We start from the raw sequence: 144,179 nt of genomic DNA on the forward strand, positions 1-144,179 counted from the left end.
ACGCCTCTTCCCAGCCTCTCTTTCAGTGAGAAGTGGCCATGGAGGCAGTTCTGGCTGTTGGGGTCACTGCTGGGTGACTCTGGAAGGCCTGCGGCTGGCTGTGCGTCCTCTACCCAGCTTCCTGCCTTTATAATTGACACTGTGCGGGGAGCTTCTGCTGCCTTCCTGTGACCTCCTGGGGTAGCTCCGAAGGCAAGGATGAAAGACCCTGGCTTTTCCATAACACTTTAAAGTTGCTAAATTTCAGAAAAACAGGTCTTCAATATGTAATATTTGGGACTTACCCTAAAATGTTATTTATAGTTTATCTGAAATTCAAATTTAACTGTATGCCCTCTAATTTTCTTTTTGTTTTTTTTCCCCCTAAATCTGACAATGCTAACCCTAACCCTAACCCTAACTCTAACCCATAATTCTTGGTTATGTAAAAATAATAAACCCCAATAAGCTACTATTAGTCAAGTAACACGTTGCTTGCATGTGAACTCATTCCTGACATAGTAGTAATTTATAACAAGTACCCAACATTTATTGTGTTCATTATGTGCCAGACACTGTGCTAGTTAGCAGGGGTGTGTTTGTAATTAAGTCACAGAGGTAGGTCCTGCCTTCAAGCAGCTTGCAGTCTAGCTGGAGAGACAGCCACTAAATGAGTGATTCTGTAAGCAGCAGTATAACTACAATTGTGATTAACGCTTTGAAGGAAAAGTAGAACTTTGAGAGCCCCTATGAGGGCGGGGCAAGGAGGAGGGAATCCTCTGAGAAGCAGCATCTTCTGAAGGAGGAGGAGTTAGCAGACTAATTGGAGGGAAGGGTTGCAGAAGTTTGCTCTAAATATCGGGAGCAGCACATGAGCCTGCTGTGAAGCAGGAAGGGTCCTGGTAAGTTTGAGGAGAGGAGGTCCCAATGGCTGAACAGCAGTGGGTTGAGTGACTGGAAATGAGGGTAGAGAGGCACTCATAAGCTAGATCAGGGAATGTCTTGGGGGCCATATGAAGGATTGTGAACTTTATCCTTACTCTCCACTAAACCCACACTAAGCACTGTTGATATCCCCTTCTTATGAAGAGGAAGTATAGACTTTAAATGGTTTGATCAAAGACATATAGCTATTAAAAGGATGAACTTAATTTGAGCCCAGATTTTTTTTTTTTTTCAGTGTGTGTGACCAAAAAACCCCCTAGTCATGGGTGAGTGTAAGCTAGTTACAAATTTCTAAATTCTGAGTGCTAATCAGATGAGTCTGTAGAGAATGTTTAAAGTCAATGTAAGAATATATTTTATATTTGTAAGGACTGAGAGGGTGTGAGCAATCTATCTATTATTAATAAATAACAAGTTGATCACTAATTTAACTTCCAGCATTGAATGAGGCCTCAAAAAATGATACGATTATACAGATCTCCCGTTGTGTTTTTCAATGAAAGCTCCCCTGTATTACATATCACTGAAGTAACTGTAACTTATTTCTGCTATTTTAGGCCAACGGTTTGACAAAAACAAAATAAAACATGCACATAAAAACCTTATTTGTAACAAAGTCTCAACATAAGTGACACAAATGATTCAGTGGTTTCAGACACATAAAAAACAGTAACAGCGGCAACAAGGACAAAACACAAAAAAGATACTGTTGGCAAATTGTTGATTTATTCAATATGATTACCAATATGACTACTCCTGGTAATCCCTTTATTTGCAGGAGGTGGGCATTGGTATGGGATGGTAACCAATATTTTTAAAAAATTAAAAATAGAGAAATATCAAGAGTACATTGTATGTGAGGTAAATATTTTATAATTCTTGATATGATACACGTAACACATATAGATACATACACACAAACACACACATCAATAGATTACATATATACTGGATTGTGATCTATATCTTATTCCTTACTCCGGGTCCCATTCAGAAGAGTTTGACAATCACTGGTCTAGAGAAACTGACTCACTCTTTGTGAGCTATGCTGTGTCTTGTACTTCCTGGAGTGAGAACAAAGTTAAAGTAAATTCCTGTCCATTGTCATGGATAACTACTTACTTTTCCATGTGTTAAGGAAATCATGTGTGATAGAACAAACAGAGAAACAAATAAACAAAACAACAGGCTGTCATCATACCGAAGTACACATTGTATCTTGGTTAAGGTTCTTGCATAGCTTCCTTTGAATTTCCTAATTCACTCCAGGAAGGATTCAGCGCATTCCAACTCTACGCTGTCACTTGCAGACCTGGGGAATAATTATAAATAGAAAAGAAATTAATGGAGAATTCCAATAGTCATTTTATTAAATCTTCACACTAACATCTAAGGATGTTAAGATTACAGGGATTGTGGGGCAAGAAATGCTGGTTTTCTGTAAAGAACTAAATAGAGTCCAAGTCTCATTCATTTAATCCTTGTGTTAAATTTAAGCCTATTTTCAGCTATCAGATATCCAATATCATCTGCAATTGATATAATAATCCTTGACTTCAAAGAATGAAATAATTTGAGAACTAGAAGAAAAACACAAAAGGTGGCTGGTACAGTAGAAGTCTTGTTTTGGAATGTTATCCTTGGTTTGAGGAAAGAAGTATTCTTACCTTCAATCTTTATTTTTTTAATATTTTTTATTTATTTAAAGTAAGGAAGCCTTGCTGAATACTTAGTGACTTTGGCTTAGAAACTCAGTGATAAGCCTACCGCATTCTTATTACATATCTCATGCTGGAAAAGCACACCTATTTTAGGATACTATTTAATCTTTGAAGCATGTAAAATATAAAAATGATGATACTCTTTGACCAAGCAAGTGCTACTTCTGAAAAATTTTAATTCAAGAAGAAGAAAACCAGTAATTTGTGTAGATATTTTTACCGCATGTTATTTGTCAATGTAAAAAGCTTTCTAACAACACAAAATATCCAACAATTGGGAAATGGTTCAATAATTTTGTTAATTTGGATATTATACTATATAATTATACTACTATTACTTTGTAACCGGAAACTATTTTAAATTCAATATAGAAAAATACCCCAAATTCATTTTATTAAATTTTTATTTTACAATGTTTGTTCCTTTGATTTGACATCTTTCTTCTGTAGTAAGATGTCACCGTCAGGTCTTATAATTTACTTTTAACGAGCAAAACAGAACTCAGCCTTGAATCCTTCAACTGGGAGAACTATTTAGTCTTATTCAGTTTCATTACATAATGGACTCTATAAAGCTTATTAAATATTAAATACTAATTTAAAAACAAAAGTAAGCATGGCAATTAACTATGTAAACCATGTAACCATATAAAAGACTGATGGGAATAGCAAAAACATTGGATATGTACTTATCAAAATGTTAACAGTGATGATTGGTGGGAATATAGGTGATTATTTTCTCCCTAAAAGATTAAAAATTTTAAAAAATTATTATGTTTTTATAATGAGATGAAAATAAACATTTTATTTAAAGGGAGTTTGAATGTTCCTGGTAGCCTTGTCATAGGGAGAATAGGTAATGATTAGATTTTGCCTCAAAGTCTGGATTTAAATAAGGATTAAACATATAACTTTATAAACTTACTCTCCTGGGTTATTTGTTTCATTAATAATTAAATTCAATCTTTGTTGTTTGCCTTTCATTATTATTACTTAATCACAATTATGATTCTATATGCTTAGAATAGAAAATTAGTTAAACAGTTTATGAGATGCTATCAGAAGCTGGAGGTGTAGTCGACTGAAACATTGGAAAGGTCTCCTGGCTAGCTCAGACCCATACTGAGGGTTAAACCAGGCTATGCTAAGGATCCCTCCAGGCTGGCTTTGGCAGGTACTGTGGTTGAAAGAACTGGGAAATGTGATGTGTCATAAATAATGCAGTAACTTATTTATGCAACTGGAAAAAATGAACGTAGATCTTGGAGGTAGGAAAAGCTGATCTTCTTTGGATTTTACGTCTTTTCTAACATTTTGCTATTATTTTTTTTTCTTTTTAAGCTTTATGCAATATCTTGAACACAAGGAAGATAGCCTTACAAAGGAATACTTCCTTACAAACCTCTAGGATGTAGGCAAGGAAAGAGGAGGGTGTCACACACATAGAAATGTACTTTGCTGTGGGCTTTCAGCCCTCATCAAAACATGCCAGCTATTCTTGGGCCTCGGACCAGACAGCACAAGCTGGCACTTGGTATGGAATTAGGTGCAATTTGCCTGAGCTACACGATCAAGCCTCCTTCATTTTTTTATAAATAAATAAATAAATAAATAAATAAATTTATTTAGTTGCGGCGAGTGGGGGCTACTCTTCGTTGCGGTGCGCGGGCTTCTCATTGCGGTGGCTTCTCTTGTCGCGCAGCACGGGCCCTAGGCGCGCGGTCTTCAGCAGTTGTGGCACGAGGGCTCTAGAGTGCAGGCTCACTTGCGGCTCAGGGGCTTAGTTGAGGCTCAGGGGCTTAGTTGCTCCGCGGCATGTGGGATCTTCCCAGACCGGGGATCGAACCCATGACCCCTGCACTGGCAGGCGGATTCTTAACCACTGTGCTACCAGGGAAGTCCCGAGGCTCCTTTACTTTTATCAGCAGGTGGATCATAAGGGCAAACTTCAGCGTGTGACTCGGTCATTAAAGGAAAATTGGACCCAAGCATTAGCCATTATTGAGAGGATGGAAAGGTACAGATGTCCAACTGCTGAAACATCCAATAAGTATCTTATCAAGGTCAGCAAGGAAGCCAATAACTCTCAGAGAAGTGGCTCTGGCTCAGGTGCTATCGTTTACAAAGGCTGAGCCCCTGGCTTCACCCTACACTCTGTATCCACTTATGCTGGTGCCTGAGCTTCATTATGGGAGGCCTATCAGAGTAACAGATGGCAGGGGTGAGCAGGCATACCTGAGCAGGCAAGGATTTTTTTTTTTTTTTAAACATCTTTATTGGAGTATAATTGCTTTACAATGGTGTGTTAGTTTCTGCTTTATAACAAAGTGAATCAGCTCCTGGCAAGGATTTTAAGTTCCACTTAAAGGAAGAAATTTTAATATGGTCCTGAAATTTCTTTAAATAGGTTCATGTCTACATGAAGGGCTGATCCTGAAATTGGGAATGTGTCAGGATCAGTGAGCCGCCTGGCTGGGCTTAGACTGCTAGTCAGATAGGCATTTACTGAGGGCACAGGAAATCTAATTCTTATTGAGAGATTTTGAGATTTGGACTGGGGGATTTGTTTCTCACCAAAAGAGCATGCAATATTCTTCACTGCCAAACTGGCTCATACGTCATCTCTTGAGCCAGCTGATGACTGCATTTTGTATTTTAGCCATGAAAACCCTTTTAGTTCAAACAGTTCCAATGAAACAGCTAGATCTATAGTTTTGTTTTCCCAGCACACTTTGTCATCTTTCTTCTTCTGGTTTCTACCTCCTGCCCTGCTTTCCCTTGGGGAATTTCTCCCCTTAAGTCAGGAGGTCTTAGGAGAGGTACTCAATTACAAGATGAGTACATGATCCAGTCCTAGCCAATCAGAATAAACCATCTCCTCAGGCATAGTGACTGGTTTAGCAAAAGTCATGTGACCCAAGCAGGACCAATCAAAATCTTTCCTGGGACTTTTCCACTGGGCTAAAATGGAAAACTGCTTTAAAAAATGTTCAAAATAAAGAATTTTAAACATATGCAAAACGAGTGAGAATACTATATAGACCCCCTGTACTCAACACCCAGCTTCAACATTTATCAACTCATAGACAATCTTGAAAAAGAATAAACTGTCTTTTTACTGGGGCTGTTGGACCTAGGAGGATGGTGTTGCCAAAAGACATCATATCTGTCAGTGGAGAGACAGACTGACTTCAAAATATACCCAAACAGAAAATGAAATTGAGGCAAAACCATGAGGACCCCACATGAGCTCCTTAATACAGCTGAGCCTGAAGCCACTGCCACTCCTGTACTTTATTTCTGCTTAAGCCAGATTTAGGAGGATTTCTGTCACTGGCAAAATGTATTGTCTGATATGAAAACCTTGAAGAAACACTCAGTAAGTAATTAAAAAAATTTTTTGTTTATTTTGGGAAAATAGAATTTATGAAAAATCTTTAGGAGGAATAAATGAGAAAGGGAACTTTATACATATTAAAAGAAGATCACCAGCATTTTAACTTCACTAGACTCAAAGGATAATTTCAGTCCCATTGAAATAACAGCCATCTACTAAAAATTTTAAACTAAATAACATAAATATCATTAAGAGATATAACAAAGGGTGAATATTTTCACCCTTAAAAAAAAACTCACCAAGTAATCAAGTCCCTAGACCCATTCAGAGTGTCTGATTCTGTACTATCTTCAAAGCAATGCATGAATAGATACAATCACTCCTACATTAGCTGTCTGGTATACCATTCTTGGGTATGTAATGAACTATTTCTCCTGGCTGCTCCTTCACAATCCACTTTGATTGGACAATACTTACACTTTTGCTTTGCTAGTTCTTGCATTAGGTCTTCATACACTTGTGAAAAGAGGTCCTCTTCAGATTTTGTTCCATCTAGGTAAACTGAGAAGGGGGAAAAGAGAGCAGTTTAAATGCTAACAGGCTTATTAATACAGGATGCTTACTCTGGCACTTGGCATCTCTTGAGAACACCAATAGGTTTAACCAAAGAACCCAGGAACATAACTTAAAAAGAAATTAATAGCCATTAAAGAGAGAAGTATATCACAGCCAGGTACAATGGGTAAGAAATTTTGATTTATTGCAGAGAAAATTCAAACTAGCTGATGTGAAAATTAAAAAAGAAAGAAACAGAGTTAAGTGGCACTGTGCATATGGTACTTTAGGAGCACTGAAGAGGTCCCTTCTCAAAACAATCATTTATGGAATTCCCCGGCAGTGCACTGGTTAGGACTCCAGGTTCAATCCTGGTCCGGGAACTAAGCTCCCACAAGCTGCACAGCATGGCAAAAAAAAAGAAAAAAGAAAGAAAGAAAAAGAAACCACTTAAGGGAGTAGTTCTTGAGCTTACTTATACATCAGGATCACCTGTGAGGCTTCTTAAACCATGCAGGGGGTCTGAGTTCACATGTGTACTGAATCTGAATTCTCCAGGCCCATGAGATATATATTTTTAACAAAACTGGCATAGTCAGTTTGGGATAAAAAGCAGAAGTTATGTAGGTTAAAGGAAAGAAAGGGCCTTCTAGTCAGAAAACTGCAGAGGTTAGGGAGGTAGGAGGAACTTTGCCTGTTAAGGAAAAGATGCTCAGTTTGGAAAGGCTAGAATGTGGGGAGGCAGGAACAGTATAGAGATGAGATTTTAGAGCTGTGCCTTAGTCTTCAGTGGCCTTGAGGTCTGGCTGTTTGGATTTTATACTGAAGGGCTGGAGACTCTTTGAAGGTATTTAAGCAAGGTAGGAGCATGGTTGGATTTGCATTTTAGATGGAGAGAGAGAGGGGTAGTAAGAAGACTTCCCTGCAACCAATGGTCCATGTTGGGAGTGGTGTGGCCAGAATGTTATGAGAGGCTCTGTGGATGGGGAAGAGGGGTTGAACTGGACTGAAGAAGGGATCATAATAGCCGCCAGATCATGGGGAGGCCCTGTGTGCTTTCTGTAGCTACCAAAGAGGCCACGAGGCTTCTCACAATATGCGCAACTCCCTTTATTCTGAAAAGATACGTCAGTTTTGATTGCTCTACCCCATCCAAAACCCTTCTCTCTCCAGCCTCCTGCATCTTCTCCATGTGGTACTCTATATCCCAAGGATCTGTTCTTGGCCCAGGCCCATAGATCCAGATATTTATTTCTAAATCACTGCTTTAAGTCCCTCAGGCATCTCAACTTCATTATGTGCGAAACAGACTCGCATTCCTCCTTGCAAATCTGCGACTCCTTCACTTTTTCCTATTTTCTGAAATAATGCCTGCCAATTCCTGAGCTGTTGTCCTTGCCACCTCAGTTGCCTGCACCCTCCATGACTATCCTATCACGCAGTTCTTCTGAGTACATATGTCCAATATTGCACCCTCTACATCTACCCTTCACATAGCCAGAGGGATCTTACTAAAACAAAAATTTTATATCTACCATATCCTTGTATAAAGCCTCTCTGTACAGGGCTTCCCACTTTCCTTAGGATAATGACCTAAGTCCTTAACTGGTCTATGGCCTTGCAGGGTTTGGACCCTTCCTCTATCAGCAACATCACCTCTTGCCTTGGCTTTCTCTACCACAACCTTCCTTCTGGTGCCCCTTGGTCTTTTCATGCACCATACCCACCATCTGGGGTGACCTTCTATCTCCCCAAGTTACCTCCCTTTGTCCAGTTATATCTATCATCTCGCTTAAATATGGCTTCCTCAAGGAAGCCTTCCCGGATTGCTGAGACTTGGGCGGTCCCCCTGAAGCTCAGTGTCACAGTACTCAGCACAGCTAAAAAGGATAATCTTGTGCGTCATCCATTTAACATCCATTTTCCTGACAGAATGCTGGTTCATAAGAGTAGAGACTGAGTCTGCCTTATTTCCCTTGATATCACCAGGGTAGTGCCTCGTACAGGGAAGGCATTCAATCAATATTTGCTGAATGAATGACCATCTAGAAGTTGACAAACTTTCACAAGAGCCATAGAGAAACAGAAGGCAGGAGAGCCAGTGTGGAAAAGGGGGATCCCAGAGCGTTCTAGCTTAAAGTGTCCTTTTATAATCTAATACATGAGAAAAATGCCTTCTAAAGTCCTTTCTTTTGTGTACTTTGAGGCAATGACAAGTAAAAAGCCTTCCGCGAGGGAAGAAAAGGCACTTACCGATTTCCCATGAGATGTTCTCTATTTCTTTTCTGTGCTTTAGATACATGGGCCACACGTGGCCCTCAAAGTACCCTGGGGTGTCTGGAGGCTCGTAGATCCTTGTACTATCAAAATACGTAGGAAACTTTAGGTTGACATAAACACAATTGATAAAGTAAAATAATGGTCAGGACAACGGGGAAATCACTCAGAGACTGAGTCTAAACAGGATTACGACTACACTTTTTAGACTCAATGCCAGTTACAAAGACAACACCCAATGGATTCAGTCCCCTGATCTAAAAAATGAACTCTAATTCACTACCATTCATAATTATTTCCCCCCTCTAGTGATTTATAGAAGAATTGAGAGACAAATGTTAATGTAAATAATGACAGAGATACTCATATGTTGTAGTAAGCTTTAAACTAATCGGTGTTCTCTGTGGCTGTAGCAGAATACAGGCCCCCTAATTTAAAACCATAATCAACATGGGATTGCTTCATATGAGGATTTAGGAAAGATAAGCCAAAGAGCTTGTACAAGAGCCTTTTCTTAGAAAAGTAATTTGCATTACTCCATGTGGGTGACCATTTATGGAAAAAGGTCTTGCTCTTTGTATGAAGAATTGAGGCTTCTCTTGCTTGAAAAATGACATATACACATTGCTCAATAATGCTGTTTCCTCGTTTTTCCTAAAGTTTGTCTTTTGAATTACAATCCACAAAGGCAATTTCAAAACTTACCTCCTCCTCCTCTTACATTCTTCATACGGAATGGTCAGAAAATAGCTTCTATTCCATATAGTGTCAAGGGGCCTAAATTAACAGCATATTTAGTGCACAAAGTTTTTTTTTCCCATTCATTCAGAGTCAATATTAGAGTGGGGAATGCTTACTTGTAATTATAGAGAAGGAAACCTTCGATAATTAAGATGGGAATTTCCTCAGTGTTTCCCCTGTCTCTTGATGCCAGAGGGTGTGCTGCGCTTTCCATCCAGCGGGAAATGGCGGACATCATTTCCTCCATGTTAAGTGCTTCAAGCACTTCAAACAAACACAAAAATATGAAATCAATACAACAAAAGTTTTACACTGTGGCTTTTTATGATGAGTACAGCCAGTGGTCTATAAATATATAAAATAACACTATTTTATTTACCCTTCAAAACACCTAATTAGGGACTTTCCTGGTGGTCCAGTGGTTAAGAATCTGCCTTCCAATGTAGGGGACACGGGTTCGATCCCTGGTCTGGGAACTAAGATCCCACATGCTGCGGGGCAACTGAGTCTGAGCGCTCTAGAGCCTGCGTGCCACAACCAGAGAGCTCACGTGCCGCAACTACTGAGTCCACGTGCTCTAACTAGAGAGGAGCCCACATGCCACAACTAGAGAGAAGCCCACGCACCACAATGCAGAGCCTGTGCACCGCAACTAAGAGCCTGTGCGCCGCAGCTAAGACTAAAAAAACACCAAATTAACAAATGTTTTAGACAAAAAATATAAACTCTAATATTGATAAAGTGGTATGCTTGATATATTTTCATTCTGGAAAATTTTATTTATCTATTTATTTATTTTTGGCTGCACTGGGTCTTTGTTGCTGCACGTGGGCTTTCACTAGCTGCTGCGAGCAGGGACTACTCTGTTGTGGTGCGAGGGCGTCTCATCGCAGTGGCTTCTGTTGTTGCAGAGCACGGGCTCTAGGCGTGCAGGCTTCAGTAGTTGTGGCTCTTGGGCTCTAGAGCGCAGGCTCAGTAGTTGTGGCACACAGGCTTAGTTGCTCCGCGGCATGTGGGATCTTCCCGGACCAGGGCTCAAACCTGCGTCCCCTGCATTGGCAGGCAGATTCTTAACCACTGCACCACCAGGAAACTCCTGGAAAATTTTAAACATATACAAAAGTAGAGCATAGAGTACAATGAACTCCCATGTCCCCATTACCAGCTTTGACAATTATAAACTCATTGCTTTATTTATAACTTCTATTCCCCCTTGACTATATAAAAGTTTAACATTTTTGGATAACAAAATATTTATAAATTAGTTTGAAAGATATGACACACTGGTGAAAATACCTGCAATGTATTTGGCAAAGAATGGATATCTTTAATATATAAAGAGCTCTTACAGATAAATAAGAGGAGGAAAATCATTAAAAGAATTTACAAAGGATACAAGTATGTCACATTCAAATTCTAAAATGTGCATACTTTTAGAGTTTACAGTTGTTAATGCTAGAAAAGTACCCTATAACAGTGATTCTCAAAGCATGTTATCTACACTAGCAGCATCAGCATCAACTGAAAACTTATTAGAAATGCAAATTCTCAGCCCCACTCCAGAATGACTGAACTGAGCCATCTGTTCTTAAAGGTTTTTTAGTGGAAGGTTTTAAAATTATGAATTAATTCATTTAAAAGATATAGAGCTATTAAGATTTTCTCTTTTATTCTGGTTTTTTTTTGGTTAATTTGCATTTGGTAAGACAGTCAATTTCATTTAAGTTTTCAAATTTATTTGCATAAAATTCTTCATAATATCCTCATCTTTTTAATGTTTGCAGGATTTGTAGTGATATTAACCTTTTTGGTTTTGATATATGTAATTTGTGCCTTCTCTATTTTTTTTATTGATCAGTCTTATTTAATTTTTTTGAGGATCACTCAGATTCTTCAACTTGTAGGTTTATGTCTTATGCCAAATTTGAGATGTTTTACATCATTACTTATTTGAATACTTTTTCAGCACCACTCCTCCTCTCCTTCTGAGCTTCCAATGATATAAATGTTAGATCTTTCATTATTGTCCCACATTTCTGTTCATTTTTTTTTTTTGCCTGCTTTGTGTCTTCATTGCTGCATGCGGGCTTTCTCTGGTTGCGGCAAGTGGGGGCTACTATTCATTGTGGTACACAGGATTCTTATTGTGGTAGCTTCTCTTTTTGCAGAGCACAGGCTCTAGGTGCATGGGCTTCAGTAGTTGCAGCATGCAGGCTCAGTAGTTGCAGCATGCAGGCCCTAGAGCACGTGAGCTTCAGTAGTTGTGGCACATGTGCTCAGTAGTTGCAGTGTGAGGGTTCTAGGGCATGTGGGCTTCAGTAGTTGTGACGTGTGGGCTCAACAGTTGTGGCTCGCAGGCTCTAGAGAGCAGGCTCAGTAGTTGTAGTGCACGGACTTAGCTGCTCCACGGCATGTGGGACCTTCCCGAACCAAGGATTGAACCCTTGTAACCTGCACTGGCAGGTGGATTCTTAACCACTGCACCACCAGGGAAGTCCCTCTGTTCATTTCTTTTCAGTCTACTTTCTCTTGCTTGTTCAGACTGAATAATTTCTATTGTTCTGTCTTGAAGTTCACTGATTCTTTCCTCTGTCATATTTATACTGCTGTTACACCCATCCAGTGAGTTTTAAAATTTCAATTATTGTATCAGTTTTCAGTTCTAAAATTTCTATTTGGTTCTTTTTCACATCTTCTCTTTCTTTGTTAAGGCTTTCTAATTTTTCACTTGATTCAAGAATGGTCACAGGGCTTCCCTGGTGGCGCAGTGGTTGAGAGTCCACCTGCCGATGCATGGGACACGGGTTCGTGACCTGGTCTGAGAAGATCCCACATGCCGCGGAGCGGCTGGGCCTGTGAGCCATGGCCGCTGAGCCTGCGCGTCCAGAGCCTGTGCTCCGCAATGGGAGAGGCCACAACAGTGAGAGGCCCGCGTACCAGAAAAAAAAAAAAAAAAAAAGAATGGTCACAAATGCTCACTGAAGCCTTTTTATGAATACTGCTTTAAAGTCCTTGTCAGAATTCCAGCATCCGTGTCCTTACAGTGTTAGTGTCTAATTGTCTTTTCTCATTCAAGTTGAAAGTTGCCTGGTTCTTAATATGACAAATGATTTTTAGTCTCATCCTGGAAATTTTGGGTATCATGCTATGAGGCTCTGGATCCTATTTAATCTTTTTTTTTGCAGGCAGTGTCCCTGTTTAGGTGTAGTGTGCAAGTCCAGGTGGGGTGGATGTTCAGCTGCCTGCTGGGCCTCACCAATACTGAGGTGGGGGGTGACTGTGGGGGGAAAAGAGGAAAGCATGCGGGTGTGGCTTCATTACAGCTCAGTGAGGATAGAAGTTCAGCTCTCAAGTGGGTCCTGCTGACAGTAGTTGACACTGCCTGGTTAAGGAAAGTGGAGTGCCAACTAGCACTACCTCACACTGCCTTATTCGGTCTCTTTGCTGCCAGGTAGGTGTGGAAGTTCAGCTCCGTTTGGCACCACTGATATGATCCCTATGACGATGTGGAAAGCCAACTCACCATACCTTGCTGGTGCTGATGGGTCCAAAAGTCTAGCCCTCCACTAGGCCCTGCTAACACCATGAGGGGAAGTTGGTTTTTCCTTTTGTTTGCCTACAGTAAGGTGGATATTAACAAATTAATTTTCTATTCTGTTAGGCCACCCTTTTTCTAGTCCTTTGACTATAGGGAACAGGTTTCTTGGGAATTTTGGGTTGTACCTATTGATGGTTCCATGTTGTACACTTCTCCATCACCAGTCACCCCCTTCCAGATATATGAGAGACAGACAAAAAACAAAAATCAAACAGGAAACTCATAGCTATGTCATTCCTCAAGATCCAAAGCCCCCAGTCAGTCTTCTCTCTTTCAGAGTTTTTCCTTTTTGTTGTATTCCATCCGTGGTTTTTAGTAATAAGAGGGAGGAATAGCAAGGAATGGGGCCAAGCCATCTTGGCTGGAACCAGAAGTACCATCAGTTTTAATGTATTTCCACTATCATTCAGTTAAAAATATTTTCTAATTTTCATTGTGATTTATTCTGTGACCCATGGGATATACAGAAGTGTTTTGCTTCAGATCAAATGTGATGATGTCTGGAATTTGCTTCAAAATAATATAGAAGGAGCAGGAGGGTGAGGGTATGGATGAAATATAATTGGCCAAGAGTTCATCATTTTAAAAGCAGGATGGTGAATTCATGAGAGTTCATTATACTTTTCCGCCTTTCTTTGTATATGTTTAAAATTTTGCATAAGAAAAAGTTTTTAAGAATCAGACAAAAGGTACTGATTAATTTTCAAACACTTGGGAATTTACTATTTACTCTTTTGCTATTGATTTCTAATTCAGTTCTCTGTGATTAGAAGATATCTCTATATTACTTCAATACCTTGAAATGTATCAGGACTTGTTCCATGTCCTTGTGTATGCCTTCCATTTTGGTTAATGTTCCATGCATTCTTGCAGAAAAAAATGTGTATTCTGCTGTTGTTGGGTACATGTTCTATATATGTTAGTTTGGTCAAGTTTGTTGTGTTGTTCAAATCTGTTAGACTCATAATTTTTGTCAGTTTGTTCCATAAGTTACTGAGAAAATTGTATTAAAGTCTCCCACAATACTTATAGATTTGTCTATTTGTCCTCTTAGCTTTGTCAGTTTTTGCTTAATGTATTTTGAGGTCATTATTATTAAGTGCATACAAATTTTAGATTTTTTACATTCCAGTTGAATTGATTCATTGAGCTCTCTTTATCTCTAGTAATACTCTTTGCCTTAAATTTTACTTTGTCTGATATTAGTACAGTTATACTAATTTTCTTTCAGTAGGTATTTGCATGGTATATCTTTTTCTAGCCTTTTACTATTTACTTTTCTATATCCTAATGTTTAAATATATCTCTTATAAGGAGCTTATAGTTGGCTTTTTAAAAAAATCCAGTCTGACAACTTTTGAGTATTTCATTTTAGTTAATTTAACTTAATATAGCTACTGATATGTTTGATTTAAGCTATCATTTTACTATCATCTTCTATTTTTCCACCATCCTTTGATATTTTAGTTCTGTTTTTTACTTCTTTTGCATTTATCAGCTATATTTTAATGATTCTACCTACTTATAAATGTGATAGCTATATATTTTATTACTATTGTTATTATTTTTAAAAATATTTATTTCATTTATTTGCGGCAGGCGTGCTCCTTAGTTGCGGCAGGTGAGCTCCTTAGTTGTGGTGTGCAAACTCTTAGTTGAGGCATGCATGTGGGATCTATTTCCCTGAGCAGGGAACGAACCCGGGCCCCCTGTGTTGGAAGCGCGGGGTCTTAACCACTGTGCCACCAGGGAAGTACTGATAGCTATATACTTTAAAACTACTGTTTTGGTAGTTATCACAAAGATTTCGACATTACCTTGACTTACCTTAAATTTGTACATTTACCTAAAAGTTCAGATTTCTCCTTAAGACAGATTCCTGGAAGTGGGACACCTGAACACATGGCATGAATATTTTACTGTCTTTAGGACATGTGCTCAACCTCCTTTCCAGAAAAGGTTTTTGTTTTATTTGGCCTATGCCATTACTAATTATTAATCTTTTAAAAATCTGTTTATTAGGTAAGTGAGGAAAAAATAAGTTATAATTCTTTGACTACTTTTCTTTTTCAAATTTTAAAAAAAATTTGGCCACACTGTGCAGTATGCGAGATCTTAGTTCCCCAACCAGGGATCGAACCCGGGCGCTGGCAGTGAAAGCACCAAGTCCTAATCACTGGGCCGCCAGAGAATTTCCTTGACTACTTTTTTTTTTGCTGTTACGCGGGCCTCTCACCGTTGTGGCCTCTCCCGCCGCGGAGCACAGGCTCCGGACGCGCAGGCTCAGCGGCCATGGCTCACGGGCCCAGCCGCTCCGCAGCACGTGGGATCCTCCCGGACCGGGGCACGAACCCGTGTCCCCTGCATCGGCAGGCGGACTCTCAACCACTGTGCCACCAGGGAAGCCCCCCTTGACTATTTTGAGGTTGACTTTTTATTGTACATTCATTAATCATATAACCTTTTGCTTCTGTGAATTATTATTCACATCATTGGACATTTTTCAATTGGGATATTAGTGTTTTTCTTATCAGTTTGTAAGAACTTATTTAGATTAGGAATAATTCTTCGTCAATTGTTGAAAACCGTTTTTCCTTGTTTAACTCTTACTTTGTAATAATCTTCCTTAATAATGTTTAGAAAAGGGGGAGAGAAGAAAAAAATATCCTAGCTGCAGCTCAAGACACAAGAATAGATAGCCAGTCAAGGATTTTGCCTCTTTTAAAACTATCATGTTTCTGTAAGAACTGATTACACAACATTTTTCCTCCAAGGTTATCAAAGTTAAAAATAAAGAACAAATTTTATGGCTCTTTAAGAGAGCTCTCTCTATTGCTAGTTTGCATAAGCACTCAATGATCATCTTGTTAATTATAAATGTTGATAAGACCATTAAATATAGTTTACTAGTATGACATTCCTTTGCAGGTCTATATAGATGTTTTTCTGATGGACTTTACTCCGCTGGCTTCAAAGCAGTGTTAGACTGGGCAAGAGGGTAAAGTGAATCCATCTAAAAAATATTCACTATTCTTTTTGAGCAGTGAAAAGACTCAGTACCTTGGTCACTGAGAAAGTAAGCTCAGAAGATAGAGAGCCCTAAAGTTCGCTACAAGCAAGAGGAGTAGACTAACAGAGACCCACCTTACCCCACCTTCAAAAGAAAAATTTATTTTCCAATGTTTTCAGTTTTAACTATAAAAGTGGGAAAAAGTTTCATTTATTTAAATAGCTGAACATAAATCAGAAACCCGTACAAAAGCATGCTTAAAGTACAGCAACATAATTTAAACTTATTTTGAGACTCTCTTCAGAGATAGCAAAGTTATTTGGGTTTGAAAAAGGAAACAAACATTATTGCATAATGTTTTGTAAGCTCATCTACTTACCATCATACTGAAGAAATCCATTTTCATCTGTCTCTATCTCAGACTCTGGCTGGAAAAATAATAAAGTACCCATAAAAACTGTGCAGTGCAGAAATAATGCAATCATAGAATGAAGAGTTGATAAACCTTTATTTTAACAAATGCTTTGGATGGTGAGGATAAATAAAATCAAAGATTAGCTCCCGTAAGTGTGCCATCTAGTGGAGAACTAACACTACTGCATTGAGCCTCCCTTCACTACAAAAGCACAATCACTCAGCAAATGCTTTTGGATGTAATTCAATTAACTTTGCTACTATGACTTCTTTTGGTTAAATAAATTATCTGAGAAGTTTTATAGATACCTTAAAGAAATTATCCTGAGATATGATACTGCAGTTTGGAAGGCGTTTCTGCAAATTCTTAGCCAGTGTTGTCTTCCCGCCATTTGTCACACTGAACAACAACAAAAAAAGAAAACAAAGTAAGAAAATACCAAGAAGGAAGATGCATTAAAAGAACATAAAACATTTTAAATTGATCTTAGAAAAAGGATATTTAAAACAATATGTAATATCTAAGAAAAAAATATTTCTTTCATAGATAGGACTTTGTTGGCAAAAATCATAGGCTCAAGCAGGTCTGATGCAACAAATGATAAGAAATAAGCTGGAAAGGATGGAGCAGAAAGGTAACTAATATTGGGCAAGTGAACTGCATAATACTAAGACTTAATTACAGCTATTGCATTGGAAGAAAAAGAATTTTTTGTCTATGCTGAAACATTCACAAGGTTCACATGCCACACAGAGAATATGAGTAGCACATTTTAGTGCAAGTATATAAAACTGCACGTGGTCACTGTGATTTTGTTTCAATGCACAGTGAAGAAAAATGGAGGAGTGGCTTATTACAAGCCCACCTATCATGACTTTTCACCTCCTTTGGAATGCCTCCTTTTCCCCAATCTCTCTCCACTTTGGCGCTGGTTGGGAGGTCCATTGTAGCTTATCACATCCTGTCAGTTACTTGTCCCCTCTGGCTGGACTGTGACATCAAGGAGAATGGCGACCCTGACCAACTCCTCTGTGTATGTATCCAGTTTTCCAGTACCCAGAACCATGCATAGTTGGGGGGAAGCACTTCTCCACTCAGTCACTCAGAGTTTTTTTTTAAAACCTGGGGCTTATGTACTTACAAAGAGTCTATAGACAGATTCAGGATCTTTGTGAACTTGAAAGATATTATATCTTTATTTTCAATAAATTCTAACAGAATTTTGGCATTTCCTTTAATTAAAATATAAGTCACAAGCAACAGTATTATTAATAGTACCTGTGGCTTTTTCACCAACAGAAATCACAGACAGGTATTTTCATATCATGTTGCACTTGGGGCAGACATCTTGAAGTATCATTGACACTCTATTACTTGAAATTTACAGCAGCTTTTAGACTCACCACAGGACACAGTTATTTAGTGAGTTAACAAAGAAGCATGTGTATCATAATGCTACAAATTTTCTTTTAAAAATATTTTTATAACTATATTATCATAATTGGTTTCCTTTGTATTTCTGTATTTTATTTTGTGCATTTAAAACCACTACTCAGAGAAAGCAAGACTTCATCATACCACCAAATGTCTACAGCTCAAAAAACTTCTGACTGCACATGAATTGTGCTTATTCCGAGGTAAGATGAATTGCAGTATGTTTATAATCTAGAAAGGGGAAAGGAACTAATACTTATTCATCAAAATTGTTTATTGGATATAATTCAATTATTAGCCAAATATCTTACACCTACAAAGTATTAACAGAAGAAACTTGATTCACACTTTTTTTGTTTTTTTTGTTTTTTTTTTCTGTTTAACCTTAGATCACACAATTGGGTAGGATATGGGCAATCTCCTTAAAAATGGAAAAGTGGGTGGGTATTACCCTATGCATTGAGAAAATACTGTTATGAGAATTTTTTTCCCCCTTTACCGAAAATGTCTATAATCCATGTTGAATGCCCATAGTTCGATTATTGAATTTTGGTTTAAAATACATAGTAAACAGGGAAAACTTTATTACAGTATGAGCAACCTGGCTAGAAAATGTATCATTTTCTAGACTTACCTCTTTAGTTAAGATCATGCAATTGAACCAACAGTAATTAGATCCCTTCTCACTGACTTAGCTAGAGCCAATGAGAAATAAGCACCCCATTTTTGTAGACTTGATAGAGATGGACCAGCTAGAAGGCAGTCCAGGTCAGAAAGATGAGGGAGGGGGAAAAGCATGTAACAAGTCTGAGCCTAGGACCTGTAATTAGACTGTCACCATCCAGGTCAGGTGACACCTTAAGACTCAACCCTTCTCCTTCAGCATGCTCATACCCACCATGCACCAGCAGGCTCACAGCTTCATGCATGTGCTCTCCAACCCTGGGGCCAGAGTGTCCAGACAGGAGCATGTTCTATCCTAGGGTCTAGGGAAGGAAATGGGGGACTCCTTGGGCCCACTTGCTCCTTTGTTCATAACACCCAAATAAATGCACAACTCCTAGTCCATTTGTTTTTTATGTGACAGGTGAAGAGAGGTCACTGTATTTGGAACATGGCATTTGGGAAGGGAGAAGTTAAAAAGGCTGTCTGTAATTACTCCAAGTGGAGAACCCATTCTGCAATCCATTTGCCCAAGGTAGATAATAATTTTCCCATTGTCCAGTTGAGGAAACTAAGGGTTGAAAAGCTGTAATCTCATAAAACTTGCTCAAGGTAACAACTAGCAAGTAATGGAGATGAGATACAAAGTCCAACTCTAACACCCATGGAGTTTACATTTTTTAACATTAAGGAACTTTGCGAGAATCTGATGAAAGTTATAAAATCTTTCCCCAGAAAAATGAACATCTTCACACATGCATTAAGTTTTCAGGAGGTTCATGGATGCCACTTGAATCCTCTAGAACCTTTACTATTCCTTGCAGTCTCAACTGAATATTTAGTTCATAGGGCAGCAAGTGGTAAGTACATGGGAGAGATACAGCACAGTGAGTTTGGAGGAAGGAAGGCAGGAACTGCAGCTGAGTGTGGCAGGGGTTTTGCAGAAGCAGCAGCACTAAAATGAAATCCTGACACTTGCTGAGGAAGAGACAATGAAGAGAGGCTTTCTTAGGAAGTTATGCATAGAACCAAATGCACGTGGCACAAAAGCATGACACAGGTTTCTAGACAGAGGGCATTATACTGGAATATTGAGATGAGGGGAATTTATTCACACACGTGCAGAATAGAAGTCGGATTGGATTCTGTAGTGGACCTGGTAGTGGCCTCCCCAGGTTCCACCCCTGTTTCCAAGGTCTGGTTGGGATTGACCCTGCTCTCAACTCCAGAGCAAGGGCCCCAATGGCCTAAACCAATCAAGGCAATCCCCTCGCTTTTGCCACAGTAACTGTGGCTATGTGACCCAGGTGGTCCTGTCAAAGACCCTTGACCTAGGGGAAGCAAAGCACTTTTTTCCCCCTAGTGACAGGCTAAGGAGAAGCATGAGGTCCCAGGAGCTGCTAGTAGTCCCTTGAGACCAAAACATGCAGCCAACTTTAGGATGAATCCAAAAGGAGGAAGACACAGAGAAGAGGCAGAGAGAAACGGAGTCTTTGGTGACACCACTAAGCTCCCGTATCAAATCTTTCCTGTACCCTGCCTATCTACCCACCCCGAAGCTAATACATCTTATTATTTTTGGATGGTCTTCGTATATCAGGAAATTTAGACTGCATTTTAAATAACTGGGAACCACTGAATATTGTTCATCAGGTGAGAGAAAATTTTAAAATTCTGTATGAAGATTAAACTGGCAGAGGTATGCAGGGAAGATTGAGAGGAGGAGATTGGAATTAGGGAATGAGGGCTTGAATTAGGATGGTGGCAGTGAGTGTGGAAAGGAAAGGAGGGATGAGAAGCAACGCAGAGAAAAACTGAACTTGGTTCTGATTAGATGGGAGCAAGTCAAGGCAGAGTTCTGACATTTAATTCATTCAATGTTACTTCTAATTGATTAATGAGAAGTAATTAATCTAATTAATTAATTAATTAATTGTAGTTATGTAATGCAGTAATACATTGATCTCCCCCAAATTATAAACCTTTAATTTCAATAGTCTTAAATATTTTATTAACTAGACTACACATAATGTGAAAGGACTCAGAAGGAAGACGAACATAATACACTAGCAAAACAAAAAAACAAATAATGTCCTTTTAAGTTGCTGTTGTCTTATTTGATTGCCCACTTCTTGGTACCATGGGTAGGGTGACCATAAAATTTAGGACACTTCTGAGACGGAGAGGGGTGAATGATTAATCATCATGCCAGGGAAATAAGGACTACCTCAAGATGAAAAGTATGGGGAAAAGGGGTAGAGGTGAGGTGATTCCTTATTCCACATATCCAAAGCTGGGCATAACTGGCAAGAAATGATAGATTTTCTCCTATGTCACACTGGAGGAGCAGCCATATGGAGAACGATAAATCACCCTGAACCAACGCAGCATTAGATCAGGCCTTGCCTCTGGTGTCAGCTTTAGAAAACCAACAGTAAAGCAGGTAAACTTTGTGTACCGACTCCCCTGTTTCTGTTTATAGGAAACTCTCCCATCTCCTGTTGGCATTTACGTAGCCAGTGCTCCACTGTTTTAAATTCAAGTGTCCTGTTCTCTTTTCTGGGACTCGGGAATCCTTCTCACTGCTTCTCCTTCCCCCACCACATCCACATGGAAACACCCTTTGGACATCCTGAGTATCTCAATCAGCTGTTTGTAGCAAAATTACTCACCCACCGATTCCAATGACAAATGTTTTCATAATTAGCTTTGAAAATCACGTCTTCCTAAAATTAAAAAAAAAAAAAATCGAAAGCACATCACTTAGGTGTCTAAAGAGATAAGAGTCCTAACTTACAAGGGCCAGCTGAGGGGGAAAGATGTCAGTGATCTTTGGGTTACCCCCCTAGGATTACCCACATTCTGTGGGAAAGTTTCACACTATACTGGCTTCTCTCTGCCACAGTCTCCTGCTATGTGCCAACAGCTGGAAGTGCTCAGGGCCTGTAAGCAAGTCAAGTGAACTAAAGGGGCCCCCACGGCCAAGCATACATACTTGACGGTCTGTTTTCAAGGGCATGGAAGAGTTGCTGAGCCACAAGGCACACTACAGAGTTTCATGCTCCCCTCAGGCAGGTGGCCTGTCACCTGCATGACTCAGTCACCCAGGGATGACCCATTACCCCCAAGGCAGAGAAGTGGCAGAGATGGCCTCTCTCTCCTTCTGAAATGAGGAGACAGTCACTGCTGGCCAGAGGCAAGAGGAAGTGAATTCCCTTTAAGTATGCTATTTCCTCACCCTAGGGCCAGGGTAGACAAACTTTCAAAAATGAGCCAGTTAGTAAATCTTTGAGGCTTTACGGGCCAAGAGACAAAATCAAGATTATGATGTAGGTACTTATACAATAAGAGAGAAAACATTTCCACAAACTTTCTGATGGAGGTCAAAACATAATAATTGAGTACAATTTTTTTTTCCCCGTAATTCATGTCTACAAATGAAAATAGAATTCCTTTTCTATTGGGATAACATTTCCCTTATTGGATATCAGAGTGAGTGTCTCCTATTACAAAAGGGACTGCAGGTGTTCAGGCAGAAGGCCAGGTTTTATGTTTTTAATTTTTTTATTGAAAAAAATTTCTTTTAATATTTATTTATTTATTATTTGGTTGCACCAGGTCTTAGTTGTGGAATGCTGGCTTCTTAGTTGCGGCATGCACGTGAGATCTAGTTCCCTGACCAGGGAATGAACTCAGGCCCACTGCACTGGCAGTGCAGTCTTTTTTTTTTTTTTTTTTTTAACATCTTTATTGGAATATAATTGCTTTATGATGGTGTGTTAGTTTCTGCTTTATAATAAAGTGAATCAGCTTTACATATACATATATCTCCATATCTCCTCCCTCTTCCATCTCCCTCCCACCCTCCCTATCCCACCCCTCTAGGTGGTCACAAAGCACCAAGCTGACCTCCCTGTGCTATGCAGCTGCTTCCCACTAGCAATCTATTTTACATTTGGTAGTGTATATATGTCCATGACACTCTATCATTTCATCCCAGCTTACCCTTCCCCCTCCCCGTGTCTTCAAGTTCATTCTCTACGTCTGCGTCTTTATTCCTGTCCTGCCCACAGCTTCTTCAGAACCATTTTTTTTTAAGATTCCATTTATATGTGTTAGCATACGGTATTTGTTTTTCTCTTTCTGACTTACTTCACTCTGTATGACAGAATCTAGGTCCATCTACTTCACTACAAATAACTTAATTTCGTTTCTTTTTATGGCTGAGTAATATTCCATTGTATATATGTGTCACATCTTCTTTATCCATTCATCTGTCGATGGACACTTAGGTTGCTTCCATGTCCTGGCTATTGTAAATAGAGCTGCAATGAACATTGTGGTACATGACTCGTTTTGAATTATGGTTTTCTCAGGGTATATGCCCAGTAGTGGGATTGCTGGGTCGTATGGTATAGTTCTATTTTTAGTTTTTAAGGAATCTCCATACTGTGGCTGTGTCAATTTACATTCCCACCAACAGTGCAGAAGGGTTCCCTTTTCTCCACACCCTCTCCAGCATTTATTGTTTGTAGATTTTATTTATTTATTTTTCGGCTGCGTTGGGTCTTTGTTGCTGTGCGTGGGCGTTCTCTAGTTGCAACTAGGGGGGCTACTCTTTGTTGTGGTGTGCAGGCTTCTCTTGTTGCAGAGTACAGGCTCTAGGTGCACGGGCTCAGTAGTTCTGGCACATGGCCTTAGTTGCAGCATGTGGGATCTTCCCGGAGGAGGGCTCGAATCCATGTCCCCTGCGTCAGCAGGTGGATTCTAGCAGTTGAATTCTTAACCACTGCGCCACCAGGGAAGCCCCTGTTTGTAGATTTTTTGATGATGGCCATTCTGACTGGTGTGAGGTGATATCTCGTTGTAGTTTTGATTTGCATTTCTATAATGATTGGTGATGTTGAGCATCCTTTCATGTGTTTGTTGGCAATCTGTGTATCTTCTTTGGAGAAATGTCTGTTTAGGCCTTCTGCCCACTTTTGGATGGGGTTGTATGTTTATTTGATAATGAGCTGCATGAGCTGCTTGTAAATTTTGGAGATTAATCCTTTGTCAGTTGCTTCATTTGCAAATATTTTCTCCCATTCTGAGAGTTGTCTTTTCATCTTGTTTACAGTTTCCTTTGCTGTGCAAAAGCTTTTAAGTTTCATTAGGTCCCATTTGTTTATTTTAGTTTTTATTTCCATTTCTCTAGGAGGTGGGTCAAAAAGGATCTTCCTGTCATTTATATCATAGAGGGCTCTGCCTATGTTTTCCTCTCAGAGTTTTATATTGTCTGGCCTTACATTTAGGTCTTTAATCCATTTTGAGTTTATTTTTGTGTATGGTGTTAGGGAGCATTCTAGCTTCATTTTTTTACATGTAGCTGTCCAGTTTTCCCAGCACCACTTACTGAAGAGGGTATCTTTTCTCCATTGTATATTCTTGCCTCCTTTATCAAAGATAAGGTGACTATATGTGCGTGGGTTTAGCTCTGAGCTTTCTATCCTGTTCCATTGATGTATATTTCTGTTTTTGTGCCAGTACCATACTGCCTTGATTACTGTAGCTCTGTAGTATAGTCTGAGGTCTGGGAGTCTGATTCCTCCAGCTCCATTTTTCTTTCTCAAGATTGCTTTGGCTATTTGGGGTCTTTTGTGTTTTCATACAAATTGGGAAATTTTTTGTTCAAGTTCTGAGAAAAATGCCAGTGGTAGTTTGATAGGGATTCCACTGAACCAGCAGATTGCTGTGCGTAGTATAGTCATTTTCACAAAATTGATTCTTCCAATCCAAGAATATGGTATATCTCCCCATCTCCTTGTATCATTAATTACTTTCATCAGTGTCTTATTGTTTTCTGTATACAGGTCTTTTGTCTCCTTAGGTAGGTTTATTCCTAGGTATTTTATTCTTTTTGTTGTAATGGTAAATGGGAGTGTTTCCTTAATTTCTCTTTCAGATTTTTCATCATTAGTATATAGAAATACAAGAGATTTCTGTGCAGGGCTTCCCTGGTGGCACAGTGGTTGAGAGTCTGCCTGCCGATGCAGGGGACACGGGTTCGTGCTCCAGTCCGGGAAGATCCCACATGCCGCGGAGCGGCTGGGCCCGTGAGCCATGGCCGCTGAGCCTGCGCGTCTGGAGCTTGTGCTCCGCAACGGTAGAGGCCACACCAGTGAGAGGCCTGCATACCACAAAAAAAAAAAAAAAAAAAAGATTTCTGTGCAATAATTTTGTATCCTGCTACTTTACCAGATTCATTGATTAGCTCTAGTAGTTTTCTGGTAGCATCTTTAGGATTCTCTATGTATAGTATCATGTCATCTGCAAACAGTGACAGCTTTACTTCTTTACTGATTCGGATTCCTTTTATTTCTTTTTCTTCTCTGCTGTGGCTAAAACTTCCAAAATTATGTTGAATAATAGTGGTGAGAGTGGGCAACCTTGTCTTGCTCTTGATCTTAGTGGAAATGGTTTCAGTTTTTCACCACTGAGGACGATGTTGGCTGTGGGTTTGTCATATATGGCTTTTATTATGTTGAAGTAAGTTCCCTCTATGCCTCCTTTTTAGAGGGTTTTTATCATAAATGGGTGTTGAATTTTGTCAAAAGCTTTTGCTGCACCTATTGAGATGATCATATGGTTTTTATTCTTCAGTTTGTTAATATGGTTTACCACATTGATTGATTTGCATATACTGAAGAATCCTTGCATTCCTGGGATAGACCCCACTTGATCATGGTGTATGATCCTTTTAATGTGCTGTTGGATTCTGTTTGCTAGTATTTTGTTGAGGATTTTGGGATCTATGTTCATCAGTGATATTGGCCTGTCGTTTTCTTTCTTTGTGACATCTTTGTCTGGTGTTGGTATCAGGGTGATGGTGGTCTCGTAGAATGAGTTTGGCAGTGATCCTCCTTCTGGGATATTTTGGAAGAGTTTGAGAAGGATAGGTGTTGGCTCTTCTCTAAATGTTTGATAGAATCTGCCTGTGAAGCCATCTGGTCCTGGGCTTTTGTTTGCTGGAAGATTTTTAATCACAGTCTCAATTTCAGTGCTTGTGATTGTTCTGTTTATATTTTCTATTTCTTCCTGGTTCACTGTTGGAAGGTTGTGCTTTTCTAAGAATTTGTCCATTTCTTACAGGTTGTCCATTTTATTGGCATAGAGTTGCTTGTCGTAATCTCTCATGATCCTTTGTATTTCTGCAGTGTCAGTTGCTACTTCTCCTTTTTCATTTCTAATTCTATTGATTTGAGTCTTCTCCCTTTTCTTCTTGATGAGTCTGGCTAATGGTTTATCTGTTTTGCTTATCATCTCAAAGAATCATCTTTTAGTTTTATTGATCTTTGCTATTGTTTCCTTCATTTCTTTTTCATTTATATCTGATCTGATCTTTATGATTCCTTTCCTTCTGCTAACTTTGGGGGTTTTTGTTCTTCTTTCTCTAACTGCTTTAGGTGTAAGGTTATGTTGTTTATTTGAGATGTTCCTTGCTTGTTGAGGTAGGATTGTATTGCTCTAAACTTCCCTCTTAGAAGTGCTTTTGCTGTATCCCATAGGTTTTGGGTCATCGTGTTTTCATTGTCATTTGTTTCTAGATATTTTTTGATTTCCTCTTTGATTTCTTCAGTGATCTCTTGGTTATTTACTAGTGTATTGTTTAGCCTCCATGTGTTTGTATTTTTTACAGATTTTTTCCTGTAATTGATATCTAGTCTCATAGCGTTGTGGTTGATAAGATTTCAATTTTCTTAAATTTACCAAGGCTTGATTTGTGACCCAAGATATGATCTATCCTGGAGAATGGTCCATCAGCACTTGAGAAGAAAGTGTATTCTGTTGTTTTTGGATGGAATTCCCTATAAATATCAATTAACTGCATGTTGTTTAATGTATCATTTAAAGCTTGTCTTTCCTTATTGATTTTCAGTTTGGATGATCTGTCCATTGGTGAAAGTGGGGTGTTAAAGTCCCCTACTATGATTGTGTTACTGTCGATTTCCCCTTTTATGGCTGTTAGCATTTGCCTTATGTATTGAGGTGCTCCTATGTTGGGTGCATAAATATTTACAATTGTTATACCTTCTTCCTGGGTTGATCCCTTGATCATTATGTAGTCTCCTTCTTTGTCACTTGCAATAGTCTTTATTTTAAAGTCTGTTTTGTCTGATATGAGAATTGCTACTCCAGCTTTCTTTTGATTTCCATTTGCATGGAATATCTTTTTCCATCCCCTCAGTTTCAGTCTGTATGTGTCCCTAGGTCTGAAGTGGGTCTCTTGTAGACAGCATATATAAGGGTCTTGTTTTTGTATCCATTCAGCCAGTCTATGTCTTTTGGTTGGACCATTTAATCCATTTACATTTAAGGTAGTTATTGATATGTATGTTCCTATTACCATTTTCTTAATTGTTTTGCATTTGTTATTGTAGGTCTTTTCCTTCTCTTGTGTTTCGTACCTTAAGAAGTTCCTTTAGCATTTGTTGTAAAGCTGGCTTGGTGGTGTTGAATTCTCTTGCTTATGCTTGTCTGTAAAGGTTTTAATTTCTCTGTCAAATCTGAATGAGATCATTGCTGGGTAGAGTAATTTTGGTTGTAGTTTCTTCCCTTTCATCACTTTAAATATGTCTGCCACTCCCTTCTGGCCTACAGAGTTTCTGCTGAAAGATCAGCTGTTAATCTTAAGGGGATTCCCTTGTATGTTATTTGTTTTTCCCTTGCTGCTTTTAATATTTTTGCTTTGTATTTAATTTTTGATAATTTGATTAATATGTGTCTTGGCATGTTTCTCCTTGGATTTATCCTGTATGGGACTCTCTGTGCTTCCTGGACTTGACTGACTGCTTCCTTTCACATATTAGGAAGTTTTCAACTATAATCTCTTCAAATATTTTCTCAGTCCCTTTCTTTTCCTCTTCTTCTTCTGGGACCCCTATAATTTGAATGTTGGTGCGTTTAACGTTGTCCCAGAGGTCTCTGAGACTGTCCTCAATTCTTTTCATTCTTTTTTCTTTATTCTGCTCTGTGGTAGTTATTTCCACTGTTTTATCTTCCAGGTCACTTATCTGTTCTTCTGCCTCAGTTATTCTGCTATTGATTCCTTCTAGAGAATTTTAAATTTCATTTATTGTTTTGTTCATCATTGTTTGCTCTGTAGTTCTTCTAGGTCCCTGTTAAACGTTTCTTGTATTTTCTCCATTCTATTTCCAAGATTTTAGATCATCTTAACTATCATTACTCTGAATTCTTTTTCAGGTAGACTGCCTATTTCCTGTTCATTTGTTTTGTCCTGTGGGTTTTTACCTTGCTCCTTCATCTGCTGTGTGTTTCTCTGTCTTCTCATTTTGCATAACTTACTGTGTTTGGGGTCTCTTTTTCGCAGGCTGCAGGTTCATAGTTCCTGTTGTTTTTGGTGTCTGCCCCCAGTGGCTAAAGTTGGTTCAGTGGGTTGTGTAGGCTTCCTGGTGGAGGGGACTAGTGCCTGTGTTCTGGTGGATGAGGCTGGATCTTGTCTTTCTGGTGGGCAGTACTGCATCTGGTGGTGTGTTTTAGGGTGTCTGTGACTTTATTATGATTTTAGGCAGCCTCTCTGCTAATGGGTGGGGTTGTGTTCCTGTCTTGCTCGTTGTTTGACTTAGGGTGTCCAGCACTCTAGCTTGCTGGTCGTTGAGTGGGGCTGGGTCTTAGCATTGAGATGGAGATGTCTAGGAGAGCTTTCGGTGTTTGATATTATGTGGCGCTGAGAGGTGTCTGGTGGACCAGTGTCCTAAACTTGGCTCTCCCACCTCAGAGGCAGAGGCCTGACACCCAGTTGGGGCACCACGACCCTGTCAGCCACACGCTCAGAAGAAAAGGGAGAAAAAAAGATAGAAAGAAAAAAATAAATAAAGTTATTAAAATAAAAAAATAATTATTAAAAATAAAAAAAATTAAAAAGTAATTAAAGAAAGAAAGAAAGAAGAGAGCAACCAAACCAAAAAACAAATCGACCAATGATAACAAGTGCTAAAAAGTATACTCAAGCAAACAAACAAAAAACGGACAGACAGAACCCTAGGACAAACCCTAGGACAAAGCTATACAGACAAAATCACACAAAGAAGCATACATATACACACTCACGAAAAGGGAAAAAGGAAAAATCTATATATATCTATATATATTAAAAAAAAGGAGGAAGAGAGCAACCAAATCAATAAACAAATCTACCAATGATAATAAACTCTAAATACTAAACTAAGATAAACATAAAACCAGAAACAAATTAGATGCAGAAAGGAAACTCCAAGTCTACCGTTGCTCCCAAAGTCCACCGCCTCAATTTTGGGATGATTCGTTGTCTATTCAGGTATTCCAGTGATGCAGGGTATATCAAGTTAATATGGAGATTTAATCCACTGCTCCTGAGGCTGCTGGGAGAAATTTCCCTTTCTCTTCTTTGTTTGCACAGCTCCTGGGGTCCAGCTTTGGATTTGGCTCTGCCTTTGCGTGTAGGTCACCTGAGAGTGTCTGTTCTTGGCTCAGACAGGATGGGGTTAAAGTAGCAGCTGATTAGGGGGCTCTGGCTCACTCAGGCCGGGGGGTGGGAGGAGTACAGATGCGGGGCGAGCCTGCTGCGGCAGAGGCCAGTGTGACGTTGCAACAGCCTGAGGCGTGCCATGTGTTCTCCCAGGGAAGTTGTCCCTGGATCACAGGACCCTGGCGGTGGTGGGCTGCACAGGCTCCCGGGAGGGGAGGTGTGGATAGTGACCTGTGCTTGCACACAGGCTTCTTGGTGGTGGCAGCAGCAGCCTTAGCGTCTCATACCCGTCTCTGGGGTCCGCGCTGATGCTCATAGCCGTGGCGCACACCCGTATCTGGAGCTTGTTTAGGCGGTGCTCTGAATTCCCTCTCCTTGCGCACCCCGAAACAGTCGTCTCTTGCCTCTTCAGCAGCTCCAGACGTTTTCCCGGACTCCCTCCCGGCTAGCTGTGGTGCACTAGCTCCCTTCAGGCTGTGTTCATGCAGCCAATCCCAGTCCTCTCCCTGGGGTCTGACCTCCGAAGCCTGAGCCTCAGCTCCCAGCCCCAACCTGCCCTGGCGGGGGAGGAGACAAGCCTCTCGGGCTGGTGAGTGCCAGTCGGCACCGATCCTCTGTGCGGGAATCTCTCCGCTTTGCCCTCTGCACCCCTGCTGCTGCGCTCTCCTCCATGGCTCCAAAGCTTCCCCCCACCCCGCCCCCCCATCTCTACCAGTGAAGGGGCTTCCTAGTGTGTGGAAACCTTTCCTCCTTCACAGCTCCCTCGCACTCGTGCAGGTCCCGTCCCTATTCTTTTGTCTCTGTTTTTTCTTTTGCCCTACCCAGGTATGTGGGAAGTTTCTTGCCTTTTGGGAAGTCTGAGGTCTTCTGCCAGCATTCAGTAGGTGATCTATAGGAGCTGTTCCACATGTAGATATATTTTTGATGTAACTGTGCGGAGGAAGGTGGTCTCCACGTCTTACTCCTCTGCCATCTTGAAGGTCTCCGGGTGCGGAGTCTTAATCACTGTGCCACCAGGGAAGTCCCTAGGGGGCCAGGTTTTAGCTGCAGCCCATTGCTTATTGACCCCTGGTATGAGGGGTGGAGGACAGCTTCATGCATGGCCCCCTAAGGCTCACCAAAGCAGTCCTGTGGATATTCCAAGGACCACTGTCATCTCTTTAAGTGAAAAGATGAAGCTCAGCTGCAGGGAACCTTAGCATAGTGGTTCTAGAAGGTTGCCTCTGACTGATGCTGCTCTTTATTCCTGACTCCTCTGGTGGGGTGACCAGGAACCTAAGCTGTGCCACCCGGGGTGTGTGGTGGCTGAGCTGGAGGCTCTCAGCTACCCTCCCAGTTCCTATCCTGTGTCCCCTGTGGGGAGGTAGTAGAGAAGAGCGTGGTGGAGAGAGGGCTGTTGTTCCTTGGCCTGTCCTCAGTTTTTTCAGAACACGGTTGGCCCTCCATGTCTGAGCGTTCCACATTCGCAGATCCAACCAACAGTGGTTTGAAAGTGTTTAGGGGAAAAAAATTTCAGAAAGTTCCAAGAAGCCAAACTTGAATTTGCTGCACCAGCAACTATTTACATAGTATTTTCATTGTATTTACAACTATTTCCATAGCATTTACATTGTATTAGGGATTACCTGTAATCTAGAAATGATTCAAAGTATGTGGGAGGACATGCATAGGTTATATGCAAATACTTTGCCATTTTATATAAAGAACTCGGGTATCTGCAGATTCTGGTATTCCTGGGTTGGGGGGTGTTGTCCAATCACCACCACCACCCCTACTAAGGAACAGCTGTATTCCAAATTGAGTGCAATTTAGTAAGGTTTGGTTCCACTTTCATTTACTAGACTACATGAGACAAGAATGTGATTGTGACAGAAATAAAATAACATATCAAGTTGGACATCTGAGTTTCACCAGGAGCTGCATTGTTGAATATTTATCTCCATCCACATTGCCACAGTATATCAAGGGAACAATTACATATAATGAGTATTGTAAAATAAATTTTTACATTGTAATTTTTCTGCTTTTGAATTATGTTTTACCTTATTATTACCTTTAATATGTCAGTGTAAGGCTGCCAACTATCCTTTTTTGGGAAAGGAAAGGTTGCCCTTTTACAAGCAAGATGGTAGCTTGCTTACATTTTCTGGTGCTAAATGTCCTTTCTCCTATGAAATCATGCTGGCTAGGTAGTAGTAGATTGATGTCCTCAGTTGGCAAAATAAGAAAAAAAAATTCATGAAAGTTTGTTATTCCTTGCTTCCACGTCACCTATTTTTGGATAATTCATCAGAGCATAAATTCTCAAGCCTGGAGAAATAGAGCCTTAGGTATCACACAGTCTACCCCTTCATTTTGCAGAAGTTGAAACTGGCCCAGACAATGGAGTGACTTGTTCAAGATCACACAGATAGTAAATGGAAAACTAGAGAGAGTTCCCTGGTGGTCCAGTGGTTAGGACCCAGCGCTTTCACTGCTGGGGCCAGGGTTCGATCTCTGGCCAGCGAACTAAGATCCTACAAGCTGTGAGGTGTGGCCAAAAAACAAAACTAGAAACAAAACTAAACCAAGTGAGTTAACTTCTTTCCATCTTTCTAAGCTGCTAAAAAGCACTTTATTACCAAGAGCAAAGGAAGGATGTTGCACAGGTGCTGGCTTAATTGTGAGGCTCTCATGTATAATAGATGTTATTTTTATTGATGTATTATTGATGGGGTATTTTCTGTATCCACTGAATGGCAAGGACTACTAGTCTCCTGTGCTTCTTGCCACATCTATGCGTACACATGAGGATGTTGTACTGATTACCTAGCATGTAAATAACAAGGAAGTGTGGCTGAAGCACTTGAAATAGGCTTGAGGCGGTTATTTGGGTGGAAAATCTAACAATTCTGAAACTAACAGTAAGGGAGTCAAGAATCTTCTTATGAAGTCTCCTGGGCTCGGGAGAGAACTCCCAGTCAAATGCCAGTTTTTACCAAAATAGGAACCCTCACTTCTATATTAGTTAGCAGTTTTAGCCTTTCCAAGACAGTGTTTGGGTAAATATTGGGCACAGTCCATTAGCAATGAACAGGTGACACTGTGGTGGGAGGTTAGGGAATGGAGAGAAGCAGAAGCAAGACCTACGGCTGGGCTGAGTGGCTGGGGTGTGGGATGGGTATAGCAATCCCAGAAGCCATGTATTTCAAAACCAGTGTTGGATGCACAGGGCAGCTTCAGGTGAACTCCAAGCTCAGCCCTGGCACTGTCCATCTCCACACCATGTTCTATTATTTCACTGCCTGCTGTCCCGTTTAAGAACTATTTTAAAATCACATTGAAAAAGCTTGCACTCCAGAGGTGCCAGGCTCCAAAAATACATAGAAGTAGACTTCAATGAATGAAACACAATCTCCATCCCCTACAAACTGTAAATCACTAGATGTCTCCGGAGAGACAACCATTTGGACTTTCTAACCTCTTCAATCCAGGGCAGCCAATTACTAGGAGTACATACCACTGCCACTCTTGTGGGATATTTATGTACAGTTGACCCGTGAACAACTCAGGGGTTGGATATGTCAACCTCCTCACAATCAAAAATCCACATATAACTTTACTCAGCCCTCTGTATCCACCATTCTGCGTTCTCAGATTAAAACAACCTTGGATTGTGTAGTACTGCAGTATGAATTTAGTGAAAGAAATCCGAGTATAAATAAACACATGCAGTTAAAACTTGTGTTGTTTAAGGGTCAACTGTACTCTATTCTCCCAGTAAGTGCAAGGCTTTCCTCAACAGCAGAGTGAATTTGCTTAGGAGGAGGAGAACAGATGAAGATGGCAAACAGCAAATCCAAAATGAGTACTTTTAATTTTTTTATACTTTTTTTAACCCTAAGTAAAATATGTTGAGTCCTTTTTTCATAACTGGTATGTGTTTACTATATTTAAATTATTTCACTACTAAATACGGTACATTTTGGATTCTAAAAGAGTGAAATGTTTCAGGACTTCTCACTCATTTATTTAATTCAATATTTTGATTATCTTCTATGTGACAGGGTAGTCTTTTTCTACTATTTTCTAAACTTTGCTCCTTTTTGGTAAATGCCAAGGCTGGCGTGTTTGAATACACAACCCTTGCCCAGTTCTCTTGGAATCACTCTGTCACTAACCCCTAGTAGAAACTTCAAAGCTTCATTTTACATAGACTCTCACGTAAAGTTTTTCTTTTCAATTTTTCTTCCCCCAAACATACAAGCGATTTATCATATTGCCTGTGCTATTTTGAATTTACACACGGTGCATTTATTGTCTGCTCCAGCCGTTACCTCTCAGTGGAAATTCAGTTGGCTAGGTCTGGGGTCGGCAAACTTGCTCTGCAAAGTGCTAGATGGTAAATGTTTTTGGCGTTGCGGGCAGCTGCTCAACTCTGCTGTTAGGAAGTGAAAGCGGCCGCAGACAATACATAAGCAAATGACAGTGGCTCTGTTCTAATAAAACTTTATGGACACTGAAATTTGAATTTCATATAATTTTCACGTGCCACAAAATCTGCTTCTTTTGATTTCTTTTAAGCCATTAAAATAAACTTGAAAACCATTCTTAGGCTGTACAATAACAGGCAGCAAGAGGGCCGCAGTTAGTCAACCTCAACGCTAGAGGAGTCAAGCTGTCTCCTCTGGCAGGGACCTGACCCTGACCTCAGTGACTTCTCCCAACCACCTGTCCGGCCTCTAGAAGGCAGACTCCCGTTTTCAGGATTATAAGGGGGCGTGAGGGCACTACACCATCACGAGTGCACGTCCTCCTTGGCAGGCCACTTATCAGCCCATTTAGGGTGGTAGGAGTCCCAAAAGGGCTTGCAAGACACAACGGGGCTCGGGCTCCAGCGCAGTAACACTCTGGAAACACCTCCAGGCCCCAGGGAGTCTGCGCGGCGGGGCGTCAGGCAGGTACTCACCGGGCGCCAGTTCGAGTGGTCCCAAGCAAAGCGGCACAGGCTATTGCCAAGCGCGCCTGTCACTAACCCGCCGCAACCCCCGAAGCTCGTTAACCGAGAGGCCCACGGCCCCTTCTCCCGTGCCCCTCCCGGGTGAGAGGCGACGCAGGGTAGAGGTGGCCACTTAGGGCTCTGCCCAAACCTGAGCGGACGCGGCGCCCGGCTCCGGCCGGCGTTGGATGGGGCGGGATTCCGGCGAGCGTGGTTGCGCGCGCGCGCTCCTGCCCAGTCCAGCCCTTTCCCGTCCGGGGCGCGCGCGCAGCCAGGCCGGCCCCGGCGCGAGCCTGCGGCGCCCCCGTTCGGCTCCCGCTGGTTCGGCCGCCGCGCGCGCCGCCGCGCGCGCCGCCGTGCGCGCCGCCGTGCGCGCCGCCCGCGCTCCTGCAGCGGCGAAGCTGGCAGCCGGGGAGCCAATTAGCGCTCCGCGAGGCAGCGGCTACTTCCTCGTCTGCCCGGCTGCGCGCTCTGGACAGCTCTGTCGGCCGCGGGGCGGGGCGGGGCACTTCGCCGAGCTGCTCTGCCTGCCTCTGCTCGTCCGGCTTCCCGGGGTGGACGCAGGTCCTTGAAGGCGCACCACTGCAAACCAGACATAAAGAAACTCTGAGGCGCCCGGAGTGCCGGCTGGAGGGGCATTCGGTTGGCTTTTCGTGCGTGGTCTTTAGAATCAGCCGCTCCAGGAAGAGAGATGTCGAAGCCGCCACCCAAACCGGTCAAACCAGGTAAGGAAGGTGTTCGCTGGGTCCCCTGGCCGCTGCCGTGCCCTGCGCTCCCTCTGCCACTTGGCAGGGCAGATCAGGCACGTACCCGGCCCCGAGCCTCGCTTTCGATGCCACCCACCAGGGTGGGAGTTGTTAGCGTTGCTGTGTTCGCTGCAGGGGACGGATCGTTTTGGATAGCAAGAAGATTTTCGAGGAATTTTTTTAAATTTGATTTTTAAAGAGGAGTCACCCTCGGCTTTGCAGCATTGTCATTCGCTGCAACTTTCCAGTCGACGTGATGGCTACGTCCCATTGAGATTTCCTGGAAGACAGGGCCATTGATCTCCCTTAGGAAAAAAAAATTAAATAAATGTCTTGAAATGGTTTTTTAGCCACTTCCTCTTTTTTTTTTTTTTTTTTCCAGTGTGTGTGGCTGTCAGGTTTGAGCTCTTGACCGGCCAAAGCGAACGGGAAGTGCGCTGCTGGTAGGGTGGGGTGGGTGAATGAGTGTCCGCAAATTGACCTCGAGATCTTGGGAAAAGCTTTTAGAAAGCTGTACTCGAGCTCCTGACTAGAAGAATCTAGGCTGCGGCAGAGTAATCTCAGCTATTACTATTCGGAAGTGTCACTTTATCATGCAGTACAAGCCGTTTGCCTCCGCTCCCTCAGTGAATTAGGCGAGTTAAACTGGAGAGGGTGAGCTTACTAAGTTCCTCAAGCAGCTTTCTTGGCCGATAGTCCTTGTTCATTTTTTTTTCGATCCTTGGAATATTTTCTGGGACATGGAGAAAGGAGAATTTAAAAGCGACTGAGGTATTTCAGTTCAACACTGTAATAAACTCTTTCGTGCATTCATTGAGTAGGTAGTTACTGAAAACGTGGGAAATGGAAGAGAAGTGGCTCTTACATACTCTGAACTTTTTTCTTCCAATCTCATGCAACTTCATTCAGTATAGCACAGGCTGAAATTTATGCATTTACATCAAATTTCGAAGTAACCTTGATTAGGAAGGAGTCATTTCAGTGATTAATTTTTTTCTTGATTTGTCTAAACTTTAGTCAAGCACTTCAACTTTCATGATTATCCAGTTTTCTTCCTTTACCATCATACAGTGGTAGTTTCAAATCATTTTATTTGAAAATTATGTACATACTCACATATATGACATAGTCATTCACTGAGGACTTAAATTTTGCTGGGCTGGGTGTGACTTTGTTGGGACTTTGGCTCCGCTGTGAGCGATGGTGGAGAAAGGCTGGAAGTGGGCTCTGTGCTTCTTTAGATATGGAGTCTGATGAGGAATTTGCATTTTAAATCTGTTTGTAGGACGCAGCAGCCTTCTAAACTCAGATGTAAATCAGGACCTCAAGTAACCAACAAAGAAGAGTTGTTCTTTGATAGCTAAACAGAGTACTTTATTTCAAAGAAGGTCCTGAAAAGCCGTTCATGAGGTTTTTCATCTCTAGACGTTAAGTGATGTCTGTGCTGCAGCAGGAGGGACATCAACGTGATGTGTATGTGTGTGTTTGCTGAGGTGTGGCTTAGGGATCACACGGCCATGGCCGTGAAAGCCCGGAATACTAACCAATAAGGCCACCGAGGAACTCCCTCACAAAGACTTTTTAAAAAGAGACTTTATTCTGAGTCTTGAGGTAAAGATGGGCCAAAAGATGTTGAATGAGATTTGGACTAGAATCCTCTCATTTTAAGCACGTTTGATAACCTTCCTCTGTAGTTGGAAGCCTGATGTCTGACCTTGACCAATTCTTTTAAATGGCTTATTGATTTTGGTGGTGAAAGTAACGTGGCATAAATATTTCGCTTGTCTTGGGAAAATAAATTAGTGGGACTTTGAAGAAGCATATGTCAGTGTTTTGGGTTCTTTCATATTTACAGTAAAAACACCATAAAACTTCAAAGATGTCACACATATCTTGCTTATATAACACCTTTGAGAGGGAAAAGGTTTTCACCTAAAATGATCTGAAGTTTTGTATAATTTTTTCTTCTCTGAATAAATGAATTAGTTAAAGGTGAGATACGGAGTTGGCTCGAGGTGTGCACATGAATAATCCTCCTTCATAAACTTGATGCTCTGTTAATACCTGATGGCAGAATAAAGTCTGAGAAACATCTTGAAAACTCCAGAATGATGATGATGATTATAATAGTAATAGTTAACATTTATTTGGCCCTGAGTGTCAGGCACTGTGCCAAGTACTTTGTATGCTCTGTCTCATTTAATTGTTCTAATTTCCCTATGAGGTGGATCCTAATATCCCCATTTTATGGATGAAATAGGACTTAGTGAGGTTAAATAAACTCTGTAAGGTCTCAAAGCTAGGAAGTGGTTGGTTTGGCCTGGGAATGGAACAAAAGCCTTAACTGGAGTCTATGCATTTTGGGCAGAGAAACCTGTGAGGGTTCTATTAGGTTGGACCGGGTTTACTTGGGCAGCAACCTTTATTAACTTACGCAGTTGTATTATTTGCATTTGCTTTGTATAGCTCCCCTCTTTAATTGGATCTGTATTAGACTATTTGACACTTAAAATTGTTTTTTAATTTTATATTGGAGCATAGTTGATTAACAATATTTGACACTTTTTGAGAGTAGAATAGTCTCTTGTTTCTTTGTAACTGCACAGCAACTAAACTTTGTATGTGTGGCAGTTACATAAAAAGTCTTGATACATAATAAAGTCTTTGTCTAGAAGAAAGCAGGAGAGACTGTGATTGGGCATATCTTGTAGCTTCACATTAAATAGCAAAGGCTGGAGGCAGTGTCCATCAACACGACTTCTGGAAGTAGTGGGGTCCCCTGCCTCTTGTGTTTTCAGCATTCCCATGGTTTGACTTCAATGGGACTAAGTGATGAGCTTTTCTGACATGCCTCTGTAAGGGAGAAAAAAACTCCTCTACCCCTCTTAGGTTTGATATCTAGTTACTGTGAATGAACTGAATTAAAGTAACAAAAAACCAGATTAACAGGAGGAAAAGGCATACAAGTTGAATTGATGTTTTTAATTTTATGTGTATAAGGGCTATACAGAAAAGAAGTGAAAATCCAAAGAAGTGGTTAGACTTGGACGTTTATATACCACTTTAACAAAGGGCAACACATTGTAGAGAAGTGACTAAAAGGAAAGAGGCGTTGAACTTCTGGGGGAGTAAATTGTGGGAAGGTAGAGATATGGGGAAACTAATGGAAAATAAGAGTTATTTTAGTAAGGTTTGCTTATGCAGACTCATCTCTGTGCCATCTCTATCTATCCCTGGTGATAAGGGTTCTTCTCCTCTGTCTTTAATGGGGGACCTACAGGAGGAGGATACCTTCATGGGGAATTTATGCCTTGCTTTCAGGCAGATGGGGGAGGGCTCAGAGTTCTTCCTGTGTCTGCTTTTTCTCAATTGCCTTCAACTCAAAATAATCCTTATGACAAAGTGGCATATTTTGGGTTGATATTTTCTGCTCCCCTTCACCTCATACTTCACATCCAATGAAGACCATCGCCAAATTTGTCCTCACTTGCTTAATGGCCGGGGGAAGCAAAATACATGGGGGTGAGGAGAGGAAGAGAGAGAGGGGGCAGACACACCCTTTTAGTGGGCTGATGTGAACTATTAAGTCAAAATTCTCTATTGACTTGTCATTCATATTTCAATAAAGCTGGGGAAAAAAGATTCTCTATCAGATAAATTAAGGGACTTTGGGAAAAGAGTTTCAGACACCAGTATGGAAAGAGATTTCTGATTCTTACTGCATGGTACTCTATTGTATTTATTTAAACCAGATCCGTATTAAAATGTGCTTCGATTGTTTCCACTCTTTTGTTATAACAAATAGTGTTACAACAACCTTGTTGCTTACCTGTGTGAGTATATCCACAGGACAAAGTCCTGGCAGTGGCATTGTTGTGTCAGAGGGTATGTGCGTTGCCATATTCACAGACATTTCCAAAATGGTCTCCAAAGAGGTTGTACTAATATACTTTCCTACCAAAAATGTGTGAGCACGCCTTACATGGAAAAATTACAACGCATGTGATAGGAGATGTTATCAAAGTGTGGTCAGAGGTCTAGGAAGTACAAGGCAAGGAGCTTGAGGAAGCCGAAAAGGTGTCACAGAAGAGGGGAAAATTAAGCAGGGTCTTGAATGCTGAGTAAGAATTTGGTAGGCAGAAAACAGGGAAAAGTCGTTTGACGTGGACAGAAATGAAATAACTTGGCATGACGTCCTGCCCACGTTTGATTGACTGCGTAGGAGCTGAGCTTCTCTCACAGAAGCCAGGGGGATTTGGTGTGGAACTGTGAACCAGAGAAATTTGTTCTGAATTAAAGAGAAAGCTGTTTGCCTAGTGTAGCAGGTTGTGGAAAACAGTATCACTGCACACAGAAAGCAAGCATTGGAACGTCCACACGTGAGCCATCTACTCATGTGCTTCTCTGTTTGTTAGAGTGTTAACAAGAGCTGTGGGTGGTAGTTTGCAGAAATTAGTTAAAGAGGGCCACAGCTTCAGCTCACTTACACAAGTTACTGGTGGGACTGCTGAGGCCACCTCCTTTTTATTAGTTCTTGCCAGTTGTTTCCCACTCACTGTTTGAGTATCTGTAGAATTTTTAGAAAGTTACAAGCAAATCCCTCAACTTACTCTCAGGGTAAGAGTTAGGGGAGAGTTTTGTATTTGTGCATTTTGATTAGCATGTTCGACTTGTTAGCATTCCTTAGAATTTGATAAATTACCTTGGTTTTATATTCTTGGAACGAAAGAATGTACTCATTCTTTTCTTTTTTTTGTACCCCCCTGTGGACATGAATTTATTAGAGGAGCCAGGTCAGAGTGGGTACAAGTTGCAGGTTGAGAGGAAGGGGCAGGGGGCATGGGCAGCCCTGCCAGCCTGAAGCCAAGAAGACAGGAGGCCGGAGGGGGCACAGCCAGTAGAGCACTGAGTCAGCAGGCGAGCAGACAGGCTGTTCTTCACCCTCCAAGTGTCAGGGCCAACGGCAGAGCAGCAGCTTCGAGAGGGTGTGGAGAATGTAGGTGCCTGGCTCCAGTTGCGGCTAGGTGGGCAGGACAGTGAGGAAGCTCCCCACCCCAGGGGTCTTCAGCCACTGAGAGACAAGCTTGGGAGGGAGGGCGGTGCCACTCAGGGTTTTGGGAAGGGCACTTGGGTAAGACGGGCAAAAGGTGGAGGTGGTGGCTGTAGCAAGAGGGCAAGCCACAGAGGGGACAGTGGGATGGTGAGAGGCCGGGGGTCCCGGGGTTGGGGGGAGGGATCTGAGGGTTCCTTCCCAGTCTGGTGCTCCTGTTTCCCAGGGAACCTAAAAGCAATTTAAATTCAAATTCAGGAAGACCCTAGAGATGGATCTAGGGTCTCTAGACCAAGTTGATTCTCTTGCTGGAGGGTCTGCCTCCAGCCTCTTACAATGATCTGAAAGCAGCCCTAGAGAGTCTTTCTGGCATCCCCTTACTCCAGGGATTTTGGTAGGGTCTGAGAAACTCATGGGTTCTATTTCAGGATTCTCTCATCTGTGAGGAAAGGCTTGATTCAACTCACTTGTATGAGACAAGGACATTACTTCCACCTGGAGGGTGTTCTGGAGTGGCTGTTATCTTCCTGGAATTGCTTGGCCCAATCCATGCTTAGGGGGAGGACCCCTCCAAATCCCAGCTCTCTGAGCCTAGATGAGGGCAGCTAGAGGCTGAGAGGAGCTCCTCCAGGCTTTTGGCACAGTTGGCAGGTATCTCAAGACTCCAGATTTGGAAGATTCCAGAGTCTCATATTTCCTTTCTTGGAAACCAGACTCTTAGGACTATCTCTAAAATGTTGCCTATCCATGTTTACAGGGTTTGGGGGCTGCTTTTTGGGCCCACTGTTTTGATGAGTCAGTGCAAGTTTGTTGACAGTAGCCCTGGGAGGACCTAAACTGGTTTTTCAGGCAAAGAAACTGGCTGGGAAACATAGCAACAGACACCATTCCCTCCAAAGTTCGTTTCTGAACGGTATACCAAACCAGAGATAGTTTTCAACGTTGTTTTTCTGTTGAGGAGTAAATCATTCTCTGTTATTCGTCTGTACTCAGGTACTAAATCTAAGACACCCAAGCAGCTGCTAACCACAGCCTGGGCCTACGTTAAGCAGAGCCGTGAAGTGGGAGTCAACTGCTTAGGGCGACTGCCCACTTCCTCTTTCAGGGAGTCTGTCCCATCCATAGGGCTGCTTCTAGTTCTTGCCTAACACCTTGCCACTCTTGAGGGCCAATTCTATACCTAAATATTGGGTCTCTAAATGGTCCCTAGGACTTGACACTGGTTTAGTAGGAGCTCTGTTCTCCATAATGGGTTCCTGCCCATTTCCTGATTCGTGGTTGGTACTGGGTCTCTGATGTTTTGCCATCTAGCCAGGCACTCTCTTATTAACTGGCCCTGGGATATCTGCTGCCCTGAACCCTTGTCATTAGCTTGCTTGGACACGTGCTCCATGTTGTACGGCCCTTTGGCTAACGCATCCGTGCCTTTCCAATATGCTGTGACCTTAAGATTGGCGTCAGTCTGTGTCTGCTCTTAGATGGATTTCCCCTGGGGCACCCATCCGTCAGACCTAACCTTTGGCACACCTGAGTGCCGTAGCCAGTTGTTGTTGGAGCTCTGATTTTGGTACCTCTGGGACCAGGGCCACATGCCCAGAGAGCCTTATAATATCCTGCTCAGGACCATTCTGGTTTTCGTTGCTGACATCACCTGGAACTTGGTTTCCTCTTGTCTTAGTTCCACGGGCCTCTGAGAATAAACTCACTGCTTCACATCTGATGAGTAAATTCACCTGCAGTATTAAACCAATCATTGATTTATCAAAATCCCCTTCCCCAATGTGCTTACATTAAAAAATAAGCTATAAGTAAGATTCCTGAGACAGAAATTCGCTTTTCAAATGAACTAGCCTTTAGTAATAGGAATTTAAGCATAAAGATGGGCTAATCAGGGCAGATATTCTAGGACCAAGCTGTGACCTGGAGGAGAGGGATGCAGAATGTAGTAATGGGAAATGGACATTAGTTTTGGGGTGAAGTTCTGGTCCCAGTTTTTTTTTTTTTAATTAACTTGCTAGGTCACTTTGATAAGCAGTCCCTAGACTACTCTGGGCCTCAGTTTTTCATTTGATTCTAAATCTGATTCTGAATTTTTATTGCCTTAGACTGACTTTTCAGATAATTCCCCTAGTTTCTACATGATTTCATCCTGTGCTTTTTATAGAGGCCCTGGACAGTTTCAATAAGCCCTACCCATCTTCCTGCTACTATCAGTGTTCAGTGCCACGTGAATGCAAACATGGAGGAATTAAATACTTTTTAAAGGCAGTTCATACATCCAGATTTCTATGAGAGAGAGAGAAAAGAGAGAGAAGGATGGGAAGTGGGTTAGGGTGGGGACATAATGTATTCTTAATTAGGTCTGATCTGATTTCATTTAGTCTCTGGCTACACAGGGCAGTGGAGTTTTGGGTTTGTTTTTTTTTTTTTTGCAGCTGCCTAGAAGGCAACGTTGGGATGGCTCTGCAGAAATGTGTCTGGGGTCTGCATGCACGGATTCCAGTAAGACCCTCGCAAAATGTAGCCATCATGTGTACGTTTGTGTTTGGAAAATGTATGACATTAATTATAATTCAATAATATCAGCTCCATAGATTTGAGATCTAAGAATATATCTTCGGCTAGTTTTGTTTTTTGTTTTTTTGGGCTGCGTTGGGTCTTCATTGCTGCGCACAGGCTTTGTCTAGTTGTGCTGAGGGGGGCCTACTCTTCGTTGTGGTGCGTGGGCTTCTTGTGGTGGCTTCTCTTGTTGCAGAGCACGGGCTCTAGGTGCGCGGGCTTCAGTAGTTGTGGCATGCAGCCTCAGTAGTTGTGGCTCACAGGCTCTAGAGGGCAGGCTCAGTAGTTGTGGCACTACTTTGCTTTGCGGCATGTGAGATCTTCCTGGACCAGGGCTTGAACCCATGTCCCCTGCATTGGCAGGCCGATTCTTGACCGCTGCACCACCAGGGAAGCCCTTTGGCTAGTTTTTAGAAATTAATTCTCTGTGTAAAATACTGTTCAGAATCCCCTTTTCTCCTTGTTTTTTTTGTTCCTGTCTTTATTGGAGGTGATAGTTTTAAGCCATGAATTCAAGTTCAGACCTCGCCGTATAGAAATTCTCACATTTCATTCCAGGAAGGAGGGTTTTCAGTGCTTCTCTCTAAAAGAGGATTGACAGTCTTCCTCTAAGAGAGTGGTTCTCAGCCCACCCATCGCTCTGTCAGTTATGTAGATCTGACACAAGAAACCAACTTTTTAAAGAAAATAACATTTACATGCTTACAGGGCTTCTGATATAATGACAGTGTTAAGAACATAGAATTGTACTGATGGGAATAAGTTTTATTGCTATAACTTTAGAACTCACACACAAAAAATTTGTTTCATAGTTAAAAATTATTATAGTGCTCTTGAGTGTTAATTTTCCACTAAACATCTTTAAGACTATAGGTAAAGAACTTCAGTTTGTTAGGACAGATGACAAGAGAAGGCGGGGTACTTCTGCATCTGGACGGTGGGTACTGAAGGAGGGCAAATTCCTAGTAATTATTATGAAAGCCTGCAATTTGGATGACCGTTGCATATTGGTGGAAAGCCACTGCCCTAGAGAGCGTGGAGTTTTCCCTCTTCTGTCCCTGTGGGCAGAGAGGTTATTTTCACTGTCTACCCATCCACATTGTAAACAACAAATAGTTCTGCAAGCTCAAGGGAAGGGACCAGCAGTACTCCTAGAAGTTTAAGAACAAATTCCAATGTTTCAATACTTTGCCTTCCCCCATGACCGTGTGTTAATAAAAAAGAGACGTGATCTTCTGGGCATCCATTAATGAAAAAGAGTTAAGAAAAAGTCCAGAGCAATTTGCAGTCTCAGGAGTAGGTGTGAAAGGTGCCTTGGGCCTTCTAGTGGCTGAGGTTAGTCACTGAAAGCAAGTGTAGAACCCTCAGGAATGTTATCACAGCTCCTGCCCAAGGCCTTGAGTAGAAAGGAGATTTTCATAAGAATGGTCCTGTAATTATTACCCTATGTTAATTATAACCCCAGAAAACTAGAGCTTTTTGTTTGTCTCTCTGTAGCCTTGTCCTTCTCTAGGGGAAATCCTAAGGACTCCCTTCTCTCTTCCTCTGTTCCTCCTCCCAACAGCTGATCTGGTTTGGGAAAATACCTGAACATTTCTTGGGGTTAAGATTCTCCCCTGACCTTTTCCAGGAGTCACTTGGTCTCTTTGGGTCTTCCCAGACCTTCCAGATGTAGCCCCTCCTTTCCATAGACAATCTTGACTTTCAGGACCAGGTGAGTTGGGCAGAGGAACTCATCACCTAGGGCATCCCCTTGCCAGGGCTGAGTCTTCAACAATGCCAGGTCTGGCCCTGGAATGGCTGATGGGCGTAGCTTCCACTAGAGGTGTCATGTCCAACGTTTCTGGGGCCACTGGGCAAGGCTCACCACTTTCATGCCAGGAACGTGACCCTTTGGAATACTTCATAAACCTTTTGAAGGAGCACTGTTGTGTGACTTGAGAAAGAATGCAATTAGGGAAACAATTTCCAGTTTAAAAGCTGTTGTCTTAGTGAGTAGATGATCTTAGAAGGAATGAATGTCTTAGACATCTTGTTGGTTTCCTATAGATGGCCTCTCTGAATTCACTTTCCTGGTTTTGGTTCTGTTATAATTTTGGATAGGGACTTTTTTTTTTTAACATCTTTATTGGAGTATAACTGCTTTACAATGGTGTGTTAGTTTCTGCTTTAAAACAAAGTGAATCAGCTATACATATACATATATCCCCATATCTCCTCCTTCTTAGGTCTCCCTCCCATCCTCCCTATCCCACTCCTCTAGGTGGTCACAAACCACCGAGCTGATCTCCCTGTGCTATGTGGCTGCTTCCCACTAGCAATCTATTTTACATTTGGTAGTGTATATAAGTCCATGCCACTCTCTCACTTCATCCCAGCTTACCCTTTCCCCTCCCCTTATCCTCAAGTCCATTCTCTACATCTGCGTCTGTCTTTATTCCTGTCCTGCCCCTAGGTTCTTAAGAACCATTTTTTTTTTTAGATTCCATATATATGTGTTAACATACGGTATTTGTTTTTCTCTTTCTGACTTACTTCACTCTGTCTGACAGACTCTAGGTAACCATCCACCTCACTGCAAATAACTCAATTTAGTTTCTTTTTATGGCTGAGTAATGTTCCATTGTATATATGTGTCACATCTTCTTTATCCATTCATCTGTCGATGGACACTTTGGTTGCTTCCACGTCCTGGCTATTATAAATAGTGCTGCAATGGACATTGTGGTACATGACTCTTTTTGAATTATGGTTTTCTCAGGGTATATGCCCAGTAGTGGGATTGCTGGGTTGTATGGTAGTTCTATTTTTAGTTTTTTAAGGAACCTCCATACTGTTCTCCATAGTGGCTGTATCAATTTACATTCCCACCAACAGTGCAAGACGGTTCCCTTCTCTCCACACCCACTCCAGCATTTATTGTTTGTGGTGGATAGGGACTTTTTCAGAGTCTCTCATATGTGCTGCAGAAGAAAATTTTAATTCTTTTTCTGAACTGAGAGGGGCTCAGTTTCAAAGTTATTGCTTATTCTTTGCCATCTAATTACTTTTTCCTGTTGTGTTTGATATTTTTCACACATCCAGAGTTTGTATTATTATACAAGAGTTCTAGGATTAACTAGAAATAGTAAAATGCTCTCACTACAGATTTGACCCCTGTGTGTCCATCCGGTAAGCATGAAGTGAGTACTTTACTTAAGCTCTGTTCTATATCTCTAGAGATTCTCTTATTCTTCCTTTAGATACAGTGTATATCTTTGTCCCTATATCAGGTTTTAAAGGGGTTCTGCTTGAAATAAAGGAAACATTTTTATCATCATGTTATCTTGCTAGCGTGTGTCTTTATAGAGGGCTAAAACCATTTTTGTTGCTGTTTTTGCAAATTTTTATTTCCCATGTGCTAATTCCCAAGGAATTAGTCATTCATGAAGTCTGAAGTTTAAGCTTGTCCATTTATTATTTGCTCAAATTAAAAAAAAATCTCTTGAAATAAAATAATTTCCAAGGCCATTTTTTAATATATTCTGAGAATATTTTATTATTGCAAGGAGTACCAGATATCTAAATCTGAAAAATTTCCATATGGTCTCTAAACACTGGTTACACACATCCATACAGTAAATGTAAGGATAAGTATTTTTGGTGAAAAATTTTTGTTGTGTGTGTGTGTGTGTGTGTTTCCTTGGTCCTGATGTGCAAAATATTTCTTAATGTGGGTATCAGAAAAATTTGAGAAATCTCTAGCCCATCTGTGCTCTGGTCCCCAGCCTAATCTCTCACCATTTCTCCTGCCAGGCTTCAGGCACATTGATCTACGTGACATTCCTAGGCCACCCTTTCTGGCCTCCAGCCCCTCTGTCTGTATACTGCTCTGTTTCCCAGGTCTGCCCTACCCTGTCGTCTGCCTCTCTTTGCCACTCCTGTCATTTTTCCAAAAACAAAGTGTGTGCCCTCTCCCATACAGCCAGCACTGACCTAAGAGTTTACCCACTGTCTGTGTTGCTTACATGATCCCTGTATTCTCATTTTTGTGAGCATACTTGGCATTACAGTTGCTTGTCTTTCCACCAATTCTTTTTCTTAGTAGTGAGATCAGAGAGTCAAAGAGGACAAAGGAGGGGAATTCCCTGGTGGTCCAGTGGTTAGGACTCCATGCTCTGCTTGCTGAGGGCCCAGGTTCGATCCCTGGTTGGGGAACTAAAATCCCACAAGCCGTGCGGTGTGGCCAAAAAAAAGAAAAGGACTCATGTTAATAAATACTCTGCCGATAAATAAAGTACACGTAATTTTTAGGTTGTCCTTCAATAGGGCATTAAAAGAGACCATGTTTTCCTGGTTATGTATGGGATTTGTATTCTTTGTAGACAATTAAGAAAATAGAGAAGAAAATAAACATGACTCATAGTTCTACCACCCAGAGATTACATTGTGTTGTTTCCTCCCAGTTTTTCTTCTGTGAATATCTTTATATTACATAGCTGATTGTATGTATAAATTACCACCAGTGATATGATATTTATATAACATAAGCATATCCCCCAAAGCTAATTTTTTTAAAGATCATGATAAATCCTTTTTTTTTTTTTTGCGGTACGCGGGCCTCTCACTGCTGCGGCCACTCCGGTTGCGGAGCACAGGCTCCGGACGCACAGGCTCAGCGGCCATGGTTCAGGGGCCCAGCTGCTCCGCGGCATGTGGGATCTTCCCGGACCGGGGCACGAACCCGTGTCCCCTGCATCGGCAGGCGGACTCTCAACCAATGCGCCACCAGGGAAGCCCCCATAAATCCTTTTTTTATTATTATTGTGGTAACCTGTATAACAACATATGTATACATTTACATGTTCATGCATTTCTGTAATTCTATATTCATTGCTGTTATGGACTGAATGTTTATGCCCCCCCAAAATTCATGTATTGAAGTCCTAACCCCCAGTGTGATGGGGATGGGGCCTTGGGGAAGTAATTAAGGTTAGATTGGGTCATGAGGGTGGGGCCCACATGATGGGATTAGTGTTTTTGTAAGATGAGGAAGAGAGATCTCTTTATCTGTGCCTGTACAGAGGAAAGGCCATGTGAGCACACAGTGAGAAGGCAGCCATCTGCCAGCCAGGAAGAGTGCTGTCACCAGTACCCAAATTGACCAGCACCTTGATCCTGGACTTCCTAGCCTCTAGAACTGTGAGAAGTAAATGTTTGCTGCGTAAGCACCCAGTCTATAGTATTTTGTTGAGGAAGCTTGAGCTGACTGAGGACAATGACTATAGGTTTCAAAAATGGCAACTTAAAACTCTCATTGAATTTTTTTTTTTTTTTTTTTTTTGCTGTACGCGGGCCTCTCACTGTTGTGGCCTCTCCCGTTGCGGAGCACAGGCTCCGGACACGCAGGCTCAGCGGCCATGGCTCATGGGCCCAGCCGCTCCGTGGCATGTGGGATCCTCCCGGACCCGGGCACGAAACCCGTGCCCCCTGCATCGGCAGGCGGACTCTCAACCACTGCGCCACCAGGGAAGCCCCCCATTGAATTTTTTAATAGCCACTAAGGGATATAATATTAGATGTTATGCTTTGTTTGCTTAACAAAAGCATTTCAGTTTCTCTGTGGGGGTCTTGTGAATGATAAATTATCTAATATACAGGATACATAGGGTATATATATAATATAGGATATATATATCTAATATACAGGATATATGTAATATATAGGGTTTTGATGAGGCCATCTTGCCAGTGAAGATAAAAACTCAAGGAATAAGGTAAAAACTTATAGTAATTAATAAAAGCTAACACTATGGGCACATGCAATACCTCAGGAACTGCACTCAGTACTTTACATGTATACGTTTGTTTAAACCCATTTAATCCCAGTGTGCCAGCATTAACAGCTCAGATCTTTTGGAGTCATATCCAGAGTGTTTAGAGCATGAGCCCTGGAGCCAGACAGCATGGGTTTAAACCTCATCTCTGCCGCTTCCTAGCTGTGTAGACCTGGACTAGTTACCCCGTCTAACCTCAGTTTCCTCAGCTGTAACATAGTCTTAATAAAGTATTTATGTCCCAGGATTGTTTTGAGGATTAGAAGAGTTGCTGCAAGTCAGCACTTTGCCTGGTGTCTGGTCCGTGGTAAGTGTCCCATAAATGTGAGCTTAAATGGGTCATTCCCTTTTAGATTAGAGGTTCCAGTGTTAGGGAATTTTCTATTTCAATCTTGGATGTATGCACTCATTTCCCATAGGATGAGGACAAGCCCCAGACTGCTTGCGGGGCCAGTGAGAGGCAGGCCCAACAGCTCCTCAGCCTGTGACATATGCTGCTTTGGTCTGACTTGTCCTTCACAGGAAAAGGGGGACCATGGGATAGAGGGCAGCAGACTTTTTCTGTAAAGGTACAGATAGTAAATATTTTAGGCTTTGTGGGCCACAGATGGTCTCTGTTATAACCACTCAACCCTGCCATTGGGATGGGGAAGCAGCCGTAGAGGATACACAAATATTGGCTCCGTTCCAGAAAACCTTTATTTATGGACACAGCAGTTTGAATTTCAGATAATTTTCATATGTCATGAAATATTTTTTCGATCCTCCCTCCCGCGCTCCCTCCCAACCATTTAAAAATGTAAAGCCATTCTTTTTTTTTTAATCTTTATTGGAGTATAATTGCTTCAAAATACTGTGTTAGTTTCTATTGTACAACAAAGTGAATCAGCCATATGCATACACATGTCCCCATTCTTAATTCTTAGCTCACAGGTTGTACAGAAACAGGCGTTGCTGTCATGAGTCAGCCCTCAGACTCATCTTGCCCTTTTGCAGAAGGCGCTGTGGCCTTTTTTCTTTAAATTCCAAGGACTGAAATAAATAGTTTTCTTCCATTCTTTCTCCCCGGTCTCCTTGTCAAACTGACGCTGGAAGCACGGTGTCTAGAGATGAAGGGTTTTACAGGCCATTGCTCTTTTGTCTAATTTTTAACCAGTCAAGACATGGTTGGCAGTGAGCTTGTCTTTTGAAATTTTGAACCCTGCTCTTATGGACTTCTGTGTTATACCGCAGAGAAGAAATAAAAATAACCAGCAGATATGGCCCCTCAAGATGTGAAAGTAACCAGCTTTGCCGAAAGGCACTGCAAAGTATAAAGCAAAGGAAAAAATGGATAAGAAAGGCACACTGTTAATAAACAGAACCCTCTTGTCAGAAAACACACTGCCTACTGTTTTTAATGAGTCTGCCATTCCTGCAGCTGCAGTCAAGACACGTTTCAAATTCTTTAGTGTTTTTTTTTCCCCCTTTGGATTGCATAGGGTGGAAGCAGGGGAGAGGTGGTAGTGGAGTAAGGAGAGATGAAAACATGACGTTCATAGTCTTTTTTGTTAGTTATAGCCTTTAAAGGTATATGCAAATAGAGTTCGTTGGATTTGATTTAATTCATCCAAGAATATAAGTATGAGGGAAGAAACTTATTCTTTACATTGGAAACTCTTGGACATTGCTCTACTCACATGATGATTTTCTTTGCAAGAAAAACATTTATTTTTCAAGAGCACTGGGCTTTTGTGGACTGACAAATAGAGGTCGTCACCCTGAAGCCTGTTCTGAACTGACCACCTCATTTATGGGCGTTGGAATCCACAAAGCCCAGGGGAGCCCCGTGTTGGCCTAACAGCACAGCTGTTTCCTTTCACCCCAGCAATAGAAATGATGACCTTGACTCTTGGATACTATCACATAGACTCCTTCTTTTTTGTTTTTGAGCAGAAAACATCCTGTTTCATCATGCTTGTTTAATAGAATAATTTAAATATGCCTCGTAGAAATAACATTAATACTTTTACTTACCCTGAGACACATTTTTTTATACCCACAGGATATAAATTAAGATTAATACTCCCTGCATTTGCTTAGATAAATGTGAGAAATATATGTACATAGTAAATTCTTATTTTTCTATAATTTTTCCTTGTTCAAATAATTCTCTTCCTCATCTTTCTTTTTGATTGGTTATAATTATCTAAAATTGGTTATAATATCCTCTTTTGGGGGTGATGGGAGAATATTATAGTTTATATGCTGGCTGAATTTTGAGATTCATAAAGTAGAAGAATATTACCCATTCTTTAGAGTCCTGTAGCAAATTTCTAACTTGATCAGATAGTCTAGAGCAGTGGCTTTCAAACTTTTTTTGACTTTGACCTCCAATAAGAAATATATATGTTTTACTTCATGACCTGGTACATTCAAAAATACACACACACACACACACACACACACACACACACACACACGAGCATAGGGGTACACAGAAGTTTACCTTCCCCTCATATTTCTTCCAAAGTCTGCCATTCAGCTTTGGATGACTGACCAAATGATGGAATGCCTACTTCAGTGTCAGTTTTGGCACACCAAGACTTGTACTTGATCAAGGATTGTAGATTGCATAGGTATCCCTTATGCCATGCCAGTGATGCAAACGGCATGCCATTTGGATTTACTGTTCTCTTAATATTCACTTTGAAAGATAGGTACATACTCTACATGTAACTTAATTCAAATGGCCTCTTTGTACTTTATATATGAAAATTCTCTCAGTCAACTGAAAGTATAAATGTACATTTTTTATTGGAGAATAAAATATTGTGATAATTAATGATGATTGTGAGGCTATGAATTTTATATGTCCAAATGTTATTATATAAATAGTAAAAATCATAGGTGTGGATTGACAGTGTTGAGCGAATACAGTCCCTAATAATTTGGGGGAAACAGTTGTCTCCTTTGTGGGATTGCTTTCAATGAAATTGCATCACCAGCATTGAGCAAATCTTCAAGCCCAGGAGATGAAGAGGAGGTAAGTCTTGACTTCAGTCAGTTTCTATTAGGGAGGAAGGACAGCTTACTAACTTGGTGGCAAAATCATCATCAGAAACAGCTACACTGGCAGAAGTAGCACCATAATATCTTGCTTTTACACAGACCTCATTTTAGAGAGAACATTTATTTAGTTTTGCAGAAGTTTTATCAGGCTGCAGTTGCCAGTGCTGAGGAATTATGGTTCCTGCCCTTTTATATCAAACTTTAAATATGGGTCTACCAGGATTTTTAATCATAAAATTGTAATCATAATTAATTTTTGAATAAAATTTCAGATTTATTCTTCTTTCCCAGTAGTTCATTCTGTAAAGGCAACATTTAGCTTTGGCAAATGTTGATTTTAATATTTGGCCATTTGGCATTATGCCAAAGTGTGTATTTGGTAAATTTCTAAAATAAACATTCATTTCTGCATCCATCTGTCCAGTCCTCCTAGTGAAACAAAAGTTTCACAAAGCCATAATTATTTCTATTATTTACAGTACTCTGGTCTTTTCTGTTTTATTTAATATTTTTAAAAGCCACTAAATTAGTTTTACCATCTACTGATATGTCATGATCTAGAGTTTAAAAATGTTGAGACTCACTGTACTCTGGGGATAGTGACATTGTCTGGGAGGGGTCATTTTTGTATGCAAAATAAGGATGGTTTTCTTCCTCAGAAATGCATTTAAGATCTCAAAGACATGTTAAGACATAAAAAATGAATTAATGCTACTGCCAAGTAATTTTCTATAGTGGTTGTACCAGTTTACACACCTACTGGTAATGTCTGAGAATTCCAGTTGTTCCATATCCTTCTTAACACTTAGCGTTGTCAGTGTTTCGGGGTTTAACTATCATAGTGGGTGTGTAGTAGTTATCATAGCCATTTTAAATGAAGTCCATCTAAAATGTCTCATGCCTCCCAACATTTTTCAGCAGAATGTAAATGAAATAGTCGGTCTGTTACAGATGACTAAGTTCTGATGTTTTGAATAGTCATTCTTCTTGCCATTTATGGTATGTCTATCCATTGTGGTGAGCAGTCTGCTTTTAATGCTGTCCTAGTGGCTCACTCTAGAAGCTTTTCCTCCACTCTTCCACCAACAGAGAATAAAGTAGATTAGAAATTGTATGTTTGAGTTTGGAAGCCCCAAGTCCTTCTATGTGCTACTTCAGGGCCTTAGTGCTGCAACAATACATATTCTTTTTGCAGACCTCAGAAACAGCAAATTCTCTTACTCGTTGCCTGTTCGAGACCCCATCCCAGATCCCCTTCCCTCTATCAGCCTCAACTGCTATGGACAAGGATTAGTTTATTGAAGTCGGGGGTGAGGGGAGGTTGGGAGGTGGTAGTAGGGGAAGCGGTCAGCCTGACTCCAGAGGAGAATAGTGTTTGGCTGATGACTAGTGGACTCAGCCTTTCACTACAGGGTCTAGGTGGGGTTGCAAAGAAAAGAGAAGGGTGTGCCTGGCAAGGTGAGGAGCCAGCTGCTGCTGGTGTCATAGGAATTTGCTTATCTTGCTTATGTTAGGAGGCCAGCCCTGCTGAAATCCTTAACACCATTCACATGCTAGTTCATGTTTATGAGAGTCAGGCAAAAGATTGGGCCTGTTTCCAGTCTTAATTCAGGGTGAATTCCAGGGTGACTTCAGGTAATTCGTGCCATCTTCTCAGTTCCACTTTCTCCCTTCGTTGTATGTAACCAGACTTCTGTGAGAAAATGGTCAAGATGGAGGGTATCTGAAGAAGGCATCTAATTTAGCCTCTCTGCACATACAAGAACACAACTATTTTACGTTGTGAATCTGCCTTCATTAAATATGTTTGGAATTGATCAGCGCCTGCTCTTGATGACTTATTAAGATTGTTTTTTTGTTTGTTTGTGTTTTGGATGTCTGCAAGGACAATACTATAGAAACACAGAGTACCCTGATTTTTTTCCCTTTAGTACTCTGTGTAAACCTGTGCTATAGAATCTTGCACACAGTTGAATTAAATATGATGTAAAAATGATCAGTGAATTAAGTATTATTAATTGCTGTTCTCTTGAGAGGCTATATCCAGGGTTGAAAGTCATCTGTTTTGCTTCTTTATGCTATTCTTTCATAACCTCTGCCTGCTTCTTTGTATTCTTTCATTTCTACTTGACTCAGCTTTGGGAATGGAATAAATTAAGGCCTAGAACTTTTATAATATATGAGTTAAAAGGGACCCACAAGGGGCTAATGTCTCAACATTAATTGAGAAAAAGGATCGTGTATGTGAAAGTGTTTTCTACAGCATTACATAGAGAGAGCGTTCCCTCGTATAATGGCCTAGAGGGTTGCCTGATGTCCTCTGTTTAGTATAAATCAAGATGCAAATAAATCTCCAACTTCCTCTTAAGTTGTGAACATTTTAAGTAAGACAATCGCAAAAGATACAGTTACAAAATTCAGCGGCTTAGTCACACTCCAAGTTTTCTTTTTCCAGGTTTTAAAATTTATACTGAATTTTCTCTAAGCTCGTTAAGTTGACATTGGATCTTGTTTCCAAAATCATACATAGCCTGTCTCATCCCTGCCCTTCCCTCAAAGGAGCAAGAAAATTCTGTCATTATTGAGTTTGGTCACGAGTGGATGCTTCCTTGTGTAACTTCTCTTTGGAAAGTTTGAAGTAATCAAGATAGTTAATCTCTCCTCTCAGAGAGACAGGTCAGCAGAAAATATTTCTCCTGGCAGCTCCTCCTTCCATTTAATGTTTCCTTTCTTAGGCCTAAGGGTGTGGGGTAAAAAACAAACTCCAAACAAAAAAGAGTTTTCACTTTTGCTTCTAGAAGTGGCACTAGAATTCAGATCGCAAAAATAATGTTTTCTTGCAGCCACACTAAGTAACAGGGGATTTGAATGGCTCTTCTATATTAGGGCATTTAGAAGAAAGAATGATTCCCACCCCGCTATACCCGCAGTGAAAGTATCTTTATTGTTTTCATTGATAATAAAAGTAATACACGCTCAGTGTAATAAATTTAAACAATGCGTTTAAAGTAGAATGTGAAGATTCCCATAATTGGTGTTTCCACTCAAGATGTTTGTGTGCTGTCAACGTAAATAGATGGTACTTGGCATACTGTTCTATAACGTGTTTTTTTTTTTTCCACTGAATATTTTGCAGGCTTTTTGCTACATCAGTGTCTGTGGGTCTGTCTGCAGCATTCTTTTTAAATGACTTTATCATAAGGTTGAATCAGAGTTGATTTACATAGTCCCTTCTTAATGGACATCATGTCATTTCTCATTTTCTGATGTTCTAAATTTGTGTCATTCAGTATGCTAGCCACCAGCCACTTGTGGCAATTTAACCTTGTTCAAATTAAATAATGTGTAAAAATCAGTTCCTCAGTAGCCATATTTCAAGTGCTCAGTAGCTATATGTGAGTAGCACAGATGTAGAGCTTTTCCATCATTGCATAAAGTTGTATTGGACAGTGCTGTTCTAAACTGCTGGTTTTCAGACTTTTTTTTTGAGTACACGTTTCCATTCCTTAATTCATCCATTCTTCATTCATTCGATAAATAATTATTAAGTGCTTCCTGTGTGTCAGGCACTGTGCTAGGTACTTGGATATATCATTCATAAAACAAAACACCTACCCTCATAATGCTTAACATTCTATCAGCAAAAGGTTTTGACTACTCCCAGTAAATGTATTTATAAGTTGTATATGTATTCTATCATGCTGTTATATTTTATTTACTTATTTATTAAATATTTATTTATTTATTTATGGTTGCATCAGGTCTTAGTTGCGGCACGCAACTAAGATTTTTTTCATTGCAGCACTCAGGCTCTTCGTTGCGGTGCGTGGGCTTCTCTCTAGTTGTGGCGCACGGGCCCCAGAGCTCATGGGCTCAGTAGTTGTGGCATGCGGGCATAGTTGCCCCGCGATATGTGGGATCTTAGTTCCCCGACCAGAGATAGAACCTGCATCCCCTGAATTAGAAGGTGGATTCTTAACCACTGGACAACCAGGGAAGTCCCAATCATGCTGTTATATTTTAAAACATGTTAAAATAGGAATGAAAATGAATAAGATAAAAATGTACATAATTTCTGAAGTAGTCTTCCTGTGTCCCACCTTGGGGACCACTGTTCTGAATAATGCCCTTGGACTAGGTGGTCATCTCTAAAGGTTCTTCCAGTACTGAAACTGAACTGTTATCACATTTTAAGTAGGTAGTTCTTCTATTTTGATATGTGTAGACTTTTTCCGACACTGTTTGAATTTGTTCTTATACTTATATATTTATTTAGCAAGCATTTATTAAGTTCATACTATATGTCAGGTAGATGCCAGGAGATTGAACAAGTCAGGGTTCCTGCCCTCAAATGAGACAGGCCAGCAAATCAGTTATTCTGATACCAGGTGTTATGGAAATGCAGCAAAGGGACATAAAAAGAGAGAGATGGTTTGGCAGAATGGACAGCTCTCATGAACATGACTCATTTTTGGATAGTTATTGAACTCTGTTGTGGGACTTAATGGAATCACAGATTTCTCCAACAGGTACAGTTTTTCTCCCTGATATTTTCTTTTCTCTTGGAAAATATAAAATCCTAAGCCATTAATTTAAGAATATTCAACTACTGTTGATTGTCCCATTAAGTCTCTCTTTATGTTAAACTCTCACCTTTCTGTTTTTAAACTTAGATCTTAGGGTTGGAGAGGTTCTACATAGGACAGAAGCTAAGTACAAATAATTAGGTAGCTCCTGTTGTTTGAGAGGGGGAAGGTATGTGTTTATTCATACTTTCATTTAACAAATATTTTAAAAATACCTCCTATGCAGAAAAAACACTTAATTCCAAAATAAATTTCTCATAGGGGCTTTTAGTTAAGGAATTCTGAAGAATATAAAGGAAAATACTGTTTACAGCAAATTTAGAAATGAAAGAATTGATCATGTGTTTTTTCTTTCCTTTCTTTCAGGGCAAGTTAAAGTGTTCAGAGCTCTTTATACGTTTGAACCCAGAACTGTAAGTATTCAGTTTTTCACTTTCAAATTGACATAAAAACCAAAAGTGATTTCATTTAGATACTTCCTCTGTCCTAAATGGTCATCAGCTGCTTCAACCCTTCATTTGACTAAGGACAGAGTCCTCTGTGGTCCAGCCCCCTTTCTAGTCCTGCCATCCTCCACTCCTTCCCCTTCGTGGACCATTCCAGTCTGGATTTGGTGCACAGTACAACTCATCTCTGAACTCTTTGTAGACTCATGGCTCTGCACCTCTCTAAGCTTTGATCACACACTTCCTCTTCCATAAAGACTTTCTGATCACCCCATGGAGGAGTGGGATGTCTCTCCCGCCTCTGAATTTCTGCACTTGGCATTGCAGTCTTGCTCACCAGCACAGTGTCTAGGGTGCAGAACACAGGGGTTTAGAACTTACAGTAGCTTTTAGGACCCGCTCTGCCTCTTTTAGCAGCTGTGTGACCTGGTAAATTCAGAAATTACCTAACCTCTGTGCCTCAGTGTACTCATCTGTAAAGTGAAAATAATAATAATCTCATAGGGTTTCAGTGAGAATTAAGTGAGATTGTGTAAAGCTGCTGATACTGTTAAGGAGTCATTGTTACTATTAGAAGGAGTAGTGGTTGCTATATTCATAGACTCTTAACACATACTTTTGATTGGTTGATGTATTGATTACTTTAATTAACCTCCAGTTCTTTTCCAGGATGGAGTCTCTCTACTGTTATTTATTTATTTTTGGCCGCATCAGGTCTTCGTTGCTGCGTGAGGGCTTTCTCTAGTTGCGGCGAGCTGGGGCTACTCTTCGTCGCGGTGCGCGGGCTTTTCATCACGATGGCTTCTCTTGTTTGGGAGCACGGGCTCTAGGCACGCAGGCTTCAGTAGTTGTGGCACATGGGCTCAGTAGTTGTGGCTCGTGGGCTCTAGAGCACAGGCCCAGTAGTTGTGGCACATGGGCTTAGTTGCTCTGTGGCATGTGGGATCTTCCTGGACCAGGGATCAAGCCCATGTCCCCTGCATTGGCAGGCAGATTCTTAACCACTGCCCCACCAGGGAGGTCCCTCTACAGCTTTTTAAAAGTCTTGGTTATTATTGAATGCGCAGGAGAAAATAGACATTTAATTCACTAGGTTTTTTGAATATTCCACATTTAAAATGCTATTTTTAATATCCATGGTCCCAAGCATCCTAGGCTGTAGAGCAGTGCCGCTAATTCATCCTGTGTGTGCTGGATGGTCAGTAATGGCTACCTCATGCCCTGCTGCTCCCACACTCTGCTCCTCTCCATCTCTGCTCAATACAGATGTTGAAGGGGAGGTGCCTGGCTGATCAGGTCCCAGGGGTCTTCCTGAATGCTCAAGTGCCCATGCTGTACCAGTTGTTCAGTATTTTGAATGTCACCCTAGAACTAGGTTCATCTTAACATTCTTTTCTGAATGAGAATTTCTTCTGGACAAGCTCGGTTTGGTCTTTCTCCCCTGGGCCCAGTGGCCATCTTCTCTAGTGGGATGGGTGTACCCCAGTATATCCTAAACTCACCTAAAAGTCATTGAGACAAAGAAGTTGGAAGGGCTGAGCTGGACTCTGTGAGACCATCGCTGACATGTACAGCACCCCAGAAATACCTGGGTCCAGTTTTTAGCTACTGTACTACTCTCAGGAGATAGGGACAGCAATACCCAACTCATCTCGGTGATCCACTGGGAAGCTTGTCACTCTTGGTTCTTCCTGTCAATGCATTTCTCTCCTCTGTCGTGCATGAAGGCAAGGTAGTCCTGACATCACCCAGCCCTGTTTGGTTCTTATTTCTTACCCAACCTCCAATCCAATAAAGTGTCACATAGAGGCCTGGTAAGACTGGATAGACCAGTGTTGCACTGATGGAGAGAGAAGAGCATTTCCTGTGTGCTGGAGGTATATTGATTTCTGCAAGGAAACCAGCAGGATCCTCCTCTCTATCATGTAACATTTGCTGGACTCCTCTAGGTTTATAGCACTATATGTAGGGGAAGGAGCCCTAGGATGGGATTCCAAAAGCTGAAGTAGGAGCCCAGCCCTACCACTCACTAACTGTGTGATTTGTGGCAAGTTCTTCAACCTCTCTGAGCCTGGCTGTGAGATGGAGATTATACCCATGACCCAGCCCTGCCTTAATGGGCTGTTGTAGGATCAAATGACGTTAAGTATGCTTTGCAAGTATAAGGCACTGCTGTTGATTTTGTTGTATTGCATTATGTTGGGGTGGGGAAGAGAGAAACAACAGATATTTTCCACAGCCATTGCCTTTTATCCTGATCATGACACCATGGCAGCCAGTAATGGCTATGCATGACCCTTCTGTATGAGAGAAAGCAGAGGTGGTGATGAAGGGCAGGGACTCCAGAATCTGAATGTCACGGTTCAAGTTTAGGGTCTACCATGTACCTGCTATATGGCCTTGGACAAGTTTCTCATCTGTAATGTGATGATAAGAATAGCACCCACCTCACAGTGTTGCTGTGAGATTCTAAGTGTCCAGACCAGTGCCAGGCACATGATAATACTATAAAGTGCTAAATGAAAACATCTGTGGAGAATTTGATTTTTTTTTCTTTTTATTAATTCTCAGGGCTCCAGGTTGACAAATGTGGAAAATTTCAAAAGGACGTCACGGTCTTTCCAAAATTTTTCATAAAATACATATTTGCATAAACCAACCAAAATTAATGCCTTGAGAATTATATGTTACCAAGAATATATGGAACAGGATATACATTACCAAGTGGGTACTCATCCCTATAACATCCCAGTGGCCAACAATTTACTTGTTCTGATACCTTGTGGTTGTTCAAGGAGAGAGGAAAAGAAGAATGTGGTTAAAAACCAAAGAACAGACTAGAAATAGACAAGTGCTTACTTGATTGTGTCACTCTTTTCCCATCATAGTCCATGAATACGATGCCAGGAATTTAAAAGTCGATCCTCACTGAACATTTACATTGTGTCCTGCAAGTGGTTTCTTAATGGAAAGTGTGAATATCGGAGGTACAAATCTATCTGAGTTTTAAAATCATGAAATTACCTTGTCGTTTATATTGCCACCAGCAGTCTGAAGAATTTGGTAAACGACCTCCTCAACTACATTAGGAAAAACCGCCCCTAGCTTCTTTGGAAGAAGATATTTTAGCGGGGGTAGCATTGTGTGTCTGGGAGCTATTGATTAAAAAGAAAATAAACGTTCCACTCTCTTTTCTCAGGATGAAAACTTAGCGAGACCTTTTTTTACCTGACGGAAATCGACTGCCTTTTGTTGCTCCCTTAGTTGAAAAACAAGTCTGATCTAATGGGTAGCTGAGGCAGGCACTGCTATTGAAGAGCAGCCATTAATTTAAAATCCGAAACAGCGCAAGAAGTTTTGAAATGACTGTACTTGGTGACAGTTTCCAAATCATGCATTTTACCAAACCACAAAAGAAAAGAATTATTTACAAACACCATATGATTTTAAAAATTGAGGTAAAATTCACATAACACAACATTAACAATTTTTTGTATTTAAAGTGAACAGTGAAGCATTTAGTACAATCACAATGTTGTACAGCTATTACCTCTGTCTAGTTCCAAAATATTTTCACTGTCCCCAAAGAAAACTGTACCCATTAAACACTGACTTCTCATTCTTCCAGGCTTTATTCCTTTTTATGAGGAAGACTAATTACAGAGACTTGTGTATGTTCTTTGTTTTTTAAGTTATGTGTTTGGCACTTTCTCAAAATGTGCCTTTTGTTTCAAGGGTGAATGATCTTATTAAGTGTGGAAATTCAGGCAAACTTGACTTTTGTGGTTTTAGACATGACTCCTTCACTTCAACGTAAGCACTGATTGAGGAGGATTGATTGTTAGACGTAAGTGGGCAAGGTTAGCTTCTCTTCAAGACATTGAACTCTTTCAAAACTCCAAGAAACTCAGTCACTCCAAAAAAATGCTAAGATTTCACATATATTCTATTTTCTTTACTTCCTTGCATCCTGCTTCATTCTCCCCACCCATTCCTTACTGTTGTAAGGATGGCTACTCCATCCCACCAGCTGGGATGCTATGGTGGCAGTGAGTCACCTTTCTGGCCTCTGAGAAGTGAGCCAGTTAACGGCAGGGAAGTGCTAAAGTAAACAATTTGTTTCCCTAATCACTTTCTATATCCATCACATATTGGTAGTAATATTGATCATAGATCATCAGGACATTTTAGGGAAAAATTGAGAAAAGTCTTAGAAGGCTTTACTTTTTTTCTTCCAAATGCCTATTTCCAATAATATTAAAATGTATGTCATTGATCTACACAGGCTCAACTAATTTTGTATAGATATGCTATGTGTAAGTCTAGTCTCTGTAGATCGAAGTGTAAATTAAGAAATGCTTCAGAAAGTGCTTTTTAGAGGAACTCACATTTTTTAGTTTCATTAATCATCATTTGCTAATTTTCATATTTGAATGCATATTGCATCTAAATATGAATTATGGTTGCTTAAAGCATGATATAGCTGATATAGTCTTCATCTATATTCACGGGGAAATAGTTATAAAAATAATAGAGATCATCTTTGAAACTCAGTAAATGACTGTTGCAGAGTCACATTTACTGCCGTAGTCTGCAGCTGAGAGAGATAAACAAAAGGAAAATGAAAGAATGAAATAATTTGTTTCACTAGCATAATTTTTATTTGTGTGGAGCAGTAACTGGAATCAAATATCAAAGCCTTTAAAAAAATTTTTTTTCCAACCAGCATTATGAAACTAATATGTGCTCATGATCTTATCCTATGTAAAATTTTGTGCCCTACATTCTTCACTTAGCATGACAATGTAAACATTTCCCAATATCTGAAACTTGCTCATCAGTAGACATAAATATACATATATATAGATTCTGGCCACGCCAGGCGGCTTACAGGATCTTAGTTCTCTGACCAGGGATTGAACCTGGGCCACAGCACTGTAAGCGCTGAGTCCTAACCAGTGGACCACCAGGGAACTCCCTAGACATTTTATTTACTCATACAGTCATGCTGATAAGTGTTATCTACTGATGGGAAAAAGATATTTAATTAAAGTGCCTGGCTTTATTCAGGGAGTTTGTAGGACATTTGGCTGGTATAAGAGCATGTATTGTCTGTGTAATTAATTAACCCCTTAGAGCTTGCTTAAGATCTAGAACGAGTTACTGCTTCATATCTTTCGGCTCTTTAGTCTTTTTTTTTTTTTTTTTTTGTGGCACGCGGGCCTCTCATTGCTGTGGCCTCTCCCGTTGCGGAGTGCAGGCTCCAGACGCACAGGCTCAGCGGCCATGGCTCACGGGCCCAGCCGCTCCGCGACATGTGGGATCCTCCTGGACCGGGGCACGAACCCGTGTCCCCTGCATCGGCAGGCGGATTCTCAACCACTGTGCCACCAGGGAAGCCCTCTTTAGTCTTATTAATGATTGAATTATGTATTAACTGTTCTCATATATAAGATATTCATTCTCTTTGAACATGAAGAGTTAAGATAATGGTTTTCTCAAAATAAGTAGAGAGCGATGTTGATATGAAAGTGTTTAAGGACTGAAGGCTAATCTTTTAGGAGAGAGCCAAGCTTCTAGCTATTTTTCATGGTTTTAGTTCTAGACATTTATCCTTTTATGAAAAAATGTATATCACCTTTTGAAATTTTTACAATGAAAAAGTTTTATTAATATTCTATTTTGGTATAAAAATGCCTTGCTTTCATTGGGGAAGAAAATAAGGTGTGTGGGTGTGTGGGGAGGAATTCTTGTTTCTTATATTCTTTAAAGTTTATCATGGGAAAATTCACATTTCTGTGCATGTGTTAGCTTGTCAATAATGTTATATGGTTTATGTGCAGATTTAAGTATATAAAAACTACGCTGTCTATAAGGATTTTAGAATGTGGAATTTGTATAATTATCATCATCATTGTATTCTAATTCATGAAAAAATCACATGGAGTAAAACTTAATTTTTTTTTTTTTTTTTTAGCCAGATGAATTGTACTTTGAAGAAGGTGATATTATCTACATTACTGACATGGTAAGCCCAGCCAATATTTTGTCATACCACGCATGAACTAAAGATGTATAAGACTATTTTGTATAGCTGTAATATTGTACATTATTTACATGTATATCTGTATAGAAATACATATACCCAAGTTCACTCACTGAGCATAATTTGTAATAACGTAAGATTGGAAGTAGCCCTTACTCCATCAATAGGAAAATAGTTCAATAAACTTTGCTGTATCTACAAACAGTATTATGCAGCTATAAAAAGGAGTGAGGAATATCTCTATATGATATTATGGAGTAATTTAAGTGAACAAAAGCAAGGTGAAAAAAATGTGGATAGTGTGCCTTTACTTATGTAAGTAAGAAAGGGTGAGAGGATATACATATTTTCCTCAATTTAAAATAAAAAGTCAAAGGAGGAGTCATAAATTTTTAACAAGTAGTTTCTTCTCTGAAAGGAAAGGGAAAAGGGTAGAGGAAACATAGATGGAATATAGACTTTTTAAAAATTACACCTTGTTTTGGAGATCTGTCTTTGGAATCATGTAAACTTTTGCATAGTTATAAAATTAAATTAAATGATAAAAAGCAATCCCTAAAAATTAAAAGCAGAATGAATCAAATGAACTTAGTTGTACCCCAGGTATTTGGCATGACACACAGAGAGGAACTATTCCAAGTGACTTTAAAACTCAGCATTTCAACTGAATATCTCTAGTAGAATAATATGAAGAACAAAAAGAACTTCTACTCCCAAATTATAAACAGTTTTTAATCATGATGTTGGAGAAGTGTTGGTATTGTTATTCTGAGATTGATGCATGTGTGTTGCAGTTTAGAGCAAATGAGTCATTAAGTCAATGATGTAGAAAACTGGCAGTTTCAGCCTGCAAGAAAGGATGTACAGATAGATGTAAGATCAATGAAGTTAAGTAGCTCTGCATTTGAATTGGAAGTATGTTGTATATTATCTAAAATAAAATAAACAAAAAGATTTCTGCTCTGTCCTTTGAAAAGGCCAAAAAAAAAAAAAAAGACCAACCTAATAATAATATGTTATTTCCCATTAAAAGGAACAAAGTTCCTTTGAGAAATGTCTGGTACCAGGTTGGGGGCAGGAAAGGTACAAGATAATCCCAGGACATCTCGTTCTTAGAAAGCAAGGAAACTCCCAAAGACTACTAGGGTCACACTGGAAGGACACAGAACTAAATTGAAGAGGCTGCCACTGGTCAAAGATAGGACAATTTGAGCAATCAGTTAGGGCAACAATCCCAAGGATTGAAACAAATCTACTCTGTTTAAATCCATGAGCTCCTAATGATACTTAAAAACAAAAATCATTGGTCAACCTGAGAGAATGCTAGGGAACCAACTTTTTATTCTGATGACTCTTAAGGAAAAGAATCAGTATTTATTCTGACAACTCTAAAGGAAAAGAATCAGTATTTATTCTGCCTTTCTCCATGAACTTTATCTCTGGGTAACCTGAGAGTTGATGAGGGAAAGTTCGTCTTTAAAGTAATATTCTAGTTATTTAAATGAAGAAGGAATGATAGAATTAGACTGTCACCATTTGCAACCCTTATGAAATAATGGATCCAAATAATGCTCATCAGTGGTTACTAATGTTACAAAAAGAGAGACATTGTGTGTCTCCTGATGGAAGAATCAATGCTACACATGAAATAGTCTTGCTAAAAAATTGAATCTGAATCTAATTAAGCCTCTAGAACTAATGACCGATTTATAGGCAATACAGGGAGCAGAGGAACACATTTTTTTATAACAAGGGATACAACAAGGAAAATCCAGACTCTTCCAAACTCTTCGGAACAAACTAGTTTCTATGAAAAGTCTATTGTGAAGGAGTGAAAAAAAAATGAAGGGGGAAACTAACTATACACTGAAAGAGACTTAAGAGGCAAATCGATCAATCATACTGTATGGACTTTATTATAAGACATACTGGAAATTCTGAGTATTGTAGATATTTGATGATATTAAGGAATTATTGTTGAAAAAATTTTAAGCTAGCAAACAAAATAACACATGATAATGGTGTTATTATTATGGAAAAGTCCTTATCTTTCAGAGATTCGTATTAAAATATTTACAGATAAAAGAATATGATGTCTAGAATTTATTTCAGGATAATCTGAAGGGGAGGCAGGTCGTAGGTGAGGATATGCATGAAACAGTATTGGCCATGAGTAAATAGTTCATGCAGTTAGGAAATGGGTATGTGTAGGTTCCTTATACGGTTCCTTCTACTTTGGTATAGGTTTGAATTTTTCTATGATAAAAAGTTACCAAAAAAGCAAAGGTGAAATAAAGAGATCTTTAGAAAACCAAATATATGCATATCTTGAGACTAAGAGAAATTAGACTCTGGACCAAAAAATCCTACAGATAGTCTAAACTAAACATAATTTTTCCCCTTCTCTTTCATATTATCTCTGTTTGATTTGTTTGAATGTGGAGTCTCTATGATGAAGTGTCTTTGATTTTTTGCAGGCAGATGTGTGTATATTTGTAATTTAATGATAAGGGGAATGGACATCCATAACTAGGGAGTGAGGAAGCTTGATCAGTGTGACCAGGGCTGATGGACACTTGGTAAAGCAGTAACTCTGCATTTGAATTGGAAGTATGTTGTATTTTATCTAAAATAAAACAAAAAGTGTCAACTGCTCTACCCTTTGAAAAGGCCAAAATGAGGCCAATATGCGCCACATGGTTTTAAAAATGACTGAATGTAAACTGGATTCGGTCCCACTTAATTTAACTCTTCTTTCACCAGAGTGATACCAATTGGTGGAAAGGCACCTCCAAAGGCAGGACGGGACTAATCCCAAGCAACTATGGTAAGTATGGCAGCGGTGGCTTTACTTGGGCTGTACTTTGTGTATTTTCAGTTATCTGGTTCCTGAGGCCTTTCTGCTTCCTGCTGTGGCTGAGAAATCAATGGAGTCGTTGCCAGCCTAGGGCATGTTCTACTCTGAGCCTCCTCTTAATAGAGTGGTCATGGATGCTGGATGTACTTGAACGTGACTCCTTGGCTTAAGAAAATGCATTGTAACATTCTTGAAAGAACCTAAGGTTTCCAGGGAAATACTTATGGTTTTACTTTATTCAACGCTTAGAACATTTTTCTTTTTCTTTTCTTTCTTCTTTGTTTTTTTTAGACTAGCCCCCCTTTCTTTTGTGATGAAGTAACCTTGCCTTGTTATGTTAATTAATGTTTGGGGCAGTGATGTTCATTAAATGAATATTAGGGCAGTTTGAGGCACTTGAGCAGTGAGACGCACTTCTAGTTGGAAGGGGGACAAAGCAGACTTTTGTAGAAATCAGCAGAGTAAAGTAAAAAGTGCACAGGATTGATAAACAAGGGTCCTGGGTTTTAATCCTTCTTCCACTTCTAACAGCAAGGGACCTTAGTTAGGGTACTTAACTGCTGCCCCTGGGACCGTTTCTCCATCTGTATAACAAGAGGGTTTGATTTAAATCACTTCTAAGATTCCTTTGGACTTTAGCATTAGACACTTCCTTAGACCAATAGGGCTGACATCAGGCACCAGTTCCAAACACTGGAAGGGGACTTAGAAATTTCAAGGAAGGCAATTCAAAGCTCCTAGGGGAGGGGAGGGGAGGAGGTGGAGGGGAGGAGGGAAAGTGGGGGGAGGGAAATGAGTGAGACCTGGGGCTCAACACATGGACCCCACTTACCTGGTCTAAGGGCCATATCATTCTGGATTTTAAAAGACTTTAAGCATTTCTGCACTCCTCTAACCTTTGAAATCCCAAATAAACAACTTCTCCAGCTGGTCATAGACTGAGGGTGCAAAATGTTTCTCAGTTGCTAGATCCCTGGTAGCCAAGGGAGTATCTAGTTACAGCCCTTTGTGGTGGGAGGGGTGGGTGTGAAGTCTCATTTGAACAACAGTCTTCATGTGGTCACTCCTACTGATTCTAGGACAGCAGTGAATACACCTTCCTTAGGGGCAGGCAGGTATGCTGATTGCCCGTTCTGAATATAGAAAGCAAAATATTTCTCCTTTACCTCACCCTTCATATCCACACACACAAGGGAGACAATTATTTTTAGCCATCTTCAAAGCAGGGTGTTTTTTTTGTTTGTTTGTTTTTGTGTGTGTGGTACGCGGGCCTCTCACTGTTGTGGCCTCTCCCATTGCGGAGCACAGGCTCCGGACGTGCAGGCTCAGCAGCCATGGCTCACGGGCCCAGCCGCTCCACGGCATGTGGGATCCTCCCAGACCAGGGCACAAACCCGTGTCCCCTGCATCATCAGGCGGGCTCTCAACCACTGCGCCACCAGGGAAGCCCTAGGGTGTTTTTATAGAACGTAAAAAGGAACCTCAAATGCTTTCTTTTGCACTTTCCTGACTAAATTTGTTGGTGAAATATTTGAGCAAACTGGTTGGCAGACCTTGGATCTGTTTGTTTCTATTTATACTTCCAGTTAATGGCTATGTTTGTTTCTGTTTATACTCCCAGTTAATTGCTGTGTTATTGTCTTAGCTTGGCTTCTTTTGACACATAATTCAGCTTCTTTCAAAGCACAAAACATCACTTTTGATTTTCTGCCATTTTTTAAAACTCACATTAAGTAAGGGAAGCTGTATGGTGGAAGGTCCTGGCACTTCTGAAGCTGGGACACTGAACTGGCTTCAGGGAATCCTTTGGGTGGCCCTCTCAACATTGATTTGCATCTTTTTTTTTTCCATCTAGTGGCTGAGCAGGCAGAATCCATTGACAATCCATTGCATGAAGCTGCAAAAAGAGGTAGGTCTGATTCTTTTTGATTGAGATAAACAGTACAGTAAAACACAGACATATTAATTATGTAGTTTGATGACTTTTAACAAATGCATTTACCTGTGTAACCAACACCCAGATCAAGATCCAGAACATTTCTATCATCCCAGAAAGTTCCCTTCCCAGTTAAATCCTTGCCTCCCCCAGAGGCAATCTCTGTTCTGGCCTTCTTTCACTCTATAGAAATGTGTGATTTTAATTTTTAAAATGTCAGTCAACAAATAACTTTTGAGTCTTACCTGCCCTGTGCTTAGTTGCAAGTGGAAAGTCATGCTCTGTGACTCGCAGAGCTCAAAGTCTGGCAGGGGAGAGATGTGTGTAGCAGATCATTACAAGATGGTGTGATAAGTATAGCGGTTGAAGTGTGTTTCAGTTAAACAGGCTATAGAGGCCAGAATGAGTAACAGGAGGGCAGAGGGTGGGGGCTTCTCAGGGGTCCAGCACCTGGGAGAGTGTTAGTATATTGCAAGTATGAATGGTGAGGTTGGGGTTGGGGAGGAAGGAAGCACCAGGGATGGGGCTTGTACGTGGGGCTTTGTTCCATAGATCAGTGGCTCTCCACAGAGGGTAATTCCTCTCTGCAAACCCTGGGACATTTGGCAGTATCTGGAGGCATTTTTTTGTTTGTTTGTTTGTTTGTTATTTTGCGGAACGCGGGCCTCTCACTGTTGTGGCCTCTCCGGTTGTGGAGCACAGGCTCCGGACGCACAGGCTCAGGGGCCATGGCTTACGGGCCCAGCCGCTCCGCGGCATGTGGGATCTTCCCGGACCGGGGCACGAACCCGTGTACCCTGCTTCGGCAGGCGGACTCTCAACCACTGCGCCACCAGGGAAGTCCTCTGGAGGCATTTTGACTGTCATAACTGGGGGGATGCTGGCACCTTTTGCGTAGAGGCTGGGGATGTTGCTAAACATCGTGCAGTACAGCCCCCATAACAAAGAACCCTCCAGCGCCAGATGTCAGTAGGGCCGCTGTTGAGAAACCCTGCTGTAGATCGTGGGGAATTTTTTATAAGGCCACAGTAAGCTCTCTTTCATTTAATTGTAGATATTTCTGAAATCTGAATGTGCAAAAGGAAATTATTGGTTTAGGATTGTGCATAAGTAGAACTACTAAATTGACATTTAAAAAATTCTTTGTAAACTAGATATTTAGGGCATTAGCCACAGGATATTAAATGAATAGTTATACTTTAACATATAAGAGCAGCAGCTTTGAGTAGGTTATTTAGTTTTTCTTTTCTTATAGGAACTGAAAATGCATTTTAAATATGAATATGAGTAGTATCTGCTTGTTCTTAGGTTTGAAATTTTTTCCCGAAGTTCCAGGATTTCACAAAGGAAAAAAAAGCTTTTTTTACAGAGTAAAAATACCTTAAATGGACCCATTTAGGCAACTCTTCCCATTAACCTACCATTAAAAATTGATGTTAATGCTTTCCATTAATAAACTGGAAGTCAAAATGTACCATAGAGAATGCGTTATGGGGCAGGTTTTAATTTCAGACTTACTGATTAATCCTTTGCAAATGCGAATTTATGCAGGATGAAATTGATTGAAAAGCAAAACGAAAAAAACTAAAACCCTTTTTCATGTGTTTTTATAAATGTAAAATGTTTTCAGGCAACTTGAGTTGGTTGAGAGAGTGTTTGGACAACCGAGTAGGTGTTAATGGCTTGGACAAAGCTGGAAGCACCGCCTTGTACTGGGCTTGTCACGGGGGTCACAAAGGTATTACATTTTGTTTGTTATCATAAATATCTGTGCTACTGAAAATGTGCTTCATCTAGGGGAGCCAGAGTTACACAAATGAAAAAAAAAATTGGTTATTCTTTTTAAATTTTTCAGAATGTCAGCCAAAAGCCCAGTCCCTGGAAGCTCTGTAAAACAGTAGGTAGAATGTGACTGGTCAGCCTCACTACACAGACCTTTTCACTTGAAGGAGTGGAAGCTTCCTTTCCTCTCTCAGACTTGCAAAGGTCTGAGAAAACAGGAAAACAACAGTAATATAAAAACAACCCCCACTGTCTAATCTCACAGAAGAAAGGACCAGAATTGATTCCTCTGACTTAGTTTTTCCCAGGAAGCTTTTTTTTTTTTTTTTTCGGTACGCGGGCCTCTCACTGTTGTGGCCTCTCCCATTGCGGAGCACAGGCTCCGGACGCGCAGGCTCAGCGGCCATGGCTCACAGGCGCAGCCGCTCCGCGGCATGTGGGATCTTCCCAGACCGGGGCACGAACCTGTGTCTCCTGCATCAGCAGGCGGACTCTCAACCACTGCGCCACCAGGGAAGCCCTCCCAGGAAGCTTTTATGATTTACATTCTAAGCTTAAGATTTAGGAAAGAGACAGCATTTGCTTGAGTTGGTGATTCAGTTGATAACTTCCTCTGTTATAATCAATAATAATGACAAATGGAATTTCTAGATGTATTTCAGCCTGGCTGAGAATCTACCACACCCACTCTCTTTCTCCCTCTCTCTACAACACACAGAAAATGATCCCGACAGTAATGAGAAACAAAGAATCCAACAAATTAAATAGCGTGGCCAAAGGAAAATTTAAACACAAATTAGTGGTATGAATATTAAGTGCCCCAGCAAATGTAAAAATATTCCTATCATAGATGTCATGTGAAAATACAAAAGCCAAAATATTAGAAAAAAATTTTCCCTAAGTAATTCTACCTTTTATAGTCTTAGGTCTTCTATTTACATAAATGTTGAAAACTTTGTTATAACGATTTTCTTGATGATTCTTCTAAAAAGAATCCTCTCTTTTAAAATTATTATGCTGCGTCTTGTCAGACTGTTAGTCTCATTCTTCAAAAAATCTTTTCTATTTGAATTTCAGATATAGTGGAAGTGCTATTTACTCAACCAAACATTGAACTGAACCAACAGGTGAGATTGCTTATGCAGAAGCCATTTAACCCACCTACCTTGCTCTCCTGGTACAGCTTATGTGTGTGTAAAATCCTGTCTTGGTGTCTTGGAACTCACCTTTTCCCATTTATTATTTTTCATAAAACTTTTAATCAAAATACAACAAGCACATAGTTAAAAAATTATGATTACATTAAAGTCCAAATTGCGTAAAGCCCCCAATTCCTGCCATACTCCTCCTCGTATATCACGTTCAGCTTTTAGTGCTTTCCTCTTACCTTCATGTTTCTAAGGGATATGCTTGTGGAGCTGTCTCATAATTCATCATCTTCATAAAGTATTTTGCTATCCTGTCTGGTAGGTGAAGGTTTACGCTTGTCAACCGCCCAGCTGTCATCTTCCAGCACCCAGCGCCCGATCTTTCCTCCTCCGGTCCTCCTAATGTATCATACATAGCATAGTTTTTGGTTATATTACTATATAATGCTTATGGTATTATGGCTATTTAAATATCATTCACTGCTTGTGTAACTTTTTTGTTTCTGTATTTATTGACTTTTATTTAGTGCTTTTTTTTTTTTTTGTATTTCACAAAGACCCCTACACTGTTTTATACTCTCTTGATATACTTTTCTAAATTGTATAAGGTAATTGCTTTCTTTCTTTTCTTCCTGGAATCATACTGAAGCCTTCCATCTTCATTCTCTGATCGGAGCAACTTGGTCTCTACTGCCCTTTGCTGTCTTCCTGGGAAACGCTTCACCTCTCTCCTGTGTTGTGTCCTCACTTTTCTGGATCCTCTGTCTTCCATTTGTTGAAGAATACCTTCAAGTAAATTCCTGAGAAAGGGGAGCTTGGGCTTGACTATTTGGCTGATAGAATTCTGGGTTGAAAATGACTTCCCTCAGAATTTTACAGGCATGGCTCCATGGTATTCTAGTTTCCAGGGTTGCTTTTGAGAGGTTTGATGCCTTTTTGAGTCCCATTCTTTGTGTATTAACTGCTTTTTCCCTTTTTTATTTGGCCGTGCTGCAAGGCTTATAGGATCTCGGTTCCCTGACCAGGGATTGAACCCAGGCCCCTGGGCCCTCAGCAGTGAAAGTGCAGAGTCCTAACCACTGGGCGGCCAGGAAATTCCCTGCGTTTTCTCATGATTAGAATTTTACTCTATCCGTGGTATTCCAAACTTTCACAATGATGTGCTTTTAGAATGGGTCTTTGCCTGAAAATGGTAGTGAACTCTTTCAGCCTGGAAAAATATCTTGTATTATTTCTTATATATTTTTATCTGACTGTTTCCTTTGCTCTTTGGTTCTGGAATGCCCATTAGTAGCTATGTGGGACCTCTCAGATTGAGCCTCTAATTTTCTTAGTTTTCCTCAGAGGTTTTCTCATCTTTGTGTTTTATTTTGGTCGCCTTTTTAATTCCCCAGAGCACTGTATTAGATCTCTGTTGCTGTGTGACAAATTGCCACGTATTTAGCAACTTAAAATATACCCATTTACCTTATGCTTTCTGTAGGTGAGAATTCTGGGTGGCATAGCTGGGTTTCCTGCTCAGGGTCTCACAGGTGGGAATCAAGGTATTGGCTGGAGTGGGGTTCTCATGTGGAGCTCGAGTCCTATTCCAAGTTCATTCATGTTGCTGGGAGAATTGTGTTCCTTGCACCTATGGTACTGAGGCCCTCAACTTTTAGAGACCACCCCTCCTGATGGACAGTTCACAACATGGCTGTTTGCTTTCTTCCTCAAGGCCAGCAGGAGATTGTGTTGCGGTGCTATGCCTTTCCTTATAAGGGCCCACCTGACTAGGTCAGGTCCACCCAGGGTAAACATCAACTGATTAGAAAATATGGGCATGATATCCTGTTATATTCACCAGTCTCACCCACTCTCAAGGGGAGGAAATTATACAGGGAGGTGTATCCCAGGGGGCAGGGAGCTTGAGGGCTGTCTTAGAATTCTTTCTACCACAAGCTCCTCCTTTTACTCTTATTTTTACTTTTACATAGCATCTTTTTGTCATTTCCTAACATAATGTCATATTATATCTCTGATATATTAATTATATACATATTTTAAAACATTTTCTGCTATTCACTACACTGTGTCTTTTTCCTCTGAGATCCATTAGCTTTGTTTTGATCTTTCTTTGGATATTGGAGGCTGTCCTCAAATATACAGTACCTTTGTCTGTCCATTCATGTTTTTTTTTTTTTTTTTTTGTGGTACACGGGCCTCTCACTGTTGTGGCCTCCCCTGTTGCGGAGCACAGGCTCCGGACGCGCAGGCCCAGCGGCCATGGCACACGGGCCCAGCCGCTCCGCGGCATGTGGGATCTTCCCGGACCGGGGCACGAACCCGTGTCCCCTGCATCGGCAGGCGGACTCTCAACCACTGCGCCACCAGGGAAGCCCTGTCCATTCATGTTTGAGTGTGACTGAAAGCACTGTGTGCTTGTGGGGCTTATTGACTGGTGGTTTCCTCCGTAGGGTGAAGTGGTGAGGTCCTGGATGTTCTGCTGGCTTATACCCAGATGCCAGTTAAAATATTCCCTTCCTCCCCCGCATTGGGACTGTTCAGCTCTCCCAGAAAAGTATTCTCCAGCCTCCTCCCTGGGCGTAGATGCTAGACTGTACACACTGGGGCACTGGGGTAGGTAAAGGCAGCTGGGAGAGGGGTCTTACTGCTCACTTTGCAGGTTTTTCAGCTAGCCCCCTGCTTTTAGTTCCTAGCCTAATTGCCACCTTCTCTTGTGCCTGCAAGTTCCATGAGCTTGGAAGCTATCTGGTTAATTTCTCAACAGGGTAATTCTACCATGTGTACTGGGTCATCTGGCAGCAGGGAGAAAGGAAGGTGATCTGGGGTTCTGGGGTTCTAATTACTCCTGAGAAACACTTTCACCCAGTACTCTTGGTTTCACTCCCATGCCTCATTCCTGCTCCCGTGTCTCCAGGCATCTCCAGTTCCTAATTCATGCTGGTTTCTGCGGAGACAAATCTGCTTGTTTCCTCCTGGCGTCTCCCTCTGCAGGCATCTGCACTTCCACTTGTGCACTTCCACTTCTCCTCTTCCATCCCATTCCCTTTCCCCAAATGACTCACCTCTCATCTTTTGAGTCTCCTTTCCCTCTTTGGAATTTTATATGATTTTATAACTTCGTTCTCATTTTAGATTTACTTAGGTTAGAGTAAACCTAAATTCATGCACGGTTTCAATCCACACTCTCTTTTTAAAATGCTGCTTTCTCTTGTTATATCACCATAGAACAAGTTGGGAGACACAGCTTTGCATGCTGCTGCCTGGAAGGGTTATGCAGATATTGTCCAGTTGCTTCTGGCAAAAGGTAAAGTGTGCTTAGTTTTTCTGGTCTTTGCTTACCCTGAAAAATAGGCTACGTCCACTTTTACCACTTGAAATAGTAGGGAAAACAATAGGATTCTTATTTTAAAACTGGAATTGTGGTCTCTACTCTGCATCACGGAGTTGTTATCATAAGATAAAATTGAGGTGATTTGTGTAAGCTTTTAATTTTAACTCAAAAGCTTGGTAAGCTTTAAAATCACATATATTACCCTCAGTAAGAGTTTATTGTACATTTCTGCAGGATTAAAGGGCCTCAGAAAGAAGGTGTGTGTGTGTGTGTGTGTGTGTGTGTGTGCGTGCGCACACATGTGCATGCACACATACAGAGGAGATCTCTCTAAGAAAGCTGTATGGGTGAAGTTGCTGAGGCCCCTGTTCTCACAGGAAAGCTTGATAGATAAGAAGGAATGCTGTGGCTGCGATGTCCTGCTTTGAGCTGAGCAGATGCTAGATGTACAGAAAACAAGAAGATACGTTGATTCCCTGTTTTTACACAAGTCAGAAGCAGCAGTGAAATTATGGACTCACCATCCATTCATCTGTTTGTCCCACAAATATTAGTTAACCCTTATAGAAGGCCAGGGATATCACCCCGTACTGCACCCTGGTCTAGAAGGCTGTAATATAGGATGCTTGAATCCCCAGCCTACATGTCACATGGATGCAGTATCATTAGGGATCCTTGGAGCAATGTTGTGGGTTATATGAGAGGAAATGTTTTTGATTTAAAGGATGTTGATGATGTAAACTCCAGGTGCAAAAGATCAGACACCTTGAGGACCACTGTAGTGCCCCCCAGAGGTATGCCAACATCTGCACTGTCTGCTATGGCAGCCACTAACCACACGTGCTACTGAGCCCTTGAAAGGAGGCTAGTCTGAATTGAGATGTGCTGTAAGTGTAAGATGAATACCAGATTTTGAATACTTAGTAGAAACAAAAAGAGTGAAGTAGCACAGTAATTTTCATATTGGTTACATGATGAAGTGATAACACTTTGGATATACTGGGTGAAATGAAATATATTCTTAAAATGAATTTCACATTTTGAAAACGTAGCCACTAGAAAAATTTAAATTACGTCTATGGCTCACATAATTTTCTTCTGGGCAGCGCTGGTTGAGAGGGACACAGGAAATGGTTGAGTTTCTTCTCTAGCATCCTGTCTCTGAACATTTCCCATCCTGACAGAAATCATGTATGTGAGTTCTCAAGTGTAAAGTAAGGTATGATCAGTCACAGAACTATGAACCTGCAGGATGTTTGACCTGTAGTACAGCGAGAGAATGAGGTTTTCCCTATAACCCCAGCTGTGGATATCTAAATCTGTTCATGAGAGATTTTCACACATGGTCACCGTATTCCTAATTAAACATACTATTCTTTTCTTGACAGTATTTTTGTGCCTTTGAGTTTTAGGACATTTATATTTTGTTTACTGACGAGGATGTGGTTGTAGAGAAAATGGCACTCTCAAACACTGTGGCAGAGAGTGTAAATTGGTAAGCCTTCTTGGCAGGCAGTCTAACAGTAGCTAGCAGAATGAAAACATACATATCCTTACATTTCAGCACCACTTCTAGGAAACCATCCTTCAGAAATGCATATAAACAAAGATGTTGTTCAAGGAGGTTCACGGCAGCATTGTTTGTGATAATGAAAATTAGGAAAAGCCTAAACACCCCTCAATAGAGGAGTGGTTAAATAAATTTTGGAATACCCACAAAATGGAATAATTATAAATATTTAAATAGATTGGGTTATAAGTATGTGTACTACTAAGGAATGAGTACGATAATATATTATTAAGTTAAAAAAATCAAAACTGGTGGTTACCAGGGAGGAGAGGGAGGGAAAGGGGTAAGATAGGGGTAGGGGATTAAGAGGTACAAACTACTGTGTATAAAGTAAATAAGCTACAAGGATACATGGTACAACACAGGGAATATAGCCAATATTTTGTGACAATTATAAATGAAATATAACCTTTAAAAATTGTGAACCCCTATGTTATATACCTGAAACTTATAAATATTGTACATCAACTAAAAAAAAGGAAAATATCATTGGCAAAAAAAAAATCAAATTACAGACTAATACATGGAGTATGATTTTGTGTATATGTCCACATATGTCTGTGAATGCATTCTTGCACATAAGGGAGATGGGAACTGATGCCCACTTGTTGGGAATGGTCACCTCTGGGGAAGGTAGAAGATGGGGAAGGAAGGGGTTAGTTGCAGGCTGAAATGAGACATAAGCTTTTGTTCAGCATACATCTGTATTTTTGTATCTTTGACAATGAGAAAGATTTATGAATTCTGATGTAATTTATCACATAATAAAGACAAGGAAAAAAGGGAGTAGAAGATGGGCTGTGGGAACAATGGATTGCCTCTAGATTTTAGTGTTACTAATTCTGCTAATAAGCATGAGAGTATACTTAAGATAAATATTAATCTCCTCAAGCTCAACTTACATGGTCTTTTCTAAAGACCTTCTTGAAAAGAAGAGGCAAAGGGTGTATTGAATTTAATCTCCAAAAACTCGTGCCAAGGCACGTTGAGTCTAACTGATTTACTGTCCACAGGGACAGTCAACTCCTCACTGAAAAGTTCACATGCAATTCTATAGGGACTCGAAAGGAAGGCTATATTTTAATTGTGTATAATTATTACAGGTGCAGCAATAAGCTCCCTGATTAAAGCTGCCAAATATGTTATTACTGTTTTGAGAAAGTTTTACTGTTTGGAAAGAGCCTAGTTCGGGGCCAGAATGGTTCTCTAGTTAGTTCTGCCAAAAGTGATTCGTTTTGATGGAAAGAGGATTGGCTGCTATATAATTAACACTACTGTTTGTTATATAAGAAAGTTGTTAAGAGAGTAAATCCTAAGAGTTCTCATTACAAGGAAAAAAAAATTTTATATTCTTTTAATTTTGTATCTATATGGGATGATGGATGTTTACTAAACTTACTGTGATAATCATTTCATGATGTTCGTAAGTCAAATCATTATCTGTACACCTTAAACTTATACGGTGTTGTGTGTCAATTATATCTCAATATAACTGGAAGAAAGAAAAGAAAAAGAGAAAAAAGAAACTAAAAAAAAAAAAAAGGTTTGGCTGCTACTATAGAGTCTTCAAAACACCTAATTTACTTTCTTGTGTTGGGGAAGGTGCTAGAACAGACTTAAGAAACAATGAGAAGAAGCTGGCCCTGGACATGGCTACTAATGCTGCCTGTGCATCTCTCCTGAAAAAGAAACAGGGAACAGGTACTTGATTTTACTCCTTCTTCCTCCTGATGCCATCATGACTAAGAGTTATCGATTTAATATTAGGGAAGATTTTTTCTTGGTAAATTCTTCAGGTGATTCTGAAGTTAGATTTTACATCCTTGGTCTGAATCAGAACTTCAACATGGAAGAATACCTTTATGCAAACAAATTTGAAGAGACATCGATTTTTTGCTATGATTAGTATGTTTCTTTTATTCCTTGCAATCAAGTTCTAATTACTTTGCTTTCCATTACAGTCCTTATCAGAGAACCATTGTTTCCATATTCTCATTTCAGATTTGTTTTTATGAGTGGTTATCACTAAATATTTTTTAATTATGCATTCAAGAGCTTTATGATTATATTTTGTTTCTATTTTAAATGAGGGTATCAAAATTATTTGTAATCAAAATTTTGTAATCAGAATTATTCTAGACTTTGTAAATGTATCGGTATCTCTTCACAGTTCTATGCGTGGTTTTTTAAAGATAAGAGTGTATATTCTTTTTTTAAAAATTAATTTATTTTTGGCTGTGTTGGGTCTTTGTTGCTGCGCACAAGCTTTCTCTAGTTGCGGCGAGTGGGGGCTGCTTTTCGTTGCGGTGCACGGGCTTCTCATTGCGGTGGCTTCTCTTGTTGTGGAGCACGGGCTCTAGATGCGTGGGCTTCAGTAGTTGTGGTACACAGGCTCAGTAGCTGGTGGCTCGCGGGCTGTAGAGCGCAGGCTCAGTAGTTGTGGCGCACGGGCTTCGTCGCTCCGCGGCATGTGGGATCTTCCCAGACCGGGGATCGAACCCGTGTCCCCTGCATTGGCAGGTGGATTCTTAACCACTGCGCCACCAGGGAAGTCTGAAGATAGAGTGTATATTCTTAAAGATAATATCTATTGATGTAGGAGAAGAGGTTTGAAAAGTTCACATGCAATTCTATAAAAATGAAGAGTTTGTGTGGTGGTTTTGAAAAGGTGTTAAAGGAAATAGAGGTGTTAAACACATTTGCACTGTTCGTGATTACTATTCAGAGATTGGCTGTTGATTAGACTTCTCAGTATATAGCCTGCTGAATGTGCTCCCCTAGATTCATTCTAACATGGTGATTCCAGAAAGGAGTACTGGGAGTGGCGGGGTGTGAACTCTGCCACCTCTCCTCTGCCACCTCTCCTCTGTCCCTCTTTCATTTATCATCAGTCTCCTGGCCCATGAGAAACCCAGAGAGGTAGAAAAAAAGAAAGGTGGAAGATGCTTGGTTGGAGGGAACATTTGATCTCTTTTTTCTCACTTCTCAAGCCTTATTCTACTTAATTATCTCCTGTTTGGCACTTTAATTCCACTTTGAAGTATAAGCCTGTAATGGATACATTTTTACTGCCGTTTTCTAGAAAGGAACTAGTATAATGGAGGATTCACCTTTTGCAAGTCTTTGCATTGCTACTCATCATTCTGGACTCTTTTAGTATCGCTTTAGAGTCTGAAGTTTAGACTGGTTCATGTTGGTGGAGAATCACCAAGACACCTTTTTAGAAATTTCCATTATAGAGGCTAAGTGCATGTGTTTTCATTTTATCCTTAGGGTATTATTATTTTCAGAGTTCTCCAACTTGGGTAATGAGATGCTCATTTCTGTTTCTATCATTTGAATCAAATTCCCATTAATGTTTGAACCCTTGGAAAACTTATTTCTCCCTCAGGTATCCCTTGATTTATGAGAAGAGTCAATATTATGCTGTCCCATATTCCATTTCTAGCATAAGCAGCAAAGTATATCAGTCCCCTGGTTTCCTGCTTTAGTCAATTAAAGAAAGCAAACAGCCCCCCTCTCTTTGTGGCTTACCAAGGGAACTTCCCAGAATCATCTTCCTTACCTATCATCAAATTCCCATCATAATTCTCACAAATCCATTGTTCCGTTTGTCCCTTATTTCAGATAAGTGTTTGTTCCAGATTCTTATTTAACCTCAGTTCAGGTATAATGTAAACTATTAAGCAGTTAGGGACTTCTTAATTATTTAAGCCATGAATGTTTGCTGGCAGAGCAAGTCTTTCTTTAAAGTAATTACTCATGCATAGATGCGTATAGGTTCTACCAAATGAGTGAGAAAGTGTTTACCAGCTGAGTGGTGCTCCCTAGCTACGTTTTCACTGAGAAGCCGTATTTGCAGCCATGTGGGAGAAACAGTTTTACTTGAGGTGGACCTCTCACGCCCTGCGGCCTTGGTTGGGTCAGGAAGAAGGACTATGACCTAATTTCCTTTCTCTGCCACTGACTTCCTGCCACTATATGGGCACCTCCAAAACATCCTGACGGAGGAGTAAGGTTTCTTATGAGCTAACGGTTATCAGAGTCTCATGCGCACTATGAGTTTGATGGTGACAGACAATGAAAATATCACACCTGCCCAGACCCCAGAGAGCTACACCTAGAAGCCTCCACATGAACAACTGGAGCTGGAAGAGGCAGGTGGCAAACTTTTCTCTTTTTCTCCTCATTTTTCTGTAGTCTTTGTAGAAAAGGGCAGGGATGTTGGTGTTCTGTTTCTCTGTTTACTCCAAGTTTCTTTAGTTTACCTTCCTAAATTTGTGCTCTACTGATTTCAGTAATGAGGTAATTAATCTTGGGGCCTGGCACACAGAGCCAAGAAATGAATCTTTGTATTTCATTTTTCATGTTACCTTTTCCTCTGTTTTCTTTTTCTTCATTTGCCCAATTATCCAGTTTAAAAAATTTTAATTTGTATTTTGATCCTCGTTGGAATGAGAGTTTGAATATTTGGCCATATAGCAAATTGCCAGCATGAGCTCTAAGCCAGAGGAGGTATATTCTGACATCGTGGTCCACTTTTAAAAGCACATCTTGAGGGCTTCCCTGGTGGCGCAGTGGTTGAGGGTCCGCCTGCCGATGCAGGGGACGTGGGTTCGTGCCCCGGTTTGGGAAGATCCCACATGCCGCGGAGCGGCTGGGCCCGTGAGCCATGGCCGCTGAGCCTGCGCGTCCGGAGCCTGTGCTCTGCAGCCGGAGAGGCCACAACAGTGAGAGGCCCGCGTACAGCAAAACAAACAAACAAACAAACAACAACAACAAAAAAAACAAAAAAACCCACCACATCTTGAATTTCTTATAAGGACAAAATAATTTACATGTTACAGTTACCATGAAGGGTAACTTTAGGATATAGGGTGGGGTCAAGGCATACTTGAGGATTGAACCTTTCAGTTCTTTTTCCAATTTTTAAAAACTAGGGTATAATTTACATTAAGTAAAGTACATAAATCTTAAGTGTACATCTTGATGATTTTTTTTTTACTGTGCTTACACTTTTTTTTAAATTCATTAACCTGATTTAATCCACAATGAAATTAACCTTTTTTTTTTTTTTTTTTTCCCGGCCGTGCCACACGGCATGCAGGATCTTAGTTCCCCAACCAGGGATTGAACCTGGGCCCCCTGCAGTGGAAGTGCAGGGTCCTAACCACTAGACCGCCAGGGGATTCCCACTGTGCTTAAACTTATTAACCATAACCCAGATGATAGAGGACATTTCCCACACAACAGAAGCCTCCCTCAGAATCCTCTCCTCTCACCATAGTTTTGCCTGTTTTCAAACTTGATATAAATGGAATCAAACAGTGTGTGCTTTTTGGTGTCTAACTTCTTTCATGTAACACGTCTATGAGATTTTACATGTTATTGTGTTTATCCCTCCACCGTTTGTTTATTTATTTGTTTGTTTGTCTATCTAAGTTCTGGTGCTTTGGAACATGTAAATCCAGGGCAGTGAGAATGAGAAAAAATATGGAAGTGAGGTAGGGGAGGCTGAGAAGCACTGCTAGGGGATACATTACCATGATAGTCATGCCCCAAGACGGGCTATGAAGATACCGCTCATTATCAGCACTTGGCCATATGAGAAGTTTCCAGAGAAACTGTGCCTCAGAGCAGTCCACAGAAGGAAGGAAGGAGAAGTTTATTTGCCTGGCTCTCACTTTCTATTTGGTCAGAATTTGCACCGTGGCCAGTCATCTTCCTCTCGCTTAAAGCAAAGTGCCAAAGTAACCATTGAAGGACAAGGAATATCTCCAATATTGAAAAACACAGGTTTGTAGTAGCGAAGTAGAAAGGGGAAGAGCTTTGCTATTTGTCTTTTTGTCTTTAGCTTAAAAGGCTACTTTTACCAAGTTCATGGCCAGTCCTGAATTTTGTGGGTGTGTATGGAACAGAACAAAATACCTTCCTCCCAGGTCTCCAGAACTCCTCTTAAGGAGAATGGAGAAGAGTACAGTCAAGCCGGAGACTTCTAATAGTTTGGAAGCTGAAGTCGTTGAAGGCCACCTCTGTTCTGCGTAAAGCCACTTGTTCTTTTACCTTTCTTTCTCTCTTGTATAAGATAAATCGGTTTCTATATCCCTGCCCTCTCCCCTGCCCCTTCCTTTTTTTTTCAATAATCATTTTTCTAAACCTATGAAGACTTAAAAAAAACTACAGTATCATCAAACGTCTTGTGATGGTCTAAATTTACCATTTTCTCTTACATGTTTTTTATTCTTTGCTTATTTATTTATGTTTTTTTAAGTAGGGTCCAAACTGATAGCTATGTCTCGTTTCTTTGTTTTTCAATTAATGTTTCCTTTCCCTCTCCTTTTCCTCTTTGTTTAGCCTTGCAGTTTATTTGTTAAAGAAACTGGACCAATTTCCCTGAATTTCCCAGTGTAGACATTGCATGCATGCATTCCCATGGTGTTGTCATGCTCCTCTGTCCTCTGTATTTTTGTCAATTGGTGTTACAGCTAGAGGTTTGATTAGATTTGGATTCTATCTATCATCTATCTATCTACCTGTCTATCTATCTATCTATCTATCTATCTTAGGGATAGAGGGAAGAATACTTCATAAAGAAAATTGTGTTCTTCTATCAGAGGCGCATAGTATCTGTTTGTCACTTGTCCTGCAATGTTAGCATCCATAGATGATCATTGTCTAGATTCATTATTTCACTAATGGTTGCAAAATGGTGATATTCTAATTTTGTCACTCCTTTCTTGGTTATTAGTTGGAACATTCTATGAAGAAAAATTTCCCCTTATCAACTCTTTGGTTACTCGAGCAATAATTTGTATATCAGGGGCAGAATAAAGCCTTGATTTTTATTTACCTTTTAAGAGTTTTCAAAATAACCTGCTGGTTCCCTGTTATTTTTTGAAGGGGGCCAATGAATTCTCTTTGGTGTGTGTTGAAATATTTGCTGTGTTTTAATCCAGCATAGTTTCCTTACTGGTAGCCTATCTTTGGCTAGTGGAGGCCTCTTCTGGTTGGATCCTGAGCCCTTTTAAAATGATGCTGTCTTTGCTAGGATCCTTGTTTTATGGCATAACAAGAGGTTTCAGGTCTCTCTTTTACAGTTTCTTCCCCAGACTTGGAATCAGTCATATCTCCAATAAGCATGGGCTTATAGTATTTGGAGACCATGTTCGGGGTGCTATATAAAACATACATTTATTGAGTTCTAACAATGTGCTTGCATTTCAGTTTTCCCCTTAAAACTATACCTCGTGTAACCTGTTGCTATAGGAATTTGACTAGACAGTTTGAATCTGACTGGACAGGTGAACAGTTAAAGATCAGATGTCTTCTTTTTGAACTCTGTTTAAGGTTGACTTAACATTTGATGGGGTTCAGCTCTTTCTATTTTAAAACTTTTATTTTTCAATTCAGTTTCTTTTGCTTCTGAGTATACTTTATCAATGTTTTCTAAAATGAAACTGAAGCTTTTGTGTTTTCATTCTCTTTCTTTTTCTTTTCCTTTTCCCCCCCTCATTAGTTATCTTTCTACCCAGTGACCTTGCCCTCAGGTAAGGCCACAGGTTGTCGACTGACTGAAGCCACCTGTGCACTTGTCATTGGGAAAGGAGGTTGGATGCACAGTTGTCAGGGTGGACGAGCTTCTGGTGTGTTCCACATTGGTCATGGTGCATGTGGCTGTCGTATTTTAAGATAGACTAATGGTACCTCAGCACCATGTGCTTTACTTTTCTGCATGTCTAGGTAACATGCAGACAAATGTATTTGTCAGCCTCTGTGGCAACAGAAACTAATCAGTTAGACTGGAAAGCAAAAGTAGAAAAATATCCTTGGAGAAAATACAACCCGTAGGTCTGAGGGAAGATTACAGTGTTTTGAATTGTCAGGAGCTTTGAAAGTGAAAACAAAATCTGAGCCATTTGTAATTTCTCTGTTTTGCTTTTCCCCCATTCCTTTTAGATGCAGTCCGAACATTAAGCAATGCCGAGGACTATCTTGATGATGAAGACTCAGATTAATTCCTTTCCAGAGCTTTGAGATCTAAAACTTGTGTTGCTTTTGCCATTTCAAAACCTTGTCTTTGCCAGAAGAGTGTTGGTAACTGTAAAAAAAGAAAAAAAAAGTCTATATGAACGAGGCAGTATTGCACTGTTTGAATAAAACATGTAAATGAATAGGTCTCACCTTCAGTTTGCCAATAAGTGACTGGATATTTTGCTGTATAAAGTACATTTTTGTTCACCAGAGTAGAACAAGAAGAGATTATTTATCAAGCTTAAAAGAATTTTACGAAATTTTTTCTTTAAAAAAATCGGGATTTTTTTTTTTTAAGTTCTTTACCTCAAGGATTGAGATATTTTGAATGGATTTTTCAAGGGGGGAATGCTTATTATAATAATAAACTGAAAGACTTAATAGAAAATCGTCAGCTATTCTGACAAAAATAAACATTTTAAGAGACTTTATTTCCTTTGTTTTGTGGTATCACTCTTTGCTGGTAAATAAATAAAGCTTTTTATATTTATATTTAGGTAAAGACTGATTTGATTTTTTAAATAACATTTTGTATTATTAGCACAGAAGAATCATAGTAGCCAAATTTTCTTTCTTTTTTTTTTTTCTGGATACAGTGTATTTTATTGATGGTACATGACAAAGTAGGGCTCCCTAAGCCCCTCCCCTTCTTTAGGGGGTCTGGGATGGAAATCGTGTGGAGGTCGGGAGATTCTCAGTGTCTTGGGGGATCCAGTTGGCATAGTAGCCAAACTTCTGTTCAGCCTTCTATATCTGCTCTGATTAAAGTGAAGACAACAGTCATTGAGGAGATACATTTCTAATAAAATATATAAACTTTAATAATTAGGAGACTTTCAATTTTCTCTCCAATGTTGGCCTTACTATGAAGAAACCCAGCAACTCATTAAAGTTTGCTTAAGGTTTAGAAGATTAAAAAATTGATTTCCTTATTATGGAAGCTGCTATAATTTTTCATAATGGAGTAGCGTTCAGTTTTTCACTTTGGTGACAATTATTTTCTCTAAACATGGCTCTACCTTGTAATGATCTGGATTCTTTTGCTAAAACATCAGTTTAACACTGCAGGGAGCCTTCTGTACTACTGAAGTGACACTTCATTTGAGATTCCAATCTTGTATCACTGCAGTGATGATATTAGAAATGACACAGCCATTGGCATTTGCCCGGATTCCAGGCCCCAGACCCAGAAGTATATTTTGCAAGAAGCCTTTGATGCTAATTTCAAAAGCACACATTGATGAAGAGAAGAAAATGTCTGAAGAAGGAAGTGGGTTAGCTCAGGAAATGAATAACTGCCTTTAGAGGAGTTTCCTCTGTCTGTGACTTTGGCTTTTCTCTCTGTGGGTGCTTTGAGAAAGGATACCCTGAGAAGCCTGGCAGAGGTCTATCAAATACCCCAAATACATTTTAGTAGAAAGACATCTGTACAAGTAGTAACAGCGGAAGATGAGCACAAAATCTAAAATTAGTATTTTATTTTCAAAACAAATGTGTAAATTTTAATTAAACATTTTTATTGCTTCATAAGCATAAACTTGAATATATGAAATTCTCATTGAAATTCTGTTCCCACAGAACCTTTTAAGGATTTGTTTTTTAAAATAGGGCTTGTGCCTTAACAAAAAGCTTTTGGAAATCTCTAACTTTATACTCTTGTGTACTTTGGACCGGGGGTAATCAGGATAGATGCCAACTAAGCACTCAATTTTTTTTTTTTTTTTTTTTTTTTTTGCGGTACGTGGGCCTCTCACTGTTGCGGCCTCTCGCGTTGCGGAGCACAGGCTCCGGACGCGCAGGCTCAGCGGCCATGGCTCACGGGCCCAGCCGCTCCGCGGCATGTGGGATCTTCCTGGACCGGGGCATGAACTCGTGTCCCCTGCATCGGCAGGCGAACTCTCAACCACTGCGCCACCAGGGAAGCCCCACTCAATTTTTTTTAACATCAGTAGAGAGAACACAGTTTGTAGGAATATAGATAATTTTTATGAAAATACTACGTGCTTGTTGTAGACTTATAATGTATTTGAGGAAAAGAAGCCTCACTGTCATTGCTTTTAACATTATCAAAACTAAGAGAATTCTAGAAAGTTGGCCAACTATGTATAGTTTTTTTGGCAGTGGAGGGTAGACTTAGGTATATGCACAGTTTTTTTGGTTGAAACAGCACAATGCATTTGGCTGTGGTTGAAACTCCATGGGAAAATTTACTTTGCTGCTTGTTTATTCAGTCTAGCTTATCTGAGCTTTTGCAGAGATTGTTTAATGCTGAACTCAGCAAAAAAATTCAGTTCCAGGAACTTGCCACCACTCTGACTCTGTGCAGAGGAGAGCTTTGATTATATTCTAGAAATGACTTTGAAGGTTTTGCTGTAACCCGAGCTTTCTGACAGTCACTGTGGCCTGAACTCCTTCCCAGACACTGCATCCTTTACATAGAAAATGCCTTTCATCCCCTTGGGCAGTGGGAGACTTGTCCAGCTATAGGCCCAGTAACCTCATGCAAAGAACAGTTTTTATCATAGTTTCCCATTTTAGTTTCTTTCTGGGACTGGTGTCTTGCAAATTATTTGTTGCTAGATTGCCACGCATTACAGTTGTCAGTTTCTGTTTCTTCAGTGAGCACCCCCATTGGCTGCTTTTTAAAATAGGATTGGGTATGTTGTTACCCAAAGGGAAATGTTGAGCAAAGCAGTGGTGACCGTATTTTTTTTTATCTTAAAAATCAAACTGGAAATAATGCTAAAACTGAAATCTGAGATAATTTTAGGCAGAGTTGAAAACATAATGTTTCCATATAAACTTTCCTCATAACTGTTCTTTATTGTGTAGAATTTCTGATTTACTGATATTTTTTTCTTTTGTGAATCATGTATTTTTCATCTTTTCTTTGTAAATGATGATTTCTGATAGGCTACAAGAGCCTAACATTTACATCTGACCATCAGCATTTCCCTGTTGACTTTTTTGTGTTTGTTCTCGTGAATTTTATGTTGTAAATATGTGTGTAGCAGTAATACACAGATAGCCATACATTGTGCAGTCAAACTTCGAAGTGTCTGATTACTAAAAGTTGAGGTTTTGGTGGGAGAGGTATTGCAAAAGATTTCGCTCTCTCTTTTTAACTGAAAATATAGCTTTGGTGAACAGTTTTCTTAAATGAAGGAAAAATTACAGACCACAAATTTACGGTTTCTGTCTCCTTAATAACAAGTCTGTACATCTTCTCCCGTAAAATGACATAAAATTAAATAAAACAACCATTTATTAAATGCCTACTCTGCTAGTTCTGTGCTAGGTACTTTCATAGACTTGATGTCACTTGATCCTTATAGCAACCCTGGGGCGGCGAACATTAACGCCCCTACCTTTTTACAGAGAAGCTGAGGTTTGAAGAAGTTAAGTAAGTGGCTCAAGGTTACACTGCTGGAAGGTGGAAATGCAGGTCTGGCCGACTCCTGAGCTCATGCATCTGCTGCCTACTGCAACTGACAGGTGACGCCATTCACATGCTGCCAGAAAAATATGTAGACAGAGACCAGCTCCTTTTCCAACTCAAGCTCTGGATGTAGTATCTAATAAATTGAGCTAATGTCATTGAATGTGTTATTTAAACCAACCCTCTAAAAAAACAATTTTTTTTTTAATAAAGGATCTCCTTTTTTTTTTCCCCAGAAAAGTTTTGGCAAAACTTTTTGGTTCCCAGTAACCCTGAAGAAATATGATTTAATGAAGCAGGTCGTACCCCTAAGTTTCCAAAATTTCCAACTCAATGCATAGCAGAGTATGAAAGAAGGAAAGTCTAGAATAGCAGCTGTTCATCTTGCTCTGAGTTGCATTGCTAAATTCAACATTTCCCTGAGAGTCTGAGGGCTCCTCACATATTTCCACCTCACCATGAAAATAAATGCGTCCCTGGGAAGGGTCGGAGAATGTTTCTTACCCAAGCGTGGGAGGTCATCATGGACATGCAGGTAACCTCACGCTTCCGAGGCAGTTCCGCTGTGTCTTCTGCCAATGGCCATCTGCTCATCGTTCCCAACAGGCTCCCACCTAAACTTGCACTGTTGCCAGCTAGGAGCTGGAGTGAGGCCAGGTTCCTGGCTGTGGCTGGAAAAGAAAACTGAGGAATCTAAAGGTGCGAGTTAGAGAGACTGAGAGGAAGCAGGAAGGAAGATGGAAGAAGACACAAGGAGGAAAGAGGCTAAACAGCAAAGGAGGAATGGTGACCTTTCCTAAATTACCCATAGTTCTGATATGAAATCATAAGAATGCTTCAAGAAGTGGCGAAGTGTATGGCCTTTGGAGTAGAATTCTCTGGATTCAAGTCTGGTTCTGTTGCCTGTTGCTGAGTGACCTGGACAGGTTACCTAAAACACTCAGACTCCTTAACTGTAAAATGGGGGATGTAATAGTACCTACTGCTTAAAGTTAAGAGGATTAAATAAAATGATCTATGTAAATGACTTAGGAGAGTACCTGGCAGAGTAACTGCTAAATAAATGTTGGCTATACTCATAAGCTTGAATGAGGAAGTTTTCATGAAAAACAAATAGATGTGTACAGATGAAGAATGTATTAACAATGTTTTTCAAAGGCACCATTATTGTGAAGAGTGGGATTCCCTAAAATGCTTTTAAAATGGGTGGAGGACAATGATATTTCCTTACAGTCATTTAGATGTGTTTACTTGTGATAGTAGCATTTTTCAAGATAAATATACTTTCTGTGAGTTACAGGAAGAGATGTGTAACTTGAAAAGACCTGGTTATTACTGTTGTTATTATTAAAATAATTCAAACGTCAAGTGAGGAGAATGTCTCTACCACCGCTTCAGCTTTATATTGTTGCTTTGGAGTGGTTTGATGGGCTTAGAAAGACCATAGGTCCAATATTTGGTATGTGGTGATTTCTAATTAGAATTGGATGATTTCTAATTTGGTGTTAGCATCTTGCTCTTACATACGCCTTCAAAATGGGAACAATGTGTCTATTTAAATGGATAAGCTTTTCAGTTTTGTATGTTTCCCCCATAAGGTCTAAGCTTCAAGAATTTGGTCTCCCAGTGTCAATGACATACAGTAGAGAATCTAAGACACCTGGAAGTAAAGTATCATAGAATCCTCACTAACTTTGAACAAGAAGGCGATAGTATGAGAACTAAATTGGGTATTTCATCATTTGCCACTCCAGGAGGGGAACTGTTGGGGCCACCAGGAAAATGCCTTCTTATTCCAAGAGGAAGTTTCAGATGTAGAAGTGAGGCCTGTTTGGGTACTGGGTGGTGTGGAGAATCAGCCAAAGCCAGTCATTGACTGAAACTAGAAATAGCTGCAGAGAAGTCCACAGCTCCGAAAAGCTCTCAGGTAGAGAGGATTTGTCACCATGACACCAGGACTCAGGGAAACCTGGCCTGTAGCCCTTGCCCTGTCATTTCTGAGCGCTGTGACACTAGCCAGGCCCCTTGATGCCCCTGTAATGAGGATCAGGTGACATTGGCTCCTTGTGTGAATGCCAAGTGTCATTGCTGCAATTTTTTAGAGGACCTCCATCAAGGATCTGATTTTTGAGAATCTCAGATTACAGCATAAGTCACTGTGGTTGCTGTGTCAGTTTTCCATCATGTGATATCCCCTGACCTGCAGCAGGACACATGAAGAACCCCTGCACTTAATCTCAGAACTGGGGTTCAGATGGTGGATCTCAGGATGAAAGGGCACTTGGAGGTCTTCAACCCAGCTGAGTATGAGTGTGCTGTGGTGTAGTGGGAGGTTTTTGCTTATCTTTAGGTCTGCATTCATCAGTGCTGGGGATACTGCTTTTCTATGAGTCATGTGATTTCCACGTTTTGTTTTTTTTTAACATCTTTATTGGAGTATATAATTGCTTTACAATGGTGTGTTAGTTTCTGCTGTATAACAAAGTGAATCAGCTATACATATGCATATATTCCCATATCTCCCCCCTCTTGCGTCGATTTCCACGTTTTTAACCACTTGGTCACTACTTACAGATACTGTATCAAATTTGTGAATGCCTTTCTTCTCCCTCTTCAAAATGGAAACTCTGCCTTCTCTGTCTCTCCATTTTTCATTTTTAGTTAGTAATGGTTTCTTCTGTACTGTTATGTGAATTCAGTTACTACCACTACATCTGATTATTTAGCATTTATTCCCCACTGGGAAATTTCAGCAAGAAAACTTTTTGTACGAGAATTGTTCTTAAATTGCATCCTTGAACATTCCTCAGATGTTATTTATTCATTCTAATTTCTGGCCCCTCTCCACTTTTTAATAGCTGGAGCTTGAGGCCCAGAAGTGACGTCTTAATTAGAAACAGTAAATTAATGGCAGAGCTGATCACCAAGGAGGAATCAGATGCAGAGGATTCGAAATAGCTGCCATGGGTGTTTCTTTCTAAATCATGTTGCTGTGTGAGAGACTGTTTTCCTACTTCAGGCGTTTTTTTCCTCTAGAGGATTTTCCAAGTTCTTTATCTTCAGCTCTGACTCGCCGTCCTCTTTTCTTTTTCTCTAACTACATTTTAGCCACACACGGGGGGAATGGGAAGGGCCTAATTGAATGAATTTTTTTTTTAAATTTTATCTCCTGATAAAAGGTTAGTATGGGAAGAAATGGAAATGCTAGCCAAAGTGAAATCTGAAAGGATTGAATTTATCATCTGTGTTTTGTGGCTGGCCCCTATTACCTATCCTAGATGAAAAGGAGTTGAAACTCTTGTGTCCTAATTTTACTTATTGAGTTACTACAATAAGATGACTCAATTCCATAGAGTATGTCCAATCACAGAATATCAGTGTTCATTGTGTTTTCTCTCTGTTTCATCTATCAGCAATGAATATTGCTGAATATTCAGCAAATATTGATAACACTTCTGCATTTAAGGAATTCCTTTTTAAGCTGAAGAATAACTAAATATGTTGAATGGTTTTACTTAGTACTTGTCTAACAGCATTGTCATTAGACCCACCTAGGAATCCTAAGAATGAAACCATGGTAAAAAGGTAAATATTTGTGTCTATTATGTTTCCTTTGAACCAAGAGCCCAGTAAACTTTGTAATGACTTCAAGTGAGTAAGAATAAAAGGCCAGTTTCACTTCCTCAGTTTTCACTGATGTGCCTTGCTTATTTTAATGGCCTGCCTGTATTTTTTATTGTTGTGTTAGTAATGATTTCACATAAATTCATACCAATAGGAAAAATCTCATTGTGTTCAAATTAGTTTGTGGATCCCTTCTGCTGCATACAATTGTGGTTTAGTACTAAAACCGTAACAATATACAGCCAGTACTATCAAATTTTCCTTTTTACTGCAAGTTTTGTAACAAACTTTATTCTCTATATGTCATTTTTATTTCTCTTTCAACATAATTTCTTTATTGTGAGAAAAGTCACCAAAACTTATTTTTAAAGAATACTTTGATTATATACTATTTTCTTGTTCTGTATTTTATAAAATCCATGAAAATTCTCTCATCTCCACACCAGTAAGGAGTTTTTAATTGTGATCTGAGGAATTGTCTATTATTTGATTTTTTAAAAAATTGGATTACATCATGCTGTTGCTTAAAATACTTTTAAGGTTTTAATTTGAAGTTGGAATGGCCTGTTCTCGAACATTTTTTTATTGCCCTGCATGTATTTTTTTAATGAAAAATTGGTTTCATTTTAAAATATTGATTAAAGCAAACTAATATTTAAATGCAATTGTTGGATAATAATAAAATTATCACTATCTACATTTCCTCCTTTTAGAACTTTAAAACCTATATTTGTTCTTTCTTCCCTGTTCCTTTATCCCTTACATCCAATTTACAACCCTTGTCAGTCCTAACTCCAAAATGATGTCTCTCAATCTGCGCTTTCCTTTCCATTTCCACTACTACTGTCTGGATTCTCAAGGAGGAGTTTGTGACCCTGTTTTGGGGGTAGCATCTGAGTAGAGGTTGCTGGTAAATAAAATAAGCTGGAAAGGGATGTCCTTGGGGATTTGAGGACAAACTGCAGTTAAGAGACAGTATAATTAGGAAGAGCCAAAGTTGCAGCAAGGAAGATGAAGATGTGCCCCACATTTGTAAATGAGGCAAAAAACTCAACTGGTGGGAATAAAATTAAGATGTGGACCAGGCGAACCTTATACATGGTCTCCAGGGTACCTTGCAGGTGTGGGTCTAGCTGCCTAGAAAGGCTTGCTGTGCTATATGGCCAGCACCCCAGCTCAGGCTCTCCCCAAATGCCTTACCATCTAACCAGGCATACTTTCTGCACTCAGGCACTTTCCCAGCTCAGGCTCTCCCCAAATTCCTTGCCATCTAACCAGACTCACTTTCTGCACTCAGGCACTTTCTGTTCCGTTCCTTCCTGCACACTATTGACATAATTATTTAATTGACCATTTTCCATAGGGAACGATCCTCTGTCCTCTCTTGCTCTTGAAACTGAAATCCAAGGCAACCTCTGCTCTGAAGCATTTTCTGTTCAGTTAAGCTGGAAATTATCTCTTTCTCCTTTAATTTCCTATAACATTTGCTGTTTTTACTTTTCAGTTATCGTATATCAAATATTTTTGTGCCATAGTTACTTTGTGTTTATATTCACTCCTTATCTCATTGAGCTCATTGTTTTTGCCTCAGATAACATAGCGCCTGGCATAGAGTAAGTGTGCTTAAAAAAAAAAAGTTATACTGTAAAATTGATTTTTTCCCCTTTTCTATGTAGAGTTCTTTGAATTTCAACACGTGTATATATTTGTATAACCACCATAATCAGGATACAGAACAGTTCCGTCCCCCCTGATAACTTTATGTGCTATCTCTTTTTAGTCACACCCTCCCCCCTACTCCACCCCAATCACTCCATCTACTGTCAATTCCTGATCTGGTCTCCATCCCTGTTTTGTCTTTTCCAGGATGTCATGTAAATAGAGTCATACAGTATATATAATCTTTTGAGACAAACTTCTTTCACTTAGCGTAATGCCTTTGAGATTATACAAATTTGTTGCAAGTATCAACAGTTCCTTTTTTAAAAATTGCTAGGCAATATTCCACTTCATGAATGTAACAGTTTGTTGCTGAACATTTGGGTTGTTTCCAGTTTTTGGCAATTTTGAAAAGCCATAAACATTTATGTACACGTTTAGTAAGTGTTTGTTTTTTTTTCTCTTCTTTTCTTTTTTTTTTAAACGGAAAGCGTATCAGATTTCCGCCTATTTCCGTCTTCACCAGGGGGGTGAAGCAGCAGAAATGGAACAGGTGCTTGAATTCTAACCTCCCACGGCTGCATGGACCTTTTCTTGCGCCCATGATTTCCTTACCTGTCCTTCAAATATTTTTCCATTTACTTTGGAAATCTACATTTCTTTGGCAACACACCCAAGGCCCAGGTGCATGGATCTCTGCTACCACCTGGGTGATAACCAAGCTGTACCTCTAAATCCGCGATTTTCCGCAAGCATTCAGCAGCCGGTCCAGAGGGTCTCCACGCAGGGCTCACCCCTCCGGACTAGCATGGGGTCCGCGCTGGCCAATGCCGTCTACCCCCCGGGGAAGGGACCCGCAGGCAGAAGCACAACTACTTGGACCGGAGCGCCCGGGGCTCTGTAGCACCCGCTGCCCCGCGCTCGCTGTGCTGGTCTCCGCCCCCAAGCCTGCGCCGGGTCATCTCGCGAGATCTGGACTAGGAGATCTCATACCACCGCGTGCAGTACCGCGTGCGTGTCGCAGGTGTCGCTTTAGCACTTCTAACACAGCCTCCCCGCGACCTTTGTCGCGTGCTCCGCTGCACCCTCTGCCACCGGGGCAGGGAGCACCCCTGCTGCTGCCACATTTCCGAGGGTGAGTCCCCTGGCTGCCGGCCCTTCGCCCTGGGGGACTGGAGCCCAGGCCTCCACGTCCAGCGCGGGCAGCGCACCAGCCACCAGGCAAGTGCCGTTTCAGTGAGTCGATTTCAACCGCTTGGTCTTATGGACCGCCTTATGTTAGCAAAACTTGGGATAGGCCTCAGTGGAGGCTGAGAAGGAAAACCTTCGTTTCCTTTACTGTTCACGCTCAGACACCAAGGTGTGGGTTTCCCCACCAAGCAATTCTCCAACTCTCCGGAGGGCAACCGGGTGTCCTATAATTCAGTTAAATTCTGATACTCTCTACCTGGGGTTAGGGCTAGATACCACAGGTTAAGGGCTCGGTCCTACAAGACTGCCTCTGGCCACGCTTCATATGCCAATCACAAGCCCAGGTTGTCACCTGTGCACCTGGGTGGTTATGATTCAGATATACCCATGACCCCTGACCCCTCTTGAGCTTGATAATTTGCTAACGTGGCTCACAGAACGTAGGAAAATGTTTACTAGTTTGACAGAGCTGCATAGGGCAAGGTGTGGCGGAAAGGACTGGAAGAGTCCCCACCTCTGAGTGTGCTGCCCTCCCAGTGCTTCCATGTATTCACCAACCCAGAAGTTCCCCAAATCCTTTCCCTTAGGTTTTCTTACAGAGGCTTCATTACACAGGCATGATTGATTAAATCACTGGTTATAGGTGATTAACTCAACCTCCAGTCCCTCCTTCCTCCCAGAGGTGGGGAGGCTTGTTTCCCTGGTTAAACAGCTGTCATCCTGAAGCTTTCCAGGATCCCCCAGCTGTTAGTCATCTCATTAGCATACAAAAAAGACATCACTTCTGAGGTTACAAGGGTTTTAGGAACTGTGAGCCAGGAAAAGGGGAGGGAGACCAAATGTATATTTCTTATTATGTATTCTCTCTCTATATATAATTAATGTATATGTTATACATACATTAAATTATATATACAAGTTGCATTGTGTGTATATATATATATATATATATATATATGATGAGTAGTTCTAAAATAGGCATACAATGATCTCTCAGATTTTAGGAAAACAGGATTACTTCTGGCTAGTTGTGGGTGTCACTGAGGTATGATCAATATTATTTGGATTCTGAAGTCAAATAATTGCTTCCCAAACAGGGGCTTGACACTACAAATCAAGGAAATATAAGGACTTATATAAAGATTTGTTTGTTTGTGATTTATATACAACTGACCATTTTTGAAATGCTTGTTTGTATCATTTATATCAAGAGGTACAAAATGTCAGTTTATATCATCGCTAGAATCATTCCCTATGATTCAGAAATACAGAACATTTTAAATACAGATTTCTTAAGACATCGTCACTTTAGACATCCTCAGAAATTTCAAATAGAGCCAGACATTCTCAGAAAAAGTCAAAATAGTACAAGACATTCTGACTTCCCCTTTTACTAACAGAAGGCAGTATGTTTTACAAATTATGGCATAGAGAAAAAGACATTCATTTTCAGGGAGAGCTGAATTTTTAGTCTTGGATTGGCTACAAACTAGCTGAATGACTTCAGGCAAGTCACTTAACCTCTCTGAGCCTGTTTCCTCATCTCTAAAATGAGGGTACTATTGGCTACCAAGCAAAATCATTATGCAGATGTCAAGAGGTAATATACAGAAAATGCTAGTCATATTATTCATTTAATAAATGTTAAGTTCTTGCCTTCTTTCCTTCTCTGAAATTTAACTTCATTATCTTTAAAATTTCATTTTCAATTATCTACCATGGGTCAAACTAGAGCATAAAAGAGAATGTAAGACATAATAGTTTACTTGCTGATCTAGAAATTTTGTGCCTGAAAGATGTATCTGTTCACAGTTCACACAATCACAAAAAGTAAAAGTAAAAATTTAAAAATCCAGAACTGGAAAAATTTTATAGTAAATCATTTGGTCTTAGTTCTACACTTTAAAGATAAGGAAGTTTTTTCTATTTGAAATTTCTTTGAAGGGTGTGATGAGGGAGGTTATGCATTGTGATCCAGCCTTACAAATTAAGGAATATATTTCATTATAAATGAGGAAAAATGCCATTAAATGTTTAACCTTGAACTTAAAGATTCCTAAGTGCTCTTTAGAATTTATTTTTTAGTCTGAACTCCAGTGGTTTTTTCTTGGCCGTGCTGTGCGACGTGCGGGAGCCTAGTTCCCTGACCAGGGATCAAACCCACGGCCCCTGCAGTGGAAGCGCAGTCTTAACCACTGGACCGCCAGGGAAGTGCCCCCTCCCACTTTTTTTTTTTTTTTTTTTTTTTTTTTTTTTGCGGTACGCGGGCCTCTCACTGTTGTGGCCTCTCCCGCTGCGGAGCACAGGCTCCAGACTGCAGGCTCAGCAGCCATGGCTCACGGGCCTAGCTGCTCCGCGGCATGTGGGATCTTCCCGGACCGGGGCACGAACCCGTGTCCCCTGCATCGGCAGGCGGACTCTCAATCACTGCGCCACCAGGGAAGCCCCCCCACCCTTTTTTAAGACTTTATTTCTTTAGAGCAGTTTTAGGTTCACAGCAACATTAAGAGGAAAATACAGTTTTTTCCTATATCACCTGACCCCACACATGCATAATTTTCCCCATTATCAACATCTTCTGCCAGAGAATACATTGGTTATAATTGATGAACCTATATTGACACACTGTAATCATCCAAAGTCCACATTAGCGTTCACTCTTGGTATGGTACATTCTGTAGTTTTTTACAAATGTATAATGACACGTATCCATGGTTATAGTGTCATACAGAGTATTGTACAGCAGTAACACTGCCTTAAAAATCCTCTGTCCTTTACCTAATCATCACTCCTTCCCCAACAACCACTGTTAACCACTGATCTTTCTACCGTTTCCATAATTTTGCCTTTTCCAGAATGTCATGTAATTAGAATAATACAGTATGCAGCCTTTTCAGATTGGCTTCTTTCACTTAGTAATATGCATTTAAGGTTCCTCCATGTCTTTTCATGGCTTGGTAGCTCATTTCTTTTTAGCACTGAAGAATATTCTATTGTCTGGTTGTGCCATAGTTTATTTATCCATTCACCTACTGAAGCATATCTTCATTGCTTTCAAGTTTTGGCAGTTATAAATAAAGCTGCTGTAAATATTTGTGTGCAGGTTTTCGTATGGACATACTTTCTAATTCCTTTGGGTTAATATCAGGAAGCATGATTACTGGATTGTATGGTAAGAGTATGTTCGGTTTTGTCAGAAACTACCAAAGTGTCTTCCAAAGTGGCTGCACTGTTTTGCATTTCCACCAGCAATGAATGTGAGTTCCTGTTGCTCCACATTCTTACAGCGTTTGGTGTTGTCAGAGTTTTGGATTTTGGCCATTGTAATAGGCGAGTCATGGTATCTCGTTTTAATTTGCATTTCTCTGAATATGTGGAGCATCTTGTCATGTGCTTATTTGCCATCTATCTGTACATCTTCGCTGCTGAATTGTCTATTATGGTCTTTGGCCCATTTTTTAAATTGAGTTGTTTGTTTTGTTTTCTTTTTTATAAATTTATTTATTTATTTTTGGCTGTGTTGAGTCTTTGTTGCTGCACGTGGGCTTTTCTTGTTGTGGCAAGCGGGGGCTACTCTTTGTTGTGGTGTGCCAGCTTCTCGTTGCAGTGTCTTCTCGTTGCAGAGCACGGGCTCTAGGCGTGGGCTTCAGTAGTTGTGGCTCGCAGGCTCAGTAGTTGTGGCACACAGGCTTAGTTGCTCCACGGCACGTGGGATCCTCCCCGACTAGGGCTCGAACCTGTGTCCCCTGCATTGGCAGGTGGATTCTTAACCACTGTGCCACCAGGGAAGCCCCTGTTTGTTTTCTTATTGTTGAATTTTAAGAGTTCTTTGTATATTCTGCGTAACATCTTTTTCTTTTTATCATGTATGTCTCTTGGAAATATTGATATTTCTCTCAGTCTGTGGATTGTCTTCTTATTCTCTTGACATTGTATTTGACAGAGCAGAAGTTTTTAGTTTTATTGAAGTCCAGCTTATCATTTTTTTTTTTCATGGATTGTGTCTTTGGTGTTGTATCTAAAAAGGCATCACCATACCCAAGGTCCTCCAGGTTTTCTCCTATGTTATCTTCTAGGCATTTTATTGTTTTGCATTTTACATTTAGGTCTATGATCCATTTTGAGTTAATTTTTGTGAAGGGTATAAGGTCTGTGTCTGGAGCCCACTTTTAAAATTAATTCTTATGGATGTTCCTAAAACACAGAGAAGATGAGAAACCCATAGGGCTCTAATCAATATGTCAGACAGATGGTCAGGAGGAAATTTAGAACTGGATGTTGAATGACTAATATTGCTAGGAGTCAGTTGCACAATAGGCATTATTATCTCTCCAATAGGCATAAATTTGATGGCCACAAATGTCCTTATTTTCCGAAGAAGAATATAGTGAGTTGAATTGCAGAAACTATAGGTAAATGGGCTTTACAGCAATCATTGCCAAAATTATGGAATGAATTATAAAGCAAATAGTGAATTTATAGAAGAGAAGGACATTCTTCTATATAATCACAGCACAATCAAGACATTCAGGAGGCTTCCCTGGTGGCGCAGTGGTTGGGAGTCTGCCTGCTAATGCAGGGGACACGGGTTCGAGCCCTGGTCTGGGAAGATCCCACATGCCACGAGCAACTAGGCCCGTGAGCCACGGCTACTGAGCCTGCGCATCTGCAGCCTGTGCTCCGCAACGAGAGGCCGCGATAGTGAGAGGCCCGCGCTCCGCGATGAAGAGTGGCCCCCGCTCCCAGCAACTGGAGAAAGCCCTCTCACAGAAACAAAAACCCAACACAGCAAAAATTAATTAATTAATTAATAAACTCCTACCCCCAACATCCAAAAAAAAAAAAGACATTCAGGAAATTTAACATTGTTATCATGCTAGTTCCCCAATTGTCTTACTAATGTCCTTTATAGCATTTTTCATCTTAAATCCAAGACTTTTTTCTTTTGTTTTTACACAGATAGTAACTTATTTTTCCTTTGTTTATTTTTTTGTTGTTATTGTTTAAAATTTTATTTTGATAATAACATTTTCTCTTTAAATTTAGATCCTCCCTCCCTCTTCTTTTTTTTTTTTACATAAAGAGTGTCATATTTTACAGTCTTTTTGGGAGGAGTTTGTTCTGTTTTCATTATTGTTATTACTTAAAAATTTATCGTGGCAATTATTCTCTATGTATACATGAGACCTTTATCACTTATTTTTTAATTATCAAATAGTATTCCAGTGTTTGGCTGTACCATTATTTATTTGACAAGGTTGCAACTAATGAATATTTAGACTATTTCCAATCTCTTATGATTATAGACAGTGCAGTGATAAATAACATTATATGTATGTCATTTTATATATGAACATACCTATCTGTAGGATGAATTCCCAGAAGAACTGCTGAATATGTACGTAAGTTTTCATAAATATTGTCAAATTACCCTGATAGGATAACTGCCCTATGTCAGTAACGTGTGAGAATGCCTGTTTACCCAAAGCCTCACCAACAGAGAATTTATCAAAAGTTTGTGATTTTAGGGCATTATTGATAGGTCTTCTGTTTGCTCAAGATTTCTCCTTTAAACTTAGGTTTTCCACCCTTAAATCCATCTTTATAGAGCGGCCCATAATTATATTACCACCTCACTGCCCCTCTATAACCACCACTCCCTCCCCAACTCTGCTCCAACCTTGCTCAACCACTGGCAGTTCCTCCGTAATGTACAGTGTTTGTCTCGCCTCCAGCTGTGTAAAAGCTGTTGTTCTTGCCCAGAATACTTTGATCCTTTTTAGTCTTATTTCTTTACCTATCCTGGTCTGGATTAGGTACTTATTTGTGTGTGGCTTGGCTTCCCAAGTTTACATCTATCCCTGAATTTATCATGGTTGGCATTAGGTATATCTGCCTCTTCTACTGGATTGTAAGTTCCTTGAGGTCAAGGACCTTGTCTTAATGTTTGTTGACCAGAGCATTAGCACAGAGTCTGGACCAGGAGGAAATGTTAGTTCAATAAATATAGTTCTCTACTAAAAGGCACATATTCCCAGGATATATGTCTGGTCACATTCGTTAGTATACATGTGTTTATTTATATATATTTTTAAGCTGTGTTAAAATACATAAAACATAGAATTTACCATTTTAACCATTTTTATTTATTTACTTTTTATTTTTTAAAAAATATTTATTTATTTGAATTTTCTTGGAATGAGGATCCACCTTAAATCTGGATTGCAGTTAGTCATCTGAATCTTGATCTTTTTTTTTTTTTTAAATATTTATTTATCTATTTAGGCTGTGCAGGTCTTAGTTGCAGCACGCGGGATCTTCCTTGCGGCATGCAGGATCTTTAGTTGTGGCATGCAGGTTTCTGTTTTATTTTGTTTTTGTTTTTTTTTTAGTTCCAGCATGTGGACTTCTTAGTTGCAGCATTTGGGCTTCTTAGTTGTGGCATGCAGACTCTTAAGTTGCGGCATGCGTGAGGGATCTAGTTCCCCGACCAGGGATTGAATACGGGCCCCCTGCACTGGGAGTGCAGTCTTACCCACTGGACCACCCAGGAAGTCCCTAAACATTTTTATATGTATAATTCAGTGGCATTAATTATATTCATACTGTTGTGCAACCATTATTACTATCTGTTTCCAAAATGTTTTCATCACCCTAAGCAGAAAGTCTGTAATCATTAGAAAGTAATTCCTGATTCCCCTCCTCTCCTAGCCCCTGATAACCTCTAATTTACTTTCTGTCTCTTTGAGTTTGCTTATTCTAATATTTCTTATGTGAAATCATAAATATTTGTCCTTTGTGTTTGTCTTACTTCACTTAGCATAGTGTTTTCAAGGTTCATCTATGTTGTAGCATGTGTGAGAACTTCATTCTTTTTAATGGATGAGTACCATTCCATTGTATGGATATACTACATTTTGTTTTTTCATTCATCTGTTGATGGATGGACACTTGTATTGTTTCCATCTTTTGACTATTGTGAATAGTGCTGTAGTGAATGTTGCCATACAAGTATCCATTTGAGTCCTTATTTTATTTTATTTGTTTTTGTTTTTTTGGCGGTACGTGGGCCTCTCACTGTTGCGGCCTCTCCCGTTGCGGAGCACAGGCTCCGGACGCGCAGGCTCAGCGGCCATGGCTCACGGGCCCAGCCGCTCCGTGGCATGTGGGATCTTCCCGGACCGGGGCACGAACCCATGTCCCCTGCATCGGCAGGCGGACTCTCAACCACTGCGCCACCAGGGAAGCCCGAGTCCTTATTTTAAATTCTTTTGGGTATTATACTTGGGAAAGGAATGCTGGGTCATATGGTCATTCTATATTTAGCTTTTTAAAGGAACTACCAAAATCTTTTCCACAGCAGTTATACTGTTTCATATCCCCACCAGCAATGTTTGAGAGTTCTAATTTCTCCCATCCTCACCAACAGTTATTTTCCATTTTTTATATTTTCCATTGTTTATAGACATCCTAGTAGATGTGAAGTGGTATCACATTGTGGTTTTAATTTGTATTTCCCTAATGACTGAGGATGTTGAACATATTTTCATGTGCTTCTTGGCCATTTGTATACTTCTCTGGAGAAATGTCTATTCAAGTACTTTTTCCATTTAAAAATTGGGTTGTTTGTCTTTCTTTTATTGACTTTTAGGAGTTCCTTATATGTTCTGGTTATTAAAACCTTACATACATGTGACTGGCAAATATTTTGTGACTGGCAAATATTTTATCCCATGCTGTAATTTTCCTTTTTACTTTCGTGATAATGTCCTTTGATGCACAAAAGTTTTTTTTTTTGAAATATAGTTGATTTACAAAATTGTGTTAGTTTCAGGTATACACAAAAGTTTTTAATATTGGTTTTTATCTTTTGCTGCTTATGATTTTAATTTTGGTATAATATCTAAAACTTTGTTGCTAATTTCAAGGTCATGAAGATTTACCACTATGTTTTCTTCTAAGAATTTTGTATTTTCAGCTCTTATGTTTAGATCATTGATCCATTTTAAATTAATTTTTATATATGTTGTGAGGTACGGGTCCAACTTCATTTTTTTTGCCTGTGGAAATCCAGTTGATCCAGCACCATTTGTTGAAAAGCTTGTTCTTTCCCCGTTGATATGACACTCCTTCATAGATTTTTGAATCTATTGGCCATACATGTATAGGTTTATTTCTGGACTCCCAATGCTATTCCATTGATCTGTATTCTACCCTTAGGCCAGTACCACACTGTTTTGATTACTGTACCTTTGTAGTAAGTTTTGAAATTGGGGCATGTGGGTGCTCCAACTTTGTTCTTCTTTTTCAAAACTTTTTTTGGCTACTTGGAGTCCACTGAAATTTCATATGAATTTGAGGATTGACTTTTCCATTTCTGCAAAAAAGGCCATTGGAATTTGATAGGGATTGCATTAATCCATGGTTTGATTTAGGTAGTATTGACATCTTAACAATTTTAAGTCTTCCTACCCATGAACCTGGGATGTCTTCTCATTTATTTAGGTCTTTAATTTCTTTCAGCAATGTTCTGTAGTTTTCAGTGTACAAGTCTTTCACCTCCTTGGTTAGATTTATTTTGCCTCCTAAGTATTTTATTCTTTTGGATGCTATTGTAAGTGGAATTCTTTCTTGATTTACTTTTTGGATTGTTGATTTTGAGAAACATACTGATTTTTGTGTGTTGATCTTGTGCATTCATTTCCATCTTAGTTATTTATGTCATCTCTTTTTTCTTTGTCAGTCTAGCTAAAGTTTTGTCAATTTTGTTGATCTTTTCAAAGAGCCAACTTTGGATTTTGTTGATTTTCTCTATTATCTTTCTATACTTTTTTCTCCACTCTAATTTTTATTATTTCTTTCCCTCTGCTAGCTTTGAGTTTAGTTTATTCTTCTTTTTCTGGTTCCTCAAGGTATAAATTTAGGTTATTGACTAGACATATCTTTTCTTTTCTAATGTAATTCTCTACAGCTAGAAATTCCCCACTAAGCACTGCCTTCACTGCATTCCATAAGTTTTGGTATGTTTTGTTTCATTTTCATCTGTCTACAAGTATTTTCTAATTGCCTTTGTGATTTTTTTCTTTGTTCCATTGGTTATTTAAGAATGCATTGTTTAATTTCCACATATTTGTGAAATTTTCAGTTTTCCTTTTGTATTAATTTCTAGCTTCATTCCAGTATTGTAATCAGAAAAGATATTTTATATGATTTCCATTAAAAACTTTATTGAAACTTGTTTTGTGGCTTATCACATGCTGTAGCCTGGAGAGATATTCTGCAAAGTTCCATGTACACTTCAGAAGAATGTGTATTCTGCTATTGTTAGGTGGAGTGTTGTATACATGTCTGTTAAACCTACTTGGTTTATAGCATTGTTCAAATCCTCTATTTCCTTATTGATCTTCTGTCTAGATGTTCTACCCATTATTGAAAGTATATTAAAGTCTCCAACTGTTATTTTAGAATTGTCTATTTTCCCCTTCAATTTTGTCAATATTTGCTTCATATATTTGGGACTGTATATTGCATTTATGTTTATAGCTGTTATATCTTCTTGATGAAGTAACCCTTTTAATCAATATATAATATCCTTCCTTGTTTCTTTTTAGCAGACTTAAAGTCTATTTTGTCTGATCTTAGTATAGGCTCTGAGCTCTCTTTTGGTCACTATTTGCATGGAGTGTTTTTTTCCATGCATTTATTTTTAATCTATTTGTACCATTGGATTTAAAGTGATTCTTCTGTAGTCAGCATATAGATGGATCACAGTTTTTCATTCATTATGCTAACTCTGCCTTTTGCATAGAGAGTTTAATCCATTTATGTTTCAAGTAATTGCTGATAAGGAAGGACTTCTGTCATTTTGTTTTCTGTATATCTTATAGCATTTTTGTTCTTCATTTCCTCCATTACTGCCTTCATTTGTGTTTATTTATTTACTTTTTTGCAGTGGATTGTTTTGATTCTCTTCTCATTTCCTTCTGTGTGTTTATTTAAGATATTTTCTTTGAGGTTACCATGGGGATTACATCTAACATCCTAAATTTATAACAATCTAATTTGAATTGATAGGAACTTAACTTCAGTAGCATACACAAACTGCTTCTATACAGTTCCATCCATCCTCTTCTTATGTTGTTGTTGTCACAAATTACATCTTTATGCATTGTGTGTCCAGTAACATAAGTTTATATATTTTAAAGCACTTACCTTTAATCCTGTATGAAATAAAGATTGTAGTTATAAATTTCAATATAATACAACTTGATAAAACTACAATAATATTTGCTTTTACATTTACCCATGTATTTACCTTTACTAGAGATTTTAATTTTTTTTTATATGGCTTTGAATTACTGTTTAGAGTCTTTTCATTTCTACCTGAAGGATTCTCTTTAGTGTTTCTTGTAGGTTAGATCTACTAGTAATGAACTCCTTCATTGTTGTTAATCTGGTAGCGTCTTGATTTCCCCACCACTTTTTAAAAATTTATTTATTTTTATTTTATTTATTTATTTTGCAGTACGCGGGCCTCTCACCGTTGTGGCCTCTCCCATTGCAGAGCACAGGCTCCAGATGTGCAGGCTCAGCGGCCATGGCTCACCAGCCCAGCCGCTCCGCAGCATGTGGGATCTTCCCGCACCGGGGCACGAACCTGTGTCCCCTGCATCGGTAGGCAGACTCTCAACCACTGCGCCACCAGGAAAGCCCGTCCCCACCACTTTTGAAGGACAGTTTTGTTGGATATAGAATTCATGGTTGACAGTTCTTTTCTTTCAGCACTTAAATCTGTCATCCCACTGTCCTCTGGCCTGCATGTTTTCTGAAATCAGTTGTTAAGCTTATTACGGATCTGATGTATATGATGCATCACTTCTCTCCTGCTAATTTCAAGATTCTCTCTTTGTCTTTTAACAGTTTGATTATAAGTGTCTAAGTGTGGATTTCTTTGGGTGTGCTACTTGGAGTTGATTGAGTTTCTGAAATTTGGGAAGTTTCAGCCATTATTTCTTCAAATATTCTTTCTGCCGTTTTTCCCTATGTCTTCTTCTCAGGCTCCTGTAATACATATGTTGGTCTTCTTGATGTCATTCCACAGGTCCCTTAGGCTCTGCTCATTTTTCTTCACTCTTTCTTTTTCTGCTTCTCAGACTCAATAATTTCAATTGTAAAACTTTCAAGTTTGCTGATTCTTTTGCCTGCTCACATTTGCTTTTGAATCCCTGTAATGAATTTTTTAATTTCAGTTATTTTATTTTTCAGCTCCAGATTTTCTGTTTGACTTCTTTTTATATTTTCTTTCTCTTTATTGATATTCTTAATTTATTCACTCATCATTTTCCTGATTCCCTTCAGTTCTTTTTTTTTTTTTTTGCGGTACGCGGGCCCCTCACCGCTGTGGCCTCTCCCGTTGCGGAGCACAGGCTCTAGATGCGCAGGCTCAGTGGCCATGGCTCATGGGCCCAGCCGCTCCGCAGCATGTGGGATCTTCCTGCACCGGGGCACGAACTCGTGTCCCCTGCATCGGCAGGCGGACTCCCAACCACTGCACCACCAGGGAAGCCCCCCTTTAGTTCTTTTTTAAATTTATTTTTGTTTTTTTAATTTATTTTGGCTGTGTCAGTATTTAGTTGTGGCACATGGGATCTTCATTGTGGCATGTGGGATCTTTTGTTGCAGTGCACGGGCTGTTTGCTGTGGTGTGTGGGCTTCTCTCTAGTTGTGGTGTGTGGGTTTTCTTTCTCTAGTTGTGGTGTGCAGGCTCCAGAGCATTTGAGCTCTGTAGTTTGTGACATGCGGGGCACTCTAGTTGAGGCGCATGAGCTCAGTAGCTGTGGCTCAGGGCCTAGTTTCCCCGCAGCATGTGGTATCTTAGTTCCCTGACCAGGGATCGAACCTGCTTCCCCTGCATTGCAGGATAGATTCTTTACCACTTGACCACCAGGGAAATCCCTCCTTTAGTTCTTTGTCTGTGTTTTAATTTAGGTCTTTGAGCACACTTCAGAGAGTTGTTTTAAGTATTTGTCTAGTAAGTTTGATATTTGGGCTTCCTCAATGATATTTCCTGTCAATTTTATTCCTTTTGAATGGGCTATATTTTCCTTGCTATTTTTGTATGCCTTGTGGGTTTTTTTTTGGTTGAAAACCAGATATTTGTATATTATAACATGGTAACTCTTGAAATCAGATTTGCTTCCTTCCCTAGAGTTGGCTTTGTGGGTTTTTTGTTTGTTTTTGGTTTTGTTTTGTTTTTGGTTGTTGAAGGCTATAGTAGTATGTAGTAAATTTTTGAAAATATTATTGCCAAGACTGTCTTTCTTTGTTGTGTGAAGTCACTGAAGTCTCTTTTCCTTTGTTGTGTTCAGCTAATGTTTTGACCGATTTCCTTGAATTCTAGGAGCTAAAAATAATACAAACAAACCAGCCAAAAAAACCCCACAAAAAACAGGGAAAGGAAAAAACCACCTATCCCAATCTTTACAGTTTTATAAGTTTGGTTGTGTGCTGGGGCCCTCCTTCAACTTGGCCATGGATCAGCCCAAGGTGAAAGCTTAGGGTCTTCTAAGGTCTTTTCTCCGCATGTGTCTTGTCCTGGGCATGCATAGCTTTCTAAATCCCAGTGTACCCAGATGCTTTGAGTGTCCTAATATCCCAAAACACTTTCCCTAGCTTTTGCCTTAAGCAGTCTATTGTACATTTAGACTGTGCTCTTTTGCCCCAGGTATCTGTGAGTTGTTTGTTTGGCTTACAATGGTTTTGAGCAGTGCTGTGCCTTTTGCCGGCCTGATTTCTGAGTTAGGCAAGACAGAGAAGATTGCCTTACATCGGTCCGTCCCATAACTCCAGACTAAGTCCCGTAGACTTAGAACAGACGTACACAATTTGTGAATAAGGTCTGCTCTGCTCCCTCCTGGACAAGTGTACCATTCTGGAAACATAGGTATCCACTGTTTAAAGACCAAAACCACTGCCATGCCAGGCAGTGGATAGACAAGGACAAGTAAAATTAGAAAACGTACCTAACATTTTTTTTTTTGCGGTACGCGGGCCTCTCACTGCTGTGGCCTCTCCCGTTGCGGAGCACAGGCTCCGGACGCTTAGGCTCAGCGGCCATGGCTCATGGGCCCAGCCGCTCTGCGGCGTGTGGGATCTTCCCGGACCGGGGCACGAACCCACGTCCCCTGCATCAGCAGGCGGACTCTCAACCACTGTGCCACCAGGGAGGCCCCCGTACCTAACATTTTGAAGTGCCTTTTTTTTTTGACTCAGTATTTGTTTGCTCCAGTTCTGATAAATGTGGTTCTGACCGTTTCTGCCTGTTTTTCATTGTTTCTATGGGAAATGAGAGCTGGGAGCTGCCTCATCTTGTTTACACTGGTTAGTGAGCATGTTTGACTCTTCAGGATCTAGAGGCAACCCCTCTCCTCTTCGTCATCCCTACCCGGACGCTTTGACCCTGAAAAAGGAAAATGAGACATTCAGGGAGTGCTAAAGAAGCACCTTTTCCTGGTTCTCCAGCCCTTTGTTATTTGGTCAGAGATTCTGAAATCTAATTCTTGGCTCATGTGCGTTGTTTAGCTTTGGCTTTGAGGCTTCTGCAACTTATGTCTGACGCTTTCTCTCTAACCCCCACCCTCTAAATTGAGGCTCTCCTAATCCCTTATTTAATGTTTCAAATGTGGATGGTTGTATCTTGAAAAATATTTTCTGCATGCATAAAAATTAATTGAATTTCTTCAGGAAAACAGTGGAGAAATTAAATTAAATTTCATTTTTTTCCAGTTAGTCAGCTAGGGCACCACCTGCTTATCGAGCCTTTTTCTCTACAAAGGCTTCAAGATTCCTATATGCTTGGAGAAGATTTTTGGTTTTGATTGACTTATTTTTCATATTCAGGTTATTATACAACAGCCAACAAATAAAAGACAAAATTTGTCTTTTATTTGTTGAAACAAAACTGCCATGAGACAAACAAAAAAATCATAGTTTTGGTCACTCCTCCTACCCTAGTTGTGATATTTTAAGTCTTAACTTTAAATTGTTGACCCCTGTGGGTGAATGGAGTGTAAGTGCCACATACTTAATACTAAGTGAGTAAAAGAGTATTTATGAAGTTACTGAAAAGGATGGAAGAAACTCAGAATGATTTTTCTTTTGCACAAAAGCGCTATTAAGGTCAGTTAATGGCAGACAGTTGTGTCATTATATAATTATTTTGGGTTTAGTACTGTCCTTCAGGGTATTTTGAATTTAAACAAACAGTTGAACAAACCCACAGAATAATGGTATGCTTTTGTAGTTTGTTTTGACTAGGTTGGCTTGGCCCAAGTGCTCAGTATTCAAGGATAGACGGCACGGCTACTGGTGGGCTTTGTCAGAAAAGCTCACTCATTTATTCATTCATTCAGTCAATCAATCAACAAATATTTATGTAGTGCCTAATATATGCCGGGTATTGGTGATGAATAAAGGTGATATGGTTCTTGCTATTACTGAACTGAGGTCCAGTTTAGGAGACAAACAGTAAACATATAAACAAACAAATAGTATGACTTATGATAAGTGGTATGCAGGGATGGATTAGGTGCTGTGTTAGGGAATAACAGGTCTAGTTACTTCAGCTGAAATACTCATTTGAGAAGATGGAGTTAAAATGAGACTGGATGAGAAGGATCTCTCTAGGCAGGGGAGTGGGGGATGGTGAAGCTTTCAGATTCCAGGAAAGGAATGTGCCTTAAAGCTGGAAAGAACATGTTCTGTTAAGATATAGAAAGTAGGGCAGGATGAGAGTGAAGGAGAAAGAGAGTCCTTAAGACATAGTTGGACAGTTAGGAAGGAGCCAGATTATCTAGTTCAGTACCAATCCTTGAATTGTCCCACAAAGGGATAAATACAGAAAATGGAAAAAAGCACTTAAAATCTTTAAAATGATTTGACAAGTGGTTTTATATCTGTAAAAATCTAATAAAAATTTGGACTTGTATTTTTGTCCTTTTTTCTGGCTTATTTTTTTTCTAGTAATTCATTTCCATTATATCTTATAAAAGTATCTATCAGAGACGGATTGGAAATTAAAAAAAAAAAATGAGTTTTTACCATAGATAGTTTGAGAAATGCTGTTGCGGGGGCCTTATAGACCCCAGTAAAGGGTTAGATTTTCTTTTAAATGCAAAGGGAAGTCATTGAGAAGTTTTAAGCAGAAGAGTTACATGAATTGATCTGTCTTTTATAAGAAGACCACTATGGAGCTCATTTGGCTAGCACACATGTCAAAAAGTGGACTCCCTGGGCAGGTGGGGGATATATTCCTTAGGCATTTTACTGACATATAAAAAAGAACAGTAAGACAAGAAGATTTATGAGAACAGAAACATTGCCTCTTAGAAAGAGTAAGGTCTGATACCTAAGCTGTTGTTATAGTTGAATAAGAATTCTGTAACTCTTTTTCTTCTTGAGTCCTTTGAGGGAGGAAAAATGGAAATACATCTGTATGAAAAACAAATTATTTTTCAAAAGAGCTACAGTGGTTGCTGTGTGAAGAGTATATTGAGGGTTGTCAAGATAGGGATGGGGAGAACTGTTCAGAAGACCATGGCCATGTCCAGGGTAGCTTGCACTAGGGTTCTGGCAGTGAAAAGGTAGGTAGGAGATGAATTCTAGATATATTTTGTATGTGGACTCAGCAGAACTTGTTAATGAAGATTGGATATGGTGGATTGAAGGAGAAGTAGGAGTCAAGCATTATTCTTGAGCATATGACTGGAGAACTGGTTATATGGTGATTCGTCATTTACTGAGATAGGGAAGACTCAAAGAACAACAGATTTCAGGGTGCAATGGGAGCACAAGAGCAGTGAGTAGAGGCAGAATCAAATACTGTATTTTCTACATGTTGAATATAAGATATGTGAAATATACAAGCAGAGATGTCAGGCAGTTGGATATATGATGGTGGAGCTCTGAGGAGAGGTTCTGGTCTTAAGATATACATTTGGGGGTGATCAGTGTATCAGTGGTATAGGTGGTATTTATTTATATGGGAAGAGAATGGTTGCCATTTCTGGAGCTTGAGGACCTCCAACCTTTAGAGGTGATGTCAAGGAGAAGGGCCAGCAAAGGAAACTAACTTGGAAGGAGTAGACGGAGAGAGGAGGAAACAAGAAGAGTGTGGAGTAATTGAAACTAAGAGAGAAAAACATTTAAAGGAAGGAGAGGCTAGGTTAACTGTGTGAAAAGCTACTGAAAGAAATCATAAGATTAAGACAGAGGGTGGTAACTGGTGTTGGCAGCATAGAAGTTCATCGGTGACTTCGTGTTAAGATTCTAATTATTCTTCTTATAAAGGTAAGACAGTTTTCCTGTAAGAATGATCTGTGTGGAGATGGGGATTTTCAGTGTTATGATAGCCTCACCCTTAGTCACTAAAGCCGTTTCCCAGACTAATGGTACAAGCACTCCCATCAGTGTGCCAAGACTGGCTCTTACCTAGGCCTGCATGCCCAAGGTAGAGTTTTGTAGATATTGCATAAATGCCACTAAGTTCAAATTTCCTCCCGCACTCATCTCCTTTGCTTCTGCTTTAAAGTACTGTGGCTTGTGCATCAACTTTCCTGTGCCCCCCAACCAATAGAGGTCATGTCTTTTCATGATCAATTTCTGTATATCTCCTTTTGCGTTTATTTTTGTGACACCTTTAGACTTTTCACCTTGACACAAACATGGAGGTTCTGTAGGATGGTTCTTCCAGTAACTACTCCTCAGCGGCACATACTGCAATTGTTGGCAAGAGTTGCTTCTCTCCCGAATTCTGCTGGATGGGTCTGATGATTCTTTAACCTGCTTCCCATCCGGATATTTGCCCAAGATCCTATAACTAATAAGCTAGGGAGATGTGAATTGAGTCAAGATCTGCCTGACTCCAGAGCCCTGCTTTCAACTTTTGAGCTAAATTGTTAATGCAATCCCACTGTTTGGATCTCAGTTAACATGAAAAAGTAAATTTGTGTTAACTGAGTGTGCTGAACATTTAGTTTTTCAGACCTTAGTTGCCTCTTTTTATTCTAAGGATTATGATGGTTCGTAAACAGATAAGGAATTCTGGAATCACCCAGAAAGTCAGCATAATCACTCTACAGTGTTACAGTGCTCACTTATCCATATCAGCTCTCTGGATTGTATCTGAGATCACTGAGGGAAGCACAAAGAGGTTCTGAGAAGTGAGAAATGAAACAGAAACCACACCTTGCAAAACTGTACCATAATTTGCAAAACAGATAAACTTGTACCAAACCATGACTACAAGACAAACTGTCTAAGCTCTGATCCCTTTGTTCAAGATGAGTCACAAACTTGATCAAATAGTAACTGTATAAGGACTTGTATCTTTTAGAGATAAAAAACACTGATTGTTCCAGTAACTCACCTAGTTTGCAAATTTTGACTGATCCCTGCCCAAGACCTTGCTAGTTATCTTGTGTCCTGAAACCATTTAATGACAAACCCCAGGCCCCCAAACCCTGTAAATACCCTTCTCTAACTATCCTACTTTGAGATGTGTGTGCTCCCTCCTGCTACAGGAAGCTAATAAACCTAACCTTTTTTAAAAAAATTAATTAATTAATTAATTTTTGGCTGCGTTGGGTCTTCATTGCTGCGCATGGGCTTTCTCTGGTTGCGGCGAGTTGGGGCTACTCTTCGTTGTGGTGCGAGGGCTTCTCATTGTGGTGGCTTCTCTTGTTGTGGAGCACAGGCTTTAGGCACCCAGGCTTCAGTAGTTGGTGGCACGCGGGCTCAGTAGTTGTGGCTCGCGGGCTGTAGAGCGCAGGCTCAGTAGTTGTGGTACATGGGCTTAGTTGTTCTGCGGCACGTGGGATCTTCCCGGACCAGGGCTCGAACCCGTGTCCCCTGCATTGGCAGACGGATTCTTAACCACTGTGCCACTAGGGAAGTCCCAAACCTAACCTTCTTTTGACCAAAACTGTGTTTTGGTGATTTTTTGGTGAGTGGACTTCAATAGCAGAAAAAAAGAGTAGTGAGATAGAAAATTAAAAATCAGGTATCGTACCTTGAGGAATATATTAGTTTGCTAGAGCTGCTCTAACAAAATACCACAGAGAGAATGGCTTAAATATAAATTTCTTTCTTCTTGGTTCTGGAGGCTGGTTGATCGAGATCAGGGTATTGGCAGGTGTTCCTCTTGAGACCTCTCTCCTTGGCTGAAGATGTCTCTCTTCTTGCTGTATCTTTCCTCTGTGTGTATGCATCCTTGGTGTCTCTTTGTGTGACCAACTTTTCTCTTCTTATAAGGACATCAGTCAGATTGGAGAAGGGCTCACCTCAATGGCCTCATTTTACCTTAATCACCTTTTTAAAGAAGTGTAACCACAAGCGTAACACAGTGAGTAAAACCTCTTTTCCTCAGAATGAACACTTTGTATCATGTGTCTTTCATGTACCGAGTAAGAAACCTTTACATCAATATGCTATTGGATCAAATCTTTACCTGAAGAGCCATGAAGAGATACCTACCTACCTGGTTAAAACAAAGAATCTCCCAAGTTCAATGGTGCCTTAAAAACACTGTTGTTGCTGGTCTTACTTTTACTTTTTCAACAAAGTCTGTTTGTACAGAATTCTCAGCCTTCCACCCTTGACAATAAGAATGCCACTCTCATTCCGGCATAAAGAGGACATCTTCAGATACAGTCACATTCTTGGACACGTGAATTTGGGGGGATACGGTGCAGCCTATAACAAGGAAATAGATGTTTGGGGCTCTTTTGGATAAATACACTGGTTTGGATGTGAGGGTACTGAAGGAGCAATCTTCTTTTCTTGCTTCTCTACTCTCATCATTCAGGGAAGTGTGGGCCACCCCTTGGTTGAGCTGCCCTCGACTGGAGGATTATGAACAACACATCAGGTGCCTTATCAGGACAGGCTCCCTGAGTGAATTCCATGAAATGAATCATCTCAGATTTTTTTCCCACAGTGAAACATGCTAGGTAATATTCCCCGGTACAACACACCCATGGTCAGTTCTTATTGCCCTCAAGCTAGCTCTTGCTGCCCCTTTCTCCATCAATTGAGTATATTAAGTGCAAGTGAGTAAGGGTGACATTATTATAGAGAGAGCAAGGCCATTCTAACTTTTTTTTAAAAAAACACACACACAAATGATTTGCAAACTTTAGCTGTTTCGTACCCATCAGTTTGTTGTCTGGGTGTCTTCATATCCTTCAGCCTTAGGAAGTTACCTTATCTTAATAGAATTGTTCCAACATTAGTCCCATATGCTGTTGGAAATCTATGTTCTTCCCAGTATTTCCAGAGATCTCCAGAAATTTTTATTCCTTCAGGTCACACCTGCTCTAATTTCTTGGTTCTTCTGAATCCTCCTAGTTTTTTCCCTGCTGTGACCTCATCTTCCCTATTAATCTCTTCCTCTCGTGAATACCAGTACAGCCCTGGGAAAGCCCTATAGTAACCACAAGATCGCATTCCTTACATGGATCCTCTATATGCTTACCACGTACATTTTGTCAGAATTGCACTTTCTTTTGGTCTGATGTCACAACTTTCCCATTATTCAACTCTACAGATTTATTCTCATGTTTATATTTCTTTAATTGTTTCAGTGTGATTGGGAAGGAAGGAGAGAGAAATGTGTATGCCTGGCTAGCTGTCTTGAAAACTAGCCATCACTGCTAGTTTTAAAAGGAAAAAAAGGTGTGTAATAATTATATTATAGGTTAATGTCAGAGAGTTCAAATTTCCGTATCAATATTCATGATTCATTAAATCACACCCAGGATTTCTGATTTGTATTGCAATTACTGAAATAACTTTCTGCACCCAAGATGGAGCTGCAACTGCCTGGGCTGCCACGTCAGCAAACTGAAACTTAGATCTTTTGTGTCTCTGTAAATGCTCTGCTTGATCAGAAATGCAGTATATCCAGTCAGCCGAACCCCAAATGCCAAGCCAACTCTGGGAAAACGTTGAACAGGATACGGAGTTTATTTGTCTGGATATATCACATAGACATCTGCAGTGTATGATATATTAGATGCTCAGTATATGTTTAATCAGTGAGCAAGAAAAAGGATTAAAATGTTTAGCTTTTATTATAAGTTCTGACATTGGCCACTAGAGGACACTAGTTGCAATGATAAAAATTAGAGTTCCTAAAAAATTATATCCAGAATTTGATATCCGTAGTATTAATTCAGAGGCAAGGAGCAGAAGCAGCCTTCGGAGGGAGTGCAGTCCTGCTGACACCTCCAGAACTGTGAGAAAATAAATTTCTGTTGTTTTAAGCCACTGGTTTCCTAGCAGCCCCAGGAACTGTATACAGGTGTGCTCCAGGCTCACCTCGGGGCGGTTGTTGAAACAGATTGCTGGCCCCCACTCCCAGAGTATCTGATTCAATAGGTGTGAGTCAGGGGTGAGAATGCACGTTTCTGACGAGTTTCCATAAGATGTTGGTGCTGTTTATCTGGGAACAACATTTTGAGAATCACTGTTCTAGAACTCTGATTTTCAACACTGGCTTTACGTTACAGATTTACCTGGGATGCTCTTAAAACACTCAGAGATTCTGATTTTTAATCAGTCTCTAGTGGGACTTAGGGATCAGTAATTTTAAAAACTCACCAGGTGATTCTAATTATAGCTGGCAACGAACTACCTCAGACCTGCCATTTACTTTACAGTTCCTCCAAAGTAGCCTCGAAATGCCTGAAAAAGGGCATTTTTATGAGACTTTAAAAGCAGTAGATTGAATCATTAATATAAAGTTAACAGTGATTATTTATTTTTAAGAGGTCAGGAATGAGAATCTATTTAAAAAAATTTTTATTTTTTATTGTAGTTGATTAACAATGTTGTGTTAGCTTCAGGAGTACAGAAAAGTGATTCAGCTATACATGTATCTATTCTTTTTCATATTCTTTTCCCATTTAGGTTATTAGAGCATATTGAGCAGAGCTCCCTGTGCTATACAGTAGGTCCTTGTTAGTTATCTGTTTTAAATATAGCAATGTGTACATGTTAATCCCAAAGTCCTGATCAATCCTTTCCCTCCACCCTTCCGTCCTGGTAACCATAAGTTCATTCTCTAAGTCTGTGAGTCTGTTTCTGTTTTGTAAATAAGTTCATTTGTACCCTTTTTTTTAGATTCCTCGTAAAGCAATATCATGATATTTGTGTTTCTCTGCCTGACTTACATCACTTGGTATGATAATCTCCAGGTCCATCTATGCTGCTGCAAATGGCATTATTTCATTCTTTTTAATGGCTGAGTAATATTCCATTTTATGTATGTACCACATCTTTATCCATTCCTCTGTCAATGGACGTTTAGGTTGCATCCATGTCTTGGCTATTGTAAACAGCGCTGCAGTGAACATTGGGGTGCATGTATCCTTTTTTTTGATCATTTTAAAAAAAATAAATTTATTTTATTTATTTTTGGGTCTTCATTGCTGTCCGCGGGCTTTCTCTAGTTGTAGCATGCAGGCCTCTCACTGAGGTAGCTTTGCTTGTTGTGGAGCATGGGCTCTAGGGAGCGTGGGCTTCAGTAGTTGCGGCACACAGGCTCAGTAGTTGTGGCTCGTGGGCTCTAGTGCGCAGGCTCAGTAGTGGTGGCACATGGGCCCAGTTGCTCTGCAGCATGTGGGATCTTCCCGGACCAGGGCTCGAACCCATGTCCCCTGCATTGGCAGGCGGATTCTTAACCAATGCACCACCAGGGAAGCCCCTGGGGTGCATGTATCCTTTTGAACCATGTTTTTCTCCATCTATATGCCCAAGAGTGGGATTGCTGGATCACATGGTAGCTCTATTTTTAGTTTCTTAAGGAACCTCCATACTGTTCAATGAGAATCTGTTTTAAAATGATTTTCTAAAATTATAAGAAGATCTTAGTATTACAGTTAATTCTCAGAGAATGTGGGTCAAAGGATGTGCTACTTTTTGTTGTTAGCATATTATACTGACAAATGGTTTGGTACAGTTCTTCTCTGCAATTAATTTCTGAGTAATATCCCTAATATGATGCTATTTGAGACTTTGTGGTGTTAGAAATGCACAACTTGTAGAGTAGTATTTAGAACTTAAACACTAGAGGTATAAAAGATGACATTGCCAAAGAGGCAGAATCAGCATGTAGGGGGGTTAAAAGCACAGATTTTGCATAACAGACTTAGATTGGAATTATGCCACCATCATTACTATGAGTATAACCTGTGGCAAGTTACAACGTAAAAAAATTTGTTTTATTATTGGTAAAATGGATCCTCATGCTTAAATGATATTCCTTAGTTTTTCAGTTTTAAATATATTCTACCGATTTTCTACTAGAGAAGTTGAGGTTTTATCTCTCTTGTACTCCCTTAACACCTGCTCCCATCAACCCCATCTAAGCTTCTGCTCCCATCTTCCTAATACAGTCATATTATACATTTTTAGTGAAATCAATATTCACTATTTACATTATTTTGATCATGTAAATATTGTTCACAGATCATCCTAAAGTATATGATTATAGTTCCTAACAGTTTTCTTTTCCCTGAAGTTTATAATTGCTGTGTTTTTTCATATGTGCCTATCATTACTTCTTCCCCAAACGTTCTGTCAGAATGGTAAGTGTCTTTTTTGCATAGCCACAGTCATCAGATAATCTATTAGCTTTGTCCCCCCACCATGGAAACAACTCTTTTGGAGCCTTTCATCCTACTGCTGCAGTCTGGGTTGGTTGGAAGAGCTGCCATCCAGGAACCACTCTCTTCCAAATTCCCTTCACCTCTCTCCTTGTTTAACTCCTTGTTTTCTGGATCTTGTGGCTTCTTGGTTTGTTTCTTTTTTATTGGCTGGAATTTACACTATAATAGCTTTCTGGGAAACAATTCTTGAGAGATATATTATCTGAGGAGTACCTTATATTCTAAAAAGTCTTTTATTTTTTGTTTGATAATGGAGATGGGAAAGAATTCTAATTTGGAAAAAATTGCTTCCTCAGAATTTTGATGACATTTTCTATGCCCCCCTCTGCCCTTATTTTTGCTTGTTAGATGTCTGATGATATTCTTATTCCTGAATCTTTGATGTATCCTCCTTTTTTTCTATTTAAACTTTTATGATCTCTTTATTCCTGGTATGCTAAATTTTATGATGAAGTGTCTTGGTATTTTGGGGTACTTCATGGGCCTTTTCAAACTGTAGATTTATTTTCTTCAGTTCTGAGAAAATTTCTTCTATTATATCTTTTATAGTTTCCCCTTCACTATTTTTTGTTGATGTTCTCTTTTTCTGGAATTTCTATTATTCAGATAACAAACTCCTCAAAATATACTCTAATTTTCCTGTCTTTACTTTCTATCAGTATTAAAAAGGAAAAAAACTTAATGGGAAGTTTTTTGACTTAACCTTCCCAGCCTTCTTTTGAATTTTGTTTTTAATTTTGGTTATGACGATTTTAATTTTTCAAGAACTCTTCCATTTTCTTTTTGAAAGTTCCCTTAGTTTAAGAGTTCTGTTGTATGAAGGTTATACATTCTCTTATTTTTTTGAAGTTGTTAATTATTACTTTAATAATTGTTGTTTTGGTTCCTGTTCCCTGTATTTTGTTTCCTCTGAACTCCTTAATTCTATTTTGTTTTTCCGCTTCTGTTTTTTACTTTAGAAGTATGCTACTTACTTATCTGTTGTCTCTAAGCCAGACACTTCCTCTTGCATACTTGGTTCTGTACTGTAGCATCTGGGAGTCTACAAACTACATTTCCCAGGCTCCTTTGCCAACTGGCTTCCTCTTAGGTTCTGTCATTGAGAGGCATTTGTGAGAGTTCGGAAGTGAGAGGAAAAGATACATTTTCTGTTTTTGGCTTGCACAGTAGCAGATGGTTGCTGGAAGCTGCTGGTGATTGCTGTGAGGGTTGTGGGATTGTGCAAACTACAAACTCCAGCGGTCCCTTAAGCAGCAGTAGCACCTCTTTGGCATTTCTGCTTCTATGTCTGGGGAGTCCTAGGCTGCCTCCTAATAAGAGAATGAAGGAAAGTGAAATGGTCATTGATTTGCTATTTATGAAGGTTAAATCCAAACACATCTCATTTTCAAGGAAATCAACTCCAGAGACAGTGAATGGGAAATCAATTCACCTCACCAATTTTGTACTCTCTTGACAGAATTGATGTAAACCTTGCTGTATCCTTCTTGAACAAGAGGGAGAAATTGTATTAATATGCTGTATATTTTACGTGAACTACTGGAGAGAGAAGCTAAAGGAACGTGTTGAATTTGAAATAGATTGGTAGCATCTATAGAAAACTTGTTTATGACACAGCATTCTGCTTGGCCAGGACCTATGGTTCATCAGGAAAATGTTACATCTGAGTTGGAAGTAGGATTTGAGGCCATTTATTTCTCTGTATATGAAAACACGTTCAGCTTTCTTTTCTGTTCATACTAGATTATACTTTTCAAAGGCCATGGAGTCTTGCTTCAGTTACATTTGTCACCAGGTTCATTTCCGCCTCTGTGTGCAGTTACCCAGGTAACATGTGTGTGTGTGTGTGTGTGTGTGTGTGTGTGTGTGTATGTATGTAACATGATTAGTGCTGATCACTGTTGCCATATGGTTCACCAAAGTTTTTCCATGTTAATTACGTTTATGAGTCAATAAAGAGACAAAGATAAAGGCAGAAGAATTAGAGCCAGGCAGTTTTTTGGTGTGTGTGTAAGCACAACACAGTTTTCCCCCTACTTGGTTAAGTAGGGAAAGCTGGAAAACTCTTAAAGAGGCTCTGGCCCACAGACATTGAGTCAGAAGGGATTCCCGATCCAAGCCATTAGGACAATGTAAGTTAGGCAAGAACTGCATTTTTTCTTGACTGTATGTCTCAAAAAGCGTATTATTTAATAAACTGTCAGTCGAGTTCTCTGGAGTGGGAATTGCATTCAACTGAATTGGGCAATCAGTATAAACTTCTATGTGTGTGTTCATGGGAATCTGCATATTTGTTTCTGTATTTGTGCAGAATCTGTATATAGCAAATCTAATGCGGCTTAACTCTCCCCATTTTGGCACAGAGAAAAAAATATTAACTTGGAATCAGAAGAATTAGGATCTAGCTCGAGGTCAAAGATACTTCTTGCACATGAAAAACCTCCTAGGAGACATAACAACAAGAATGTTCATCAATTGTGTTGTTTATAACAATAAAATCCAAAAAAAAAATTCACTAAATTTCTAACAATTGGGAATTGTTTAAATGAGTTATGGTAAATTTACATAATGTGATTTTTTCAGCCATTTCAAATACTGCTATAGACTAATGTTTATTGGCATGAACTGATATTTTCATATATAGATTTGCTTCATAAGATGTTCATTTAATTCTTTTTTTGCCTATTTAACATTTTTAATATTTTTTAACATATTTAACATTTTTCAGACAGCTCTTTAAAAAAAGTATTTGTTTTTCACCCAAGCAATACTAAATAAATATGCTATAAGAAACATTATGGTTTTAGGCTAATGAACACTCACCAGTTTTCTCAACACAATAGTTTCTAATCAAATAATACAATATGAAACAGTGAATTGGGCACCGTATTTGGGGATTCCAAAATGATTGCTTTTTACATGTTCACTAATCAAGTGCAGTAAAGATATAGCATCTCTGTGTGCTCTTTCCATATGTTACTAAGGACTGGCAGATTTAGCCTTTATTTTGCCTGAAAAATGGTTTCCAGTGTTATAACTTATATCTAGGTCCCATTTCAGTGCGAAATAATGACCATGAATACCCCAAAGTTTGAAAATCTGGTAAAGAAAATGGTACATGGAGAATTCATCTTCTGAAAGAGTGACTCCCTCAAGCAGTGCCCAGTCAATACCTACTATCAAGACTCTTCCTCATTTTGTGAGAATAACAAATCTTTATTCTATTTCAGCCAATGTACAAACCATATTCATATCATTTCATATATTGTTGTCTATTACTTATATAACTTGTTTTCATTTTTCAGTTAGCAGTGTGAAAATTGTCTGGGTATTATAGGTTGGGATGAAATGTATCATAATTTTCCCCATTAAAATTAATGAAAATATAAAAATTACTGTTTGCTCACTTTGCAGGGATTTCCAGAATTAAATAATGTTGTTGTGCAAGAGAGAGATGAATGATTAAATTAAATAAAGCAGGTTGCAAGCTACAGGTAGCAAAAGTTAGGAATAGTAGAAATATATACATGTACATATAAATAGATAATGAACTGAAAAGATATATACCAGAATTGTCCCCAGTGATTATGATGTTTATTGATGGGTGCTTTAGGTTTTCATATTATATCCAACTGCCTTTTCCTTATTCTTTCCTTCTTTCTTCTTTTATTTGTTTAGGTGGCAAGATAATATTTTGAGAAATAAACTAATATTCCTCCCTACCCTGCCCCTCCCCCCCATAGAATTTGTACCTCTGTGTCAGCTTGATGTGTTATGAAATTCACCTTCATGCCATGGGGATGGGCTGACACAGAGCTGATTTTAACTTGTATTTTTGAAATCAAGACCTTGCAAAGACAAAAGTGTCCTGGATAACGTCTGCCTGGAGTTGGGCAGAAGAGAATCAGAGGGAAAGTGTGAAGGTAGTGGGTCTGAGATGGACCACATTCTAGAATTTAGAGGGAGGAGGAGAGTGACAGAATCCTCATTTCATCTAAGGATTTAAGAGCAGGAAAGGACTTCTTTCAGAGGAATTAAAATGCACAGGTAAACAGAGTCACCTCAAAATGACAGTAGCTGTGATCTTGATAGCTGCTGATTTAGGGGCCTTCACATGTGGATGAGGGACAGAAGGAGAGAAAAGATGAGGGAGAGGGATGGGGTGAGTTTCTTCCTAGACTCAGAGATTTCTATCTCAACCATAGTTGAATAAGGTTCTGGGTCAATAAGATCATTTGATGATGTACAGAATATTATTATCTCCAAATAACAATAATGACAACCACCATTACAATACACAGAGATAAATTTCCCGGAATTTGCCTGTCTTCAGAACACATTTATAGTTGCTCTCAAGCCACTTCAGAAATAAACAGAAGTAACAGTTTTGAAAGTTCAGAGATTCATGAGGCTTCGTTTCTATTAAACAAAACATGAACAAAATATGCCAGTCTAGTTCCACATGAGGTTGAAATGTGACTTCATTTCTAACCTGCCAAGTCGCCTAATTTAAAAAATAGCATGGCATGGGGCTTCCCTGGTGGCGCAGTGGTTGAGAGTACGCCTGCCGATGCAGGGGACACGGGTTCGTGCCCCAGTACGGGAAGATCCCACATGCCGCGGAGCGACTAGGCCCGTGAGCCATGGCCGCTGAGCCTGTGCGTCCTGCAACGGGAGAGGCCACAACAGTGAGAGGCCCGCGTACCACAAAAAAAAAAAAAAAAATAGCATGGCATGAATAAAGTATCTCTTTACGCCTCTAGTAATGAATTCTGTCCTACTATTTACATCTATTAAAAAAGTTACAACTCAAGGGTAAAAAAATTTGCAAATATGCATTGCTCTTATTTCTCACGTTGTTTTCCCTCCATTTCTCTTAGAGTTTGTTCTGCATATTCAGCCCTTAACTCTGCACCCCAGGGGCAGCCCCTCCACTCCTCTGAAGGTTCTCTTTTTGAAGTCATCAGCATCCTCCTTGCTGCTTAACCCCTGGATCCCTTCTCTGCCCTTGCCTAACTTAATCTCCCATCAACATCTGGACACTATTGCTCATGCCCTCCTTCTTGATATCTCCCTCCCCCTTTGCTTTGTCCACTGTGGTTTCTTGGATTTGTCCTTTCTCTTTTAATCTTTCTTAAGAGCTCTTCTTTTTCCTTTTCCACTCCTTAAATAGTGGTGATCTTTTGACTTATGTCCTAAATTTTTTTTTTCTTTTTATTCATTCTCATATTCTTCCTGAGAAATCTCATTTCTTTTCAAGGCTTTGATTATTATCTTTATGCTGATTATTCTCAAATCTGTATCTCTGGTAGAGCTTTTTTCTCCTGAGCTCCAGATTGATGTATCTGCTCACTGGACATCTCCACAAGCATATCCTGTAATCTCTCAAACTCTGTCTGCACAGACCTGAACTCATTATCCTTCTCCATAAGCCTGTTTGTCCTGTGCCTCTCTAGCAGTGGCTGGTACCCCAAGCCATCCAGTGACCAAGCTAGAGCCCTGGATGTTCCATTGGACTCCTTCCCTTCCCTGAATTCCCATCTGTATTAGTCTGCTTAGGCTGCTGTAACAAAATACCACAGTATTCTGTTAGGTTCTGGGGGACTTAAACAACAGAAATTTATTTTCTCAAAATTTTTTAGGCTGGGAAGTCCAAGATCAAGGTGCTGGCAAATTTGGGTCCTGGTGAGAGCTGTCTTCCTGGCTTGCACATGGTTGCCTTCTCACTGTGTGTTCACATAGGGGAGAGAAAGAGAGAGACAGACACAGAGAGACAGAGACAGAGGGAGGCAGAAAAAGCTCCCTCTGGTGTCTCTTCTTATAAAGACTCATTTCATCAGATCAGGTCATCCTTATGACCTCTCTTAACCTTAATTACTTCCTTAGAGGTTCTATCTCCAAATCTAGGCACACCGAGAATTAGGGCTTCAACATAGGAATTTTGCGGGGGACACAAACATTTGGTCAGTAACACCATCCATCAATCATCAAGGTTTTCCCATTCTTCCTAATAAATAGTGTTTAAAACACCTACTTCTCAACTCCTGTGGTAATTAATTTAGTTCTGGACACCATTTCCTTTCACTCTCTTGACCACAGCAAGCATCGTTACTTGTCTCCCTGCTTCTAGTCTACCTGTGTCCCATCTAGTCCCTATGCTTCAGCTAGGGTGTCCTTTCTCAAATGCAAACCTGATCACGTCACTCCTCTTTTAAGTCTTGTCTGTGTCCCTCCATTACTGTCATGATGAAGCTCAGATCCCTTAATTGGCTCTCAAGGCCCTTTGTGAGCTGGGCCTTGCTTGCCACCCTAGTCTGCTCTCACTACTCCCCACCTTGTGCTCAGTGCTCCAGCCTTAAAAACAACACAGTTCCCCAAAGAACCATGCTCCTTCCTCCTTCCCTTTTCTCTCTCTCTCCCCGCCTCCCAGGCCTTTGCACTGCTGTCCTTTCTGCAGGAGCAGCAGTTGTGCTCTCCTTCGCCTCCCTCCCTCCCCTCCTTTCTTCTTCCCTCTCTCTTCCCCAGCAGTTCCAGAGTCCAGCTAATGTTTGTTCATCTCTCAGGTTTCAGTGTTGACAGCAGTTTCTCTGGAAAGCTTTTCCTACCCTCTAAGGCTGGCTTGAGGTCCTTCCTCCTTAGATGCTTACCTGTCACTCATTACTGTGTCCCCAGAGTCTAGCACAGTGTTTGGCACATAGCAAGACTTCAATAATTACATGTTTTAAAATGAATGAATACATCTTACCTAACCTTAGGTAAGTTAATCAGTCAATAAAGCTCTTGTGTTCTGGTTACAGTCTCTTCCACCTCTGAAGGAAAAAGCAAACTAGATGCACATTATATCAACATGTGCCTTAGAGGAGTTGGCTGGAGATACCATAGCACAGAGGTCAGTGGGGTAGGAGCTAAGGGTCATGGATACACCCAGGTGGGGTCAGCCAGTGTGTCGGAGGGAGGTTTGTCTTTGTATACCCTCATTTCCTGCACAGGCCCCTCCCTGACAGTTCCCTGTCTCCATGGAAACGAATGCCTATAAATGTGAGTGATGTTTGAAACAGCAACTGCTATGCTTATATACATAAATAGGTGAATAAGAAATTAAGAAATGTATTTTTTAAAACATCTTTATTGGAGTATAATTGCTTTACAATGGTGTGTTAGTTTCTGCTTTATAACAAAGTGTATCAGTTATACATATACATATATCCCCATATCTCTTCCCTCTTTCGTCTCCCTCCCTCCCACCCTCCCTATCCCACCCCTCTAGGTGGTCACTAAGCACCAAGCTGATCTCCTTGTGCTATGCGGCTGCTTCCCACTAGCTATCTATTTTACGTTTGGTAGTGTATGTATGTCCATGCCTCTCTCTTACTTTATCCCAACTTACCCTTCCCCTCCCCATGTCCTCAAGTCCATTCCCTAGTAGTTGTGCGTCTTTATTCCCTTCTTGCCGCTAGGTTCTTCATAACCATTTTTTTTTTTTTTTAGATTCCATACATATGTGTTAGCATACAGTATTTGTTTTTCTCTTTCTGACTTACTTCACTCTGTATGACAGACTCTAGGTCCATCCACCTCACTACAAATACCTCAGTTTCATTTCTTTCTATGGTTGAGTAATATTCCATTGTATATATGTGCCACATCTTCTTTATCCATTCATCTGTCGAAGGACGCTTAGGTTGCTTCCAAGTCCTGGCTATTGTAAATAGAGCTGCAGTGAACATTGTGGTACATGACTCTTTTTGAACTATGGTTTTCTCAGGGTGTATGCCCAGTAGTGGGATTGCTGGGTCGTATGGTAGTTCTATTTTTAGTTTTTTAAGGAACCTCCATACTGTTCTCCATAGTGGCTGTATCAATTTACATTCCCACCAACAGTGCAAGAGGGTTCCCTTTTCTCCACACCCTCTCCAGCATTTATTGTTTGTAGATTTTTTGATGATGGCCATTCTGAGTGGTGAGATGAGTGATGATATCTCATTGTAGTTTTGATTTGCATTTCTCTAATGATTAATGATGTTGAGCATTCTTTCATGTGTTTGTTGGCAGTCTGTATATCTTCTTCAGAGAAATGTCTATTTAGGTCTTCTGCTTGTTTTTGGATGGGGTTGTTTGTTTTTTTGATATAGAGCTGCATGAGCTGCTTGTAAATTTTGGAGCTTAATCCTTTGTCAGTTGCTTCATTTGCAAATATTTTCTCCCATTCTGAGGGTTGCCTTTTTGTCTTGTTTATGGTTTCCTTTGCTGTGCAAAAGCTTTTAAGTTTCATTAGGTCCCAGTTGTTTGTTTTTGTTTTTATTTCCATTTCTCTAGGAGGTGGGTCAAAAAGGAACTTGCTGTCATTTATGTCAGAGTGTCCTGCCTATGTTTTCCTCTCAGAGTTTTATATTGTCTGGCCTTACATTTAGGTCTTTAATCCATTTTGAGTTTATTTTTGTGTATGGTGTTAGGGAGTGTTCTAATTTCATTCTTTTACATGTAGCTGTCCAGTTTTCCCAGCACCACTTATTGAAGAGGCTGTCTTTTCTCCACTGTATATTCTTGCCTCCTTTATCAAAGACAAGGTGACCATATGTGTGTGGGTTTATCTCTGCGCTTTCTATCCTGTTCCATTGGTCTATGTTTCTCTTTTTGTGCCAGTACCATACTGTCTTGATTACTGTGGTTTTGTAGTATCGTCTGAAGTCAGGGAGCCTGATTCCTCCAGCTCCATTTTTCTCTCTCAAGATTGCTTTGGCTATTGGGGGTCTTTTGTGTTTCCATACAAATTGTGAAATTTTTTGTTCTAGTTCTGTGAAAAATGGCATTGGTAGTTTGACAGGGATTGCATTGAATCTGTAGATTGCTTTGGGTAGTATAGTCATTTTCACAATGTTGATTCTTCCAATCCAAGAATATGGTGTATCTCTCCATCTATATGTATCATCTTTAATTTCTTTCATCAGTGTCTTATAGTTTTCTGCATACAGGTCTTTTGTCTCCTTAGGTAGGTTTATTCCTAGGTATTTTATTCTTTTTGTTGCAGTGGTAAATGGGAGTGTTTGCTTAATTTCACTTTCAGATTTTTCATCATTAGTGTATAAGAATGCAAGAGATTTCTGTGCCTTAATTTCATATCCTGTTACTTTACCAAATTCATTGATTAGCTCTAGTAGTTTTCTGGTAGCATCTTTAGGATTCTCTATGTATAGTATCATGTCATCTGCAAACAGTGACAGCTTTACTTCTTCTTTTCCGATTTGGATTCCTTGTATTTCTTTTTCTTCTCTGATTGCTGTGGGTAAAACTTCCAAAACAATATTGAATAATAGTGGTGAGAGTGCGCAACCTTGTGTTGTTCCTGATCTTAGTGGAAGTGGTTTCAGTTTTTCACCATTGAGGACGATGTTGGCTGTGGGTTTGTCATATATGGCCTTTATTATGTTGAGGTAAGTTCCCTCTATGCCTACTTTCTGGAGGGTTTTTATCATAAATGGGCATTGAGTTTTGTCGAAAGCTTTCTCTGCATCTGTTGAGGTAATTGTATGGTTTTTCTTCTTCAATTTGTTAATATGGTATATCACATTAATTGATTTGCATATATCGAAGAATCCTTGCATTCCTGGATAAACCCTACTTGATCATGGTGTATAATCCTTTTAATGTGCAGTTGGATTCTGTTTGCTAGTATTTTGTTGAGGATTTTTGCATCTATGTTCATCAGTGATATTGGCCTGTAGTTTTCTTTCTTTGTGACATCTTTGTCTTATTTTGGTATCAGGGTGATGGTGGCCTCGTAGAAGGAGTTTGGGAATATTCCTCCCTCTGCTATACTTTGGAAGAGTTTGAGAAGGATAGATGTTAGCTCTTCTCTAAATGTTTGATAGAATTCACCTGTGATGCCATCTGGTCCTGGGCTTTTGTTTGTTGCAAGATTTTTAATCACAGTTTCAATCTCAGTGCTTGTTATTGGTCTGTTTATATTTTCTGTTGCTTCCTGGTTCAGTCTCAGAAGGTTGTGCATTTCTAAGAATTTGTCCCTTTCTTCCAGGTTGTCCATTTTATTGGCATAGAGTTGCTTGTAGTAATCTCTCATGATCCTTTGTATTTCTGCAGTGTCAGTTGATACTTCTCCTTTTTCATTTCTAATTCTATTGATTTGAGTCTTCTCTCTTTTTTTCTTGTTGAGTCTGGCTAATGGTTTATCAATTTTGTTTATCTTCTCAAAGAACCAGCTTTTAGTTTTATTGATCTTTGCTCTCATTTCCTTCATTTCTTTTTCATTTTTTTCTGATCTGATCTTTATGATTTCTTTCCTTCTGCTAACTTTGGTTTTTTTTTTTCTTCTTTCTCTAATTGTTTTAGGTGTAAGGCTAGGTTGTTTATTTGAGATGTTTCTTATTTCTAAAGGTAGGATTGTATTGCCATAAACTTCCCTCTTAGAACTGCTTTTGCTGCATCCCATAGGTTTTAGATCGTCGTGTTTTCATTGTCATTTGTTTCTAGGTGTTTTTTGACTTCCTCTTTGACTTCTTCAGTGATCTCTTGGTTATTAAGTAGTGTATTGTTTAGCCTCCATGTGTTTGTATTTTTTATAGATTTTTTTCCTGTAATTGATATCTAGTCTCATAGCGTTGTGGTCAGAAAAGATACTTGATACGATTTCAATTTTCTTAAATTTACCAAGGCTTGATTTGTGACCAAGATATGATGAGAAATGTATTTCTTATTCTCTAACTGAACTTTATGTCATAAAACAAGTGCTGTAAATTCTAGTGTTAATCGTTCATCCAGTTCTAATAATTTCTAAATTGTCTGTTGATTTTAGGAAAAAAAAATGTTTTTGTGGTTATCCCTGACTAAATCATGTTGCATTTAGAGCCATGATTCTATACCGGGAATTCCATCAAGGTCTTTCCAAGGACTTTCTCATTGCCTTTGTTGCAGCCAAAAGTGCCTGGGATGGGTGTGTGTAGCCAGATGTTAGCACCTCTCACATGAAGGGTCCTGGAGACCCCAAGTCCCAGCTCCACCCACATTGCCACCAGCAAGGTGACTGCTGCCTACTTGCTCTGTTTTCCAGCCCAGGTTCCGTGGAGCAGTGTGGGGAAGGGAAGGTGCTGCTGCCTTCCCCATTGCCTCGGTCTGCTTAGCAGCCACCGGGATCACCCTCACCCAACCTACCAGTGCTTCCAGACCCTTTCACCCGCCTTTGTGGTCCCAGCAGGTAGACAATTCTAGAAGCAGCAATAGCTGGGATGGATGGCCCAAGGAACTACTAGCAAGCTGAATTGCTGGCTTTCAGTGGGGGAGGCTGGTTTGAGCTTTCAGTGGGGGAGGAAAGTTGTGCTCAAAAATCCTCTTTCTTTCTAGTAGGAAATACTTAAATACAGATACCTCAGGCTGGCCCAGAGAGCCCTCAGTAATATGCTCCAGTCTGCCACCCTGCAAACTGGAGCACTCCTTCTGACACACAGCCACACACCCACAGGCTCCTGCCTCTCTCACTGCGCTTGGACCATTGCCTCTTTCTAAATTGCTCTCCCTCTCCCTCTCTTCCTTAATTTTGCCTGTTAATATTTTATCCCTCCTTCAAGGCATATTTGACATGCTGCCACCTCCTATGAAGGGATTCTTGATCCCTCCAACCCGATTATACCCATTCTCTCATTTGAACTTACACTTACTCCTTCTCTTATGACCTTGACCTTACTGAGCTATGTATTTTTAAATTATCATTTGCATACTTAAAAAATCCTCTCCATTTTCCTAGACTGAGGATCCCAGAGAGAAATGTGTTCTACTTTTTCTTTTTATCCCTTGAAGATCTTACTGTAGTGCCCTTCAACAGATATATAACACTTTTTTTGGTGGGAGTTGGAATTATGTTTATGTGATATATAAAAGTGTCATTGAGGAAAAGTTCTAGAACCAGTGTGAAAACTGCAGGAAGAAATGTTTCTGGTTTCTGTATTTCTCTAGGTCTTAGGTTCCTCCTCTGCTGTAATGTGTGTGATAAAGGTACATGTATCATATGGGGTTGCGTGGATTAAGTGAGATCATGTGTTACTTAGCACAGTGTCTGCTGTGCAGTAAGCAATCAGCAAATGGCAGTTGTTCTTGTTACTTGTACCTTTGCTCTATGGTAATATCTTCCGAAGATGGAAAAGTCCGCTACACAGTTCTTCCTTCTTTCCTTGGTGGTATTTGTTTATCCTTTCATTCAACTGATATTTATGGAGGTTTATGATGTGCTAGGTCTGTGCTAGGGGCTGGAAATCCCATGCTTAGAACAAATACCAGCTGTGGTTCCCACTTTCATAGAGTTCTGAGCCTAGAGTGGGAGATGGGTGTTTATCCAGCAATTATGCAAGGAGAGGCACCTGGCCCTGTGGGAGCCTGGCTTAGGGAACCTTGACCTAGTGAGGGAAGGTGTCCCTGAAGTGTTCACAGCAGGCCAACCACCTTGAGGAGGCACTTTTAATCAGGTCTGGGACTGGGGTGAGGCAAGTGAGGTAGTCATCTTCTGTGAAAAATTTAGGAGGACACAAAAAAGACTCAATACTCAAGATAAACAATATTTTAATACATATTTTAAAAATGGAAATTAATGCAGAATAATCCATGAGGAACAAAATATCACAATTTTGAATAAAGACGGGATCAATAACAATGGCATGCCAAACCATAGTGGAGTCTTATGCAAAAAGGAAAATCAAATACTGATCTTTAGTATCATCTTAGCCCTGGGTTTGACTGCATAAGGGTAACTTTATTTTATTTTATTTTTTTATTGTTTTACATCTTTATTGGAGTATAATTGCTTTACAATGGTGTGTTAGTTTCTGCTTTATAACAAAGTGAATCAGTTATACATATACATATGTTCCCATATCTCTTCCCTCTTGCGTCTCTCTCCCTCCCACCATCCCTATCCCACCCCTCCCGGCGGTCACAAAGCACCTAAGGGTAACCTTAAAAGTCCCTTCCTAGCCAGAGTCTGGAAAATTATGTACATTTATGTGGAAGCTTCTCATTGTATCCAGCAGAGGGCAGTGATACCTAAGAAAACGGAGGCTTTTCTTTTCATCTCATCATCATCGTCGTCATCATTATCAAATTCTTGGAATTACTTTATTGGTTAAAAGTTTTTACAGTAGAAAGAGGATGTGCTATGGAAACTTTGTATAACTCTAGTGTTGGAGGACAAGCAAACTCTTATAAAGTGCCTTACTATAACAAGCTTTCTCTTTGGTAGATATATGTTTACAGGTTTAATTTTTGCAGGTTTAATTGCAGCAGTTAATATTTGGCTGGTTTTTCTCTTTATTCCTGATTTTTCTTCTTTCAATATTAGAATTAGAGATTTGGAAGGGAAGTTGGACATATCATGTAGAAGGAGATCATTTGCCAGATGAGAAAACTAATGCAAGCCAGGCTGTTTATTTACCTGTCAGTTCATTTGTTCATTCATTTATTGCCTCATTTATTGACAAGTATTTAGTGTCTACCATGTAACAAGACTGGTAGCACTGTGGACATAACATAACATAACATAACATAATATGGACTAACATAAATCACAGTTCTCATATTTGATGAACAACCACTCAGGAGTAGGAAACACTGGCAGAAACAGATACTTATGATACTTAGGGTAAGTGTACAAGGTGTGTGCCAAGTGCTTGGGGAACTCGGTTGAGGAGCAACTAACAAGTATTCATTTGTCCAATTTACTCTTATGAATACTTTTAGGATCTGATATATGAGGCCTAAAGTGCTTTGTTTTTATTTAACTATGACTTTGGCACAAAGTATATCTCTTATTAAACGATAAATTTCCCAGGTTCTAGTTCACTGGGGGCATCCATCAAATATGTTTATTGATAACCATCTGAGAATCAAGACGGAAAGGCTGGCTGCTAGAGAAATCATCTAGGCATGGAGTTTGTAAATGGTGCCATAGGAAACTTGAGGGCAGTGTTTCTTACGGTGTGGTCTGTATCACCTGCATCAGGCAGTTTGGAGTACTTGGTGAGTGTTCTGATTTCCTTTCTTGAGATCCAGAGAATCAGATGCTGGAGGAGTGTAGCGGGGGAGTTACACAAGTGCTCCAGATGATTCTTATGCATCCTGAAAAGCCCCAGGGACTGTTCCCCTTGCCTCTCCCAGCTAATAATACACTTCAGCCAGAGCACTTCTTCTAAGTTGTAAATTCCACAAGGTCTGGGTTTTATGTCTATTGTGTTCACTGCTGTACTTTGAACAATGCCTGGTTCACAATAAATATTTGTTGATTGAATAAATGAACATATATAAATTGGCTTTCTACCTAAGAGTTCAGTTTGAATAACTTTCTACTGGTAATAAACCCCCCAAAATTCCCATTCCAAGAGTTTGCATTATCCTCTTTCTTTAAAGAAAACAAATAGAACTGAAGGTCCTCAGGTAATTACCTTGGGTATAGAACCTAATTAATTACATTTTCAAGGCCATGTTTTCTTTTCATTTTAATAATAATCTGTAATGCATAAGTATCACTCCAGGATTTATTCCAGTAGAGATTGTAATTTGCCAAACGTCAAATCAGTGGCGAGCTTGATCTCCGGTCCAGCTGTCCTGACTTGTGGGCCAAAGCTCTTAATGCTGGCTTGTCTGACACTCTTGATTCGAGGTGAAGCTCATATGTGATTGTGACATTGTATGTGTTACATGGTCAGTGATAGAGCTGGAGCTAGGCTTTTCTACTTGGGCCCTTATGTTCAATTTTATGTTCCTTTCTAATTTTTATCCTGCTTTCATGACTCATGTGCTCAATTCTACAATTGAAAGGTAGTCATTCATTCATTCTCTTATCTGTTCATCCATGAATAAGTATTGATTGAGCATCTCTGTCTAGGAATGGCTTTATCATGAATTCAGCTTTACAGATACAGTTGGGTAGTCTTCATATATTTATGAGAAGAATCTACTTGCTATTTTATAATGTGACTTCCAGGTTTGTGTGTGTTTGTGTGGGTGCATTACCAAAAGTGAAATTCTTGGATAGCAAAGGGGATGGTCCGTTATTCCTGGGTCTCTCTTCTCAGTGTAATAGAGATCAACTATTTTTTAAAATGACTTGTAGAGATAAGCTTTCTTTGTACTGATTGGGTGTTTAAAGCAGGGAGGTGGTAGTAAGAAGGGAAGGGAGCAATGCAGAGTGAATATAGCTGCTTGGAGATGGTCTTTGTTTAGGTTCTCCCCAAAGCACATGCTATGAGCAGGATCTGGGTGCAAGTAGCATCTGTGGGAGGTCCTGTGAGGGAGTGGGGAAATGAGACAGGGAAGGGAGGAAAGATAAGTCCTGCCCTTCAAAATGGGATGCAATGAGCTTCCGAATGTCACCCTGAGTGATGAGGAATTTTGGGTTTTCCAGCAGCTCCCACCCTTACTAGTTAAGGGTTGCTCCTGGAGCATTTACTTCCTGGTACTTCCAGTCTGTGCCTTACCTCCTTGTGTGGTCAGAGGATGCCCTCAAGTAGGGAGATGCTGCGGGAAGCCATAGTGGTAAATGGAAGTGTCTGCAAGTGACCTCTGGTGAAGGGGGTATGGGCAGGATTTTGAAACCACGTGTGTATGCATTTGCTTGATTTCTTCTGGCTAGGAATTAAAGCAGTAACTACTTTTTGACAAAGAAGGCAAAGTTTTGTTGGTTTTATGTATTTTATTTAAATTATAAAATAGGTTGACATTCTAATAAGTTTTCTGAAAGTTGTAAAACATTTTGCTTAAACATTTTCTAAAGGTAACTAAAAGTATAAACTCAGACAACTTAAAACTCTTAAAACCAAGTACTAGTGTTGATAGCAGGGTTCTCATTTCAGAAGCATCTTATGCATGACAGGGGTATACAGTTATATAAATCTGTGTTTTTGTTGTTCTTTTTGGGATCCTGTATGTAGGCTACATTTTTTTTTTTTTACAGTGGTTTAGCTCACAGTACATTCTGTCCATGAAACACTGTTCAAATTACTGTTGAAGGTGTGTCTGGCCTTATCTGTTTAGTGCTACCCAGAGTATATAAAATCAGAATGAATTTAGTATTTCCTAGTAAGTTCTTAGGTGCCTTATTCTTATCTCTGATTATTTAGGTTCTTAAGTCCCTGAAAACAACTCTTAAGAATAACTCTAGATGCAGGATAGCAACATGAATGTATTCTTATTTGCATAGTCTGAAATTTCTCTTATATATAACTGCACTGTTTTACTACATGTCAATATTCAGTTGGAGTCCTTTGAATATCTAAAAAGCCTAAGCCAGATAAGAAGCATTAAATATGGTCTTATTTTCTACATTAAAAAACTAATTTTCAGAGCAGCAGTTAGTATGAAGCAAATAATCAGATTATTTCCTTTATCTCTAAGTGTTTCCCAGATGGAACAGGCTGTATCATAGTATACTATGCATCTTGAGTTGGATGTACATCAAAACCATTAGCTTAGTTTAAAAGCTCCACTGGGAAGATGAGAACTAGAGTCAAGATGAAATTTACTCTTTGAAGAAGAATTCCAAGAAAGTGAAGCCAAATATGTAGGAAAAAATATCTTTTGAAAAAATATCAACTATATTTAATATTCTTTGATTTCTGTTAGACAGTCTGAAGCAGACAATTAGTGATGGAATAAATTATTAAGTAGGAGATAAAGTTGGGAAGAGACTGTTTATTCTCAGCTGTCGCTCTTTGACTTATGCCATTTTGCTTATTATTAGAAGAACAATAATTGCTGCCTGTATTGATTAGAACTCTGTGGCATATAAGTGACAGCATAGCCAAGGTATAGGAAGGGTGAAGCTGGACAGAAGGATAATTAGAACCAAGGACTTGAACAATGTCAAGACTCTTAGTCCCTCCCTTCCGACTTTTCTCTGGGTTCAGCTTCATTCATCTTTCTTAGCGCAGACTTTCCCCATATGTCATGAGATATGACCATTGATAGTTCCCAAGATTTACATCTTTAATTTCATTCACTGGAGAGAGTTTAACTTAATGTACATAGACTCAAATGCTTATGAAATACTCACATACACACAACCCTCCTCAAATTGGGTGAGGGCATTCATTGATTGAGTGTGGGACCCCTCAGCCTTGGCCAGAGTGAGGTTCCATCACTGAGTACCTGCAACATTCAGGCAGGCTCTCACTGGAGCTTCACATTCATGATCTATAATCAAGGGACTCTTGCAAGGTAAGTCTTCTTATTCCTTTTTTCCATAACAGACTTAGAGAGGTTAAATCATCCAAAGTCACACTGCTAATAAATGATGGACCCTGGATTTGAACCCAAGTGCATCTGTGTTCTTTCTTCTGTACCATGCTGTGTCACTAAAAAACTTGTTTTTTGGACTGAATGACATTTATAATGCAGTTTGGTCACCAACATGCCTTTTTGCCTGTTAGATACGTTCAGATTTCATCATATTCATTCTATTGCCGAGCAATGGAAAGGAATTAATCTAAATTTTTTTCAAATTCTACAAGTGGTAAAATGCTCAAGTGTTACTCAGATGAGTTTGCTTACAGATATTAACTAGTCACACCAGCCTCTGTAACCACTGATACAATGAGGTTGTGTTTTTTATGTGAGAGTCTCAGGTACTCAATTATTTTCCCCTTCAGAAGTTCACTGAACCTGGCAAGGTTGAACTTTGCCTGAGTCCTGAGAACACCGCAGTTAAGAGAACCCCTCACTCTTTTATCTTTTGGGAACAGCTTGCCACAAAGAACCACCCTTCTCCATATGACTGAGATACGACTTGCCATCTACGCTTCACTCTTTCTCATGACTCTTGTAAGATTCTCAGATGACTCCTTTGTTCACCTGTGACAAGGCAGAGCACTGACCTTTCCCCCTTGGCTTGAACCTGCTGACAGTGCCGGACACAGACTGTCCAACTTTCCATGCTTTGTCTCATGAATGATTAGCTCAGCTCTTTGTCCCCTAAAAACTAGCCAGACACAGAGATAAGCATTTCCTGGTCCACATAAAAGACAAAGTTTGTTTGTTTGTGTGTGTGTGTGTGTGTGTGTGTGTGTGTGTGTGTGTGTGTGTATGTATCTCTGTCTCTGTATGGATCTGTATGAGTCATTGTCTTAAAAGGAACATTGGAAGTTATCCAAATGTAAGTGGCACACCTCAAATTTTATATGTGCTAACCACATATTGGTGCTAACCACAATAGATTCAGAGGCACACTGAGTCTCCTTAGAGACATTTGCATGCTGAGGACCCAGAGAGTTTTATGTCTAGATCCATCTAGATTTTCTTTCATTCTTGCTCCTACCACCCATATGGTTGGAACCTATTTATAACAAGAGCATCGTGTCTTTATTAAGTATAAATGCAAAGAAATAGCAGTCTGACAAAAAATTGCAATTGATTACTATCAAATCTTAGAGTTTCTTAAAAACATCAAAAAGAATCCTTTTTTATAACCTATAGTCATGCTTCTTAAAACCCCTTTCCCCCCATCTATCTTTTTATCACCAAAAACCTTTCAGCTGACTTCAGCTATCCTCTCTCCCACACCCCCAAATACCCAAGGACACAATGGAGACAAGTAGTAAATTAACGTGTAAGTATATATAGTGTTCCGTCCTCTCCCATCCTCTAAGAAAAGTTCTGTCTCTGCCTGCTCAGTTTCTTGACCCTGTGATGCTGAATCAAGATGAGTAAGAGCTGGAAAAACTAGGCTAGGGCTGAGGCTTACTCATGGGAGAAAAAGAACAATGAAAAGTGGATGCATAGAGGGGCATATTTGGGAGGAGTCGGAGGACAAGAGAAAAATCACAACCTCTGTGTGACAGTTCTCTCAACACAGAACTTTGTCTACAGTAAATTCCGAGAAACTATCTGAAACAGATGAATGGCGTCCAATCAATTTTTTAAAAAAATCAGTGGAATCATTTAAAAAATCTTAAGTGAAGCTTTATTAAAGAAAATATAACCGAAGTTTGGATAAAGAGCCTGGATATCTGCACACTCTGCTTCTTTCCTGGAACCAGTTGAAAATTCTGGGTCAGTGAGAGTACATGCTACTAATTTTTAAAATTAAGTAACAAATTATCATTGATTTTTTTTTTAAACTTATGAGAGCAATGTATTTTATTTGGGGGAAAACTTAAAAATACAGACAAGTACAGAAAATACCATAATCTCAGCACCCCAAGATAACTTTGATTAAAAACACTGTTAACATTTCCCTGTTTACTCACTGAATTTTAAATATGCCAGTGTTTTAATATGGTAATGCCATAGTTTTTTTTCTGGTTCATACAAAGAATCACATTGTGTCATTAAAGGCTCAGAATTGATCTAGATACTGTCATAAGCACAGTAAACTGTGATCTCCAGGCTGTCGAAAAATTGACTTCCCTTTAAGCTTTTTTTTTTCTTAGAGTTTCCTGTTATCTGTCACATTAAAGGTAATGATCTTGCTCCGTATTTCTTACACCTGGGTAAATTCTCTGGCTCCAGTGAATTTGGTTCATAAATGCCCAAACAAATGAAAACCCAAATGGTCCAATTAAATTATGCTCTGTACAGCTTCCACTGTCAGAAAGTATAGCACAGGGCTCCAGGTCAGGGGGTCAATTAGCAGCAGGGACAAAACAGTAAGCTCAAAACTGCACAATGGGGGCTTCCCTGGTGGCGCAGTGGTTGAGAGTCCACCTGCCAATGCAGGGGACACGGGTTCGTGCCCCGGTCCGGGAGGATCCCACATGTCGCGGAGCGGCTGGGCCCATGAGCCATGGCCACTGAGCCTGCGCGTCCGGAGCCTGTGCTCTGCAACGGGAGAGGCCACAACAGTGAGAGGCCCGCGTACCACACACACACACAAAAACTGCACAATGGGACCTTGAGAGGGCTCCACAGTTTTATAAGGTGCCATCACTTTGAATGAATTAAAAGATTATTTGTTTATTTCTCTTAATTTAAGGATTTTGTTTAGTCAATCTATTAAGTAAGTGTAGAACACTAATAAAATGGGGCTGAAACTGGGGTTTGAAATTAACTGTGAAATTAATTTATCCTTGTTATGCATGACTCTCATTTGCCTAGATAACTGAGAATTACACTCTTTTCCTAAGGAAAGAACAGTTCTGGTTTGGGGGAGATAAGAGCATTTAATGAGAGAAGAAGGGACATGGAATTTTTTAGCAGCACTCTCCCATTCCCACCTCGGTTAGGGAAGAGAGAGTCCAGGGTCTGCAGTCGCAGAGCCAACCTTCAAATTGCTTACTTGACTTTAAAAAGGGAAAAGCGTGTTCTGCTTTATGTTTTAAACTCTTGACCCCTGATCATTATCAGGTAAGAACCCTATCAATTACCATAACTGTAATTGCATTGCTTTTAATATTATCTAGAAACTCATGCACATTAATAGTGGAGCTTTTTATCTCTTTGAAGAACAATTACTCCTAAAAATTTATTATCGTCTGAAAGTAGATGATTTTTGTTTCATTTTTGTGCAAAAGAATCCAAGGATTGAAGTACTTTAAAAAATTGTTTTGGGGAGAAATACATTAAGTTTCTTCCACAACATGATCTTTTAGTGCAGGAGTAATTTTGCATTATAGAAATGCAAATGTTCCTTCCTTCAGGATTGATGTGTTTATTTCTTGACTGATGACCAGCCTCTTTATCTGGCAGGGATGTGATCAGCCCAGTTTGACTACTTACATGTTTTGTTTTACAAAGCTTTATAGTTTCTATGCTATTTCATTTTGCCTGTGGGCTATAACAGCTTAAAATAATTATTTTAATATCTGAAATTGATAAGAACAGTCTAAAAAGAAATATAGCATTGTTTGAATTATATCTCCACTTAGAAGGTAATGGCTGTAATAAGATTAAACTCGTATATGAATTAATTATATTGCTGCTTCATCTCTCCAGTGAATATCTCTTGAACAGCATACAAAAGAACACAGCAAATTTGTAGGTTGTGCTCGCTTTAAATCTTTGGTTGTAATATAGTTGTTGTTGAACAGATAGCAGTTATCTTTATCGAGGACCACCATGCTAAGGTAATATTTTTAAGGTTTTGGTTATAAAATGGGTTTCTGATTATTCTGTGGTTCCCAAGGCCAACTGCTGGAGTGTGTTTCTTTTCCTTGATACATTAAAAGTTCTTGATTAAAAACGTCACTTTCTTAAGTAAAGAAACATATATAATTTCTTTTTTTCAGGTTTTTCCCTATAGATTTTCTTCTTTTCAGCAATGTTTCACCTCAACACTATTTCCTGTCTCTGAAAACTAGCCCAACTAGATGTATTTTGGGGTAGTTCTCAGTGATATTTTGTTCTATGAGAAATAATAATCGTAAATATGACCACAAATTATCACAGTTGACTTGACTCTGTGTTTGAGTATAACAACTTAATATCAATACGTTGTAAATAAATATCTTTTAAGATTGAGATTTTAAAAAAATTGAAGTGAAATTCACATAACATAAAATTAGCCATTAAAAAAAAAATTTTATTTTTGGCTGTGTTGGGTCTTTGTTGCTGCACACGGGCTTTCTCTAGTTGTGAAGAGCGGGGGCTACTCTTCATTGCGGTGCATGGGCCTCGTATTGCGGTGACTTCTCTTGTTGCGGAACACAGGCTCTAGGCGCACGGGCTTCAGTAGTTGTGGCACGCAGGCTCAGTAGTTGTGGCTCGCGGGCTCTAGAGCGCAGGCGCAGTAGTTGTGGCACACGGACCTAGTTGCTCCGTGGCATGTGGGATCTTCCTGGACCAGGGCTCGAACCCGTGTCCCCTGCATTGGCAGGAGGATTCTTAACCACTGCACCACCAGGGAAGCCCAGAATTAACCATTTTAAAGCAAGCAATTCAGTGGCATTTAGTACATTCATAATGTTGTCAATAAGCACCACCTCTATCTAGTTCCAAAATATTGTCATCACCCCAAAAGGAAACGCCTAAACTGCTAAGAAGTTATATTCAATTTCCTTTTCCTTCTTGCCCCTGGCCACCACCAATCTGTGTTCTGTGTCTATGGATTTACCTACTCTGGGTATTCCATATAAATGAAGTCATAATATTTGTCCTTTTGTGTTTTGTTTCATTCACTTAAGATGATGCTTTTGAGGTCCATTCACATTGTGGCATGAATCAGTACTTCATTCCTTTTTATGACTGAATAGTATTCCACTGTATGTGTATATCACACTTTGTTTATCCATTCATCCATTGATGTACATCTGGACTATTTCCACCTTTTGGCTATTGCAAATATGAATAGTGCTGTTATGAGCAGGATGTATAAGTACTTGTTTGAGTAGCTCTCTTCAGTTCTTTTAACTTAGAGTAGAATTGCTGGGTTATATGGTAATCTCTGTTTAATTTTGGAGGATCAGAATTTTTTATTTAAAATTTGGGACAGATATTTATATCAGTAGTGCTTCTTAGATTACTAGCTGTCATCTGTTGACTTAACTAGGCAAACTTAAAAAGGGTGCTTAACTAAAGACCATGAAATGAATGAGATATGTAATAGAATGTGAACAACAATACTCACCTTAGACTAGGGCAAGTAGGGTGCCTGCCTGGGTCCCAGGCCTCAGAGGGCCCCATGCTTTAGAATACCTTGATTGAAAATTTGTAAGACCATCTTGTGCCTGGGGTTGGCCAGGGTTGTGGTACAGATGGCATTGACCAGATGCCCCAGTGAACTCATGCCTGTGGAGTTGTCCTGGGGCCTGTGGTTGGCTGGTTCCAGGAGGATGGCAGATTGCTCCTGTTGCAGTATTTTTTTTTTTTTTTTTTTTTTTGCGAGATCACATGAGATTGTGCCACCAGAATGATGCTGACATGCTGACTTTAGGTGACTTTCATCACACCAGACTCAAAGTGAGCTCTGGTCTGGATTTCCAACAGTCCACCTTGGGCTTGAGCCATGTGTGTGGGCTTGTGTGTCTTCTCTTGCTCACCCATGTGTCTTGACCGTAGTGTCACCTCTAATCTATAGCACATAATCATGGCGGGGTGGGGCCAGGTATCCTTTATCCTGGGTGCACCCCTCCATTAGTGCCCAGGCTGGTCACTCTACTTTTCTGAGGGCTCCACCACTTGTCAGACAGTCTCCAGGCATGATGTGTCTATGTTCTCCATGGGCTTTCAAGACCTTTGATCTGTGACACCAGTGGAACCTTCACATCCATGTTCTTTCTTGCCTCCAATCGATATGGTGACATTTGTGCTCTCTCAGGTTGGTCATAAGGGATGAACATTCCTTGTGTGTATGGGTCAGCTCCTCTTCCAGCACCCATGGGCCCCCACCTATCCTCCTTATAGGTGTCAGTGTGTGGGGGGCAGGTGTGTGGTTAATGTGGAGAGAGTTCACATTCTAAGAATGCAGTGATTACAGGAAGACATGGTTGGAAGATATGTTGTTCTATGTTTATGCTGTCAAATTTTGAATGACAAATTTAATGGGGCCAGAAAACAAATTTTTGTCCACATTTTCCCTTCTTATTCTGGGTAAATCTTGTGTTTATGGTCTTCATCAGTGAACCACAGTAACAACCTTGGAGAGAATCATTAGAAGCCAGCTTCATGGGCAGTGCAATGGATAATGCAGTGTTATGAGTAATGAAATAATCAGCACTAAATAAATGGTATTAGGGAACTGCAAAGGCAAGATGACTTATGTTGTTTCAACACAAAGAGTTTCTGAAGAGCTAGGGCATGGTGAATAAGTGTGTGGCTACTTTTTCTCATGGTGGAGATAGGACATTTTCTATGCATGACACATTTGACAGTGACAGAAAAGAAGACCTGATGGACCTGAACAGGAAGAAATGGTGCCTGGACACTCTGAAGAATCTTCACATGCACCGATTGGACAATCAGTTAATTCTAAATACCTTTCTCTACCCATTATTCCCTATACTTCATGTGAAGCCATGAATTTTACAATACATTTAAAAATCTAATATTTCCCAGGGTCCTGCATGCCCTAGAGTGTGGCCCTACTGAACAATGCTGTGGGCTTGGGTAAACTAATGGATGCCTTCTATAACTGAATACGATAGTTTCTCAAATGATGGAGAGGGTGGTCCTCTCCAAACAGAGATTGATCTTCATTTCAGGTTATAAAAAGAATACTGCACTCCAAATCAAATTATAAGTAATGTCAGCAGAGTCTAGGTCATGAAGAATTCTATCTCTTATTTCTAACTTGGACACTATTTCATAGTGAAACTGGTCTAGAGAGACTGCTATTTAGTAGAGAATTATTTTATTTTTTATTTCTTCTTCTTCTTATTTTTTTAAATTAATTAATTTATTTTTGGCTGTGTTGGATCTTCATTGCTGTGCTCTGGCTTTCTCTAGTTGCTGCAAGCGGGGGCTACTCTTCATTGCGATGTGTGGGCTTCTCATTGTGGTGGCTTATCTTGTTGCAGAGCACGGGCTTTAGGCACACGGGCTTCAGTAGTTGTGGCACGTGGGCTCAGTAGTTGTGGCTCACAGGATCTAGTGTGCAGGCTCAGTAGTTGTGGCACACGGGCTTGGTTGCTCTGTGGCAAGTGGGATCTTCCCGGACCAGGCCTTGAACCCATGTCCCCTGCATTGGCAGGCGGATTCTTAACCACTGCGGCACCAGGGAAACCCTGAGAATTATTTTAAAAGAGCCAAGACCAGACAAAATGATGCTATTTATGAGGCCATTGCAACAGTTCTGGAAGAGATAATGAGGGTAGTGATACAAAGAATGGACATAATGGGTGTTCTCTATAATGCTATTTATTATGTTTTAAAATTGAAGATGTTCAATTATTCATTAACATGGAACTGATTAAAAAGGTATGATACATTCATTCAATGGAAAATAATTCAATTACTTTAAATGATATAGACCTATATTTAACATGTAATGTTATCACATTATTTTTTCAAGTAAAAAACAGACTGTAAAACAGTTTGTATAGTATTATCTCATTTGGGAGGGAATTAACTCTGCTCCTATATGCATTTGTACATTTATACAGGAAACATTTCTGAAAATAAATATCCCCAAATACTAACAATGCTTGATTCTTCATGGCGGGATTAAAGGTGTTCTTAAAAAAATACCCGCTCTTCCCCAACCTATAACAGCATCAATACAAAATAAACTGCTATATACATCCACCTCATCAGCTTAGGATATAATAAAGCCACAGCATATTTGCTATTCAAATGAATATGGCTTCGTATTCCCCATCCTAACATATGAAAAGTTCATTTTTCTTCAGAAGTTCTCTTCTCTGATATGTTCTGGGACGCCCCAGGTTTACTTACTAAGTCCAAAGGAGTCAGTTAAGGACACCATCAATAAAATGTTCAGGCTGCTGAAGAGTCCAGCCTCTTTGCTGCAATTTCTGCTTCTGGTGGGACACAGTGTAACCTCCAAGATCAGGTAATCCAGAGTACTGAGCAAGACTCTGTCCTTGGCAGGAATCACCGTGGTGGTTGAGGCCCCATCTGTCATAACTCTGGTCTTACAGTCATTCCTCAGGATGCTAGATCAAGAACTGTTCTAGCATCAACTTTTTGTGTCCATGCTCATCCCTTTTTTGGCAGTTTGCTCCAAATGCAAACACAGCTGTCTTAACCAGCTGCCTCAAGTCATGGTCCAGTGTAAACTTTCTAGTCCAGACTGAGCATCACAATAGTCCACAACACAGTTTTCAAAATGTGCATCATCCAGTCATAAATAACCCTATTTATGTGATTGTATGTATGTCTCATGCGGGTGAGGGGAGCATGGAGAACGTTATAGATTATACCAAAAATCTCTCCTCTGGGACATCTTTTTCTTTTCCCTCCTCAAGGGCATAGTCCAGTTAAACAAACCCTTAGTTTACATGATTACATTCAGTTAACATCTCAATCAGTAGTTGTTGCATTCAGATACAAGGTGGCCTCCCATTTTTCTCCAAAAGCAATGATTGGATAATTACCTTACATTCTGTAACTAAAGGATATATCCTGGTAGTTTTTCCATATATAGGATAGCTCCAAAGGTCTTCCAAAATGTTCAGAAGCTCCCTAAAAGATGGTTTACTTTTTAAAATGAAAAACATTAACAAAGTTTGCTGACCATTAGTCTGGCTGATGGTTATTTGAGCAATAAGGAGGCTGTAATTTCATGACTCCCCTCATTAAAGAGGAATCATAGATTATCTTTCCAGTAAAAGAAAGTGAGTAGTCGTCATAATTAAAGGAAAATGTGTTTTTTTCCCAAGTACTATGAGTTTGGAGTTTATTCATATTATTACATTTCTTATAAATGAACTAACCTCAAGTCCTGGAATTAGCTGTCTTTAAAAATTTAATTTGTATTTTTATGAAAAGAATGAATGTGTATAGTTAGAATATCAAATGATGATAAAAAGCTTATAAAATCCAAAAAGGACTTCTATTTTACCTTATTATTTTTCTTTTTAGATCTTTATTTCCATTCACACCTATCCTCACTGACCATTGCTGATCTACTTTCCAGAGGCATCCATCTTTTTTTATATTAATTTTTACTAGAGTATAGTTGATTTACAATGTTGTGTTAGTTTCAGATGTACAGCAAAGTGAATCAGTTATACATATACATATATATATATATATATATATATATATTCACTCTTTTTTAGATTCTGTTCCCATATAGGCCATTACAGACTATTGAGCAGAGTTCCCTGTGCTATAAGTAGGTCCTTATTAGTTATTCATTTTATATATAGTAGTGTGTATATGTCAATCCCAATGTCCCAATTTAATCCTCCCCCCCGTTACCCCCTGGTAACCATAAGTTTGTTTTCTACATCTGTAACTCTATTTGTTTTGTAGATAAGTTCATTTTTACCCTTTTTTTTTAGATTCCACATATAAGTGATATATGATATTGTCTTTCTCTGTCTGACTTACTTCACTCAGTATGATAATCTCTGGGTTCATCCATGTTGCTGCAAATGGCATTATTTCCTTCTTTTTTATGGCTAATATTCCATTGTATATATGTACCACATCTTCTTTATCCACTCCTCTGTTGATGGACATTTAGGTTGCTTCCATGTCCTGGCTTTTGTAAATAGTGCCAGAGGCATCCATCTTTAATTTTTTAAGCTACATCTTCTGTATTTATTTCCATGTTTCCAAATAATATAGTTTACATCTGTCTCTTTAGTCTTCAATCTCAGACATTTATTGACTTCCTATTATTGAAGATGAGAATTTTAGCTCTTTATCAACTCCCTCTTTTTATCCACTCATTGTTTTAATATAGTTTGGGTAAGTCTATATTCAAGTGATTGCATTTTCTTTCTACTACAACCTTTTGTTTTTCCTGGAGATAATGATTCTCTCTCTCTCCCTCTCTCTCTCCCCCCTTCCCTCACTCTTTCTCTCTTTTTTTTTTAACTTGCTTATATATATTTGAAACCATGGGTTAGTTTCCCTGACCCTCCAGTACTATTGTAAAATACCTCTTATTTCAGTTTCCACACAAACTTGTCAGATAAAATTTCAGTTTCATATTATCTGGTAGATATCTTTCCTCAAGGTTCCTCTCCTTCTGCTCCATGCTGTCCTTCTAGACTGGTTGCTTGCTTGGTCTAATTCACAACTATTATCTTTGCATTTCATTTTACCATATTCCTGGAAGCTCTCTTTGCTTTATTCTGTGTTGGATTCCCCATTTTGCTGAGTCATTTGCTTTCCTTTTCTCTTGGTAATTCCTTTGGTTTTCTGGAGCATATCCTTCTGTGGTGTCCTTAGAAAAGGCTAAAGGAAAGGAACAGTTTTGACACTTTGTATACCTGATAATTTTTTTTATTCTTCCCTTACACTTAACTGATAGCTTGCCTGGGTATAAAATTTGGGGTAGAAACTAATTTTCTCTTCAGAATTGCTCCGTAGTTTTCTACAGAGCTTTTAAGGATCTTGTTGGGACATGCAATGCAATGCAATGCAGATTCCTGAACGCTTTCTGGAAATTTTTAGAATTTTTTCCCTTATTCCTGCTATTCTCAAATTTCAGAATATACGCCTCAGCATTAATCTTTTACATTTATTAGTCTGAGCACTTAGTGGATCCTTTTCATTAAATTTCACTTGGAAATTTTCTCGCATTATTCTTTTCTGCAACTTCTACTATATGGATATGATGGATCTCCTGCATTGATGTTCTCTAATTTCTTATTTTTGTTCTTTTTTCCAGTCTCTTTGTTTTTACCTTCTAGAAGAGTTCTTTTACTTTACCTTCTCACTATTTAATTGAAATTTCTGTATAATTGAAATTTCTATTTTGGTGGTCATATTTTTAATATTGAAATTTATTTCCTTTCTTTGATCATTTATAAAGATAGTATCTTGTTCTTTTTCATGAATGCAATACCTTTTCTTTTCCC

At 39.8% G+C, this 144,179-nt stretch overlaps 2 protein-coding genes and 1 non-coding gene across 7 annotated transcripts; 2 read left to right on the forward strand and 1 right to left on the reverse strand.

Annotated features, from left to right (window-relative positions):
- Positions 1-1,628: 1,628 nt before the first annotated feature.
- On the reverse strand, positions 1,629-34,442 carry NMRK1 (nicotinamide riboside kinase 1). 4 transcript variants are annotated; one of them, XM_033440258.2, is made up of 10 exons: positions 34,131-34,442; positions 33,499-33,599; positions 21,348-21,401; positions 16,887-16,977; positions 16,543-16,591; positions 9,672-9,819; positions 9,520-9,591; positions 8,791-8,897; positions 6,460-6,543; positions 1,629-2,236 (listed from the first exon to the last, which is right to left on the reverse strand). In XM_033440258.2, exons 3-10 carry the CDS (start codon positions 21,374-21,376, stop codon positions 2,217-2,219), a joined length of 600 nt encoding a protein of 199 aa, XP_033296149.1. In that variant the 5' UTR covers positions 21,377-21,401; positions 33,499-33,599; positions 34,131-34,442; the 3' UTR covers positions 1,629-2,216. The 4 variants fall into 4 exon arrangements, with proteins under 4 accessions (XP_033296149.1, XP_033296148.1, XP_004276426.1 ...); XM_033440257.2 differs by having other exon boundaries at positions 33,499-33,602; XM_004276378.3 differs by lacking the exon at positions 33,499-33,599.
- A 73-nt stretch (positions 34,443-34,515) lies between these two features.
- Positions 34,516-83,614, forward strand: OSTF1 (osteoclast stimulating factor 1). Of its 2 annotated transcripts, none has more exons than XM_004276377.3 (10): positions 34,516-34,885; positions 56,335-56,381; positions 62,392-62,442; positions 65,224-65,287; positions 67,173-67,226; positions 68,884-68,991; positions 70,113-70,162; positions 73,412-73,490; positions 76,690-76,788; positions 83,044-83,614. In XM_004276377.3, exons 1-10 carry the CDS (start codon positions 34,852-34,854, stop codon positions 83,100-83,102), a joined length of 645 nt encoding a protein of 214 aa, XP_004276425.1. In that variant the 5' UTR covers positions 34,516-34,851; the 3' UTR covers positions 83,103-83,614. The 2 variants fall into 2 exon arrangements, with proteins under 2 accessions (XP_004276425.1, XP_033296147.1); XM_033440256.2 differs by lacking the exon at positions 34,516-34,885 and adding an exon at positions 58,986-59,138.
- On the forward strand, positions 46,640-46,712 carry TRNAA-UGC (transfer RNA alanine (anticodon UGC)). Its single transcript has one exon. It is a non-coding gene; the product is annotated as a tRNA-Ala (tRNA).
- Positions 83,615-144,179: the final 60,565 nt, after the last annotated feature.

This window comes from Orcinus orca, chromosome 6 (genome assembly GCF_937001465.1).
Source record: "Orcinus orca chromosome 6, mOrcOrc1.1, whole genome shotgun sequence".
In the NCBI taxonomy this organism is placed as follows: domain Eukaryota; kingdom Metazoa; phylum Chordata; class Mammalia; order Artiodactyla; family Delphinidae; genus Orcinus; species Orcinus orca.

Excerpts from the sequence above, each read along its gene's own strand:
- OSTF1 (XM_004276377.3), top strand. The coding sequence starts at position 34,852 with ATGTCGAAGCCGCCACCCAAACCGGTCAAACCAG. Across the intron at positions 56,382-62,391 it reads ATACGTTTGAACCCAGAACT|CCAGATGAATTGTACTTTGA; the intron begins GTAAGTATTCAG and ends TTTTTTTTTTAG. Across the intron at positions 73,491-76,689 it reads CCAGTTGCTTCTGGCAAAAG|GTGCTAGAACAGACTTAAGA; the intron begins GTAAAGTGTGCT and ends GTGTTGGGGAAG.
- NMRK1 (XM_004276378.3), bottom strand. The coding sequence starts at position 21,376 with ATGAAAACATTTGTCATTGGAATCGGTGG. Across the intron at positions 6,544-8,790 it reads GAACATCTCATGGGAAATCG|TTTACCTAGATGGAACAAAA; the intron begins GTAAGTGCCTTT and ends CCCCCTTCTCAG. Across the intron at positions 2,237-6,459 it reads AGAACTAGCAAAGCAAAAGT|GTCTGCAAGTGACAGCGTAG; the intron begins GTAAGTATTGTC and ends ATTATTCCCCAG.